Source organism: Pristis pectinata, chromosome 7 (genome assembly GCF_009764475.1).
Source record: "Pristis pectinata isolate sPriPec2 chromosome 7, sPriPec2.1.pri, whole genome shotgun sequence".
NCBI lineage: Eukaryota > Metazoa > Chordata > Chondrichthyes > Rhinopristiformes > Pristidae > Pristis > Pristis pectinata.
Window position 1 is genome coordinate 71,855,356 of NC_067411.1, and position 144,179 is coordinate 71,999,534.

Below are 144,179 nucleotides of genomic sequence, written 5' to 3' on the forward strand. Positions count from 1 at the left end.
CTTCTGTACTCCAGCGAGTACAGTCCAAGAGCCGACAAACGCTCATCATACTTAAGCCCTTTCATTCCTGGAATCATTCTCGTAAATCTCCTCTGAACCCTCTCCAACGTCAGCACATCCTTCCTAAGATGTGGGGCCCAAAACTGCGCACAGTATTCCAAATGAGGCCTCACTAGCGCCCCGTAGAGCCTCATCAACACTTCCTTACTTTTATACACTATACCTCTCGAGATGAATGCCAACATAGCATTCGCTTTCTTAACCACCGATCCAACCTGGTGGTTAACTTTTAAGGTATCTTGTACGAGTACCCCCAAGTCCCTTTGTACTACTGCACTATCAATCTTCTCTCCTTCTAGATAATAATCTACCCGCTTATTTCTGCTTCCAAAGTGTACAACTGCACATTTCTCAACATTGAATCTCATCTGCCATTTCCTTGCCCATTCTCCTAAACTGTCTAGGTCCCTCTGCATTCTTTCTATTTCCTCTATGCTCCCTACTCCTCCACTTATCTTGGTGTCATCCGCAAACTTAGCCACACAACCATTTATTCCATCATCCAAATCATTGATGTACAAGGTAAAAGGGAGCGGCCCCAACACCGACCCCTGCGGCACACCACTAGTAACCGGTAACCAACCAGAATGAGATCCTTTTATTTCCACCCTTTGCTTCCTGCCAACCAGCCAATGCTCCACCCATTTTGCTACCCTGCCCATAATTCCATGACCTCTCATTTTATTAATCAGTCTCTTGTGAGGCACCTTATCGAAGGCCTTTTGAAAGTCTAAATACACAACGTCTACCGCCTCTCCCTTATCCACCCTACCTGTGATTTCTTCAAAAAACTCCAATAGGTTGGTCAGACAGGACCTCCCCTTCACAAAACCATGTTGACTAGGTCCAATCTTGCCTTGCGCCTCTAGGTATTCGGTAACCTCCTCCTTGAGGATAGACTCCAATAATTTTCCCACCACTGACGTCAGACTAATAGGTCTGTAATTGCCTTTGTGCTGCCTCCCACCTTTCTTATACAACGGAACTACATTCGCTACCTTCCAGTCCTCCGGAACCATGCCAGAATCTATCGATTCCTGAAAAATAATCGCCAATGCCTCCGCTATCTCTACAGCCACCTCCTTCAGAACCCGGGGATGCACCTCATCCGGTCCGGGAGACTTATCAGCCTTAAGCCCCTTTAGTTTTCCTAGCACCTTCTCCCTATTAATCTCAACTGAACTCATCTCCAATTCGTGAGACTCCTGACTAACGGGCACATTGCTTATGTCCTCCACGGTGAAGACCGATGCAAAATATTCATTCAATTTCCTTGCCATCTCACTATCATCCATTATAATACCTCCTGCACCATTATCAATTGGTCCTATGTCAACCCGTGTCTCTCTTTTATTCCTTATGTATTTAAAAAAACTCTTAGAATCCTTCCGAATGTTGTCCGCCAGCTTCCTTTCGTAACTCATCTTTGCTTTCCTAATGACCTTCTTAGTTTCTCTCTGCAGATTTTTAAAATCGTTCCAATCTTCTGTTTTCCCACTAATTTTTGCTACTTTGTACGCCGCCCCTTTTGCTTTTATTTTATCCTTCACCTCCCTCGTTATCCACATCTGTGCCTTTTTTCCATTCAAAACCTTCTTTTTTCTTGGAATATATCTGTCCTGCATTGTCCTTATTTCCTGTAGAAACTTCTTCCATTTTTCCTCTGCCGTCCCTCCAGCTAACTTACTCCTCCAATCAATTTGGGCCAACTCATCTCTCATACCTTTGTAATTTCCCTTATTCCACTGAAATATCGATACACCAGTTATCAGCTTCTCCTTCTCAAACTTGAAACTAAACTCAATCATATTGTGATCACTTGTTCCCAGTGGTTCCTTCACCTTTAGTTCCCTAATCACCTCGGGTTCACTACACAGCACCCAATCCAAAACAGCCGATCCCCTGGTGGGCTCCTCAATAAGTTGCTCCAGAAAAACATCCTTTAGACATTCCACAAACTCACTCTCCTGAGTACTACCGCCTTGCTGCATTTCCCAGTCCACCTTCATGTTAAAATCCCCCATAATTATCTTCACATTGTCACTCTGGCACGCTTTTTCTATCTCAATCTGCAACTTATGGTCCACTTCCTGACTGCTGTTCGGGGGCCTATATATGACTGCTATTATTGTTCTTTTATCCTTGCTATTTCTTAGCTCCACCCATAAGGATTCCACCTCCTCTGACCCAATGTCCTTCCTTTCTATTGATTTTATATCGCTACTAACCATCATGGCCACACCTCCCCCTCTGCCTACCCGCCTATCCTTCCTATATACTGTATACCCCTTGACATTCAGTTCCCAATCACATCCATCATGAAGCCACGACTCAGTGATTGCAACGATGTCATATTTATTAACCTGTAGTTGTGCCACTAGGTCATCTACTTTATTCCTGATGCATTGGTGCCCTGGGAAGGAGGCGCTGGCTGTCTATCTATTCCTCTCAATATTTTATATACCTCTATCATGTCTCCTCTCATCCTCCTCCTTTCCAGTGAATAAAGCTCTAGCACCTTAAGCCTCTCCTCATATTCCATATGTTCTAATCCAGGCAGCATCCTGGTAAATCTCCTCTGTACCCTCTCCAACGCCTCCACATCCTTCCTATAATGTGGCGACCAAAACTGAACACAGTACTCTAAGTGTGGTCTAACTAGAGTTTTGTAAAGCTGCATCATCACTTCGCGGCTTTTAAACTCAATCCCACGACTTATGAAAGCTAACATCCCATAGGCCTTCTTAACTTCTCTATCCACCTGTGAGGCAACTTCCAGTGAACTGTGAATATGAACCCCCAGATCCCTCTGCTCCTCTACACTGCCAAGTACCTTGCCATTTACCCTGTACTCTGCCCTGGAGTTTGTCCTTCCAAAGTGTACCACCTCACACTTCTCCGGATTGAACTCCATCTACCACTTGTCAGCCCAGCTCTGCATCCTATCAATATCCCTCAGTAAGTTCTGACAGCCCTCCACACCATCCACAACACTGCCGATCTTAGTGTCATCCGCAAACTTACTAACCCAGCCTTCCACCCCCTCATCTAAGTCATCTATAAATATCACAAAAAGTAGAGATCCCAGAACCGATCCCTGCGGGACACCACTGGTCACTGCCCTCCAATCCAAGGGCACTCCTTCCACCACAACCCTCTGCTTTCTACAGGCAAGCCAATTCCTAATCCACACAGCCAATCTTCCCTGGATCCCTTGGCCTCTGACCTTCTGAAGAAGCCTACCATGAGGTACCTTATCAAACGCCTTACTAAAATCCATATAGGCCACATCCACCGCACTACCCTCATCAATCTTCCTCATCACCTCCTCAAAGAACTCTATCAGGCTTGTGAGGCAAGATCTTCCCTTCACAAATCCATGCTGGCTGTCCCTAATCAGTCTATTATTCTCCAGGTGTTCATAGATCCTATCCCTTAGAATCCTTTCTAACAGCTTACCCAGCACAGACGTAAGGCTCACTGGTCTGTAATTCCCTGGACTATCCCTACTAATTTTTTTGAACAAGGGGACAACATTCACCACCCTCCAATCCTCCGGCACCATCCCCGTGGACAATGATCCTTACCAGCGGTTCAGCAATCTCCTCCCTCGCCTCTCGAAGCAGCCTGGGGAAAATCCCGTCAGGCCCCGGAGATTTATCTGTCTTGATATTATTTAACAACTTCAACACATCCTCTCTCTTGATATCTACAACCTCGAGAACATTACCCTTACCAGCACTCCCTTCCGCGTCATCAAGACCCCTCTCCTTGGTGAATACCAAAGAGAAGTATTCATTGAGAACTTCTCCCTCTTCTGCCGCCTCCAGGCACATTCTCCCACCTTTGTCTTTAATTGGACCTACCTTTACCCTAGCCATCCTCCTACCCTTCACGTAGGTGAAAAAGGCCTTGGGATTTTCCTTAACCTTACTAGCCAATGCCTTTTCATGTCCCCTTCTAGCTCTCCTCAGCCCTTTCTTAAGTTCCTTCCTCGCTACTCTATATTCCTCACAGGCCCTGTCTGAACTTTGCTGCTAATACCTTATGTATGCTACCTTCTTCTCCCTAACAAGTCGTTCCACCTCTCTCGTCACCCACGGCTCCTTCACCCTGCCATTCCTTCTCTGCCTCACCGGGACATATTTATCCCTAACATCCTGCATAAGATCCCTGAACATCGACCACATCTCCATGGTACATTTCCCTTCAAAAAGGACATCCCACCTTACACTCCCAAGTTCTCTCCTTATAGCCTCATAGTTCGCCCTTCCCCAATTAAATATCTTCTTGTCCTCTCTGCACCTGTCCCTGTCCATGACAATTGTAAAGGTTATGGAGCAATGGTCACTATCCCCCAAATGCTCACCCACCAATAGTTCCTTCACCTGTCCCGGTTCATTTCCTGAAACTAGATCTAGCATGGCATTCCCTCTAGTCGGCCTGTCGACATACTGCATCAGGAATCCCTCCTGGACACATTTAACAAATTCCGTCCCATCTAAACCTTTGGCACTAAGCAGGTTCCAGTCTATATTTGGGAAGTTGAAGTCTCCCATTAAAGCAACCCTGTTATTTTTGCTTCTCTCCAAACACTGCCTGCCAATCTGCTCCTCTATATCTCTACCGCTACCGGGGGGCCTATAGCATACTCCTAGTAGAATAACTGCTCCTTTCTTGTTCCTTACTTCCACCCATACAGGCTCTAGAGATGATCCTTCCACAACATCCATCCTTTCCACAGCCGTAACAGTGTCCCTGACCAGTATCGCCATCCCTCCTCCTCTTCTCCCCCCTTCCCTATCCCTCTTGAAACACCGAAAACCAGGAATATTCAATATCCACTCCTGCCCTGACGCCAGCCACGTCTCAGTAATAGCCACAATATCATAGTTCCCCATACTTATCCAAGCCCTCAGTTCATCTCCCTTATTCCTGACACTTCTTGCATTTAAGTAAACACACTTCAGTCCATCTACCTTACTACTTTTATAGCCTGTATTCTGCTTCTCCTTCCCCAAAGCCTCTCTACCTGTTTGATCTAACTTTTCCCCATCCCCTTCTTCCTCTGACCTACTCCTCCGGTTCCCTTGTATGACATCTATATCTCAAAATGGTGCCGTTTTTCAGTCTACTTGTAAAAAAGAGGTGCAGAATGAATGTCTCATTTGATGACACTTCTCAAGAATCAAAATACTTCATAAGATTAGTAATAGAAACATTATTTTGTCAAAGTACTCAGAATCAATTTAACCGCTTCCCCACCCCCATTAATGGTTCGTTATCAAATTACTGGCTGAGTGTATTCCTAGATGTCAAGTGAAGTCCCAGCCTAATTTTCTGCACTTATAGCATAGGTAGTATGATGGAGCATGCCAGAGGTCCATAGATATCAGGCACCACAATTTTAAAGATGAACTTACATTCCACCAAAGATGGGTTAAATTTCCTTGGTCAATTTTGTTTCTCTGACGGCTCACCCAAGGTTTAAGTGGAATGTATTACACAAATAATATTAACAGACAAGTTTTCTGGCCTTATATGATTGTGCTATTATCACCCAGACAACAGGAAACACACATCTGTTTTCACCAGTAGAAAAGAATTCACCCATGAGTTATTGGATAGAAGGACCCCAAACTAATTCATCTCTTGCCAAATACCTCATCTAAAAGTTGACAACATTTTGCATGGTTTGTAAAGCTGAAAAATATACCAAGCCTTTTCTCTTCAATTATAGCCAGCATTACTTTTTCCGCATAAACACAGATTGTTGACGTGTAAAAGAGGTCACATCACAGAGAGATTTAGATCAAGTTTCCCCATACAAGTTATATATTGTTTGTATAAAATGGCCTTTGGAAGTTAATTTTTAAACATCCTTTCAATTTTGTCTAAAATTTTGGCAGTTATTCTATGAAAATTAGGGAAAGGTAAAAGGGCAAAGAAAATGAAAAATTGGTAAATGAAAGTACACAGGTGATCCCTTCTAAAGCAAGCAATCTGTAAAGGAGACCACAAAAGAACAATTGATGGACATTAATTTCATCAATTTCTTATTCATTCAGTTTCCAGCAGAATTATACATGTTTTTTCAGGTGTATCTTTAATGACATGCAGAATTAGCATGAGGACATTATTGTCAGATATGAAGACCTACCCCAGCTCCTGTTTTGGAATAATACATGTTATCCTTATTATTATTTTTAGTCAGATGCTATGTTATCCAGTTTGGAAAGCAGAAATATAGTGCATTAAAGCATTGACATTTCTGTCCGATATAAACTAAGAAATGCAAATGTTTGGGTATTAGAGCATCACCACAGGAGGGAGCGCACAATTGCAACAATAAAAATTTACCTTAAAAGAGTTTCCTTTGCAAATACAGCGATAGTGACGTATAATGGAAAAGCAACAAAGGGGTCACAAAACTAAAATAAAGCTACAAAGACAGTAAGAACAAATCACACAGTGATGAACTTCCTGAATAGAGTTTCAGAAACACATGGCAAATACAAACTACTAAAGGACTACTCTCTTCATGAATCCCTGGTCTGTTTATCCCTTCCCACCAAGCCCTCCCCATCCCCTGGCACTATCCCCTGCAAACAAAGCAAGTGTAGCACCTGTCCCTTCACCTTCTCCTCACCACCATCCAGGGATCTAAACAGCCCTTTCAAATGAGACAGAAGTTCATCTGCACTTCTTCCAATCTGGTCTTCTACATTTGGTACTCATGATGTGGCCTCCTCTGCATTGGAGAAACCAAGGGTAAACTAGGCAACTATTTTGCAGAGTGCCTGCACTTGAGCTTCTGCTTGCATGTCATTTTAATTTTCCTTCTCATTCCCACACTGACATGTCTTCTGTAAATGCAAACTGGAAGAACGACATCTGATATTTTGCTTGGGTAGCTTACAACCTGATGGTATGAACAATGAAAATTCTATTTTCAGGTAATCCACACCCCTGGTGTTGTTCTCCCACATACACTCACCTGTCCAACTAGATTTCTTCTCCCTTTGTTCACCTTTCTCCATTCTCTTCCCATCTCCCCTTCCCATCATTCCCTCCACCACATCTGGTTCCACTTATCACCTACCAAGCTCTGTCCCACCCCTCCCTCTTACTGCTGTATGATGGCAATCTTTCCTCTTCCCTCTCAGTCCTAAAGCAGAGTCTAGACCTGAAACCTTTTGCCTCCACTTCTTCTAGTGTTCTGATTTTTGTTCCAGATTCCAGCTCCTGCAGTTTCTTTTGTCTTGAAGAATAAGTAACGAATTGGCTTCACAAAATTAATCACTGATGCCAGTTAGAAAGATGGGATGAGAATCATTATTATCAGCTTGAGGATTTCATATTTTTTCCTTCGTCCATTTTTTGGGGTGTGGGTATTACTGGCAAGATCATCATATATTGCCATCCTTCATTGCCCTTGAGAAGGTAGGAGAGAGCCACTTTCTTGATTGTTCCAGTCCTTCTGGTGAAGGTACTTGCAGAATGATATTGGCTAGGCAGTTTCTGAATTTAGACCCAACAATGAAATAGGAACAGGGATATGTTTCCAAGTCAGGATGACAATGTGACTTGAAGGATGATCCACATGTCCGTGAAGTTCCCATGCACTCTAACTACCCTCTGGAAATAGAGGTCACAGGTATGTGAGGTGAGTAGCTTCATTGCACTTTGTAAATGGTATTGCAGCCACTGTATGTTAGTAGTGGATGGAATGAATGTTTACAGTGCTGGATCATGTGGGCTGCTTTGTCCTGGAGAGAGATGAGCTTCTTGAGTGTTGTTAGCAAGTGGAATGTATGCCTTGTAGATGCTGGAAAAGCTTTGCAGCATACCCACTTTCTGATATGCTCTTATAGAACTGGTATTTATGTGACTGCTCCAGATGAATTTCTAGTCAATGGTGACAATTTTCAATAGTTTTTTGCCACCGGATCTATGCATTCAAATAAATTAAAGTTAGACTTGTATTACATCATTCAGATATCACACAATATTCTGTTTAAATTAGGACAGGGCTTTGTCATCTAATTACCCACGCAAAGTAAGTTCCCAGGACTACTAGGAAGTGCTGTTTATTGAAACGGATCATAAAGCCTGCAATGGATTTCTATTTTAAGCTATTTCTAATGTTTTTTTTGCTTTCATCTGTAGTTTCTTTCTTGAACTTCACTTCCTTTTTTTATGCCTATGATGTTGATTCAACGAGCTTTGGTGTCAAATTCCACAGGATTCAACACAATTCAACTCTGAAATAAAAGCAGAAAGTGTGTGAAACACCTACCAGACCAGGCATCGGGGGAGGGAGGGAGGGAGGGAGGGAGGGAGGGAGAAAGAGAGAGAGGGAGAGAAAGAGAGAGAGAGAGAGAGAGAGAGAGAGTATTAAGGGTCAGTGAATCTTCATTGGAACTGTTCTCAAGAACCTCACATGCGTCGCTTAAATCTTTTCCAGGACAGAATGATGACGGGCCATTGACCTGAAACATTGCCTGACCTACTGAATGTTTACAACATTTTCTCTTTTGTTTCAGACTTCCATCATCGACATTCTTTTGTTTCAACTATTCAGCTGTGCCTGGGATAAAGAGTGGAATTGTGAGTATTTGCATCCATGCCACGTGACAGGAAGGTCTCCAGGCCTCAGTCTTCGGGAACTGTTTGGAAAGAATGATGGATGTTAGCTTCAAGTATCTTTATGGCTCTATTTCAATTATCAGGTCTACTCTCCTGTTTACCAGTGGGGTCCAGGACTCAATACAATTGATGGCAAGTGGGAGCATCCATAACCTTTGTAATGTGCTGATGACGACTTATATCAAGATCACAGCTGCTTAATACCACCTCCCCATGGAGAACCAGGCCATACATGCACCTGCAATGCTGCCCCAACCTGCTGTGAAGTTCCCTCTGGGGCAGGCAAAGTGGTATCAAGAATCTCAGGATACTACAACTCAGTGAAGCATCATTTTGTGATATGAGGCTTAGCATTGAAAGATATGTTTGTGCTTTGAAAAATCTTTGCAAAATATCTATGAGGTGTACTGTATATTTTGAGGACAGTTCATGGCAGGAGAAGCTTGGACCATTACCTCCCAAATTAATGTGGTACAAGCAGGACAGATATTTGGAGAAGCTTGGACCAGGAAGATGTCTGAAGTAGTCTGGGTGCTGTCAGCCCTATGAAAATGTTATATCTTCCCAGTGGCCCAGAAAATAGCACTAAAGCACCAAAGAGTGTAACTACTGCCTAAGGTTTATGGAGGCCCAATGGTAAACCTGCTTTAATTCACTGTAAAGAGACATCAATTAGTATATATTACTAGGATATGTGATACATGATTAATAAATGATCAATGAAAGGAAAGTATGAGATTATTTATTTGTACTATGGTACTAGCTATTGGATATGCTTGATATTATAATCAACATTATTTATGAACTATAATTAAACACTTAAATAATTGAGGAGATAATTATACGCTTCTTAAGAACTTCCCTTCATTTCTCACTCTGGACATGAAATTGCATATTGGCCATTTTCACTGGTGTATGTGAACATGAATAAAATAACTAAGCAAACTTAAAGCTACTGCCATGAATTAACAAAACAATTTATAAAGAAATATAGAAATATACTTCAATCCTTGAAATGTATTGGGCATGCTGTTAAACTAACTCTAGGTTTAGACTTTAGTGTTATTTTCATTGTACGTGGTACATAAGTAGTGAATCTTATCACAGCAATTCAGCCAAAAGGATTAGGTAAAATCATATACAGAGAGCTTTTTTCTTATTTTTTGGAACAGATCACCAAGCCAGACATAAGTCTTGGATCTGACTGGAATTCTACTCTCCAAGTTTAGGGGAATACTATAATTGAACCAGTGGTCATTTGTCTAGTATTTCATGTGACATTGAAGCAAGACTAATAGACCTATATAATTTGCTGCCCTTTGTTTGAATATGGAAACCGCACTCCAACCACTTATTCTGTTCTATCCTGAAATGGATTCTAAGTTGCACGTGCAAAGTCCTTTGGTCATTCAAAAGGGAAGAGATGGTTTTCAATACATTCCTCACATGTGGACAAGGATGTCCCACTGAATGCGTGGTTTATTTCATATGTGAACTACAAGATTAGATCACTACTTTTTAATTCTTGCATTTTAGATGCTCTCTATTTCTCCCAGGTCTCCCACTTATACACACTTCTGATGAAGGTTGTCAAACATCTCTATTTGTATAACTGTTATTTCCTCAGGCCTTGCCACTATTTTCGCTGGCATGTAGCTGACCATTCCTAGTTGAAAGGCATATGCTTTATGTCAAATGGTTAAGGCCTTTTACACCCTACAATTCCTGGTTTCCTGGTGATTTTTCAAACAATCTTTTCTAGGTGATTTGTCTCATGTACCCTCCAGTAAAGAAAATATATTGTTTGCAAAATATATATCTAGTGTGTTTACACTAATTAACTAATACTGTATCGCTACCTAAGAGCTGTTTGCTGGTTTGTGTTTTATCTGTGCCACATGAGTCACCCTTTGATGGCACCTTTATAATAAAATTAAGTGGCTCATTTCCACAGCTTTTTGCTAACAGAAAGCTGAACACTCAGTAAGCCTAAAATAAGACTGGCGGTTTGAGTGGAATTCTGTGGTTACAGCTGCAAACCTATCTCAAATTCCATTCTATCTACTTCCAGAAGAGGACTAGAGACCCTTCCCCATTATCAAGATTTAGGCCAATTGTCAAGAGCAAAAGTAATTTAAGCAAGAAGTAATTATTTAAAGACTTCACAATACTAAATGCTTGTGATAAATATTCAGTACTAGAATAATGACTGAGGTGTAGATCAGTGTTGTGCATTTCATGTATACATGTGTCAGAAAGTATCAGCAACGGCTCTGGAGAAGTTTATGGTTTTTGACAATTTTGAATGATTGCCAAACCTGACTAGTGTGGTGCAGTCAGGCGGTTGGGAAAATTAAGGCAGTGACTCAGGACACAGAATGGGACAGAAGCCAATGGTCAACGGTGAAATGAGAAGGATGCTCAGGAAGATGCCAGCATCAATTAAGTTCATTTTGTCTTTATTGGTTAAGAAAGATCATCGTACAAAAACATCCTGTACAAACATTTTTGTTCACATTCTAATTGACAATAACTAATTTTCAATTGGAAAGTTTTAAGGCAAACTAGCAGCCTGGGATTGTTGTGTAATTTTTGTTATTAAGAAGTAGTACTATTTGTGTAACATTAACTAGAAATCTTGTCTGCACTTGCCTTCATTTGGATGTACACAAATTATTTCATAATTAATACCTTGATTGATTATTGTTAACATCTGATTTTATAAACTAAGAATCTAATTTTCTGCAATTATAACATGTGATGCTAAAATATATTTTACCTTTAATATGGTGTGGTGAACCTTGAGTTACTGTAGCTTTCTGAACAGAATTAAATTAATGATTGGGACATGTTAGTAAGTTGATAATCTGACCTATTGTGGAACACCTCCATACAGTGCCAAACCTGCCTTACTCCTTTGCACTCAATGTATAAGAGTGGTGTTTTAGGAAAAAAAGTATTATATTTTATTATCTATGACCAGGAATGTATTGATGTTAAAAATGTAAATTCTTGCCTGCTTTGCAAAAACCACATACACAAATTTTCTTCAAAATATATCCTTAATTTTGCAAAAAGGATAATTGTTTGAAACAACAAATAAATTAAATTATGTTTTTGAAAAAGAAAAGATAATCCATCAAGTTTAAAGATGGATAACATACATCACATTAAACAACTAATTTATCTGAAGGACCCACTTCCCATGGAGATAAATGTTTAAGGAAAGACCGTTGACAAAAAATGATTTTATTCATTGAACTGGGATGTTGTGCTGAGCTGACCTGAATTGGGATACTTCCTTTTGTACTGCAGTGGGATGGAAACATTGAAAACATATTTACACATGAACTGTGGCTCATTATATACTCTCTCTGTACAGAGATCTTTTGTTTAGTTGCTACGACAAAATAAGCATGTCAACCAGAATCTATAACAATGCTTTTCATCTCTTTTTAGTGAAGGTTTGATGAGCATCTCTTGGCTGCATTTGAACTAGCTGGTGCGACAAGTGGGAATGTTATGTGGAATTTTGTTTTTCTGAAACTCAAGACTGAGACATTAGAGTGGATTGCTTCTTATTGTTCTTCTCAGGCTGTGCCTCTGGATCAAGGATGACCTGCTTCCACTCCAGTTCTGGGGAGTGGGAAGATGCCTGTGTGTGAATTCTTTTCTCATGGGCTGAGCATTGCACAGCAGCTATCATATGAACCTGACAGAGTGAGAGCTTGGTCCAATGGCAAGGAGGCCTGAGATGATTGTAGACCAATGGCTGCTGCAGACGAAGCACACAGATATATATACACGCATGCATACATGTGCACAAACACACACAAACACATATGATCTTGACCACACCCTTTTCCCCTGCCCCTCCCCACACTGATCCCTAACTTGTCTCCCTACATCTGTCCTCCCTCCTTTAACTGCCTCCCTCAATCTTCCTATCTCTCAGCTCTCTCTCCTTAATGCCCCCTTCTGCTTTAGGCCCTTGCCTGTTCACTCGCCTCTATCCCTCTTAGCCCCTCCACCTTTCTTTTGATTTCCTGCTCCTTCCCTGACCATTGCCCCCTACAACCCCCTTTCCCAACCTGGCCTTCTGCCTCCCCCTTCCAAACTGGCCTCCTTCTAACAACCACCAACCCTGCCCCCCCCTCACCAACTGACCCCCCCCCCCCCCCACCCCCACCGACTCTCCTGTTGCTGGCCACTTGCTCACTCTCAAAGGGAGGCCACTGCTTGTGTCTCTACGGTAACCCACCATCTTCTATCTGAAGACTTGCCTTCGGCTCTAAGAATCCATGAAAATATGTTCAATTACCAAGGATGTCAAAAGGAAAAGGAGACTTGTATTTACATATTACATTTACATTTATGTATTACATTATACTACAACAAATTAAGCTCTTTGAAATGTAGTTGTAATGTCCTGTTGTAATGCATATGTAAAGGAAGGACCCACAAGTAGAAGTGAAATACTGCCCAGATAGTCTACTTAAACCATGTTGGTTGAGAGTTCAAAATTGGCAGGTGCTCTTCCCTTAAAAAAAGGTGCCATAGTATTTTTTATGTACACTTCAGAGGACAGATGAAGCCTTTGCTTAAAGCTCTAACTGAAAGGCGACACTCCGACGATACTGCACTGGAGTCTCAGCCTCAATTTATTTTTGCTGAAATCTCCAGAGTGGGGCTTGAACCCTCAAGATTGAGCAGTGACTGAAAATTCTCATTGAATCCTTGCTTTCTCTTTGCTAGTAATTAATGTTTTAAGAGTATCTGTTAACCTTCACAGTGATAAAGGCTAGTAATTAATAATTTACAATGCATGATGGAACTAGAACAAGTTAATAACATTGTGAGAAACAGAGAATACACACTCCTGCATTCTGCAATGAAACTGGCTCTATGCTAATCTGCTTTCCCCTTTAAAAGCAACAAGAACTAATTGTCATAAAGATTCACATCCTGCGATTAATCACAGTTTAATTGCTATCTGGCAGGGGAAGCTTCTGGATTGCAAAATGCTTACAAATTTACTATTGGAAAAAAGTCAAAAAATTAGAAAAAAGTATTTCTCTATTTTTGTATTGTTTATTGCTGTGAAGGTTAATGGATACTCTTAAAATATAAATATAATGCATAATTACTTTGCCCAAAATCCTTTCTTCCTATCAGCTAAGCCTACTTGTCTAATACAATAAAATAAGAGTAAAACAACACTGCCAGGGGCTTTCATATTTTGCTCAATCAATTGGGACAGTGACTTCAATGGAAATAAAAATCAGGAAAGATCTAAAAAGGCTGCCAACTTGAAATCACCTAATTTATAAAGTCTGCAAAAAGTTTTTGAGAGTGATGAAGCTAGTGTTTGGCCTCAGAATGACATTGATGAGTTGGTAAGATGCTCAGAGAGGAAGATGGAACTTAATCCTGAAAAATGTGAGGTGCTACATTTTGGGAGGACTTATGAGGCTAGGATATACACGATGAATGGTAGGGCCTTAGGAAATATTGAGGAACAGAGGGACCTCTGTTTACATGTTCAAGGGTCCCTGAAAACAGCAGCCTAAATAGAAGGCATATGAGTTACTTGCCATCATTAACCTTGACATAGAACAAAAGAGCAGATTATGGTACAACTGCATAAAACATTTGTCAGTTAACAGTTGGAATACTGTGTGCAGTTCTGGTCATCACATTGTCAGAAGGATGTGGCTGAACTGGAGAGGGTGCAAAGGAGTTTCACCAGGATGTTGCCTGTGATGGAGCCTTTCAGCTTTGAGGAGAGTCTAGATAGTCTGGGTTTGTTTTCTTTGGAACAAGGAAGGCTGAACAGGGGAAATTATGAGGACCATTGATGTAGATAGATAGTGAGAAGCTTATCCCCTTAGCAGAGGTGTACATAACCAGAGGGCATAGGTTTAAGGTAAGGGGTAGGAGCTTTAGAGGAGACTTGAAAAGATTTTTTTTCACCTAGAAGGTGGTTGAAATCTGTAACATGCTGCCAGAGGAGATGATGGAAATATGTACTCTCACAACATTTAAAATATATTTGGATGAACACTTGAAATGTCATGGCACAGAATGCTATGGGCGGAGTCCTGGTCAATGGGATTAGTGTAGATAGATCTTTGATGGTCGGCACAGAGATAATGGGCCCAAGGGTATGTTTCTCTGCTGTATGACTCCATGACTTTAACATGGTTCATGGTTCTCAGCCCAGTCAGGTCTCTAGTCTGAGGCCAGACACTGAGCAGGACCTAGACTGCAGTGTCAGGTCAGCCACATGGCCCCATGCCTGTCATCAGATGGGCCCTATGGACCCAGACAGACAGCAGGGGAAGTCCATCTTACATTAGGTCTCCCCCTAGTCAATAAGGATTTCCCTTGATGACATTATAAATCATTGACTACTATCAAGGTATTGGGGCCAAAGATTCCCTGGGGTTGTTAGCAAGTCTGTGGCTAGGGCAATTGCATGGCAGATCACCAGGTAGGATAGAGGCAGAGGCACAATGACTGTGGGAGCTACAATGGACACATCCCATGGACTGCACTTTGTGCACCACAGCTGTATGTCAGTGTCAGAACAATTCATATAAACAGGGACTGTGGTGCAAAGATCCCAGTGTGGATTCTTTGCACACATGATGTTATTAATTCTTCTGATGTCTATTTTTAACTAAACCCCATACTTCCTTCTATACCATTACCACTTCATTAGTAATACTGCTGCGAATGTTAATCTTTGTGACGTCTGTTACATGGCACTTTGTCACATATTTTTTGAAACTCTAGATCCACCACATTCTCTTTGTCTATACACTCAGTCATTTCCACAAACATTTTGATTAAATTAGTCAAGCATGACTTAGTCTTTACAATTTTATGTTGACTTTCCCTGATTAGCCCATACTTTTCTAAGTGAGCATTAATATTATATTCTCTAGGAGTTTTCCTATTACTTATGCAGCCTAGATGGTCTTTAATTACCTGACTAATTCCTTTGTCTCTTATGAACACACAATCCAATCCTTTGGCACAATTTACTGTATTGAGCTTAATGACTTATGAACTTTCACTTCCATTAACCTTTGAATGCCATTTCCTTTCTAATATTTATTATCAAATATCATTTATGTTGATTGCTCCTTCACCTGTACTTATGATATTCCTGTAGACCTTTGTTATCTTCCATCTGTTTTAAATCATTGGTAATGTTTTTCGATAGTTGAAAATGTGAAATATTTTTACTTCAACATTTTGTGACAACAACTGAAAGAAAACATATAAAACCATCTTGACAATTTTTGGTAATCTAGTTGTGGATAAGAAGCATTCAGTAGTTACATGCATGGCAACTGAAGAGCTAGAGTCTGTGATAGTTGCTTCAGATGCAACCCTAGTTGTGTGAAATGGGGGATTGAAACAATACAAGAAATTAAAACAAAAATATGTGTTTGTGCAGCAGTTTCATCATTATATTTTAGATGCTAATTTATTTCTAAATTCTATCATTCCAACAATATAAATAGCATTTTTCAATCATTGGCATTCATTATTACTGCACAAAACATCCACCCATGACTCAATTGAATGAAAATGAATCAATTTCTTACTATCTAAACTCTCAGTTAACTCCTTTCACATCATTTAAACTGGTGCAATGATTCCTAATAAGTAGTTGAATAAAGATATTTCATTTTGTTTCATACGCATCCTCAATTCATAAACAGAATGAACCAAAGTCTTTAATTCCCGGAGGATAAAAGCTTATCGGAATGTTCAATTACAGCTACTGCTGCATAGATGATTTGAAAACATAATGAGATTTGTACTACAAAGTCGACTTTTAAAAACTGTTTTTCAAAAGAATCTGATTAGTAAGGAAAGAAACAATGTTGTGAACTCGTGCATGCTTTTTTACCGCAACTTTGTGCGTCATACCACATCAGTTGCAGAATGCCATGGTTCACTGCATGAGGCTCACTGTGGCACTGCAGGCAACAATCTAATCTAAAGTTTGCATAATAGTCTTCACAAGCATTGAACTTGTTCTGCTTGTACTTAACCAATGCAAAAACCTCTAAATCCTTTGAACTAACTGTTCTAAAGATTTATTTTGTATGTAATAAATATTTATCAGATACAGGGTGGATGTAGTAGTTAAAGCTAAAACTTGTCTATCCTAATAGAAACTCACTGACTGTCAATTTAATTCCAGAGCTGGATCAGATAAAAAAAAATGCTCCTGTTATAAACAGATGGGCTCCTCATGAATAAATTGAAAAAAAAGTCCAATTATGTCAGTTGGATCCTAACACCATTTCAACTGGGTGGTCCATAAATTCAGCCCAACAAGTGAGTATAATTTAAAGGCATTGGCTTAACAGATTGAGTGATGTGACTGGAAGCTGCATTAAAAGGACACTTTTTTTTCAGGCATTTGGGTCATTAGAATCTAACAACTGTTTCAGTAGAAGAAACACCAAAAACACAGCGTAACCACAGTCAACACGGCTGAGTAGAAGGCAGGACTTCCAGCTACACTAAGAATATTCACCCACTTATGTGGGTAAAAGCCAGCAGTTTTGAGCAGAGTTGCTGACTTTTAGGTGGAAAGTCAGTACGATGGTCTTGGCTTGGTGGTTGCACCCTTGCATACAAGATCATTGACTCAAGCTCATTCCAGTACTTGTATATATTAATTTAGTTGACGTTCCAGCATGGTTCTGCTATTGAGTGCTTCTTCTATTACAAATACCATCTTTTGAAAGAGGTGGTAAACTAGGATTATATCTGCCCTCTCAGTTGGTGTAACTTTAAAAAGAGGATGGGCATCTCTCTGGAATCTTGACCAATATTTATCCCTCAACTAAATATCTCTAAAACAATTATCATAATACTGTTTATGAAATATTGCACAAACTTGCTGCTGTGCTTCCCTAATTTATAAAGTAATCACACTTTAAATGTAAGTCATCGGCTGCATAGAACCTTGTGACATGCGTAAAGTCATGGAAAGGACAATATAAATGCAAGATCCTTCTATCTCAATCCCCAGTCTTCTCTGACTTCTTCCCTTTATTGCCTCTTCAGGTCCACTCTCTCCTTATCTTGGCCTACACATCAGATGTATAGGAATAAAATAATAGAAACTGTTATTTTCCTGTTCATTAAAGATGAGCACATTTATGATTCCAAGAGGAAATAATTAAGACTGGTTCTTTTGCACTTTGATCACAGATTCTTACAGCCTTGTGCCATGTTTATGCTTCATGGTAAATAATGCAAAAACAAGGCAAAGTATTAACCTAGTTTAAATCATCCACCAAAACATTATATGGGAAGCTATCTGTCTGGACAGATGTCAGATTTCCTCTGTTGGTGACTGATGGTGTTTGGATAGAATAAATGAACCCATAACTCATGGGAGGCATTTTTACCTATAGTTAATTAGCTGAATGTGCTTGGCTGAATGAAGGTTAACTGAAATAACCTGGCTCATAACACACATGTAATCATAAAAATAAATATAGTAAGTTTGCATAAGCAAATAATTCTCACACACTGCAGGTTATCAGTTGAAATAACAAATTAATCATTACAAATTACTATTATTGATATTAGCAAAATTAGCAAGTTTATATGAAATTCCCATACCCACTGTTTTAATAAAAAAAACAAATCATTTATTGTGAATGGGTCAATGTAGTTGCTAAACTACAACTACTGGGGATCAAACCAATGATAAAAATTTCTTCATTAAAATCTACATTTTTAAGTTTATGTATCACACAAATTGGACAGTCACAAGTTCATATTCAACTCTGTAACTTACAGATATTAAAATCTCGTGTTGAGCACTTACCTATGAGAAATACCTCCCATAATGTTCAAATAAAGCAACAGCATTTATTTTCTTTATTAGATGGTGCTTAAATGTTGGCATAATGCTACTTGTTTCAGATTGTTCTTTCTTTCTGTTGTGTTTCATCTTTCCGAGCAATTTTATTCACAGTTACATAATTGTGCTGAGCAATGGCTAGCAGCGTTTCACTGAACACCTGGCCTCAGAATTCCCATCACAATGCATTGTCAACTCCCTTGATATGTTAGTCATCTGTGTTCACGGACTGCAATAACTTCCTGCTATTGGTTGGTTTAAGTAACTTCCTTCCAAGCCTAGTACATTAAGTACTTTAGTTGGGGTAGATCATCTGTTCTTTTAATATAAGACGCGGGAGGAATTGGCCAATTGTCCTCTGGAATCTGCTCCACCACTCAATAAGATCATGCCTCATCCAATCATTGTCCCAACACCAATTTCCCACTCTCTCCCCATATCTCTTGATTCCCTGGTGGTTCAAATATCTGTTAATTACTACCTTAAATATATTCAAAAACTCCTTCTCCACTATTCTTTGCCGTTGAAAATTCCACAGTCACAAATCCCCACAGGAATAAATTCCTCCTTAGCTCCATTTTAAAGGAGCAAACCTTATTCTGAAATTTGCACTCTAGTTCTGGATACCTCCATTGGGGAAACATCTCAGTGTCCACCATGTCAATCCCCACAGAATATTATGTTTCAATAAGACTACCTCTCAATCTTCCAAACTCGAGGTTCAACCTTCCTTCATACGTTGACCCCTTCATCCTTAGAATTAATTAGTGAACCTTCTCTGTAATGCCTAAAAAGCAATCTAAATATCATTCTTTAAATAAGGTGACTAAAACTATACTTAGTAGTCTAGGTGTCAGTACAAAGATGTCCAAATCCCTTTTTACTGTAAGATTTGAACTACAAGGGAGTCTAGGAGTATGGGATGAGAGCGGAAAATTGGTGTTGCAGCCAAGATTGGATCAACCATGATCTTATTGAATGGCAGACCAAGTTCAATTGGGCTACTCTTACTTCTGTTTCTAATGTTCTTGGTAATCTCACTAAATTGAAATAATAATCTGTTTTTTCATTTTTCCTTCCAAAGTGGATAACCTCATATTTTCCTACATTATACTTCTTCTGCCAACACATGTAACCTATCTTTATCCCTTTTCAGGCTCACAACTTGCTAATCCATCTACCTTTGTAAAATCAGCAAATTTCACACTCTACTAGTTATTTTTGACCAATCCAAAAATTGCCCATCTACCCTGATTCTCTGCTGTCTGTTAACCAGTCCCCAATCCATACTAATAAATTGTTCCCAACCCCATTCAGGGTTATCTCGTGCAGTAACCTTTTAGGTGGCACCTTATTGGATGCTATCTGGAAATTCAAACATATTAATATCTACTGGCTGCCCTTTATTCACTCTGTTTTTTGCATACTCAATGAACTCTAGCAAATTTGTTAAACGTTATTTACCTTCTGACTATTTAAATATTTACCTGCTTTCCAAGTTCCTGAAGAAGGGTATATAAACTGGCTCAATTGAAGGAGTTATTCTCCATGTAAGCCTCAAATCTGCAAAAAAATATGTGATGTTAGTTCTGAGATTATAGCTTGTGGATTAGCTGATTGGAGTTCATAGCTAATTTATAAGATTCAATATCTCTCATTTTCAGTTGTTTGCAAGAAGATATACATGCAGCCTGGAAACAGAAATTATGCAAACAGAAGATTTACCTGCCTACTACTTATCAGGTAACAAAATATAAACACTTCTCTTGCTTGAAAGGTTATTAAGTTTGATGCCACACGTCAACCTTTGCCCTCACTTTGAAGACCTTTCTTCTGTATTGCCCTGTTGAGGTCGTCAAGCAACTTCTGATGACCTTTGAAGACTCCCTTGGTACCAAAGTGAAGTATCAACCTAGCATACACACACAATTCTGGTGTGGGACTGAGCCCATGCTTCTGATGCAGAGGTGAAACTGCTGCATGGCTGATACCGCAAGATAACCAAGGTGTCAACGTTTCCATTGGACTGGTGGTTATGGGAACTATGTCTTCCAGATCTGGGATTGGGGAGTCGATGGGAGGTGGGGTGGTTTACTTGTCCAGGCACGAACCTCTACAAACAGGCTGCAATTGCACCAAATGGCTTTGTACGAGATGGACTGGAACTCTACTACTTACAATTTTCTATCCCATATACAACTCTTTAAAAATAATGGAGAATGCATAAGTGCACAGAGTTTAAACGTTGCAGGGAAGTTTGCAGCACTTCCATAGTCCTATCAAAATTACACAATAGCCTGAGGAAAAGGCTATAGGTTATTAGGATCTAAACGTTATTAGAATCCATGCATCCCTATTCAAACTGAAATTGTAGAAATGATTGATCCCACAATATCAGGCTTCTACAGTAATTGGCTGGATCATTCAGTCCCCATTGATCATGCATTTTGGAAAGTCACCAGCCTTCATTATTGCAGAGCCTCCAACCTCCTCAGCCACTCCTGAGATATCTGGCCACACTTTTTAATGACCTTTACAAAGTATCACAATTAATAGAAAGTAAATACAATTTCTCCATAATTTTATGCTCATTGTCTGCCATTCAGCCACAATTTTTTGAAATTAATCCTTCAATTTAGATAAGGCATCATGCATCAGTAGTACCAGTAAATAAGTGATCTTGGTTTAAACTAACTTTCATAACTGAATTAATTGCTTCTGAAATAAGGGCCAAATTATGTTGGCTGTGACTGGCAGATGCAAGGGGATGGGCTGAGTGAGAGATGCCAGTGTTATTGTCACTCCACTGTGTCACTGCCTTCACTGAGGGCTTCACCGGCACAGCCTGAACTTGCTGGGATTCCCTGGATTAGGCTGGGGAATCCATTCCTACGATCCTGGCATTGGATGTGAGTGAGGATTCCTGATTGGAGCAACAAACAATCTGCTGGAGGAAGTCAGCAGTCGAGCAGCATCTGTGGGAGGAAAGGAATTATCGATGTTTCGAGTTGAAACCCTGCATCAGGACTGAGAGTGGAGAGAAAACATGGCCAGTACAAAGAGAAGAAGCCATAATGGCCATCTTGTCTCTTCACGTCCTGATGCAGGGTTTCAACCTGATACACTGACAATTTTTTTCCTCCCACAGATGCTGCCCAACCCGCTGAGTTCCTCCAGATCCCAGCATCTGCAGTCTCTTGTGTCTTCATTCTTGACCTGGAGGCGAGGAAGAGAAAAATAAGTTAAATTATTTAATTTGCTTTATTTTAATAATTTTATTTAGTTGTTTTTTTTATTATATTTTAATTAAGTAAAGTAATTTTAATAGTTTTTAAAATGCCTCTAAATATTAGAAGCATCTAAGAACTTACAAAGTTACACAGACCTTGAGAGGCGGTGAGGCTCTACCTCAGTGACCCCAGGCCCAGTCGCTTTTGAGCACTGTGCCCTTGGCCAGTTATCTCTGGGTTCAGGCAGGCCAGGATGATTGGACTCTTGCATCAGGACAAAGTATGTACAAGTGTGGGGAGAATGCTGAGTGCAAATCCAAACAACAGGCCAAATTAAATTTGATTCAGCCAAAGTTTCCCTTTTGACTTAAAAAGTCAGTTCTGCCTTCAGGAATATTGAGCATTATTTGCATTACATAAAAAAAAGCGGGACGTATTAACTTAATTGTGAATATTTGTTCCATACAGAGCTCAAGAAATCACTGAATCATGTTTATTTCCATCCTAGAGTAGTATTTCTTTTCAATAACTACACATTGATTTCCCCGTGAGTCTTTTGCCATTTTGTTCCAGCTCAAAATAGCATAAATGCAACCATTTAACAGTCTCAGTAAAAAGGTTTTCAGTTGCATTTCTTTTATGTATTTGTAGTTATTTCATTTCATTTCTACAAAATCCATATGTTCAATCCCAGGAGGTAGCCAACAATCTGTGTTTAAACAGTAATTTTACTTGTTAGTTGCTCCCACCAGGTGATGTCATTTTGATGAAAAATAAGAATGAATGAAATATGAAGCTCTCAGAAGCACACTGTGAAGCTGCTGCACTACAGTACATTTCCGTTTCATGCTTCCTGTTGAGTGAGGACAGCCAGTACCTTTATTAATTATAATATGAAACTAGTTTCTTTTGCATTTCACAAAATGAATTGGCATAGTGCAGTATAGTGCAGTATGGTTTCAGCTGCATATAGAACACCTTCCAAGTTTGCATACATATCTTTTGGTGCATATTTAAGTCTCTATCCCCGCTGCAGTTCCATTGGGCAATGTAAAAATAAAACAGGTGCTTTCATATTTTATGAAATCAGTGGCATTCGCAAACCTGGAATCCACGTGAAAATTCATCAATCAACAATGGAATTGATGTGGTAATTATTGAATGGAACTATGATGTCATTCTTTTATGGGAAAGAACCAGTGATTTGTGACTTGGATATGAATGAAGATTTCCCATGTTCAGATCAAATAGGGTACAAAAGGGTCAAAAGAAGAGCAGAATTCTAAAGCTCATTCTTGTTGTACAAATATAGAACCACATATAAGCATACTGTCTTCATTGCAAGATTTCAGCTGTTCCTGATAAAACAGCTGCAACTCTAGCACCAGTCTGGAGAATACAAAATAAAATGGCAAAAGAGAAAGACAGCTGAGTTATTGAGAAAGGTGAAAGAAATGATATAGTTGCTGAAGTAAACGAGACGCTGTAATTAAGTCAAGACATCAAAGACAATCTGGCCAGTAGAAGTGATGAAACGCAGAAAAGGGAATTGAATAAAGAGGTTATGCCTTATAACAATGAAATAAAACATATAATGACTTTTCAAACATTAAAATTAAACTAAATAAAATAATTATAGGAGAGACATTGCCATTTCTTTCCATGAATTACCAGGGTTACACATGATAGTCAATAGATTAGGTACATGATCGTAATCATGACTACTGCCACAATACCATTGCCAGAACTAGAAATTTTGTTAAAGGAGAACACCAGGTACAAATGGAATAGCTGATCTGGGACATCTATTTGTCTCTCAAAGATACTGGAGGATAGCCAATCAGTTAAACTGATCAAATGCTTCATTAAATAAAAGAACATGCAGAAATGGGAAGTGCATTTCTTTTTCTGTGTAATACATTTAACAGTTCATAGCTCTATAGAGCTGGGCTTGAACCTGACCTTGGGTGCTGTCTATATCAACTTTGCACCTTCTCCATCAAGTGCTCTGATTTCCTTCAACATGCCAGAGACATCTGATTGGTATTAGTAGGTTAATTGTCTGGCATATATTGCCCTTAGTGTTGTTGGGTGGCAGGAGAATTCAGTGGCAGTGGTGGGCGGGAGTGATGAGGGACCATTGATGGGGATGTGGGAAGGAAAATGGGATTAGTGTAGATGGGGGCTTAATTTTCAGCATGGGCATGGTGGGACAAGTGGCCTGTTTTTGTGCTATATGACTCTATGACTATATTCATGGAGAATAAATGGTCATTTGGTACAATTGGTGAAAGGATATACACCCATTATTAAATAATCCATATATGTTACATTCCCTCAATAATTCAACAAAAAGAAAGACAAAATCAAAATAACTGTCCAGACTCTGTGTACTTTATTTTGGCACAAAATGATCCGAATACATGGGTCCATAGATACACTTTCTATGTGTGTTCCTCCAATCTGTGATATCTCCTTTACTGTAACTTCCTAGTGTCCAGGGCCAAGCATATCTCCTATCGTATATGTTGTCATCACTGCTTGCCACATCTGGTGTCAAGCTGATGTGGTCCTCATCCTCACTGTGTCTCCAACTCCTAACAGAAGCAGGTCTTTAGGATATCTGTTGTAATAATATATTGCCTTTCAATTTCATTTGCGGAACTGCACTACTTCCATGCATGGGTGTGGCTATGATGAACATCATCTCATTTTCATTTACATTCTTTTTCTTTCATCACCTTCAGAAAGCATCTTGCAGCCTACTTCAGTGGAGTGCTATTATATATTGGTGGTAGATGATCCATTTGTTTCAACTGTATGGCCTGGAAATTGATAGCTTCCATCAGGGGGACATTACACATTGCTCCCCAACTCAAGTTGAAATGTCACCATTACCCTTGCACCAATGTCATGGGATAGACACATCTAATGGGTATTCCTTCCGCCGTTCTTTTCTCATTTGGTGCCTATCTCAATCCCTGCATGTCTCACCTCATTTGCAATATCTGTGGAAATTATTTTTCCAGTCTACATGGTGTATGCTTTTTTCTCAACTGCTTTTGCTTCCATCCATGATTCCTACAGTATCTAAACCACATTAACTGTACTTTTCCTATTCTGCCTTTTGTCCCACCCTTCATTGCATGTACTTCTGTCTGGCCTGGCTTTGGATGGCTCCACAGCTCTTTTCTGGAATTAATTCAGCCTCGTGTAGCAGCCAATCCCTCAGCCTGGATTCCTCACTTCCACAAATAATCCAATCTCTGATAAGCAACTCATTCAAACCTGCAATTATCTGCTAATGGTCTTAGCCCCATTTTTAAAATTCCAAGGGATTCTCCCTGTTCCTGGTTGTGAAAAAAAAGGGAACATTCAACTGCTTTACTTCTAGGGAGATTGCAGTGTGGCCTTATTGCATGCAATGCAGGTTGTATGGTGTCATTTCAGGGTTTTATGGTATGGTACAATTGTTTGCCCTTGTGAGCAATAGGATACCAAGCCATCTTTAATTTTATTTGCTTGGGTTTATTTTGCATAGCCAGCTCAATATATAGTTCAAGGTTTTCTCTCCATTTTCTCCAGTCTTTAGACAGATTACATGCCCAGAAATCTAATAGCTTGGGTGCCTATTTATTTCACGGTGCTGCATCTCACTTGAATCATGGAGCTCTCTGGCTCTAGGTACACATTCACATGTTATCTTAATTTTCAATCATGGAGTCTAACCTTCATAGTTTTTTTTAGCAATGAGCTGTTCTGAAAAAATATATCATTACCTCTCTCTAAGCTAGTGGAGCATAGTCAGTAAAAAAATTGCCTTTTTTAAAAAAAGAAATTGCAGCAAGTGTCAGTGAAATTTATGCCTATTCCCAGACAAACAACATGCTCAATATTAACAATGTATATATAGAGAACAGATTGTCACAGGATACAAATCTTAGAGGGGTACATACACTCCCAATATTTCATAAGCCACATGTGTTACATTGCGGTGCAATGTTCATTATGATAATTACACCCGGCAAAAATGGAATGTTCATTAGTATTATACTTGTCTAATATTAAATTCAATTACTCAATTTTGTGAAATGACTGCATTCTAAAGTTATCTGACACTGGTTAGGGTAATTAATTCCTAAACTCTTAAGCAGAAAATGCACCCCACTCTTGTAAGTTTGTGTGTGTGTGTGTGTATGTGTGTACATAATAAATAAATACTAAATGTAAGACAGCAAATGGCCAGCAGCAAAACTAGTAACTATTTAGTGCAAATGCAAGGAAATGTAGAAGAGGAAAAAATGTTTATCTTACCATTACCACAATAAATAAATTTCCAACTACAGACACAATTACATTGGAATGATGCTATTGTGAAATGAGAACATCTGGTAGCAGTTACCACTACATCTGTCTTTTTTGTTGGTGCTGAAATTAATGAAAGAACTATTCAGAGATGTCTAAGTGATCAAAAAATACTGGAAAATTTTTAGCTTTAATGATAAATTTGTGTAATTTTATACATTGCAAACTTTACACCCTTTCCCATTACTCACTCCTACTCAAACAAGATCTTGATGTAATAGATATGGCATATGTAATATTGGTTGGTACCACTGTAAGAAATGAATTGTGTGTCCAATTATTCTGTGTTGTTGCAACGTCATTTAATGTGGAACTTGCTCAAGATGCAGTCTGTTTCTGTGATGAAAGCTACAGGAAGAATGTTGTGCTTCACTGTGAGCTTCTCTTTTATTTAATGAAGTACCCTTGTTGATTTACTAATTATTTTCCAGTATCTTTGACAGATACTGAGACTGATGGAAATTTCCTATTAGTATCAATGCATTTCATGTTATGATCTGATGTTAGATATGTTCATTCTTTATTTTTCAGATTATTGAGGTGTTTCTTTGTGCAAATACATACTTCTCCACGTGACGATATAAGGCACTCTAACACATAAATTCACAAAGGCTGTTTTTTAGATGAACCCATAGCAAGTTAAAAAGAATATGACTTTATTTCAAAACTGCAATTAATAATATATGCCCATTTTGAGGAAAATAGTTAAAACCAGTCAGAATTTGCTCTGCTTAAGCTCTAATTAATTCTTTAGATCCTACAGTGTCTTCACCAGTGATTCTTAAAGGGGTTGCTAAAGGACGATACCAGCTTTTAAAATATGACCAAAATGGTTAGCAATGATACTCCTGCTTCACGTTCACACTGCAGCTTGCTGCCAGCCCGTACCTGCATCCTGCCTATTTAGATTCACCCCAGCTTTGTTCATGGGCTTCCTTGGCGACTAAATTATTCAAATTTCAAAAATCTCAATGACCAATGTCAGGGCATCCTATTTGGTGTCCATAACTTGCCAGATTTATTCTGACGTCTAATAAAATTAGATTCTTGCACTTTCCCTCTCTGGTATGCAGGTTCAATGTGCAGATCTTTTTGTGCTTATTGTCCACTGTATCAATTTCCATTCAACAGCAACAAGTGTGTAACTCTCCGATGGAGAAAACAAGCACAACCTACTAACAATGTTAGTGTTTAGAAATATTCCACATTTTATTGTGGAATAAAGAACTCTATGCTAATTAAAATAGAAATCAAAGGCCATCAGGTTTCTTCTAAACTGCATATTGTTGTTAACCATGGTTGGTAATGATTGTCATTTCCGTACTAAAAATTTTTATGAGAAATCCACATAATTTACAAAAAATTAGCCCAAGGAAAGCAAAATACAGTAACTGTCACCTTGCAAGGATATGGAACTAATGCAGGCAAATGGGATTAGTGCAGGTGGTCAAAAAAGTTGACATGGACATGATGGGCTGAAGGGCCCATTTCTGTACTATATGACCTTACGACTCTAAGTATGTATTCTGAAAAAGCAATAAGTAAACACTTTGAAAGGTTGTCATGAATGTTGTTGAATCTAATCATTTTTAATATATTTCAATGTGTTTTCAATGTATTGATATGAATTGCACTAGCTCAGAATGATTTATATTTTAGAAAATGACATTTTATGTGATGGGTCAAAAAAACATAGATTTCTAACCATGAGTAGCATTTTATCAAATCTCTGTTTTCACAAAGCATTAGCAAGTTATCTGGAGAGGCTAAAGTTAGCACTTGAGTTTCCTGTGTGTGTACAGTCCTGTTGACAATTCTGTTTCCTTTGGAGAATGTCCAGGTCCTGTGACAATTAAGTTGCTATAACATTACAGCAAAGTCCACTGCCATTAATGTGCATGGTTTGTCCATATATATCACATCAGTGTAAAAAAGAAGTATGATTTGGCAAAAAATTAAGCAAAATCTGATATTATCCAAATAGAAGTCTTGCACAATTAACTCTTAATAATTCTTCTCTTCTGACTTATGTATTTAAACACTGGGAATTTCCCACTTGGCTACTGTAACCTTGGCTGTAGATCAGTGAACACACTTGGGGTAGGTGTGTGGGAGAACCCTGTGGAAATTCCCAGGAAAAATTTCTTGCTGAAAAATAAGAGAATATTTTAGGGCCAGGTAATGATTCTGCATGTGGTCAAGCTGCAGATCTGCTCCTGTCCAACGTCTTTGGCATGACGCACAGGCCCATTTTGAAAAATGGGCCTTATTTACATTCAAAGAAGCAAACAATGAGCACAGAACAGCTTTCCAGTCAGGTCAGCTAGAAGATCAAGGGGCCCTGTGGAGTAGAGACAGAAGTGTCAAGAACTCCTTGGGGCCAGAGGAACATTTTTATCTATCTTCATTATTAGTTTCTGATTACCGTTATAACATTAACCCCACCCACATCTCCTGCCTCAAACAGATCACTATGAAAGTGGCAACAATTGGGACTGTTCCAATATGTGTATCCCCACCAATTTCAGAGTCTTTATGCCCTTTTTCTGTCAGATGGAGCCAATATCTATCCATGTTTTTCTAAATTTAGCTGATGTTTTAGGATGATGGATAAATCCCATCTTCTGCTTCTTCTCTTAGTATAAAGGTTTAATGTTTAAATAAAACTGCTTTTAATTCCATATTACATGACTAAATACAATTGGCTAAAGAGCTAAATGCATTAAAGTTGGCAACTTGAACTGTATTAGAGTTCACAGAGCTGCTTCTCAGTGTTTAGTATTGGAGATATCAGCTAAACATTCTCCATTCATTGCCATTCCTGGAATAATCACTAGGAATCTAATGTTGAAAACACTAAGGAATTTCTGTTTGGGCATTAGCTGGAGCTTTGGGTCCATTTCTGGGTACCACACTGTAGGAAGGATGTCAAGGACTTCGAGATGAACTGGAATGGTATCAGGTATGAAATACCAATATAGTGTTGAGAGTAGAGGCGTTGTAAGTGTTCTCCTTATAACCTAGAAGATTAAGGGGAAATTTAATGGAGATGTTCAAAACTGGGAGACAAATTGATAGATGGAGAATTTTTTTCCAGTGGCAGAGAGTTGGCAAACAGAGAACATATATTTAAGACAATGAACCAGAGGCAGCAAGGTGAAACAATTTTTACAAATTGCATTGAATGTACTCCCTGAAGGGATAACAGAAGCAGATTCAGTTGTAAATTGTAAAAAGGAATTGGATAAATGCATGAGGATAACATTTTACAGGGCTGTGGACAGAGAACCATGGAATGAGACTAACTCAGTATCTCTTTCAAAGAGTCAGCAAAGCAGCATTGACAAAATGGCTTCTCTCTGTGCCCTACCTTGAGCTATAGGGAAGTTGTTAAAATCTATCGTGAGAGACAAAATGAATGAGAGAATGGACAAATACGAAGTAAATGCAGACAGTCAACATAAGCTTGTGAAGGTTTGGCCATAGCTCACTAACCTAGTTTAAGTTTTAGAAGTTACTAGCATTTGGACAGAAGAATGTCAAGGAATCTGTCCATATAGACTCATATAAGATACTTGATGAGAGTCTGAACAAGAAATTATTTTTGAACAATGGAAATGCGTGGAATTGGGGTGACCTTGTGACAAAGACTGATGATTGGATAAGTGTGTATGGGTCAAGAAATACCTTCTGATTTGTGGGATTATAAATCTGAGTTTTCGGATGACACTTTAAGAAAGTACAGTAAATTGTATGTTCATTTGTGCAAGGTTATAAGGAACTTTCAACATACTTAGGAGGAAATGTTTCATGTGGAGAGGTCATCTGGACTAGATCCATAAACAGAAATATATTCTGCATTTTCAGATATTAGCAGCTGTGAAGGGGCAAAGCGATTTAGATCTGGATTCAGAGATCACCTAAAATTCCTGCACAGGTAGGAAAAATAGTGGAAAGCTAATATTTATCTTGGGATTGTTAGAAATGAAGAATAAAGAAGAGGTGTCCATTTGTATTTTATTAAATTTGGAATGATAACTGGTGAACTAATTGAGATAATAAAGTTGACAGAGACACTTGGTCAGATAGGTAAAGAGAACATGCTCCCTCCGCTTGGGAATCCAATCTTAAATTAGAGGTGGAGCAGTTAGGATGAATCCCTTGAACAATTTTTCACACACATGCTAATGGAAATTGAGATGCTTTTTATCCCAACTGGTGTTTCCAAGAATTAGACTATTTAAAACTGATGATTTGTGATTGGTTGTTTGGTATGTATTGTTGTGTCTCTGACTTTGCCTTCCTCACAACAATAAAAGAAAGAAAACATTCTAGTTATTATAGCCCCAACTATAGTTCATTGCAGCTTATGCAGAGTGTCAGCAGCAGGAACATATTCACTCTGGGGTGTGGGGAGAAGATAGGGCTTCAGGGTGAATGCTAATTTCAGCTGGAGTTCTTGTACCCATCAGGCAGGAGACATTGATCATATCAATCTGGGGTCCATATGAGCACTAACTCTCAAGCAGAAGCACCAAGAGGCTGAATTTCCTTGCATTTCTTTTACTTTAAACTCATTTACAAAATTCACTGTCTCAGCATTTAACCCCCTATGACATTCTGTCCCAGAAACCAATTCTTTAACATCTATGAACTGAATTTGTAGATCTGAAAATATCCTTTCTGTTGATCTGGAAGTGAACACGAGGCCATTGAACTAAGGAAGTCTCAAATTAAATACTAAAACAACTAGTTCAGAGATAGACGATGACACAATAAATTATCACGGTACAGCATAGGCTCAATTCAAGCATTCAGAACTGAATGGAGAGCTATATCACTCAAGGGAATAGAGAATATGCACTTGCTATCGAGATTAAAATAATCTGATTGAGTTCTCGTCAACAACATTAATTAGAAGTATTTCCAGCATTTTCAGTTTTATTCCAGATTTCCAGCCTTCACAGTATTTTGAATTTGCAAATCAGAAACTGCTTAGTTTAAATGGCCTTTCCTTGTATTTTTGTTTTAAATGGAGTCTTCGATGGTAATATTATCCAATGGGAATAGTCTGATTTTAGTTTTTGTTGCCTTCCTTTGGCAAAAATACGTTGATTTGGGGGAAATGAGATTAACATCATTTGCATCAACCTTAACCAGGCTGAAGCACAGAGATAAAATACATTTACAGAGTATCCCACACCTGTAGTACATGTGTTATTTCACTCTTATTCTGAATCTCATCGCAATAGCCTTCCTTTCACATTGCACAGTGTCAAGTATTTATCTACTACTGCTCCACAAGGAGATAAGATCCTCCACAACAGCCATGGCATTGCTCATCCTGTTACTATATTAACACAAAGCACCGTCAATCCTTCCTTCCACCCGTGGTGATCTTAATGTCGATGATCAGATGAACCACCTTCACCAGTGGTAGAACCATCAGAAAGCAAAAAGCCTGGCATTACCACATGTAGCCACAGAATAAGAGATACAGTATATAGTTTGCACGAGAAAGAGGAAATTACGTACAATAAGACTAGATTTATTTAATTCAGGCTAAAATCCAGGATATTATATTTCTTTGCAGCTTCTACATTTTAATCATCAAATAGACCAAATTGGGTTTAGGTGTTGGAAATGTTTTTCATGGTGGCAAGAGGACAATGTCAGGTTTAACTGAAGGCTATTGGTTTTTTGGGCCAATATTCAAAACGTGCAGGTCAGTAATAATGGATCCCTGAGTAAATGTTTACTATGAGAAATTCGTACAAGGAAACCAAAGAAATGAAAACTGGATTGAACCTACAGTGGTTGGAAATCTGCTTTGCCAGATTAATAAGCAGGCAGCAAATCTGAAAATCACTCTCCAACTTCTCTCTCTTGCTGGTGCAGTTGAAAAATAATATTTAATTGCAACATGTAAGCTCATCAATGCAAAAGAAGGACAAGAATAGGGGGCAGTTAGGTTCAGTCCCAAAGGTGACTCGTCAAGCTAGCTGTGGGTGGTTTTACCGTAACACAGTATTTGTGTGTTTTTACTATGTAAGAAGGGTACACATCCACTTGAGATAAACAATTGCAAATTCTGCTGGGCTTCAAAAGAAAGCCAGATTTAGCCAAAGGGCAATTGCTGTGAGGTCCTATGATGACATTATTGTGATTTAAAAATTAGAAAGGAGATGTTATCTGCAAACTATCTTTTAAAAAATAACATAGTAGATCTAAAGTTATTGCAACTAAAATTTGGAAATGTATAAAAGAATTGAGAACAGATTTTAAGGTATTCATTGCAATGAATTGTCATGCACTTCAACTGCAGCAACAAAATCCATTTTTAACTGAACGAAGTTAACATTGTTCTTAGGAAAATTGGAAAGAGAACTTTATAACTTGGTATTTATAAATAACAATGACCTTTTACCATGTTTGAAGAAGAACTAAAGTATGGAGTCCATTAAAGTTTGACCTACTGATATCCTACGACCTATGGTAGATAAACAAATTGAACACCACACCATTTATCTGCAGTTCAAAGCAAGTGGAGGTTAATTAGATAATTCATGAATGACAAATTCACAACTGAGCAGGGGTCAACGTAAAGAGGGTTGGTCTTTCCACTTTTGCTGGTCATACTACTTAAATTAATAACAATGAACAGAAAAGTGAATGAAAATAGTCCACAATTTGATTAGCCCAAGAACATTAGAAGAAATTGGCCCAGTGAAAGCATTTTCGTCATACTGACAGAAATATGAATTTTGTTTAATTGTCACAGATGAGTTGTAACTCTAGGACAAGAAATGTCTGGCAACATAGTATAGTCTAATAACTCATTTAAGTGGTCTTGATGACATCTTAAACAATGTGAGCAAAGCTTAAGCTGTTTAAGAATGTTAAGAGAATCTTGACTATAAATGATTGCCTCAAACCACTGGAAAGTTTTTGTAATTTATTATAATCCAAATAATATATAGCTTGCTTGCAGAGTGAAATACATAATAATTGATTAGAACTTGGGCCACAGATCATTCTGGCAGTGGATTCTGGGAAATGGAACATACAGGAAATTCTCATGGTAACAGGACCAAAGTTATTTGAATTAACTTTAATTTCAATGACATGTCCAATCACTTGGGCAATGCAATATACGGCAGGCTACCTGAGAGCTACTTAAAAGAAATACACCTCTTAATATCCACACAGTGGTTTACTTCATTTTGAAGCCTGTGATGAAATCCAGATCTGGCCCCAGATATTTGCATACCTTTCCTGATGTCCTGTTGACAGAGTTCAAGGCAAGAAGGAGAAGTAGGTCCCAGAGCCCACTGGAGTATATCAAGGGTTATAATCCAGTTAGCCTGGACAGAGGTGACACATAGGATCAGCAGTGTAGTATCGACCCCAGAAACTGGGGATGAATCTAGGAAAAGTCTCATTTATTTCAAAAGGACAGCAAAGGACACAGCTTTTCATATTTCATCTCTCTCAACAATATATGATATGGTGATGGCGCAGCATTTAAATAATTGAACTTGTAATCCAGAGACCTAGATCTAGAGACCCCACAAAGTGAATTCAAATCCTGCCATGATGGCTGTGGAATTTAAATGAGTTTAAAATCAGCTAATAATCTGCAATTTAAAAAAAACTAGACACTATAGTGATGACGATAAAACTACCAGATTGTTGCAAAAGCCCATCTGATTCTCTAATGCCCCATAGGGAAGGAAGGCTGTTACCTGGTCTGGCCTATATGTGCCTGGCCCACCAGTGTTGTTGCCTGTTGAATTGGCACAGTAAGCCACTTGGTGCAACGACAATTAGGGAAAGGAATAAATTCTGGCCTTGGTAGCAATGCCCAGATCCTGAGTTGTGAATACATTTACAAAAAATTGACAAAATTCAATTCACCTCTCTGCTACCACTTTCCATAATCCTGTCACCTCCATCACATACCATAGTTATTGCATCCTTTTTTCTCATTCCAAATGGACATGCTATTGGTTTTGCTTGCATCACGCCATGCTCGGACATCATTATTTTCACCTATCCTAACACCTGCACAATCAGCAAGATCTCCTGGGATTCCTTCCTCACCACATTCCCCACACTTGGATGGATTTACATTCTAATTCCATTCAACTTCTTCACTAGCCCTATTCATCTCTTCTTATCTTCTTGACAGACACTGATATTATCTCCAGCATTAAGCAGCATGTAACATCAAGCAAAGTGGAAAGACAAACTGAGAAGTACTAGACATAACTGCCCTCACTTCGATAGAACAGAAAGCTCAGGTCATTAGTGGCCTAAGAGAAACCATAAACATCAGGGAAGTCAAGGTGTGCAGGTGGACGAGGTCAATCTGCTGAGGATTCCTTACAGGCACTAGAACAGATTTTGACATTACACTTAGGTTAGAGTGTGTGCTGGAAAGATTTGTGCATGGTAATGTAACCAGCAAAATAAGCTGGATGATGTAACACAACATCTGGCAGGCATTGGTTGATCAGGACTGCAGTGTATCCTCTGAGTCAAATATCTTACAACAATTTATGTTGGCGGGTGAAAGGATGGAGCTGAGTCACATTGAAGGCACACCGATCAAATCAGTGCTCTCAGTTAGATGATTTCAAACTTTGTGTGTGGACATGTAGCTGACCCATCTAGGTGACCACTCCAACACACTCATGACTTGAGGCTTCTAGATCATGCTGGGACATAGAAAGGGAGCTGCTTGCTGCAAAATACCCAGAGACTGTACTTGTAATCAGTCTTGAAGCAGTTAGTCTTGTTCAGTAGTTTGATTCCTGGTATACTTGGGGGACTTAACAATAGTTGCATTGTTAATGATCATGGAAAGGAGGTTGGGTTTTCTTTTGTGTGAGAACATTGTTACCTGGTACATGTAGCATGAATGTTGCCTGTCTGTTGGCACACTCTGCCTGGATCTTGTCCAGATCCTGCTGCAGGATAGCATTGGCTTACTTCGTTATAGAAGGGGCTCTGAATGAAGGTGAACAGACAAATAACTCTGCCATGAAGGGCCTTCACACCTTGATATATGCCATTACGGCCTGTGAATTGGCACAAGGGGGCACTAACAACATGCAAGTTGGTGTCAAGATGGTCCAGCAGTCAACCTTGAAATTCCAACTGCTCTTTAAAATAATGGGCAGGTTCATTTTATTCATACAGTCAAAAGTTCATTCACTATTAGACCTGCTGTTCGACGGCAATCCTTTAAGCTTTTAGTTTTACATGTGTGCTCATTCTGGCAAAGATTTATTTCTCCCCGAACTCGTTGATGGAGGTTTTAACTAAAAGGTGTGATAGGAAAATAGCTTATGAGCAGAGCGTAACTGGAAAACAAATTGCATTGGGGCTAGATCATCCATGAACTTGTGAGTTATGCATTTTGGTGTCATTCACTTGTTTATTTTTCAGTACACCCACCTCTCACAAGTAATTTATTCTCAATTTAATGTGAGTCTGTGACTGCGTGACAAATGCTTTGTGTATCGCTACCACAGATTCAGGTTGATATAGTGTGCTTATATTGTATGGAAGTGAAGGCCAGATGAAGTTCAGTTGTGAAGAATGATCCAACTGGGATAAATCCTTAGAATTTAACACTGGAAAGAAAACCAAACAAAAATATTTATGATAGCTATAGAGACACAAAATCCAATAGCCCCTCAAAACAGGTAAGTAGCTTGAAACTCTCAATTAGCCCTCTTCTAAGTGACATTTCACAAGTGGTTGAATTGGTGAATACATCTTCAATGTTGTATTCCAATAACCACACCAGCCTTAGACACTTCACTCACCTACTGACAGCCTCAATCAGGACACATGCCTAACGTTTATCTGCTCTACCAGACCTCATGTGCCTCATACTGATACAAACCTTGCACCCCCACCTCACTCTCAGCTATTCAGGCTTGACAGCCATTTCATCTTGAACAGATTGTATGTTACTATTGGCACTCTTCCCTCTCTCTACAAGAATGACGAACAACTGGACGGGAAAGTATTTGAAAATAATAAAAAACTGCAGCTGCTAGAAATCTAAAATAAAAACAGAAAATACTGGAAATACTCAGCAGGTCAGGCCGCACCTATGGGAAGAGAAAGAGAGTTAACAGGTCAGACCTCTTCCCACAGATGTGGACGAAACCTGCTGAGTATTTCCAACTTTTCTTGTTTTTATTCAAGCCTGAATATCCTACTCCCCAAGGAGGAGAAAATGAAGGTCATTATTGCGAAGGCTAATGTTGTGAGCATGGAAGACAGTGAAGCTGAAACTATTAATGGTAAGACTATTGTTTTTCTCTTCACTGTCTTGTATAATTGGTGAAAAGTTTATATGTAATTTACATTCTGTGTGTTGTCTGTGCCTACGTGCCTATAATGCTGCTGCAGGCAAGTTTTTCATTATATCCTGAACCTCACTGTACTTGTGCACATGACAATAAACTGGACTTGACGATCTTCACCCCGAATCATCCTCTTTCCATTTCACTTCCTGAACAAACCACAATCCCTTCTAATTTAAAAGCTGCAGATGAAGGAAGCAGCACTTCTTACTCTCCCACTCTCATCTGAATCAGAATCTTACCCACATGCCTTTTTCAGTAGCAATGTCCAAAAATGGAACACAGCTAGTCAGTGCGTACACAGCAAGAAGATGCTGATGAACCTGATTTTACACTCCCGACCAACAGCTCATGTATTGAAATTGTGAGAAATTGGGATTTGGTGTGGCGTCTGCATGAGGGGAGACACTAGGCATGGGTAGAAAAAATCGAGTTCTGCAACCAAGGCCTGGGCAAGTTCAGGACAAGTACCAGCTCATGGGAGTGTGAGGTCCCGCATGAGTTCTGCTGCTTATGAGCAGAGCGTAACTGGAAAACAAATTGCATTGGGGCTAGATCATCCATGAACTTGTGAGTTATGCATTTTGGTGTCATTACATTGCTTATTTTTCAATCCACCCACTTTAAGGACTTTGTCGCAGGCTATGGAAGTAGGCTGAAAATCAGAAAACTGCAGATGCTGGAAGTTTGAAAGAAAAACAGAAAATGCTGGAAACACTCAGCTAGTCAGGCAGCATCTGTTAAAGGAGAAACAGTTAACAGTCCACAGATTGCCACAGCTATCTCAATTAAACTTCCTCCCCTCCTGCCTCCTGTAAGGACTCCATTGCTGAATGAGGCTGTTATCTTTGTACCATGATATTTCTGGTGCATTGGGTAGCCTACTAGTACTAATATGTTCAATGTCAAGGAGCTTGGAGTCTGCCACCATGTTGAGAACCTTTCCAGGGCCTTTTCTGTCCAGAGTGGAAGTTGAGTCTTTCTCTGCTTGCATGTTTCAATATCTAGATCCAGCATCCGATGACTGATTTAATGGCTTCCGAAGCTGCTAAATTCCGACCAGAGAGAATGAAATGTGATCAGCTCTCTTTGACTGGCCATCATTGATGACCACCCACAGAATACACTGGACGGGAATGTGCAAGATATTAGAGCTATCTTCAGCTACAGCCTGGAAAGAGCCAGATGCATAAAGTTTTATTGCCACAGTCAGCTTGGCACCCACCAGCGATGCAGTTCTTGCTCTGATCTCAGGTGCAACAGGTGGCAGATTTCATTGAGTGTTTCCTTATGGAAGCAAACATCTCACACAGTGAGAATTGTTCTGTGATGAACCCTGGTAGAAATGGGCCTCCCTGAGAACCCTTCCTCCTCTCCTTTTCGCCCTTCTTCCTTCAGCTTCTGTACTGCACAGCCACTAATTATTCTCTCAGCCATTCTGTACTGCAAGGGGAATGCCCACTCATCTGGGAGTAACTGGCTTGTGCAGATGCTTTGGAATTAGGATGTTGGACATCAGGGTGTCCAACTTTAGCAACTTTAAGGAGCTCTATAAAGCACCAGAAATTTCTACAATTTAGTTACAATGAGAATAAGTCAACCAGTAACTAACAGCTGATGATACCCTTAACAAAGGATGGTGGGAGTTCTCGCCGCTGTGGGCACAAGTTCAGCCAGGTTAAGAACAGGTGTTAGCTGGAGGACTAAGCCTCAAAATGGCAAGTTAGCTTTTCTGAGTGATGTTACGATCCTTCTGCTCTACATATATCTGGGGAACATTCATCCTCCAACACCTTCACCAATGTGATAATGCCACCAATGCATGGCAAATACATCATTTTGGATTACCAATAGAACACTTCATACTCAAAACAAAACAAGTGCTATCATAGCCCATTTCTGAACATCTAATCTAGATCTGTCTCAGAAATTATTCAACAAATATCTAGCATCAAATCTCAACCTACTTGGTAAAGTCAGTGGATTTCCTTCCTGAAAGAACTTTATTGAATCAGTGAACTTTACTGATGTTAGCCCTTTTAAAACATCTCCAAATTATTTTTAATTATTTGCACCTAAATTATACAGCTACCTTGGTGATATTTGAAGTCGTGTCAGCAAGTTCAGATCCTGAATTGTTAGCTCAGTGATTTAATTCTTATGCTGCCATTGTCCTTGTCAGCAAAAGGCAACTTAAATGAAATGCCATCGCAATCTTTCTTTGAAAATGTACTTTTTTATATGACTCAGATATTTGAAATTTATACACATTCTCAAATATACCTCTTGAAAGAAAAAAAAATTAGCAATGAAGTATTCTATAGAATGGCTTTGGGACAATGTGCCATCTTCATTTTTTTCATATTTCATTATGTCATAGAAGGAACTACTCAGCCAATGGGGTCTATACTGGCAATCCCATTTTTCCGTAACTTCATTCTCTCTCACGTGTCTATTAACTCTCTCCTGGTTCTCCTACCATCCCTCTACAGTAGGGAAAATTAACAATAGCCCTGTAAGCTACCAACCAGCAGAAATTTGGGACATTTAGTTATAGAAAGAATATGCAAACTGCACTCAGTCAGCACTGGAGGTTAAGATCAAACCGAGATCACTGGAGCTGTGAGGCAGCAAAACTACCATCTGCATCACCCTTCTGCTGACTCAACAACATTGCCTTGTCCATATACCCACTCATTGGTCCAGTATCAATGCAAACTGATTAGGTCATGAGAAAATGAAATACTACACTTCTAACATATAATAATTATATTAGTAATTCTGATATTCTGAAAATATTACTGAAGGTTTAGCTGTTCATAGACTAGAGTCAATGTATATCTTAAACAAGTGTTCTTCTCATTAAAATACTAAGAAAGAACATATAATTAGGCACTGCTTTTCATGCTGACCCAAATAGGTTTGCAGCCAATGATGTTTGTTTTTGAAGCACAGTCATTATAATGTCCCAGGAAGTAATCCTGTTTTCTTTATCAGTATTAAACAGTGAATGAGTTCTCCATGAAAGAGGGACAGAGTATCTGGCAAAACTTTAGGTTTGAAGAGCTAATGTAGACATATTAAAGTGAGATTACTGAGAGAAAGACATATTACTGAGAGAAAGAATTGAGGTTTAAACCACATGGCCAGGAAAGGGGAAGAATCATTCCCTTCACTGAATTTGTATTGCTTAGTGAAATTCAGCAAAATGTGGCTGAGGTTTTAAGTCCTCTAAAGACTATAATCAGCTGGTGGAGGTCCAGCCACTGTGACAAGTGAGGAGAACAGTAGCAAAGCCAGGAAGGAAGTCCTTCATCCTTCACAGTTTAGCAATGGTATCCAACATTTTTCCATATCAACTTTAATGAAATAACATGTTGGCAGCATTTTCATCTCAGAAGTTGCAGTTTTAATGCAAACACCTAATTAGCTCTTGAAAATACTTCCGCTTCATTTACATAATCCTGAAGGTTTGTCATTAGCACGCCTTCAAGGTACCAAGAGAACTTTTATTATAATCATTCTATACATAAATATTGGCACATTAAAAAGCTTCCAACAATAGTTGCAAGCATATTGTCAAAATCAGATATTATTCAGCAAGGTGATCGCTCTAATTCCAACACTTCTTGAATACTTTACTGATTGCAATACAAAGGGATGCATCATAAAATGGACTCCTGACGCTGAGTCAAGAGTGGAAACCTTTAATCTTACATAGTAAGGGCATTCTTCAGCAAACACCCAAAATGTGAATGAGAACAATGATGCCTCTGTGAAGTTAGGAAGACAAATGATATCTTGGCCTTCATTGCAAGGGGTTTTGAGTACAGGAGCTAAGATGCCTTGTTACAATTATGTAGGGCCTTGTTGAGACCACACTTGGAGTATTGGGTGCAATTTTGGTCTGACCACCTAAGAAAAGATACATTTGTCATAAAGTGAATGCAACAAAGTTTCACCAGACTGGTTCGTGGGATGGCAGAATTGTCATATGAGGAGAGATTGAATCAATTAGACCTGTATTCTCTAGTGTATAGAAAAATGAGAGGAGATATCCTGGAGTTATACAGCACAGAAACAGACCCTTTGGCCTGACTCATCCATGCCAACCGAGCTGCCTTCTAGAGCTATTTGGGATATTTGCCTGCATTTGGCCCATATCGCTCTAAACCCTTCCAATCCATGAACCTGTCCAAATGTCTTTTAAGTGTTGTAATTATACCCATCTCTACCACTTGCTCTGACAGCTTATTCCATATACCCACCACCCCTGTGTGAAAAACTTGAATCTCAGGACCCCTTTAAATCTTTCCCCTCTTGCTTTAAACCTATGACCTCTAGTTTTAGTCTCTGCTACACTGGGAAAAGGACTGTGTCAATTCATCTAATCTCCTCATGACTTTACATGATGTTAATCACCCCTCAGCCTCCTTCATTTCAGGGAAAACAGTCCCCGCCTATCCAGTCTTTCCTCATAACTCAAGCTCTCCAGTTCCAGCAACGCCCTTGTGGTTCTTTACTGCACCCTCTCTTGTTTAATCACATCCTTCCTACAGTATGGCGACCAGAGCTGCACACAATATTCCAGGTGCGGTCTCACCAACATCCATTGAAAATTCTGGCGAGGTTCTGAGTGCTTAAACCCGGTAGGATATTTGCCCTGGCTGAAGGGGTCTCAAGTCGGTGGTCACACTGTCACAATCAGGGCTCAGATATTTAGGATTGAGATAAGAAATTTCTTTGTTCAGAGAATGATGAACCTGTGCAATTCTCTATGACAGAGGATGGTGGAGACCAAGTCACTGATTATCTTTAAGAAGGAGATAAATACAATCCTAGACACAAAAGGCATCAAGGGTATTGAGGAGAGAGTAGAAATATGATATTGAAATGGTGGAGCAAGCTCCAAAGGCCAAATGACTTATTTGTGCTCCTATTTTTCTACATTTCTATGTTATTAGCATGGGCTTGAGGTGGAGCATCACACATGAACTTACTGAATGACAGAAGTGGCCTGAGAGATGACAAGGCCCACTCCTGTTCAACTAATATAAGAGTTGGGGAGTCATAAAATCTGGTTCTGAATTACATTTAGCCTCTGTGTTCATACGCACAGCACGGCCATGCTGTCTGCACTGCAGGAACTGAGCACCAGTTTGATGTAATTTAGGAAAGAAGGAAAAAAAACAGAGGGAAAAGAATCTTTAAATGTTTGAACATGAAAAGAAATATTTATTGTATTGATTTAAAAGAAATAAAAATTTTAATTACCACCTTTAAAGACCAGTATTACAGGAGATACATGTAGCAGACATTTGTATCATAAATTCAGGGGGGAAATGAGTTTAATGCTTTGGATTAACAACAATTGCAATGCACAGTATAATGCCAATATAGAAGATTATATATCTGTAGGTCACAAAAATGTACAGTAATTTAATGTAAATTCGCTTAAACTTGCACTAGTCATATTAAAAATGCTAACTTCTTGGAGTTGCTACATAAGTTTTGAATTTCACAGCAGAATTTAAAAGCTTAAAATGAATTAACATGAATCACCTAGGCCAGTACTAACCATGCTGGGTGATATTCCTTCCCTTCCACATAGGCAGATGTTGTTAAGATCAGACCAGATTACTGGAGAGCATGAATAACAGGTAGGATGAATGGATATATTTGAAGTTCTCAGTTCCATTATATCCAGCTTTAAAGATGGTATCTGGCTCTTTTCTCTATAGCCTTTGCTGAATTGCGGGCTCAATAAATCAGATTGAATGTTGTTATGTTCCTGTTAGATGTTTGCTGATTAGATTTTTCTCTGAGGCCTGCTATCTCATCTTGATTCTGCAGTATGGAGGCTGTGATTACATGCTTGTTCTCTGTTGGAGATGAGTCCAATGTTCATTGCATACTTGCTGTAGAGCCAGAATGTGGAATAGATTTCCTTTGCTACTGATGTTCTCTCACTTCTGTGAGACAGTGCCACGACATAATAGAAAGCAGACAGTAAATAGCAGAAGATGATGGAAACACTCAGTAAGTCAGGCAGAGAGAACAGGTAAATGTTTTAGATGTAGATGCTGGCTGTGCAGTGGTTAAGTTACGGGACAAACAGTCAAGGTTCTGAGTTCTCCAGAAATGTGTATTCTTAATTTCATCACAGCAACTGGGGAATTAAAATACAAGCAAATAAATAAATCAGGATTGCTTTTAAAAATAGCTGGTCTCAGTAATTATAACCACAAACTATCAGATTGTCCTAAAAAAAAATACATTAAAAATTCTCTAATTTTCCTCTGAGAAAGGAATCTACAGTCATTATCCTGTCTGGGCAAACTGTGACTCCAAACATGCCATACCTGGGTAATGGGCAGGCATAGTAGTGTAACGGTTAGCTTAACACTATTTCAGCGCCAGCGACCCGGGTTCAATTCCGGCCGCTGTCTGTAAGGAATTTGTACGTTCTCCTGGTGACTGCGTGGGTTTCCTCCGGGTGCTCCAGTTTCCTCCTACATTCCAAAGACATATGGATTAGGAAGTTGTGGGCATGCTATGTTGGTGCTGGAAGCGTGGCGACACTTGCGGGCTGCCCCCAGAACATTCTACGCAAAGATGCATTTCACTGTGTGTTTCGATGTACATGTGACTAATAAAGATATCATCTTATCTTTTCTTGTCTTATCTTATGTACAGGTTCCATTTTACAGGCATCCACAAGTCAATTTTGTCCATTAAGTCAGAAAATAGACAAAAATCACTCCATATGGTAATGATACCTCCACATTATTGTAATGAATGGTATCTGAAGCACTTAAGACTCTTAAGAAAGAACAATTACTATAAGTGGAGAGAGGGGGGAAACTAGTTCTGCTGGTCACAGAGTTGAACATATGTACGTATGCTGGACTTATGAATTTAATAATATTATGGGAGCTTGTTCATATTTAGGGTGTCTATAAGTCAGGCATTCATAACCCGGGACAGCCTACATTGTGTTTCATAAAAAGTAAAAAGTTTCAGGTGGCATATGTGAAAAGAGAAACAAGAGTTATTGTTTCAGGTCAAAGAGCTTTCATCTGAAAAGTCTTTGACCTGGAATGTTTATATTGTTTCTCTTTCCACAGATGCTGCTTGACCCATTGAGTGTTTCCAGCATTTTCTGTTTTTGTTTCAGATTTCCAGCACTATTTTCAATCATTATTGTGTTTGATTCTTAATCGTCTCCTCCGTTCATGAAGAGGCAAAAAGTACAAGCCTCGCCAGAGATGTCCTCATCCAATGAATGAATAAAATAAAAAAATAGAAACGGCACTTATTTTAGATAAACAGCATTTTAAAGTAATATGAACATAGAAGGTAAGGAAAAAATATAAACACAACCACAGAATGACCCAGAAAGTAATTAAGAGAATAGGGGATGGTTAGATGTTAGTAGGAAGCAAAATTTGAGACGTTGATGATATACAAGATACAGAGAGGGAAAATTTAAATGTTGCATATCTGTGTAAAATGATTATGTAACAGTGTGAAATGTATGCTGATCTCCCTCCTCCAGAAGATTATGAAATGGAACAGTCTCCATCGATGTTTTGCCCCCATGATGGAGGTGAACTCCAAGCAGAGGGATAAAGAGAGCTTCACAAATTCCAGCAGGGAAGTTAGCATCATAGGAGCAGGAGTTATTTCTTCACTTTAGACAGTGTCTGGCTAACATTACTGATACCTGCAATGACACGCTTGAATTACCCCGTACGGTGAAAATTCAGGGCAGCTGTCATCTTTTCAGCAATTAGTAGTGCTGGAGGTTGAGAATGAACTGTGCTATGGAGACACAAGAGACTACAGGTGCTGGAATCTGGAGCAACAAACAATCTACTGGAGGAACTCAGTGAGTCAAGTAGCATCTGTGGGGGGAAAAGGAACTGTTGACGTTTCAGGTTGAAATCCTGCATCAGTGTCCTCTTGCGATTTTATTGTGATTTTCCGTAATGCGAAACCATGTCATCTGTGCATTCATCAAGAAACGCAGGTTGAAATAAAATTTGTGTTTCTTTACATACTTTTCTTCATAAAAATTCCTTGAGAGTGAATTTTATTCCATTAACTCAAATTTTTGGGTAGTGATTTGTGAGTTCTTTAAGGGCGAAGTTCTGTTACCTGAACAGCTGTAACATGGGGGTCACCTGCACAGGAGATCATTATGAAAATCAGTCTCATTCCTTGAACGACATAACAGCCTGAATTGTGTGTGTGTGTGTGTGTGTGTGTGTGTGTGTGTGTGTGTGGGGTTGGGGGGGAGGGTGGGTGGCAATATAAAAATGATTAGAAAAGAAAAAGATATTCTATTTTATATTTTGCCCAACATGCAAAGAGTGAAATAATATCAGGAGGTGACCATGTTGTGTTTCTAAACCAAGATAGAATTAATGTGGTAAGCTAACAAAGAGTAGGGATGCCGACAAAAGGAAATGTCAAACAACCGATAAATTGAATAAAATAACTGCAGTTTTCTTATAAAATTCCAGACACAAGTTATTTTGTTATCAGTACAAATGTGGGTCTGCCAGCTTTCTTCATCATTTAGAAATACCTATCAGCTAAGATTTAGAGTTCTTGATATTTTTTGTAAACATTATTAGCTTATCTAGCTGAGTTGTCTAACACTAGATAATGATCCTGACAATCTATAATTAGGAGCAGGCTGATACAGACAGTAGGATGTGTGTGGTAGAGAATGCTACAGCAAATGGAATGATTTAAACGTTATAGTTAACAAGACTGTAAACGACTCCTGTTTGCCTTATGCTTTTTTGTCATGTACAATTGATCTGTCTAATTTAAAGACATGCATTATTATTTACTAGTGGTGTGATATCAGTTCGCATGCTTTCAAAATAGGTGCTGAAAATGCAAATGAAAAGCAGCCTGTATGTGTATATGTGTGTGGTCTGCCTCCAGCGGAATGGAGTGCCACACACGTAGCTAGAAAAACTACTTATTCTATGAAATTAGTGTCCATTCTTTACTTGATGTAAAGTTACACCTGAAAATCAGCTGTGGTCCCATCTAGTTATCCAAACATGACCCAAAAGAACTCATGGTGCAGATTAATCAAAAATCTGTGTGTCATCTGAACACAGAGAATCTGCTTTTTCTGCTAATGTTTCCAGTGTTCAAAATAGTGAAGAGTTAAACATCAGATTGCAAAATCTTTAATTCTAACACTTAGCATGGATTCAACTGCTTTTGATGAGTACATTAGTGTTTTACTGCAACAGACATTTTGTAGAAAGGCTCAATTTTCATTCTATTTGGGGAAAGTTTAAAGATACAAGTCCAGAAAGTCTTTGGAAAGATCCACACATTTTCCACAGCTCATTGTGAATTAAATAGAGGAACTCAAGTCAGTTCTAGGGCATGGTCAGGGTCACGAGTTGGGGAGAACATGGACGAGGGAAACATGGGAAGGAGGAGCAGAAGAGCCAGGGCAATAGATGAGGGAAATCAGGACCTAGGGAGTCGGGTAGGGGCATCAATATGAGAGAAGAGTGTACATTTGACATGCTTGGGCATGTGGATTGAAGGGAATCAAGCTCACACAAGTGATTGCAACTAATTAGAAGTTTGGGGGTGGATGTTGGTGCATAGGCAAAGCTGTCACAAGAGATAAATTTCTAACTTAGAGGACATACCTTACCAGGTTTCCTGGTCTGTTCTCTACACCTTTGGATTTTCCCACATAAACACATATTACACTATATAATTTCCATATCAAAATGACTTATCTGACAGAATTTAAGATAAACTCTATCATTTTTGTTACATTATCGTCCAAAGCATTTGATCACAGCTGTATAATGATAGCTTTATTCTTATCTATTATATGTGATGTTATTTCTTCCATTACTTTTTGTTTTAATCATCCATTATATTTTACAGCAACCTTATCATTATACAGTTCATAGAGTTCAGAGGGTTAATCAGCACGGAAACAGGCCCTTTGGCCCAACTGGTCCATGCTGACAAACATGCCCCATCCAAGCCAGGAGAGGATCACAGAAACAGTTGTGATGGGAGTGCGAGCAGCCACCAGCCGGCCTCATTGACCCAGTGAGTGAGCAAGCGAGGCTGCTCAGTGCTCCCAGCTCCGCTTGGCTCAACCCAACCCATAGTTGTTGCAGCTCAGGCAGTGGGGGAGGGAGACAGGAATGCCCCATTCCCACTTGGCAAAAGATTGTGGCAGTCTTGCAGCAGCCAGCAAGTCCACCCACATCCACCCCGCCAGTCTCTCAAACACTTGTTTGTATGTTCAGGGTGTCCATAACCCAGGGAGAACCTATAGTGAGTTAAACCATGAATATAATTGACTGTCTGTTACATGCTCTTAAGGGGGTGGTGCTCATTCTTCACAGGGGAGCATTCTTCTGACTTAGTTAAACAACTATTTTCATTGAAGCAAAATAGCAACCATGAGCAACTTGGGAGTATTCTTCCTTGTAATCACTGTTGTTTAATATGTCTTTCCCTACTCTTCAGGAATGAAGCAGGCAGGAGTTTTTCCCCTTTTTGCCATTTTCTGTATTAAATTAAATTCCATCTGCCACTTATTGATCCAATCACCTTCCTATGTCCTCTTGGAATCTGTCACTTTTCTCCTCACCACAAGTTTTATGTCACTTGCTAATTTTGGAACTGTGCCCTGTTCACTTCGACTTATGTCACTAATATATCACTGGTAAATCCATGATTGCATCTCCCTATAACAAAGCCCTGGAGAACACCACTGTCCACTTCTCTTCCGTTCATAAAGTAACGATTTATCATGATTCTCTATTTTCTGTCACAAAGCCAATTTTTTTTCCCAAGTTGTTACTTACAAATCTGTGTTGATTTCCATTAATTAACTAACTCACCACATCTGTGGCCTAGTTGTTTCAGTACAATTGCAACAGTGACATCTGTTAAGAAATGACACTCAACAATAACCCCTGCTCACTGGTACTCAGCTTGGCTTCTGCTAGGACCATTTGTTTTCACAATGCATGGACGAAAGGGTTGAACTCCAAAGAAGAGGCAAGAATAACTACCCTTGACATTTAAGGTGGGATTTGACCAGTTGTAGTGTCAAGGAGTCCTGGATAAAAGTGAAATCAATGAGAGTCAAGAGCAAGCTGTCTCTCGCTGGAGTCATACGTTGTACAAGAGAAGATGGCTATGTCATTGACCCTCTCCATCAAGGATGTGGGGATTGTTAACAAGAATTAGCAATAAATGCTCATCCTAAATTGCCCTTAAAAGGCTTCTGTGAGTGCCCATTTAAACTGCTGCAATACTTGTGACAGGGTTCTTCCAGGATTTTGTGTGGTAGGGTTCCAGAATTTTGAACTGGCAACAATGAAGTAAAAGCAATATGCCTCCTAGTTGGGATGATGTGTGACTTGGAGAATGCTCTTGACATTCAAGAACATTATTGAGTTCCCTGCATCGACAGACCAGCGTCAACATTGACCACGGACTTAACTCGACCAGTCACATGAATTCCATGCTGGCCAGCAGCTGGGTAACCTACACTCAGTGAATCTTCTTCTGCTTCCTCAAAGTTATCCCTCCATCAACAAGACAAGTCAGGAGTAGTTTGGAATACTCTCCACTCCTGCAGAGTTCTTGACCAATCCTTGTCAGAGAACCTGCTGGATTGGTATCCCATCCGCCACCTCGAACATTCATTTCCTTTACCATCAATGCATCATGGCATCATGTATTATAGAACATAGAACAGTACAGCACAGGAATAGGCCCTTCAGCCCACAATGTTGGGCTCAACTAATTAAGCTAATGACACCAAATTAAACTAATCCCTTTGTCTACAAGATACATTGCAGTAGCTCACTTAGGCATTTTTAACAGCATCTCCACAACACAAGACCTCCACCACCTGGAAGGACAAGGACAAGGATAGTAGACACTTGCAAGCACCAGCACATAGAAGTTCATCTCCAAGTCACATATCATCCCAACTAGCAGGCATATTGCCAGTCCTTAATTGTTGCCAGTTCAACAGCCTGGAACCCTACAGGTACATTAGGCAGATACGTTAGGGACATTTAAGAGACTCTTAGATAGTCACATGAATGATAGAGAAATGGAAGGCTATGTGGGAGGGAAGGGTTAGATAGATCTTAGAGCAGGATAAAATGTCAGCACAACATTGTGGGCTGAAGGGCTTGTACTGTGCTGTAATGTTCTATGTTCTACCACACAGAATTCTGGAAGCATCCTGTCGCAAGTATTGCAGCAGTTTAAAAGGTAGTCACAACAGTCTTTCAAGGGCAATTAGGGATGAGTATTTAATGCTAGCTTTGCTAACAATCCCCACATCCCTCAAGTGAACAAAAACAAAGATTCTAAATTCAACTAATTTGCTATAGATTAAAGGTATTTTACAGAAATATGTCAGTGTGCAATAGGTGTGGTGCAGTATCAGGCTCTCAGCATTCTATATGTAGTACATGAAAGCAGGAATTGTGAATTATATTATGCTTGGGTCAGGATTATACATTAAAGTGTTCTTCAAAGATTTGAAATTCTACATAACAGGATGTGATTTGAAGCAATGGAATTCTATGCTTGGATCAGGTGTTCAGTTAACTATTTTGTAAATTGCTGTGATGTAAGATGCCTTCATTCTGGGATTTGGATTTTATCTATTTTGGTGAGCAAGAGCCTTGCACCTGACATTCCCCAGTCAGAATTCCATACAAAATCAGATCTATGGAAACAGTTCATTAGGAGTTTAAAGTTAAATCTATAGTGAGCACGTTTGTTTTTAACATTTCCATCTTTTATTGTTCTAGCTGTGTTTAAGAAGGAAAGGTAAGCAGCCCATTCCTAGACCTTACCTTTACTGCTCTTGGTTGGTGACCAAGTGGCATTCAATCAAAAACATCTATTTTATGGCAATTCACTAAAATGTTAATGCAATTTTGTACTGAATGGTTATTTTTGGACTTCCTCTAGTACCAGTTAATGCTGGGAATACAGAGCAGGCAGTCGGCAATTGGAAAAAAAAAGTAGTTGGTAATTTGGACCTTTATCAAAACTGTTGGAAATCAATATCTGTTCTTTTTTACCTTCCAGATGCTGATAGATCTATTCTCTGCTCATTGTGTCCACCTTTCTTAAATTTTTTCAGCGTCTTTTTTCTCTTTACATTATTATATTAATTGACTTGTTTACAACAGAGCTTAACAAATATTGGGCTAGAAGTGTGATTGAAGGATACAAGGGTAGGTGTAGATAATAATCACAAGATCGGCTTGGGTCCTTTTTTATTCTGTGCTATGAGTACTTATGCTCTCAGAATTTTGAGCACAAATTTGTCTGGGGAGTCCTGGCAGGATCCATGCCAGATTCCTGAAAGATCAGGGACAGTGAGAGTAACTTGTGGCCACTACATCGGGTAGATAGCAGCAGATGTCCACCATCATCTGATCCAACAGCCTGAGCCTCTTGCTATACTACTGTCCAGGCTGCTAAGGAAACACAGTCCTTGACAGAAAATCTTCTTATATGGATGATGCCTCTATAAGCTGCCCCTCTGTGCTGATTGCCTCTCTCCTGCTCCCCTTTGCAGTTATAGTCTGAGAGCATGTTAGGCCCTCATCTGAGTTCCAATCTAATGTAACATGTGCAGCAACAGAGAAAATAGACAAAGTATCATGCATAACCCATGAAGAATGGGAAGTAACCTGTCATCACAAGAAGTGTGAACAAACCCCTTCCCACTAACAGCTAAGAAAGTAGCACTGAGTACTTGGTATTTATCACCACATTTCTCTGAAACCAAATCACTTCCCTCCTCACTGCACCCCCTAGCTTTAATTACCACTCTTTTTCACCTTCCCTCTCTGCTGAGGGAAATCCCAGAAATCTGTGGACCTGATATTCAACTGAAAAGTTTGTTGAAAATTTGCTCTAATTGAGCAATTAAAGTAAGGTAAAATAAAACAGAAAATACTGGAAATATTCAGCATATCAGGTCGAATCTGTGGAAAGAGAAAATAATGACAATGTAATTGTCAACCTCTTCTACCCAGGGGGCTGTTCCCCAGCAACTCAGGTGAATGCAGAACTTGACTGCAAATTCGCTGTTATGTCATGCTGGAAAGGTTTTGTTTCCCCCTCTGCCAAGTAAAAGGCACTTGGACAGATACATGGATTGGAAAGGTTTAGAGGGATATGGACCAAACACAGGCAAATGGGACTAGTTTAGATGGGAATCTTGGTCAGCATGGGCCAGTTGGGCCGAAGGGCCTGTTTCCATGTTGTATAACTCTATAATTCTATGACTCTAAGTAATCAGTGTTTTTCTTAGGGCCAGAACTTGACATTGAATATAAAGAGGTGGAACAGATTATTCAGCACATTGAGCTTTTCAATCAATTAGAGCAAGCTGGATCTTTACCTCTGCCTTATTTGTCCCTTACTCCCAATACCCAAATCCTACAAAATCTATTAAACTTATTCTTGAAAATTTCAACTAACCTGGAATCCCCATCTTGTTGGGGTTCCATGTTGTAGATGTCCACCATCCATCCCATAGAAAAGTAACTTTTTTTCTTCCATCTGGAGGTTAAAACAGCTTTTTTAAAAAAATTCCTCCAGGAATTACTTTTCTTCATTCACCTTTTCAAATCCCTTCATTATCCCTTCATTATAAACTTTTTCCCAGGGCGACAATGGCTAACATGAGGGGACATAATTTTAAGGTGATTGGAGGAAGATATAAGGGGGATGTCAGGGGTAAGTTTTTTACACAGAGAGTGCTGGATGCGTGGAACACACTGCCGGCAGAGGTTGTGGGGGCAGATACATTAGGGACATTTAAGAGACTCTTGGGTAAACACATGAATGATAGAGAAATGGGGGGCTATTTGGGAGGGAAGGGTTAGATAGATCTCAGAGCAGGATAAAATGTTGGCACAACATCTTGGGCCAAAGGGCCTGTACTGTGCTGTTATGTTCTATGTTCTGTCTAAGCAGAAGGGTATTTAAGGCATGATTTTGCAGCCTGTCCAAATTTAACTCTTTAAGCCATGATATCATGACCCCATCCCTACCAAGGACAATTCTTTCTTGAGATTTGGTGTCCAAAAGTGAATAAAGTACATTAGTTCACGTCTGTGCAGGGATCTCTATAAATGATTACCTCACCGGGTTTCATTCCAATGACTTTTCGATTACCTTGTATCTGTACCTTAGCTTTTAGAGCTGTCTTTACATTGATACCCAAATCCCTCTGGTTCCCCCACAGGTCTTAGACTTTAGCCTTTAACAAAATATTCTGATATGCTTTTCACAGCTCGCAACAATTAGAGTCAGTCTGACTGCCAGTTCTATTACCATCTATCCTATCAATACTATGTGCTCAAAAAGTTTATTTCATAACTTAAGCTGCATAAAATAATTCAACTTTCTATTTTTGTCCCTTCTTCTGCTGTTTGATACCTATTTTAATTGTGTTACAGCAAGTTTATTAGTTCCAAATAATTAATGAAATGAAGGATTGCTTAAATTGTTGATTTAGATTTTTGACTATATGTAACTGAACTATCATTAATCAATTTTGCATGATGTTAAGGCATGAACACTAAGAGATTCCTGTTAAATTTACCTGTAGGAGCCAGAAGGAAATGATTTGTTTACATCAGGGACTTAGATTCAATGACCGTAAAATGGTGTTCAACTCCAGTTATGATGCCAGCTAAATTATCTGAAAAATCAAAGATATTTTGATAACAACACATTATCAACTAATTTTTAATGACAGCAGGAACACATCAGAGGTTCAGCAGTTGAGTATAGGAATGCAGATTCAAGTTCCTTCCAATTCCACTGAATTTCCGCTCTCCGTTGGATTGCTGCACATAGATGCCAAGCAAAGCACAGGTGCTCCCTACTGGGAGAAGGAAAATTGTGGAGCAATTAATTTCCAGCTTCTTATTTGCATTGGCCTGGAATTTGTGGTAAGAATAACGATGAGGCTATCATCGATGTTATTAAGTAAATCGGTCAGCGACTTCTGACAACCATGCATGCACAGAAAAGTGCTGAAATCCAGATGTCACTATCTGTTTTAGATTGCTCGCCAGCAAGTTCTTCTGCACTGGAATCTATATCGGGGTAGAATCAGCACTAAAATACATGAAAGGCTTGAAATTATGCACTAAACATTGCCAGGGAAAGCTAGTGCTTTCCCACTTAAGTGCAAGTGAATCGATGCAAGTTGTCCAGGAGAAATCCGATGACATTTCCTTTTCCAGAGAATAATAAATGAATAATTTGCTTGATGCCTCCATGTATAGATGTTAGACCTACCCCTGTGGATACTTTCAGTACAGCCTTCAATTTAAATCCTGGTTTGAAGGCTAAAAATGGTGGAACTGAACACAGAGTTTTGGAAGCCAGCAATAATTTCAATTACTGTTAGTTTTTATAATGAGGCATGTGCATGCATTTTTCCTAGGTCTGAGAACCTCTGCCTAAAAACAACTAAATTGTGGGAGATAGTAACGGGATGCCATGTAGTGGGGTGCAGTCTCAACAACTTCCATGAAATAGCTTCAACTTCCAGGAAGCAAAGTTAGACAGAAATATACATTGGAGAACACATTATGCCCTGAATAAACTTGTCCCTTTCAACTTTGCCTTTAAAGAGTGTACCAATAACCAGTATTATTTTGCCCGAGTAAGATGCTGTAAATAAGGCAGAAATGGCAGGAATTGGGGTGTATGGCACTGTGTCGACATATTGCTTCATTTCCACTAACTTGCTAGAATTGAAAAGCTGGTCCTGCCACCCTCCAGAAATAATTATCAAAAATTAGCTGGGCACCAAGGTAGGTAGAGATCAAGTGCAGTTAGATGAAGTACACAAAAATGCTAATTTTTTTTCCAACATAATTTTTCCATTTATATCATCAGTACACTATGTTTCTGCAAAGTCTACTGCATAAGTAAGGTCCATGTTAGAGAATGAGGTGTACAACATGCTTTACAATTGTGGGCAATGCAAGTTTGGTTAACAACATTTCTTTACCAGAGAAACAAAGGACTGCAGATGCTGGAATCTAGATGAAAAACACTATGAAGCTGGAGGAACTCAGCAGGCCAGGCAGCATCCGTGGAGAAAAGCAGACGGTCAACGACCCGAAACGCTGACTGCCTGCTTTTCTCCATGGATGCTGCCCAGCCTGCTGAGTTCCTCCAGCTTCATTGTGCTTTTCTGCTTCAACATTTCTTTACCAATGCATTTTTCAGCTCTCCTTCACTGCTGTTGCTTTTGTGTTGCAATCTCTCAGGTTAGAAGGAAAACAATTTGCTACATGTCAATGCATGCTGCTTCATTTAAAATATTGAGAAGTGTTACCTCTCACTGACAAATTGCATGCAGTGACTATACTCTTGATTCTTGTGTGGTCTATTCAGATTTCAGGATTATTGATTACATTCCACAGGCTTTATAGTGATTTTGAATTGTGAGGAATTTACACCAGTCCAAAAGATTATATGTATCAGGCCCTTCAATGTAGATCTAAACTATTAAAAGAGATCTTGGCCAAGACATTAAGTTGGAAGTACTGGTTTATCCCTAAGATACAGATAGAACCTTTCTCTTTTCCTGCAGGTACCCTAGTGCTGATTGTGAGCACTGAACTCTGATCTTTTTTTTCTCTTAATTGGCTTTTTTTTTACTTCAATGTACATTGTTTTCCTCCCACTTCTTGTTCAGCAAGTTTTGGGTTAATCTGTGTTACCTCAGGATTTAATGCTATAACCTAAACTGGCTTGCATTTGAGGGAGCTGTACCTGGGTCACTAAACTAATGACTCATGCTCAGTTGCACAGTAATCATCTCACTGAACCAGGGAGTTCTTCCAATGCCATTTGCTCCTCATCTGGTATGACCAAAAAAAAGAATAATTAACCATTTGTCTCAATGGTGATTTATGAGTGCTCCCAGCGAAGAATGGCTGGTACGTTTTGCTAAGCAGCAGACGTCACTGCAGTTCAAATGGTAATTAATGGTATGAAGTGCGGTGAGGTGTTATGATGTGATGACACATTACACAAGTGGAAGAATTATTATACATGACCACCCGCAAAAAGCAACAAAATTATTGGCAGTGTTTTGTAAACAATCTATGTATCCTTATTCTTCACATTCCATCCTTAGGCAGACAATACAGTTCTTGAAGAAACACACAGGCATACATTTTGTGCGACTGCTGTGTCTAACTAAATTCTGTTGACAATGGTTAATAGTTAAATAACATTCTTGCCCCACTTCTCAGGACTCTTCAAAGCACCAGTATGTTTTAAATAATGCATAAATTATAAAGAATAGCACATTTCAAGAATGGCAATACACTTCAGGGTTCAGTGACACTGACATGCTCCTCAGGTATTTTTACAGACCATTGCAGATTGGTGGTGCATGTATTCAGATGAACTTGAGAGCCACAACAAAATGCATGAACTAAAACATGTGAAGATGGGGTCAATGCCTGATAAAATTTAATGTGGTGTAATGTAGAGTATCAAATGAAGGAAGAGAATATTGGCAGCTTGCATCCTTCCTGAAGGGTGTTGAAATAGCTAAAGGTTAAGGTGAAATAGATATTAGTGGTCTCAGATTTCAACACATCCAATTACTGCACAGCAATAATCAACAACATTCAGAACTACAAAGATAACATATTGGAAGAAAGGTTAGAAAATGTCATGCTTGAACTTCAAAATGCATCAGCTTTATTCTCCTTAATTGGTGACCATACAGTGTCTCTCCCTGGTTTCCTTGCTGGGCAACATCATAAATGCTTCCCTTTCTTCTATTTTGTCCCTTTCAAAACTTACATCATGTTGCTCTTCATCAAAAACCTACCCTCAAGCCTTTATAAACTAACGTCCCTTTTCTTCCTCTCTCCATTATTCTTGAAAGCCTTATTGCCTCTATAGAAATTTTTCCAGCATGTTTGAATATTTTTAGCAGATTGTTGTTCCAGCAACAACCTCAAAATGCCTCTATCCAATGAGAGTGACCACAATGCAATAGTCCTCTTCAACATCCTTGATCTCCATGCAGCCTTTGGTATGGTCAATCACATCATTCTTCCTCTAACACATCCTTCATTGTCTAATTTGATGAAACCTCCTTGCTTGGTTCCACTGTGCTCATAGCTTGAGTGTCTTCAGCGATAGCTTTACTGCCCATTTCTCTCCTGTCATTTCCAAAGTCCCCCAATGATCCATCTAACTTTTCCTTCTTCCTATCCTTATCTATATGCTGACTCCTGTTGACATCATATTCAACATTTAGGGTAAACATGTAATGACCCCAGTTCCACCTCCCCATTGCCTTTCCTGTTGCAGCTAATGGTCCCATGACATTAGACTGCTTGTCTGACGTCCAGCAGTTAAACACTGGGTATTTGGCTTTCAGCACCTTTTCAAACCCTTTCACTGATTCAATAATTGTAGTTGGTATCTCTGCTTGGCATCTTATTCATTTCCTATGATTCCAATCACAAAACTATCTCCATTATTCAAGTTATAGAGTCATACAGCACGGAAACAGGCTCTTCGAACCAAGTGGCCCATGCCGGCCAAGATTCCCACCTAAGTTAATCCCATTTGCCCACGTTTGGTCTATGTCCCTCTAAAGCTTTCCTCCACATGTGTCTGTCCAAATACCTTGTAAGTGTTGTCAATGTACCTTCCTCAACCATTTCCTCTGGCAGCTTATTACATATACAGACCACCCTCTGAGTGAAAAAGTTGCCCATCGGGCTCCTATTAAATCTCTCTCCACTCACCTTAAAACTATGCTCGCTAATTCTTGATTCCCCAACCTGGGAAAAAAGATTGTGCACTTTGACCCTAACTATGCCTTTCATGATTTTATACGCCTCTATAAGATCACCCCTCATCCTTCTATGCTCCAATGAAAAAATTATTATTCCAGCCTTTCCCCGATCTCAGCTGATCTGTTTCTAATATCTTCATCCTTATCTTTGTTACCTCCTGGCCAGTTTTACCTCTTGTACTTCCCAGTTTGCAAGGATCTAAAACTCATTTAAAACTCTGTTGCCCAAATTTTATCCAGACCAAATTCTGTTCATCTATCACAGTGTCCTTGCCAACATAAATTGCCTCACAGTCCCTCAATAATTGCAACATAAAATCCTCATCCTTATGTAAATCAACATCTTAATGCGATTTTGAAGTAACAATGGGATCAAGAGAGGGAAGGCTGGGATAGGTTTTGGATGTTCATCACATCCTTGAGGAAACTGATGACTTGTTATTGGATAATGTTGGAAAGACTATGAATATTTAGTTTTGAAGAATGAGTTAAGAAAATCTGAGTTTTCTGTCCTGAATGGAGCCAACAGAATGAAGTATATAAAGTAGTATCAAAAAGCTAAATTTAGGCAATTAAACAAAACAATGTAAGCACAAGAGCAGAGATTTAAACTAACATTATTTACATTTAGGGCATGTGAGAAGATTATTTTTTGCAAAGAATGATCCTTCAATGGATCAAATTCCAAGTAGGTCATGGTGGCTGGATACTGTAATGGAAAAACTGCTGCTCTTTCAGAATGTGTGTGTTAGGATATGCTGAATGAGCCCTGTCCATATCTATCTTTTGATTTATAACTCATGATTTACTATAAATCATTTGAACACATTTCTGCTTTGAAACAGACCCAATACTTATTCTTCCCCTGACAAATGTTAGCATATTTTGTTAAAGATTCCACTACCAATTGTGTTGTAGTAACTGAAATGTATATAACTTTTATTTATGGCATATATTGGATAAAAATAAACTCATTTTTGCATTTATTTTTAAACTGTGCTCAAAATGAGTCAGAAACAGAATTGTCAAAAATAATAGATCTCACTGAGGAACTTTATTAACACCCTTTATTGATGACATTAGTCTGCTGCTAGCTTGTTTATAAAACAGCAATGTTTTCACCATTTATCTGCAATATTAGATCACTTCTTCAGAAATAGATCGAGTGGACAGCCAGAGACTTTATCCCAGGGCAACAAGGGCTTACACGAGGGGGCATAATGTTAAGGTGATTGGAGAAAGATATAAGGGGGATGTCAGGAGTAAGTTTTTTTACACAGAGAGTGGTGGGTGCGTGGACCGCACTGCCGGCAGAGATTGTGGGGGGCAGATACATTAGGGACATTTAAGAGACCCTTAGATAGCCACCTGAATGACAGAGAAATGGGGGGCTATGTGGGAGGGAAGGGTTAAATAGATCTTAGAGCAGGATAAAATGCCAGCACAACATTGTTGGCTGAAGGGCATGTACTGTGCCTTAACGTTCCATGTTCTATGTTATCTTTTACAAGGCATTGTAATACTAAGCAAAATGTAACTATGACAGCAGAAACTTCGGAACAATCCCACTAACCAAAAGACAATATCAAATCCTTGAAAATCACAATAGATACACTCGCAAGAGAAATGATAAATAATTCACAGTGAGAATAGAGATGTTTCTAGTGAGGGAACTTGCAAAAACACAAGTAATATTTAATGGCCAGTTCTTTATCCAGAGATCCTCTTGCTCTACTGAATATCCCTACCATTTTTTGGTTTTAAATTCCATTTGTATTTTGTAATGTTGTCATGGCGCTTATCAACTAATGTCTCAAAAATACATTCATTAATTCTGGAGTGAAGTGATCTTTTTTTTCGAGTCTATCATGGACCCCATTGCTTGTCAGCTTTGTCCCACAAATAGCAGTAAGGTAAATTATCTGCTTTTATCAACATTATCGGAGTGAAATGCTGGTCACTGTTGAGGACTTAAGATCAGTCTTCCAGAGAGTGAACGCGAGGAAAGCATTTGGCCCGGGATGCCCCTGGCCGTGTACTCAGATATTGTGCTGATCAGCTGGTGGGGGTATTTGCAGATATACTTAACCTCTCTCTGCTTCAATTTGAGGTTACCACCTGTTTTAAGAAGACCACTATCATCCCAGTACCTAAGAAAAACAAGGTAACATGCCTTAATGACTACTGGCCGGTGGCTCTGACATCCACCATCATGAAGTGTTTCGAGAGGCTGGTCATAGCATGCATTAACTCCAGCCTCCCGGAAAACTTCGACCCACTGCAATTTGCCTACCACTGAAACAGTGGACGCCATTTCTCTGGTCCTACACTCATCTCTAGAGCATCTGGACAGTAAAGTCACCCACGTTAGACTATTGTTTACTGACTACAGCTTCGCCTTCAATATTATAATTCCAAGCAAACTCATCTCCAAACTCCAAGACCTGGGACTCAACACCTCCCTTTACAACTGGATCCTTGACTTTCTGATCAACATAGTGAGCCATATCTCAAATAATGATGAGTCAGAGTACAGGAAGGAGATAGAGAGCTTAGTGACATGGTGTCATGACAACAACCTTTCCCTCAATGTCAGCAAAACAAAAGAGCTGGTTATTGACTTCAGGAAAGGGAGCGGTATACATGCACCTGTCTACATCAATGGTGCTGAGGTTGAAAGGTTGAGAGCTTCAAGTTCCTAGGAGTGTCCTGGTCCAACCACATAGACACCACAGCCAAGAAAGCTCACCAATGCCTCTACTTCCTCAGGAGGCTAAAGAGATTTGGCATGTCCCCTTTGACACTCACCAACTTTATCAATGCACCATAGAAAGTATCCTATCTGGAGGCATCACGGTTTGGTATGGCAACTGCTCTGTCCAAGACCACAAGAAACTGCAGAGAGTTGTGGACACAGCTCAGCACGTTACAGAAACCAGCCTCCCCTCCATGGACTCTGTCTATACCTCTTGCTGCCTCGGTGAAGCAGCCAACATAAAGTCCCCACCCACCCAGGTCATCCTCTCTTCTCCCCTCTCCCATCAGGCAGAAGATACAGGAGCCTGAGAGCACATACCACCAGGCTCAAAGACAGCTTCTATCCCACGGTGATAAGACAACCGGACGGTTCCCTTATACGATGAGATGGACTCTTGACCTCACAATCTACCATGTTATGACCTTGCTACCTGCACTGCACTTCCTGTGTAGCTGTGACACCTCATTCTATATTCTGTTATTATTTTTACCCTGTACTACCTCAATGCACTGTGTAATGAATTGATATGTATGAATGGTATGCAAGACAAGTTTTTCACTGTACCTCAGTACAAGTGACAATAAAAAACCAATACCAAATACCAACCAAATGCTGGAAGGCACACCAAGAAATCTGTACTCTATAAGGAATAATGCAAACCAATCTTTTGTATCTACCCACAAAGTATGGAATACAATTGAATATCTTTTCTGACAATACACATTCCCTCAACTTAGATTATTCATTCACATCCAGGGTTAAAGATATGCTCAAAACTATGACTTTATGGCTGGAAAACGAGAGAAGCAAATGAGAAAAACATGCTGCAAAATAGAACATAATACAATAGCTAACATAAAGTTGACTCTCTCCTGTAAAAGCAGAAAATCAAAATCTTAGACAATAGTTGGGCCAGTTTTTCTCCTATGCAGTAATATTTAACAACCAAAGTTAATATTTTGTGATGGTTTTACTTCGGAGGGATTTTTCCCATTTATCGTGTGATGGTCGTAATATATTGATGGTGTTATAATGACTGCTCTGAAATGAAAGTCATGAAGAAGTCACAGAAGAAAGCAGCATGTTTGTCAGACGATGGCAATAGTGTTTCAGGAAACATGAGCTACATCGTCTGTTTGAAGGACTCTTAATAAGAAAATATATGTGTATATTCTTTGAAGATACAACTTCAAGTATCTACTCCCATGGAAAAATAAAGGGCCCTTTGACTCTGGAGAAAACAACAGCTCAATAAATGCTATTCCCCAAGTGAAGAAAATGATGAGAATTCACACAGTGGATTAATGACATCCGCAAGTGATCCAAGGACCAGATGACTCTTATTGGAAGGTCATGCTGACCACTTGCTGTAGGTCCAGGCATTACAGAAAAGGTCAATTCACCAGAGAAAGCTTTTACTCATCTGCTGATCCCAGAGGTCTCTGCGGGGGTTGAAGGAAGTGACCAGACTGACAAGGTGCAAGAAGACAATTAGCACTTTGTAATCCATTTATTTATTCACTTTCCTAAGCAATACAAATGGCACATTGTTTGCTCTCTAATGTAAAATGGATTTCCTTTGCCTGGAGGGAACAACTAAAAAGAACCTACACTAGAAAACAAGATTACAAACTGACATGACACAGGCTGGGAAATTCATTGAGGTTACACTGTTGATATTACTTCAAGTGTAGTCAAGGTTTTGGCCAAATACTGGTGAAATCAGAGGAACTCTGGGGAATTCACCAGTCATGGGATTTTTCAATTGTGCAAAATATTACAGAAATTGATAAGGCAAACTCACCCTCAATGTAAATGAAAAAGTAGATGCTTGAAATCTGAAATGAAAGCAGAAAATCCTGGAATTGCTTAGTAGGGTTAGGCAACATCTGTGGAAGGAGAAACAGAATTAATGTTTTGGATGAAAGAGCCTTCATCAGAGTAGCTTGTATAGCAAGAGAAGCAGATGAGGGGTGTTGGTGTAAATAAAGTCTAGATGTAACAAATGCCATGTTGAGTGATTCATCTGCAGTGAAATGAGTCAGCAGTAGAGTTGCAATCCAACAGAGGTGGACATTAGCTGTCAGAGATGGTGCATATATTGAGATTGTTTAGATCAGCAAAGAGTGTCAACCATGAAGAACTATTGCCCACGAAGAACTATCTGTGCTGGCTAGTCAAGGCCAATTTTCTAGCAGTCAAAGCAAGTTGCAAACGATCTGGTTCTGTTGAATGGATACCAGGGAGAACGATGGATCCAACAGCTGGGGAACTGAGTTTGTGACATAAACTAAAGATAAGGGCATTGTTTTTCCCAATAATTAGTTGGGAGGAATCACTTTTCATCCAGCATTGTATGTTGGATAAGGAAGCTGACAGTTTAGGAGCAAAGTAATGGTCACTCAAGGTGGTGGTAAGAAAAAGCTGGTGTCGTCAGCATTTGTGTCAAAAATAATGTTTTGTTTGTATATAGGTTGCCTTAAGGGCAGCATGTAGATGGCAAGTGGGAGGGGGCCAGGAATCGCTCCTTGTGGACACCAGAGGTAATGGTGTGACTAAAACTGGATAGAATGGAACCAGGCCATAAAACGTTATAGAAATTAAGCAGCAAATTTTTATGCAGTTAAGTTCTATGTGGCAAGGATTAAGCCATCCAGGTAAAATATTAGCCAGAAGCAAAGAGTTGGAAATAAAATTGAAAAAAATCCAAGTCTAAAGACCAAAAAAATCACCAATGAAATTGAAACTCTAAATAATATAAGCAAGAAAAAAGCAAACTTTCTCGCCAACATTGAACATTCTTTATTGTCTCTAAGAAAGGAAATTCTATGTGCTAGGCCTTCCAAACACTACTCCACCCATTGGATAGAGGTGATCATTGTTATTGGCAAGTATGTATTGCAAATAGCTATGGAATCCAGCAATGGATTAAATAATTGGGGCAGTTTTAGTAAGGCTGGCAATGCAATCAGCACCATTTTGTAAAACTCAGCAGTGTGTCACATTGAGAGTCAGGCACTCTAGCCTGAGCAACTGATTGTCTAAACTGTAATCATGGCCAGCAGCAGATGACAAGAGTGCTGTAGAGTGGGTGAAGTTCTCCTCCTGCCTCCACAGCAAAGTGCTTTTAAATACATTACCTTCATAGGCTGACACTTGTTAGGCAGCGTCCAGGAAAGCTGGGACAGAACAGGACCAGCCCATTCCATGATCAGACAGCCTGGCTGCAGAGAGAGGATCAAAAAGAAACACAATATCCTTTATTAATATGCATAATGTGCCTGTATCTAGTGGCATTTCTAGTGTCTTTGGGATATGAGACATATCACTGACAGCAGTCCATTTTTGATCAGTTTTCCAGCTGGAAAATGGCACCTTGGTGTCCAAATGTTGATGCTATGCTGATTTCACACCCAGTGGGTCAAGTTCCGGCCACTTGGGCAGATTGTCAAACAAGAAATATCGGCCGGGTAACTCTAATTTTGTAGATCCAGGGAAGATAGAAGAAGATAAAAAATCAATTTTCAGCTCCTGGGAGAAAGGAAGAGCGATTAGCTCCAATTTCAGCCCAGGAAGGAAGGGAGAGTTTGGATAGAACAGAGAGATCAGGGAAATCATTGCAATAATATTGATAATCTCATAGCTCATATTTCCTGATATCATAGAAGGAGATTGTTTGGCCTATCAATTCTAAGTTGGCTCTCAGAGCAATCCCATCAATCCTCTTCCTGACTTATTTCCCTGTAAACCTACTCTCTCACATGTCCACCAACTCTCCTGATTCTCCTATCACCCACCAACACTGGGGTCAATTTATTGTAGCCAATTAACCTACCAATCAGCATGTCTTTGGGATGTGGGAGAAAACCAGAGCACCTGGGGGAATCCCACAGGGTCACAAGGAGATGGTGCCAACTCCACACAGATAGCACTGGAGATCAGAAACAAACCTGTGTGACTGGAGCTGTGAGACACCTGCATCACCTGTCCTAAGGCATACAGGTGACGAAGTTGTGGGCATGCTATGTTGGTGCTTGAAGCGTGGAGATGCTTGTGGGCTGCCCCCAGAACACTCTACGCAAAAGATGCATTTCACTGTGTGTTTCGATGTACATGTGACTAATAAAGGTGTCTTACCTTATCTTATCTTACCTGCAACACCGCCGTGCTCGCCTTGGGACCTAGTCGTAAGCCCAGCAGAAACCACTCACATGTGCACCAAAGTTTTCTGTCACACAGCCAATGAAGTTACAGCAGTACAGTGGCAGAAAATCCAAGGGAATTTAGAGCCATTGTGACAATCCGAAGCAACCCACATGATTAGTAAAGCATGTAAAAAGCAGATGTATTATGTGATATTAAACTTGAAGTAGTTATTTCAAATCAATGTAAACAGTGTGAAATGTTTATTTTATGTGATGGCTTGTATTTTTACTGTTTACATTTAGTTGATAAATAATGGGAACATTTTATGATGGTACATATCTCTCCTGTGCTCCACCTACATCCTTGGCTGACCAGACTGCCATCAGCTGTTAGGATGATTGTTAAAACCTTCTGCTATTAATTCTGTTACTCTGAAAGATTGTTGTGCTTTCTGACATGCCAACTCCTTAACAAAGATTAAAGTTAACTGAAAGTTCGATTGTCTACAAAATTACATTTGACTCTGCCCTCTGCCAATAATTTTATTCTGTTTCTTGTCTTCACTGGGTTTGTATGACAGAACCCTTATCTACTGAAAATAAATCCTACATAATTTACTTTAGTGACTGAAACCATGCCAGCTTCAGTGAAGTCTCCTTTAAATACTTTCACAACCGGCAGAAAGAAATAATTTAAAAAATGGTAGCAGTCGCCAATCAAGGTTTACAGGGCTGATTTTAAACTAGTCAATATGGCAAGCACAAGGTAGACAGCAGTTAAAATTGCATCCTGCAGTTAACATTTTATTGTGTCCCCACCAATTTAACTCCCCAGCTTCTAGCTATGTATCAAGCATTCAGCCCAGAGTTCCTAATTCACAGATCAAGGACACACTCTGATGAGCTGCACTTTAGTTCATACAGATTTTGGTATACTGCAGATCATTGGATCCCCAGATCTTTTGCTGTTATATTTTCAGATCTAAGATAAGATATCTTTATTAGTCACATGTACATTGAAATACACAGTGAAATGCATCTTTTGCGTGGAATATTCTGGGGCAGCCCGCAAGTGTCGCCTCGCTTCCGGCGCCAACATAGCATGCCCACGGCTCCTAACCTGTACATCTTTGGAATGTGGGAGGAAACTGGAGCACCCGGAGGAAACCCATGCAGACACGGGGAGAACGTACAAACTCCTTACAGACAGTAGCTGGAATTGAACCCAGGTCGCTGGCACTGTAAAGCATTATGTTAACCGCTACACTACCATGCCTGACCATTACTTCCGCATTTTTCACTTCCAGTTCTTTAGTCAGCTTTTTCCATTTTCCGTGGCACTATTTTTGCTTTGTTTTGGAGGATGTGAGACATAAAGGAGAAGCAGCAGCAGACATCACAAGCACCCGAGCCTCGCAGCAGCTATAGCAGTTGTGCTCAGGAGGCAGTAACTAGCACCTGGTGCCCACAGGCCAAGATTCACCATCTAGGACTTTCCTGAGGAGCAGTTTCCTGACTCCACTTCTTTTCTTCCACCTGTCCTTCCAAATTAGGTCGAAAAGAGATCAGCCATGCCGACAGCTGCTGACCCATCGGCATCTCAGCTGGGGAATGCCCTGTTCTGGAGTTGGGATGAACTTGTACATAAACAGAAACAATGCCAGCCAGTGACATATTGATTGCTTGGAACATGTATCCAAAATTAACATTTCATTGCTTCTGAAAGAATGAAAAAAAACAACAAGATGCTGGAGGAACTCAGCAGACCAGGCAGCATCCGTGGAGAAAAGCAGATGGCCAATGCCTTGGGTCAGGACCCTTCCTCTGGACCCGAAATGTTGACCATCTGCTTTTCTCCACGGATGCTACCTGGTCTGCTGAGTTCCTCCAGCATCTTGTTGTTTCTTCTTTTAGATTCCAGCATCTGCAGTCCTTTGTTTCTCTAGTATTTCATTGTTTCTGTCCAGTGCTGTGCAGAAAGATTGTTCACCCTTCCAAATGGACACTGGATGGTTCAGGGAAGTTAAACAATGCTGGATTCCGTTAATGTGAAAGAATGTGACAAACCTTGCCAACCAAAACTGTGGACATTTGTCTGGAACCAGTCTCTCAGTGTCACAGAAACTGACCTCAGAGGCTCTATGGTCTGTTCTATGCTCTATGCTCTAGAAAAATGATGGTCAGAGCCTCTTTGTCGATCTGTGCACTAGAGGTGAGAGTCCAGGAAATGTTTGCGATATTTATTTCATGGCCTGATTCCATTCTGACTGCACACATCCTGTAGTCGGAGGCATCACATGACGGTTGGAAGGGTTTCTGCAAATCACAGCAGATAAGGGTGAGCTTCTAATAAGTTTTAATCTACAAAGCTGACAAACCCTGAGTTGGACTTCAGCCCAGGCTCCCTTTTGTCCAACAAGTAGTGAAGGAAATTCAGCATGGTGGCCAAACTCGGTAGAAATTTTGAGTAGCACAGGCATTACAGGGAAGGGGTGAAGTTCAGTTCCATTAGATACCTCTCTCACATTCAACACAACTGATAAATTTCCCTGGACAGGACTCTGCTCCTTCTTATTGATTCTGAATCCCAGATAGATGAGGAGGAGCTACAGAAAAGCCCGCTTGTTTCATTTCATCTGGAGGTTGTGCTTCTGTAACTTGCCGATTACCTCCCCCAGCACCTTCAAATGTACCTGTTCAGTCTGTGTAGTACTGGGACTATCATCTTGATTACATGGACTCTGCAGGATCCCCTGCAGCATTTCATCCATTACAGACCCAGAGATCTTTGGAGCTGACGTAGCCCCATGTGGTAGCTTGGTGTAACCATATATCCCCTGTGTATGTTATTTGCCAGGTAGCTCTGCTTCCCTGAGTCCATGTACAACTGTATGAAAGCATGGAACATTTAAAGCCTGCTAAACTATCAAGAATGGGCCAAGTCCATGAATAAAACTTGAGGTGGGCAGTGGATATTGCTCACCATCAATGATTTTGTTTAAGGTTACTCTTTTGTCTGCACATAATCACACCATTTTCTCTGCCTTGGAGATGACCACCAATGAGGTTGCCGACTAACTGCACTGGGCTTTGAATAACATTCTGCTCTGACTTCGACATCTCCTCCTCCACCTGCTGCTTAAGGGTATAAGAAAACGGTCTTGGCCTACAATAGGCTTGGTTCATGGATGAGCGCAAATGTGAGCCTAATACCTGACAAAACTACCATATGAGACAGTGAAGAGATGCTCATATTCCACCTAAAGCTTCTGCATGCCCTTAGGGGCTATGCTCACACACCGTCCAGCTGAAGTCCCAGCCTGTACCCAGTCCTTCTCCATCATTATCCATGCCCTCATGCATGACATTTCCCTTGGAATCTTAAAATCTAAGAACGTATAATATACCAGTGGATGATATTTACGGTATCCAAAATGCTGTAGTGCATCCACAGCAACAAATATTCCATTAATTTTTGGGGCAGTCCGGTCTGCTTGCAGCACTGTACCCAGTGGTCTCTTTCCACTATGACTATAACTGTTCTCACACCTTTTGATTACTTGTGACCTTGTGATGTTACAAACTATACCCAAGTCCAGCCAGCTTCTAAAAACTGAAAAGACTAATTAGCCCTCAACTAATCCTTGGAGAATATCACCGCAAATGACCTCTGAGACTCCATTCACAAACACCCTTTACTTGCTGCTGCCCTCTATTGCGGAGTGTTTCAAAAAATGCCCTCCTGCTCAATATCCAGTTCAAGGCAACTTGGGTTGGTCCCGTGAGAGCAAGGAGGAGGAGTGGTAGAGTGTTGCATCAGCAGGAAATTTGGCAAAAGTCTTCAGAGTGCAGACTGAAGTTGTCAATTTTTGCTTAGCTTAAACTTGCTTAGTCGAATGGAGTGAAGGAATGTATAAAACCCATCTTGGACAAATGATGGTATGTCCTGGACTGAATCTTGTTGAACTGCCTGGGCCATTGATGCCCAGAGCTTTTTTATCTGAGTACAGTTATACTAGGATTGTCTTCACCTCTCCTATTTCTCTCCCTGGCATTGTGGAAGATCCAGACCTGGAGAGAGGGAGTGTTAGTGAATTACAGAGGTGGGCGGAGGTGTGTAGGGGTTGAGCAGACATCAGATGTCTTAACTGGCGTAGAAGAAGCCTGAGGAAATGATGATAAGGCAGGTGCTGAATATGAGTGGATGTATGTGTTTGGTCAGAATTGAGGAGGATTAATTACTTGGTAACAGCATGGCCCTGGAATGCACACAGCAGCCATCAGTGGTTTGGCTCTCCACTCCAGTTAACATTAAGCATATTAGTGACCGTCATAGAGTCATAACAGCACTGAGGAGGCCATTCAGTCACTGAGTGCATGCTGGCCTTCTGTACAACAGTCCATCAGTCCCGATCCGCTTCTTTATTTACGGTTCCCCCAAGTTTAGATCCCTCAAGTTCCTATTCAATTTCCTTCTGAAATCATTGATAGTTCTCCCATCACCCTCTTGGGTAGTGAGTTTCAGGTCATTACCTACCCTTAAGTAATAAAATTCTTTCCGATCTCTTATCTCTTGCCCAAAATCCTAATTCTGTGTCCATTAATCTTTGTACCCATGAACTAATAGATATAGCTTGTCTACCTTATCTAAATCTATCGAAAACATATACACTTCTCTCAAATCTCTCCTCAGCTCAATTGTATGTGTGTGCTCCTCCAAGAATGACGACATTAAAGTTCCTGTGTGCAACTCCCCCCCACCAATGCCCCTCTTCCACCTCACCACCAATGTGTCGTGTAAAAAGAGGAGAGGAAGTACAAAATGCATTTGAAGAAAGCAAGAGAGCTATTTTAACAAATTCTTGGTATTGCTAGTTTATGGAGTTGAGATAATCATTGAAAGTATTGGTTAAGGAGTGGGAAGAGTACTGAGAGAGCTGGAGGAGTGAAGAGCTGGATGCTCACTGGTGTTTTATTAAACTTCATGCCACATTGAACTCTGGTCCTGGGGTGACGAGTGCTGGCACTGAGCCTGTCTCCCACTTCTGCCGACAGTGGGATTGGGGAGGCACCCACAGACACTGGGGAAGGCTACCTTCCTCCAGACAATCAACCCCTCCAAGCCAAGGGGGAGGGGGATCACAGAAGAAAATGGGAAGCAGCTCTTGGGTTCGCCTCTGCTGCCGACATCATCTCTAGAGTTTCACTAAAGAATGTAAATAGCTAAAGAAGGTCACTTTATCTGATTCTGCAGGAGATGTGTATCACCTGCGAGTTACATTGCCTTAACATAGAAACATAGAAAACCTACAGCACAATTCAGGCCCTTCAGCCCACACTGCTGTGCCGAACACACCTCCCTAATAGCGGGGAGATCAAAGGCCCTCAGCAGGAAGCCAACCAGCCCAAGGTATTCACGGAGCAAATTCTCCACCAGAATCTTAGTGGTGAACAATGTGTCGGGATGTCCCCACTAAAATTTGCCATATGGTTCACCCACAAATGCCACCTTAAAGTAGAGAAAAGGCTACATTGGCAACAGATGACTGGGGTAATAAACTTTAGTCTCCTGGCTTCTTTCAGAAAGTTTTGCAACAGCTCACAGCTTGCCACTTCCTGTCATGTTAGAAAAGTCACTGGCTAAGTAGAGAGTGCTGTGAGCTGTGAAAGTAGAAAGTCAGCTCACAGCATTTTGTTCTGCCCAGCAGATGGAGAGAGCAGGCGACGTTTTCAGGACTGCCCCACTGGGTAGGGTGCCACAAGCACACATGGCAGTTTGCAGGTCCTGTGTGTGAACTCTGCCATCTCCATAGAATCTTAGAGAGATACACCTTAGAAACAGGGCCTTCAGCTCACCGAGTCCACACTGGCAATCAAGCACCCATTTTTACACTAATCCTAACTTTACCTATTTTATTCTACTCACATTCCCATCAACTCCACCCACCTCCAGATTCTTCCACGCAAATGCACAGATTTGTGGTATCCTGGTAGCTCTTCTCTGGCATTCCACTGTGCCAGGTCTACTTTAACCATCAGAGCAAACTAAAGGATGGCCTTTGGACAACACAGACTTTCTGCTGACAATGAGGCTTAATGATTACTGAACAGCTCATGGACGCCATTGCAGTGCGCTCACAGTAAAGACAATGACGTCACATAAATGTAACAGCTGAGTCCAACAGCATGTCTTTACATATGTTACCTTTATGGAGCAGCCTGGCAGCAGAGCACGGTGTCTGATGCATCCTGTGTGACCGCACCATGCTGAGATCATCCATGACACATTAAGGAGCTAAACGGCAGGGGAAGAAAGAAATGTAAAGGAAGAGGAGAAGGGAGGATCCAACATACACTTCCCATTACTGTCAGGCTGGTAAATGAAAAACTTATCCAAATGCTGTGCCAGAAACTCCAACCTCAATTTACCCATTTATCAACTCATCCTGCAGATTACCTTCCTTCTTGGCCAATAACCTTCATAGTGGTCATTTGGCCACAATACAAGAATAAAATCCAACACAAACTGAGCATTCCAAACTAACCTTGTAATTACGATAATGCCACAGTGCATACAACAAACCACGACCCAATCTTATGCATTCTCTTTCTACCCATTTGTCTGTCCCTTTACTTATACTTACTACTCCTACATGGTACTTTTTGGTAGTTGCAGCATAATTGTTGGGAGGCTGCTAATTTTCTCTGGAAGTTTCTCAGGGGCGGAGGGCTTGTGAGATAGGCTTTCTCCCTTTGGCCCATACAAGTATTGGCCTAGGGGTACAGGAGTGATGTTCCCAGGTGAGTGGATTTGGAATTGGAATTTGTTTATTATTGTCACATGTACCGAGGTACAGCGAAAAACTTGTCTTGCATACTGTTCATACGGAACAATTCATTACACAGTATATTGAGGTAATACAAGGTAAAACAATACAGAATGCAGAGTAAAGTGTCACAGCTACAGAGAAAGTGCAGTGCAGGTAGGCAATGAGGTGCAAGGTCATAATGAGGTAGATTGTGTGGTCAAGAATCCATCTCATAGTGAACTAGATCAGCATGACCCAACCCATTAAGTATGAGTTCTGATTGATAGAGTTTATTGACAAGGAAGTGATGAGGTATGACGAATAGAGATTGTCAGAAGTTAGTGGTACAGTTGGTAGGTTATGGCATTTCCAATGTATTTGCTGACCTCATATATTTAAGTGAGGTCTCTGAAGTTATTGCAGCACTGTATATTATCCTCAAAGGATTAACTTCCAGGGTTACCTGTTCCCTTTCCCTTCTGATCATGTATCTGTAAAGCCTCCTGAACCCTGGATATAGGAAAACTCTCTTACTTTCAAACTCCTCTATCAAGGTCACACGAGGGTCCACTATGAGGTCACCAGTGATCTCTTTGCCCATATAAGTGAGGCTAGTGGGAGTCTGGGTGGACATTTATTCAGGCACGCTTCTTAATGGGAAGTGGCAGTTTCAGTTAACTGTGAAGTTTTGGGGTGACTGTTCAACTTTATCAGTTGGATAGTAAACTGGCAAAGCTCACCACCTGACCAGAACAGGACGTGGCCCAATCTTGATTCAATGATTTCAACAGAAATGAAAATTAAGTGGGTTCTATCATTCATTTTGTGTTTGTAATTACATTCACTCCATTTTACTCCATACATTATGCGTTTTAACTGGGTGGTCTGCTCTTTTTACATTGTCAGGATGTTTTCCTGCCAATACTTTCCTCCTTGGTTACTGCTGGCATTTAAATTGCTACATACACTAACAGGAACCATACGCTATACTCAAGGTCTTTTTATATGTTACATAACAGAATGGGTTCTAAGTTTATTCCTTTTCTCCCTTCTTTCCTCAATGTTAAGTCTGTGCTTACAGTACAGGCAGTCTCTTGTTACCTCACCCATACAGTTATTTGCCTTGCATGTACCTAGCTGATAACCAGAAATTATTTTACAATGGTGCAAATCATTGTTAAGTCTTTTCAACATTGACATAGGTCCACATTCCAGTAAGAGGGAGTCACTAATTAGTGATGCAGAGCAAGATTATGGACTGCTTTTCCTCTTCCTGATTTAGGAGATTCTTTTTTTTGTGTAATCATTACTAATGAACCTTCTGTTAAAGTTCCAGGAAGATGTATGATTGAGGCAAGCACAGTGACTTTTTTTTACTGGAAGAAATTAGGGAAATTACTGTCTAATAATTGGATTTTTACCTCTTTAGGAAGTGCTGAACATATGCATCCAATGGTGCCAACACCTAATCACATCCCCCACAAAAAATGCAAAATTGGCCAAAAAGAGAGTAAAGGCAACACAATGGCGGTTTGCACCCAGATCTGTGCGGGAATAGGAGTTCTGCAATTCCAGATGGGAATTCAGCTGATTTAGCGTAACTGGAAACACTTTGGTGTGCAGCAATCAAAGAAGAGAATCGCCCCTTAAAGGCACATTCCCCCTGACAGGCAGATAGCAGCAGCAACACATCATGGCTGCCATAGAGGAGAGGGAGACTATAGGAGAGAACTCCACGTTTCACTCAGAGGATCACCAAAGACCTAGTAAGCAAAATAAAGGCAAGATGGGAGGCAGCATGTTGCAGGAGTTGGAGGCAGAGGGGAGTAGGGTGGAATCAGAGACTCCTTTTTGCCCCCCCCCCCCACTGTCCCAGGGCTACTGTCATTCCAAGACAGTGGCATGAGATGGTCACAGTAATTTCTCCAGGAGTGAGAACCTCCACACATGGGCTAATGTCCAGGAAGATGTAAGACTGAGGCAAGCATGGTGACATTTTTTACCAGAAGGGATTAGAGGAATTACGATCTAACAATTGGATTTTTACACCTTTTGGATGTGCTGAACACGTGTATCCAATAAGATAAGATATCTTTATTTGTCACATGTACATCGAAACACACAGTGAAATGCATCTTTTCCGTCAAGTGTTCTGGGGGCAGCCCTCAAGTGTTGCCACGCTTCTGGCGCCAACATAGCATGCACAAAACTTTCTAATCCGTATGTCTTTTGAATGTGGGAGGAAACTGGAGCACCCAGAGGAAACCCACGCAGACACAGGGAGAACGTACAAACTCCTTACAGACAGCGGCCGTAATTGAACCCGTGTTGCTGGTGCTGTAAAGCATTACGTTAACCGCTACACTACCGTGCCTGCCAATGGCACCAACATCTGATCTCATCCCCCACAAGAAAGCTCATAAGTTTAGTTTATATCATGATGCTCTTAATACTGCTCATTTATTTTGACTTTCTCTCCCTTGCTCTCTGTCTCCCCCCCACTCTCTCCTACACTACCCATCTTCTTGCTTTTAGCCCACCAATGATGTGTCCATTAGCAATATTTAATTGTGATCACAATGTCTCTTTGATTTGACCTAGTGGACACCCTTATTACCAACTGCACCACCATAAAGGTGTTGTGGTTGTAGCTGACAAAAACAGCTCTTCTGTTTTTGCGGGATCTCAGGCCATCTTCAGAAGAGGAAGGGGCAGGCCAGGGAGCAGGATGGGACACTGGAGGGAGAGAGGATGTTGATGTAGCACCGTTGCTCCTGACAGGCAGTTAAGGTTAGAGGAACATGTATCACAGAGTGACACTGTGGGCATTAGTGGCTGCAGTCTGGAACAAGGTGCCAGAGCACATAAGAGGAGGGGTCCGTGTCTATGTTCTGTCCAAGGGTTCTGAGATAAATTGGTAAATTGGTTTATTATTGTCACATGTGCCGAGATACAGTGAAAAACTTTGTTTTGCATGTCATCCATACAGATCATTTCATCACATCAGTACATTGAGGTAGTACAAGGGAAAAACAATAATAGAATGCAGAATATAGTGCTACAATTACAGAGAAAGTCCAGTGCAGGCAGACAATAAGGTGCAAGACTGTGGCAGGGTAGATTGTGAGGTCAAGAGTCCATCTTATTGTACAAGGGGACCATTCGATAGTCTCATAACAGCGGGATAGAAGCTGTCCTTGAGCCTGATGGTATGTGCTTTCAGCTTTTGTTTCAATGACAAGGCTGATGTAGATACACAGCAAGATGGTTAGTGTGGAGTTAGGCCTGCCTTACCAAATTCAGGTGATGACAAGGTGTGTAGCGAAGTCCATCTCCATTCCCCAGGGTACCATGACCTCCGATATGGAGGCCAGGTGCAATCCCTTCATACAGAAACAACTTGTTCAGTTGACAGCTGCTGTGAAGGCACAGATGAAGGCCATATGAAGATTTGTTTTTTGGATCCAACTGGAGGTCTGGTCTCTGCCACATAAGAGCAGCTTGAAGGTCCAAAGGAACAGCTGCATGCTCCCCAGGAACAGCTCAAAGTGCTCATGAGTAGAGAGGTGCCCTTTGTGACCTGATTGCTACTCTCAATGGACAAAGGGTTGCAACCCATGAGCAACCAGCAGCTCTCCAAGAACAAAAGAAATGCTGCCTGTCAATAGCTGGCTGTTGTCCACAAACAGGGCAACACCACGCATGAGCAGATGGGACTGCTCCAGGAGCAGAGAAATAGCATGCAGCAACGCGGTGCAGAGTCGTGTCTTCCACCCATTCCCACAATCTCAGTCCTTTTCGTGGTGAACAGAGTCCTATTCAAATTGTGCAAAGAGCTGCTTCCATGGAGAAGGGCCAGACACCCGTGATCATGAGACGTAGTTAGCTCAATTCCAGATCTAGAGGTTGATGCCGAGATGTGCCCATCTGAATGGTGGAAGATCTAAGGATCCACCCAATCCTCTGAGAGGTTGCCTGGTGTGTAGTTTGAGACCACTGGTATGGGACCCTATGAGGGCACCAAGTCATCACTCACCATGGCCTCTCAGGTACCATGCTCCCCATGTCCCACTGCCAACAAACCCAGGTTGCTCCTTCAATGGCCCTGGGCACATCCCAAATCCCAAAGCAGTTGAGCAAGAATTTTTCATCAGCCATCATGGACATCTGTATGGGCTCAAAAGGAAAGGGAGCAGACAGGCAGCAGCCAGACTTCAACCTCACAGTGGATACTGTGATGTAGGACTGGGACTTCAAAACTCACATTTAATGAAGCAAAATGGGAAGAGCACCAGGGTGGGTAATTTGACTGGAAAGTATTACGTTTTATGATGTGTGTTCTTTCTGTTATGAGTGATTTCAACTAGCACTGTTGTAAAGAGTAGTTGCTTCGGACATCGTGTAGGGATGTGACACTGGTGTGGCGGCTGCTGGCATTGTTGCAGACCCTGTCATGCGTCAGGTGGAAGGGTTCCAGATGGAGTTCCGCCAACAGTGTAATGACTGAGGCACCTATGCAGTAAGTATGCTAATTGCTGGAGAAAGCACTCCTGGTTAGTTTGAGTACACTCTGTGAACTTGAGAAGCTGTTTGAGCAGCAAGCATGAGTTCTGAACTTGCTCATTCAGGTCTCCTGAGTGCAGGGTGACTCTTGAAATAGACATAAGTGCAACAAGCAAGCATGCTGTGCTCCTGTTTGTACTGAGGGTATTAAATGAAGGTCCTGAGTGGGACCCATTAACTCCAAATGAATGCCAGCTTGGGAGGAAACATGTGGTGCGTAACTTGTGGCATCATTAGGTGTGCAAATGGTGCCAGGAAAGCAACAGTTATGGTAGGGCAGATTTCCTGACAAGAACACTTTGATTGCTGGCTCAATCTGTCCCAGTAAAATTGACATTAAACATGAGTTGCTCATGAAAAATGGATGCCAATGGATCCAATTCCAAGACTTACTTTCCTTTAAAAGACAGGATGTAAAGGTCAGAAGAAGAGTCCCAAATATTAATGGCTGTGCTGATACTTTTACACAATATTATTATAAAGCCAGCCACATAATTTGATTTGATTCTGAATGAGTTTGTAGGATTTCACCGTTATGAGTGATACTGTGTCAAGCTGATATGTAAACATGGTGAAGCTGCACAGTTTCTGCATGAAGCACAGATAGATTGTGGAGTACAATTCAACAACATAATGTGTCTCTGGTATGAGGAGCTAAGTTTGCACCATCATTGTGGCATTGGCATATTATAAACATAAAAACTGTCAATTTCCTATCGTAAAATCTCCTTACCAATAAAGCAAGTGTAAAGCAGTACATTTTCATATTCTGAAATCCTCCATATCACTTAAGATATAACTTACATTGTAATGGAGTACTTAGTTCCATTACTTCAATAGTGCTAAATGGTGACCTCCCAAATGAAACTGGATTGTTTGGTAAGTGTGACCTGATTTATGAGGATATACCAGACGTTCATTTGTTTCTATCTCGGCAGAGCCTTCCCTGGCACAGCTGAATGTTCAACTTGGCCCGCGGATGGAAAACTCATGAAAACTACTTATGTTTCATTGTTTACATTTCATTGGGCCTAAGATGATATCAATTATGTTGAAGTAAACACAATGAGGTACCACGTGGTTAGCTATTATTCTGCTGTTGTAAAGTTACTACATTTGCCCAGCAGACCTCATATTGTGCGGATTAACATTGCAGAAAGCAAATAAAGCGAAATATTGCAATGTTGGACATATGAAGTAAAAGGAGAAAATGCTGGGAATACTCAGCTGGTCAGGAAACATCCGTTGGCATTTCAGGTGGATGGCCAAGAGGGCTTTGGTTTAAGGCAACTGTAGAGGGATGAAGGGGAAGTTGGGGAAAAATATTTCAACCCAGAGGCTGGTGAGAAGTTAGAATTTGCTGCGGTAGAGGCAGAAATCACCAAGGCCATTTAAGAAGGACTTGGGTGATTTCTGGAGGTGCCATAATCTGTAAACCTATTGACTGAGTGCTGGTTAGTGGGATCAGGCTTAATAGTTCTTTCTCAACTGACATGGATACAATGAGTCAAGAGGACTCCCTGTGCCATAAACTACTATGATCCCATCATTAATGCTGAAAATGACACTGCAAATCCAGTAGTTCCTACGGAGAGGAATGATGAAAGATGATTGTGTGGCAAGAACGAAAAATTGGGTCAAGAAAGGTTGAAGTGACAACTACAGCATCATTGCCAACAGCCATTGTCTAATAGAGCAGTGGTTCTGATCTGTTGAACTCTACATTGAGCCCTAGACATTGTAAAGACCCAGACTGAAGGCTGAGATGCTATTCGATGAGGTGAGCTTCACTGGAACACTGTGGGAGGCTGGAAGTAGAATATTCAGAGGGAGCAGGGTTGAGGATTAAGATTACAGGTTGCTGAAGGCTCCAAGACTTACCTACGAGCTGACAGTGGTGTTCAACCTGTCAAGCACGCTCAGCAGGTCAAGCAGCATATGTGGAGAGAGAAACAAACTTAATATCTCAGGTCAATGACCCTTTATCAGAACACTGGCTGACCTGCTAACTATCTCCAGCATGTTCTGTTTTTATTTCAATTTTCCAGCATCTGCATTTCTTGCTTTACAAGCACAAAATCTAGGCTGACCTAAAAAGTGTGACATTGTTGGCCAGAAACTATGGATGCTACATTTAATGAAATTAAAACAGTGTTGTAGGTCCCTCCTAAAGTTCTTTGTGAAAGTTGCATAAAGATTGAAATCTTTAATTGCAAAGTCCATAGAAAAGCATTTCTGTCTTTCCCAGTGAAATGTGCACTGAAACTGATATTGTCATTTTCAGCATGGTGTTCCCCGTTGATGTATGGCAAGTTCTTACAGATGCCAACACTTCGCCAGGCAGGTGGAATCTCTGCAGTCAGCACTTAAAGGGACATGCTACATCTTGCAAGCTTCAATGCACCAATGATAGGAGAGGCTGGGAGGTTAAAGGCACCCAGAAGAAATCGCACACATGCTTTTTATACATGAGGGCTACAGACAGGTGCTCCTGTCAGGGAGGTCTCTGTCAGAGCATGACTGCATTCTAGGGGGAAACCTATCATAGAGGCAAATCCATGTGCCCACTCTGTCTGCTCCTGTAGGCTGGAGGAAAAGTAGATGAAGATTCCTCTCCTAGAACACAGAGTTTTAGTGACATCCCAAAGGTAGTAGGGAGCAGCAAACTGGCAGAGGTCAGCAGCAGCAACTTGGAATGATCATGAGGATAGGAAACTGAAAGTATCCATGACTTTGGCCCAAACGGGCAAGGTAGACAAAGGCATATGTGGGAGCATTATCTGAGGTTGCAGGAAGCATTGTTGCATTTGGAGGGTTGGTGCTTTAAATACCAGGCTTTTGAGGGTAACAAGGTGTGGTGTCAATGAATTTGTCAGCCATCATTTCTCAGTTAAGGTATTTAATCAAGAGCACATCTGCTCCACACCACCAGACATTGTGAAAACATTAACCAGGTATGTTGTTTTCACAAACAGCAGGACAAATCCAAACTATTTACTGTCCAATCAGTCTGCTCCCACTCATCGGAGAAGTGAGGGGATTACTAACAGGCACTTGTCATTATCCTGTTCACTGATGCCTAATTTGGGTTTTCCCAGGACCACCCCACTCCAGGTCTCTTCACAGCTTCAGTCCAAACATGCAACAGAGAGCTGAATTCCAGAGGTGAGATGGAAGTGATCGTCCCTGGCATCAAGGCAGCATTTGACCAAGTGTAGCTTCAAGGCACCCTGGTGAAACTGAAGTAAATGGGCGTCATGGGAAAACATTCCAATGGTGTAATTGTGCCTCAGTTAAAGGAAAAGGATTGTGATTGTTGGAAGTCCATCATTCCAATTACTCAGCAAATTAAGCAGCCATGTCTGCAAGCAGCAAGATCTAGATAACATTCAGGCATGGGTTGATAATGGACAAGCCACAAAAGTCCTGGGTCATTACCATCTCCAACAAGAGAGTCTAACCATTTACCTTCATATTCAGTGACATTACCATCGTCAAGAAACCCAACGTCAATCAACATTCTAGGGGTCACCGTTGACCAGAAGTTCAATGGACAGCCACATAAATACTTAAACCAGAGAGTCCTGATGCAGGGTTTCGACCTAAAATGTTGACAATTCCTTTCCTCTCACAGATGCTGTTCAACCTGCTTGAGTTCCTCCAGCAGATTGTTTGTTAGCCACATACATAGTGTGGCTACAAGAACAGGTCAGAGGCTGAGTACCCTCAGGTGAGTGAATCATTCCTGAAACCCTAAAGCATTTGTAGAAGTTACAAGGTACAAATAAGAAGCGTGAAGGAATATACTTTACTTCCTTAGCTGAGTGCTCTACAACACTCTAAAAGATTGACACCATCCAGATCAAGGCAGTCCATTTGCCTGGTACCCCACTAACCCTAAACACTAATTCACTCCACCAGTGGCACACAGCTGCTGCAATTGATCAGCAGTTATTCTACTGGGCTATTCTGACAGCACCTCCCAACCTCTATCACATAAAAGAACAAGGGTGGATGACTAAATGTTTCCTGCCTCCTACATTAACATGACTTGGAAACATTTAGCTATTCATTTGTCATTACTGAGTCTAAATCTTGGATCTCCCTCTCCAATATGAGAAGGATTGCAGCTCACCATAAGAACGTATGAAATAGAGCAGGAGTAGGCCATCTGACCCGTTGAGTCTGCTCCGCCATTCAGTAAGATCATGGCTGATCTGGCCGTGGACTCAGATCCGATAACCCTTAATTCCCCAACTATGCAAAAATCTATCTAACTGTGTCTTAAATATATTTAATGAGGTAGCCTCTACTGCTTCCCTGGGCAGAGAATTCCACAGATTCGCTACTCGCTGGGAAAAGCAGTTTCTCCTCGTCTCCGTCCTAAATCTATTCCCCCGAATCTTGAGGCTATGTCCCCTAGCTCTAGTCTCAACTACCAGTGGAAACAACCTTCCTGCCTCGATCTTATCTACCCCTTTCATAATTTTATATGTTTCTATAAGATCCCCTCTCATTCTTCTGAATTCCAGTGAGTATAGTCCCAGGCCCTCCTCATAGGCTAACCCCCTCATCTCCGGAATCAACCTGGTGAACCTCCTCTGCATGGCCTCCAAAGCCAGTATATCTTCCCTCAAGTAAGGAGACAAGAACTGCACGCAGTACTCTAGGTGCAGCCTCACCAGTCAGTACCCTGTACAGTTGCAGCATAACCTCCCTGCTCTCAAATTCAATCCCTCTCACAATGAAGGCCAACATTCCATTTGCCTTCTTGATATAACCTGTTGCACCACCACTTTCTTGAGGGGTAACAAATGTTTATCTTGCCAGAAATGACAAGAACCTGAAATACAAATAAAAAAGGTAACTAGAGTGTTATTTTGATTTTGATTTGAAGCCAAAGGTGCAGGAGTGCCTTGTCTTGTTTCATTGTTAGGCTGGAAGAAAGCTTCATCACCAAACCTGGGAAAGTGGACTGAGTGCCTCTACATTCCCCTTCTCTCTTGGGAGTCACACGGCAATTGGAGGGATGAGTTTATTGAAGAGCTGGGGGACTTGAGCATGGGGACCCACCGATGTCAAGGCCACTCAGTGGTGGAGCCAGGCAGAAAGTCTCTACACTGCATAGTCTCGCCGATCATCTGGGGCCAGCCTCCCCTTGGGAAATTGTAGCTGGAAGAAACCATGTGCTCGCAATAACACGTGACCAAGTCATTAGAAGAGCCAACCCATTGAACCCTTTGTGCTCATTAACTATGCATTTTACATTGTACATCTGATGCTAATTTCTTTCATTCCTGCAAATCATACCAACAGTACAGCAGTCTTTTGTCAACTTTGGCTCTGAATACACCCTAACTGTAAATTAATATTTGTACTGAATCTGCCACTGACTCACAGTGTAAATGGTCAAGTGTAAACAGTGCAGAATTACTTCAGTTATAGTTTACAGTAGAAAGAACCACCTCCTGACATTTAGCCATATTTTAATGGAAAGAAAAACTCAGTGTATATATTGGGCGTGTAATTTAAAGCCAACTTGCACCTGAGCTGAATCAGTTCAGCTGTTAAATGAAAGCCATGAGAGATCATATTGCATTTCATTCATTTTCTTATCCTGGGCTGAATACTGCACAACCTACTAAATTGAGAAGAGCCATTCTTTAGATTATTAGACAACAAAATTAAACAATTTCAGTTTGATCTCAGCACTAACTTATCCTGATGCATTTTTCTTCTTCATAAGTCAATGTGCTTTAATTTGCATATTGCACAGAGCTCCTGCTCAATGGCTCAGTTTATCTAAAATCTGACTGTAGTGAAAAAGCTATCGTTGGCCTCTGTTCTTGTGCAGTAGGGAGAGGAAAATATTTATAGCCATAGAGTAGCACAGCACAGAAACAGGCCCTTCAGCCCACCATTTCCATGCTGACCTTTTTGACCATCAAAATTTGGAAGGGATTATTTTTCTGGTTTGTAATCCAGTAAACCCTGTTGTTAAATGTGCTTGCATCAACATTTGTGGAACATAATCTAATAGATGAAAAGTAAATGATCTTCTGTCACCCTTTGGCTAAGCTCATGTGAAGAAAAGTGATATGGATCAAATATAAGGGGACTGTGGCTTTTTGTTGCACTTCAGTAGAGTTATAACTTTCAGGAGTAGGGGAAGAAAAGCAAAGTGAGGGATTAAAAATCCTTGATTTGTAAATGTTTTATGTGACCATTCCATTTTCTTTTTCTGTTTGTTCTTTCCTTTATAGTACTTCAGTGACATTTGCCTGCACTTTCAGTGCTTTGAATCAGATCATAGTTGGAGTTAGGTGGGAAATCAGCCTAAAGCGATCTCCAATTCAATCAACATCACTTCCAGGAATTTCAACTGAAATGGTTGTTGATCATTGAACTCCTGAATTCAAGCATGCAAATTATGTTTAAAGGGTTTCTACAGCAGATAAACTGAGGCCAGGGAAAAGTCAGACAATGCTGCAATGGTTAACCCAGGCTGGTTTAATGACAACACACATATGTGTTGTGAAGATAATGGCTTTGATCTTCCCAATACATAGCCAGGAAAATTTCTTCCCAATTGATACTATAGAGACAGTGCAAGTGTCAAGAGGGTCAGAGCTGAGGTGGTTCACAGCAGGAAGTACAGATGCATTTGCCAATTTAACACCTGAAAAAAAGCAGCTGTGGATAGAATCTCACACATGGAAGGAGAAATACATACCAACAGGGCATGGACTAAGACCCAAGATTAACTGACCCCACAGACAATTCTCTAACAATTAGCTTGAGACTTCAGCATGGAACCCAAGCATCTTCTTTTGAAATTTCACATGTCCAAACACTGCTTGCAAAAAAAGAAGTGTCCTACTGCTCATTCAAATTGAATGAATGTGTGCAGAAGTGTGCAATGCTTCAGATAGTATCTCCCAGAGAGTAACCAGGTGAAATCTGTGCCATGCTTGAAAAGACTCCAAAGACATCTGTGCCGCAGTGAAGAGTACATATATAATTCAAGAAGATCTGGTACATTTTCTCTGAGGACTGACTCTCGTGGTTGCAAAGAAACTAAACCTCTGGGGCTCGGACCCAACTGCAGTTTACTGGTGCTTCTCTCTGAAGCAGTGGCAGACTGTACCTTTCCATCTCATCAATATTGACTGAATCCCTATGGAAATTGATTCAGCATGCTCACAGGGGGACCTCTTTAGGATTTGGACTCCATTCCTAGCCTATTACCAACCACAGACAACCACATCAACAAGACTTCCCACGAAAGTGCAAATACCAAAGCAAAAAGACACAGAGCAAACTACTCCAGTGAAAGAAAGCCACAGAGAGTTAACTGAAAGGAACAAACAACCTCCACCCCAAAGGTAAATAGAGTAAATACTAACACATCTATCAGGTTCAAGCACGCCACCATAACTGTATACCACTTGTTTAGCTTCTCTATTTATAAATTAGAGTTACGACCCATCCACATGTTGGCAAGGAGTCCATTTTCTGAGTGGGCTGACAGCCTTATTTTTAATGTAAACTAGGCAGGAAGTTTTTGCTGCCTGTAGCCCAGTTTTTGTCTGGTTTTCCCCCACTGCACACTCCAGAAGGTTTTATCATTGAGGAATGTCTGGTGTCTAATCAGCTCCTGAAAAATGTTCCACACATGTTCCAAAATGTCTGATGAAAGGAAAGCAGGTGAAATTGTGTTTGCAAAATTAAAAAGCAAAGTTAATTTTAAAAAATCTAAGGAATTGAGTGTTCAACTTAATAGAAGGCAAGAAGTTTATGTTATACCGCTTTGCTATTGAAATTGAAACGTGTTTTTATTTTTTAAAAAGTTATCACTTCCAGTAGGATATCAGACAGACTACAAACATTTGTATAGTTTGTCTGCAAGTAAGGCCGGGAATAACTTAACTCCACAAACAATGATGTCTATGTGGAATAAAGTCACAGAATGAACAGTTAATGCTTTGTGAATTGCCGTTTAAAATCTGTGCTGAATATACATACCTTCTTAGGAATGGACAGATCACTATTATGATAAAGATGGACCTAGACAATGAAATGTTCCAGAAATCTAAATGGGAACATATATCGATGGGTGTGCTTATTCAAGCACCATGCATGCCTTAATATTATTGAGATTTTTGACATCCCTCAAGTTAAGTATTGACTGAATCCCTATGGAAATTGATTCAGCATGCTCACAGGGGGACCTCTTTAGGATTTGGTGTCTTCTCTGGTGTGGACCTATCTAGGGTACCCATCATATTGTGGCACACTGACAGTTCATGGCAAAGACACTGGATTTGTTCACCTCAGGAAAAATGCAATGCTTTCAATGAATACGATATAAAGAAAAATGTTACCTCCTCTTCAGGACGCTCAAGGTTACACATTGTTCTGGACCCCAAAGTGGTTCAATATTTGCTCATCTCTGTTCATTGTTAGCCTTCTAACTTTTTCAGCAAAATCCCCAGCATAAACATGAAACAAGGATATGTTAACAAGTAAACTCATTGCTAGTGCTGTTGGTGTGAAACCATCATGCTTTGTTCTTCAGTTTACTGGATCTCCCCTTCTCGGTCACACCCAAACAGATGAACACAAGAAAATAGGGGCAGAAGCCTTCCCCACCATTTAATATGATCATGACTGATCTATGCTGGCCTCAACTCCTCTTCTGTGCCATTTCTCCATACCCGTCTACTCCTCAATCTATCAGATATTTATCCACCTCCATTTTAAATCCTTCTAATGATCCAGATTCCACCACCCCGGACTGAGAATTCCAGAGATTCACTACCCTCTGAGAAAGAAATTTCTGTGCACCTGTTTTGAATGTCTAGCCCCTTATCTTGTAATCATGTCCCCTTGTTCATGACTCTCCCATTAGTGAAAACATCCCAACGCCAACCCTGTCACAGGATCTAATATGTTTGAATAAGATCATCCCTCATACTTCTAAATGCAATAGGCCCTAATTATTTAGTCTTTCATGGTAGGACAACCCTCTCATCCCGGGAATTAGCCTCGTGAACCTCCTCTGTACTACCTCCAATGTTACTATATCATTTTTTAGGTAAGGGGGCCAAAACTGTACATGGTATTCCAGGTGAGGCCGCACCAATGCCCCGTACAATTGCGACAAAACCTTCCTATTTTTAATCTGCAACCCTTTTGCAATGAAGACCAAAATTCCAGTTGCCTTCTTAACTATCTGTTGGACCTGCCTGCCAGCTTTTTGTGATTCATGCACGAGAACACCTAGGTCCCTCTGTAGACGTAGACGCAAGAGACTGAAGATGCTGGAATCTGGAGCAACAAACAATCTGCTGGAGGGTCTCAACTGGTCGAGCAGCATCTGTGGGGGGGGGGGGGGAAGGAATTGTCGACATTTCTGATCAAAACCCCGTATCAGGACCAAGAGTGGAGAGGGAAAATAGTCAGCAGAAAAGAGGAGAGGGGGAGTGGTGAGTCAGGAGCCAGGAGGTTGACTGAGGAGGGGTGAAAGATGACGGGCAGATGCAGCCAAATAGAGGATGGGGAGAGGTGGAGTTGGGAGACAAAGGTAGGTGGATGATAGATTGTAGCAGGCAAAAATAGGGCAAATGAAGCCAGATGGGGTGCAGGGAGAGGAGGGTAAAGGTGGAGACAGTTTGGAGGGTGATGAACAGGAACACAAAAGCTACCAAACTGGGAATCTGATAAGTAAGGAAGGTGATAATGGGAACAATTAGGGGAGAGGTGAAGGGCAGATGCAACCAGATGGGTTCCTTAAAATATGGTGACCACGTGAATATTACATTTAGATTAACCTCACAAAGTAACAATGTGGAAATTTCAGTTGATTTTTCTTGGATACAAAAGTGAATCTTAACTATGGATTACATGCTTCAGAAACTATGGATTACATGCTATGTGGGTAGTAGGTGGATGAAACCAGGAAGGGAAGGGGGACAAAAATAGGTGATGAGGTGGAGGAGGAATACGAGAAAGGGGACAAAAATAGGGGGACTGGAGGAGTATTGTGGGGGGCAGGGTTGGAAAAACACACTGAGGAGAGGATTACATGAAATTACCTCTCATCCTTCACCCCTCCTTGGTCCAGCAATCACCTGCTGGCCCGTCTCATCATTCCTCCTCTCCTCTATACTGGCCATCTCCGCTCTCCACTCTTAGTCCCGACGTAGGGGTTCAATCCAAAACATCAGCAATTCCTTTCCCCCCACAACTGCTGGTCAACCTGCTTGAGCTCCTCCAGCAGATTGCTTGTTGCCCTAGATCTCTCTTTACTTCACTCACTTGCACTCACATGCAAAGAATCACAAACCTTCCCCTTTTCTACTGATATTCACCCACCACATTTCTGTTTGAAATTGATGCTTTTCTTCTCTCCCATTTAAGCTTTCCTTTCCATTTAACCTATTCCTTTATTTATAGTTTAGCCAATACTCAACGTGCTGTTCACATCACCACTAATGGTGACAATCCCTACTCTCTCCATCCAGAGTGTCCCTCCCAGGCTCGAGAAGGCGGTGATGAGCCACCTTTTTGAACCACTGCCGTCCTTCCACTACAGGTATTCCCACGATGTTTTTGGGTAAGGAGATTCAGGATTTGGACCCAGATAATGCTGAAGGATTGGCAATGGATAGTATGTGAACTGGAGGAAAACATTTCGATGTTGGTCTTCCCACTTCCTCTTGCCCTTGCGTTTCCTGGTGGAGGTCATGCTACCAGAGTAGCCGAGGAGAGTAGCTGCAGTGTATCTTGTTTATGGCACACATTGGCAGCTGTGAGGGTGATTCTGGTGAATAGAGTGAATGCTTAAGTAGTGGAATGTAGTGAATGGAGTGCCAATGAAGTAGGCACCCCGACTACTTGATTGGCAGCCAGTTTGACCTGGATGATGTTGAAACTCTTGAGTATCGTTGGAGTTGCATTCACCCAGGCAAGTGAAGAAATATTCTACTACACTCCTGATGCTCCCAGATGATGAAAAGGCTTTGGAAAGTCACACAATCCGGGATACCCAGCCTCCAATAGACTAGTTATATTGAAACACTGTGTAGAAATGTTTAGCATAGCTCCAAAATAAAGTTGGACTAGTGTTATGAGATTATCTTCAGCAATATGTTTTTCATCATTTTTATTTCACACCTGCTCCACAATTAATTCAACAAGTGTGAGCAAAGAGCAAATCATCTCTGGCTCTTTCTTAAGAGTGAAATGAAGAGTTAACTTAAGTAACATATTGAAACCCACAATGAAGCCTATGCAAATGAGTAAACATCTACTGGAAAAGCTGTTCTTTTTGCCTGGAAATAAGTGAAAAGTCAGTCGTTCTAGCATGGGTTTGTCCCTCTGTAATTCTGCAGTTATATCGCCATCTCAAATTAACGCTTTTAGTGTAATTGAGACCCAAGGTCACAAACCTTTGGAATTGTTTGTTATTTTTCCATAAAAATACATTTCATTTAAAAACGTAAGGAAGATTTGTGGCATCTGACACTTATAAACCAATCAGCGCTATTCCACATAGACAAAAAATGATGAGAGACTGACACACAATGAATTAGAACTGGGGTTTTATTTAATGAAAATACAGGAGATCCTGAGGAAAAGAGCATCACTCTGCAACTTACTGTTACATTCGTATTGTTTCCCAAACCTGCAATCTATATATCAACTGCACTTTCTGCTGCCCTTCTGTTTTCACCTTTAAAAGAAACACTAAATATCTGCTACATGGGCTACTATTTTACTATGTTCTGTGGTGCATAATAAGTATATCTAAAAGTAACACAATTATCATACAAATTTCAGATGTTGGATACAATCAGAAGAGTGGAGACTGGTATAAAGATCCCAAGACCCAAAAGAACAGACCTGCGCAGTTTCTTCAAATGTAATGTTACCCTATTTGGTTGTATACATGCATTTTGGCAAACAGAGCTCTAGTTCCATTCTGTTTGAAAACTAAGTTATTCTTTCCTCTTGTTCCCCAAGAGAATCGATGTTCCCTAGTACAGATTCAGATCCAGACAGCAAATTATGCCAATTTTATGACTTGTATTTGACTGGGTAGAATATAGTTCTTCAGCTAATTGTGTACAGTTCTTTTGACAGAGTAATTCATTCTAAGTGTGATTCTGTGAATTTTCCTAATATACTCATTTTTATTACATATTCTAAAAGAACAAAATTTCTCCCAAATATTGTAAAAACAAGTAGGTTAACTGAATTCTAGAAAATAAGTAAAGAAGGCAGATATAAAATCCAATGTTTATGTATTTGAAAGTTTACTCACTGGAATTAAGATTTATAGGATTATAATTTTCAAAAATATTACAAAAATACAAGGGGTTTTCTGAACACTGTGCAATGAACTATGTTGCATTAAACCATCAGCATAGTCTGATCTTCAGTGCTTATTTATTGGTTTCCAGCTGAAGTGCTGTGTGGTTCAGGAGTAAAGCAGAGAATATCAGCTTTGTACTGATTATTGATTGCCATTCAGTGAGCTCTGGTGGCAAGTGTGAACATGTTAATGTTAAACAGGAGTAGGGATCCCTGGGTCAATGAGAGTGAAATCAGACATGGCAGCACCAATGGTTTGAGGTGCTTTTGCTTTGTAGGGACCAAAATCGTGCTTGATGCATAAGAGCAGACTTCTGTGGCAAATAATGCAGACTCCATATTGGAGTAGGTGATGGTGTACATATTCCTAATATATGCTGAAACATGAAACATAATAATAGGAAGAGTAGGAGAGTTGTCTCTCAAACCTGCCATTCAATAAGATTGCACTTGACCTGATCATGACCTCAGCTCCATTTTTTCTTCCTATTCCTCATAACCCTTGATTCCCCTGTAGACCAAATTCAACCTCCACAGTTCTCTGGGTCAAGAAATTTTAAAGATTTACAACCTCTGAGAGATGAAGTTTCTCCAGATTTCCATGTTAAATAAACAATCTTTATTCTGAAATCATGTCTCCTAATTTTAGATTCACCCATATGAGACAACGTGTTCTCAGCAACAGGCCTACTCAGAATCTTAGTTCTTTCAAGAAGATCATTTCTCATTCTTCCAAACACTAATCAGCCCGTCATTTTTCCAAATGAGACAACTCCTTCATTCCCAGGAATCAACCTACTGAACCTTCTCTTGAACCCCTACATTACAAGTATATCCTTATTTAAGTAAGACTGAAACATGGTGACCCTACTCCAAGTATGGTGTCACCAGCACCCCGTACACTCAAGCAACAATTCTCTACTTTTAGGCTCCATATCCTTTGCAATAAAAGCCAATGTTCCATTTGCTTTCCTACTTACTTGCTGCTTCTGCATGCTAAGGGTGTGGAATAGACAGATAATGAAGCCAATCTGCATGCTACCTTAATTGAATGCAAGTAGTGTCATTTTAGAAGTCAATGCTGTCAACATTCTCTCTACCTTGCATATTAAGCAACTTGGGGTCATCTATACTAACATTATTTAAAGGTATCATTAACTATTAGGAGTATTATGGGTAAGGAGGATGAACTTAGAGCCTGGATCAGTACATGGAATTACAATGTTGTTGGCATTACAGAAATCTGGTTGTGTGAGGGACCGGACTGGCAGCTCAACTTTCCTGGGTTTAGTTGTTTTAGACATGATAGAGATGGGGGTAAAGAAGGCAGAGGGGCTGCACTACTGATAAAGGAGAATGTCACAACAGTACTCAGAGAGGACATACTGGAGGGCTCATCCACAGAGGCAATTTGGGTGGAGGTCCGAAATAAGAAAGGTGCAATTGCATTGATGGGATTATACTATCGGCCCCCCAGTAGCCACCGAGAGGTGGAGGAATAAGCATGTACACAGATTATGGAAATGTGCAGAAACAACAGGGTTATCATAGTGGGGGACTTTAACTTCCCCAGTATTGATTGGAACTTCCTTAATCCAAGAGGCTTTTATGGAGCGGGACTTCTTCGGTGCATCCAAGAGGGGTTCTGGAAACAGCATGTAGACAGTCCCACTAGAGGAGAAAACATACAGGACCTGGTTTTGGGAAATGAGCCAGGCCAAGTCACAGACCTGATAGTGGGTGAATATTTTGGGAATAGTGACCATAACTCATTCTGTTTTAAGACATAATAGATAAAATTGGATCTTGCGGGAAGGTACTAAATTGGGGGAGGGCAAATTACGACAGGATAACACAGGAGCTAAGGGCATTGATTGGGAGCAGCTGCTGTTGAACAAGTCCACCTCTAACGTGTGGGAGTTGTTTAAAGACCAGCTGATCAGAGTTCAGGATCAACATGTTCCGGTAAGTAGTAAGGACAAGGATGGTAAGGTAAGGGAACCTTGGATGACCTGTGAGGTCCTAAACTTAGTCAGAAAGGAAAGGGAAGCATACATAAGGCGTAGGAAGCTAAAATCAGACTGGGCCCTTGTAGAATTTAAAGATAGCAGGAAAGTGCTCAAGCAGGCGATTAGGAAGACCAAAAGGGGCCACAAAATGTCCTTGGCGAGCAGGATCAAGGAGAATCCCAAGGCATTTTATACTTACATTAAGAAAAAGAGGATAACTAAGGAGAGGGTAAGACCGCTCAAGGATAAAGGAGGGAATTTGTGCTTGGAGCCAGAGCACATGGCTGATATACTAAATGAGTACTTTGCATCGGTATTTACCGAGGAGAAGGATTTGGAGGATAGTGAAGGCAGAGTGGGGCATGCTAATGTGCTGGGACATTTTGAGATTAAGGAGGAGGTAGTGCTGGGTCTTCTGAAAAGCATTAAGGTGGATAAGTCCCAAGGGCCTGATGATATGTATCCCAGAATACTGAAAGGAGCAAGTGAGGTGATTGCTTGGGGCTTTGACAAAGATCTTTGTGTCCTCACTAGCAACAAGCAAGGTCCCAGAGGACTGGAGGGTAGCAAATGTTGTGCCTTTGTTCAAAAAGGGAAATAGGCCAGTGAGCCTCATGTCAGTGGCAGGAAAGCTATTGGAGAGGATACTGAGGGATAGGATTTATGTGCATTTGGAAAGGCATGGCCCACTTAGGGACAGTCAGCAAGGCTTTGTGCAGAGCAGGTCATGTCTTACAAACTTGGTCGAGTTTTTTGAGGAGGTGACAAAGGAGCTTGATGAGGGTAAGGCAGTGGACATTATCTACATGGACTTTAGTAAGCCATTTGATAAGGTCCCTCATGGTAGGTTGATTCAGAAGATAAAGATGCATGGGATCCAGGGTGAATTGCAAGTTTGGATTCAGAACTGGCTTGCCCATAGGAGACAGAGAGTAGGGGTGGAAGGCTGTTATTCTGGCTGGAGGTCCGTGACCAGTGATGTTCTGCAAGGATCAGTGCTGAGACCTATGTTGTTTGTGATATTTATCAATGATTTGGATAAAAATGTGGATGGGTGGACTAGCAAGTTTGCAGGTAACACCAAGATTGGTGGAGTTGTGGACAGTGTAAAGGACTATCAAAGAATACAGCATGATATAGATAAGTTACAGATATGGGCAGAGAAGTGGCAGATGGAGTTTAATCCAGGTAAGTGTGAGGTGTTGCACTTTGAGAGGTCAAATGAAAGCAGGAAGTATACAGTTAAAGGTAGGCCCCTTAATAGCATTGAGGTATAAAGGGATCTTGGGATCCAGGCCCATAGTTCACTGAAAGCGGCAACACAAGTGGATAAAGTGGTAAAGAAGGCATATGGAATGCTTACCTTCATTGGCAGGGGTGTTGAGTATAAGAGTAAGGAAGTCATGCTGCAGCTATATAAAACTTTAGTCAGACCGCACTTGGAGTATTGTGTGCAGTTCTGGTCCCCCCATTATAGGGAGGATGTGGAGACTGTGGAGAGGGTGCAGAAGAGGTTTACCAGGATGCTGCCTGGATTAGAGGGTATGAGCTATAAGGAAAGATTGGACAAACTTGGGTTGTTCTCCCTAGAGTGTCAGAAGCTGAGGGGAGACCTGATAGAGGTTTTTTAAAGTTATGAGAGGCATAGAAAGAGTAGACAGAATCTTTTCCCCAGGGTAGAAATGGCAAACACCAGAGGACATGCTTTTAAGGTTAGAGGGGAAAAGTTTAAAGGCAACATGAGGGACAAGTTTTTTACACAGAGAGTGGTAGGTGCCTGGAATAGGTTACGGGGGTAGTAGTGGAAGCAGGCAGTTTTGTGGAGTTTATGAGGCTTTTAGATAGACACATGAATATGAAGGGGATGGAGGGATATGGATGATACACAGGAGGAGGACATTTAGTATAAATTGGCATCAAGATTGGCACAACATTATGGGCCGAATGGCCAGTTCTATGTTCTATTGTCGTTTCCTCCTCCTGGGTGTCAGCATAACTCTACCAATATATGTCTCTCATGGTCATTGCAATTTACAAAAGTCTGGGTTACGATAATTAGACTCCATTGAGCTTATATTTTTGCTTCTAGTTTCTTGCACAAATAAGAAGTACTCATTTTAGCTGATTTATCCTTGCAAGACTGGAGTGCAATGATCAAGGCTCTCCAGGAACCCAAGGATAAGAGCAGTAAGTGAGGAATTTTGTCTTTATAAAGGATGACATCAGGACTCTCCTGGTGGAATCTTCACTGCCACGCAGCATAGCAACAGTTTGGATAGGGATAGGCCCTTTAAGAGTTGTAGAATCAGGCCTTCATCATCCAGGGAAGGAATTCTCCTGCAGCCAAGACCCATGTAATTCGTGCACCACACACTCATGGTACATTTTGAGAGTGATGCCAATCATATGTTGCTTGCTGACTGACATCAATCCAATGCTGCCAATGGTCTTAGTGTGCAAGCTTGACAAATCATAAAAGCACTGCAAAGCGATTGAATTTCTGGATCTATGAGTCAGAGGAAAATGTTGCTGCAGAAATTTCCTGAATGCATTATGGACATTAGCCGGAGAATCTCTCTGGGTGGCTGCTAATGAGGCAAGACACATATCTAAGCTCGGTTACATCAACCATGACTAAACTAAACATTCACATAAATCAGTCCCTTCAGTGCAAGTTATTTTTGATTTATCATGCTTGATGTTGTTTTAAAATGTTGGTGGGATATACAAATGTCATCTGGATGAATTCAATTTTACTCATAAAGATTTTGGGATCCATGGAACGACATTGCACTGTGTAATCTTAACCTGTGAACCCTTAACATAATTGCATGAAATTTTTTTGCACACTATTTAAATGAATTATTAATCATTTCAACTGAGCATATTAATGCCTCACTTAAAATAGCAGACAAAGGTACTTCATGAAAATATATTAAACTTCGATTACTTAATATTACAGAATCCAATTCCAGTCAAATATTTCTGCATTTATACATTATTTTTTTCTTAAATGTCTATTACTTTATTAATTCATCTTTCTTCAATTTCAACTTACCAAATTTTACAAAGCTAAATTATAAAGCTGAAGAAAGCTAATTCTTAAAATATGCAAAATAAGTGAAGGACATGCTGGAAATAAAAAAAATCATTCAATGGCAGAGTAACATTCAGTCAGCTATGTTTGACACACCACGTTGTTCGCACGCCTGACACCAGATTCTTAAAACAGACACTCTATTCTGAATTTTGCCATGGGAAGAGATTACCAGGTGGGCAGGGGAAAAGGTTCAAGAATGTGCACAAATCCATGTGAAGAAATACAACTGATTCCTGGGAATCTTTACCCATGACGGTTCAAAGTGAAGAAGGAGCATTTGGGATGTTATTGAGAACTTTGAGTCCATGCATTGAGAGCGACAGTAGCCATGCATAACCAGGGGAAGGTGCATCCAATTTTCTAATGTAGACCTGTCTGCCCTGTTGGTCAACTTTTGCCCCATTTGTGGAGGAGTCTGCAGTTTGCACATCAGCCTCATTAGCCACCTTGAACCACACACAACCGCAATGGAAATAGATCCTATAGGACTGCCTAAAAATACATTGATGAAGATTCATTTGTTCACCTGTTTTATACCATGGCATAATGTTAAGATCCACCCCAATGACCGTGTTTTCAGACAAGTAATACAACTAGTTTGCCCACAGATAGATACCACAAATGGCCATGATGACATATAATGTTTTTGGTGGTAATGATGTTCGTCAGACATTGGGAAAACTCCCAACTTTTCTCTCAATAGTAACTCAGACTCATTTATAGCTACCTAAACCACAAGAATATCTCGAAATATATGCAATATATCATATATAGACAAAGTTCTTAACTCTCCCAAAAGATATTTGCTTGACTAATGCGCCTTCAACAGTGCCCTGAGGCATCAACCAATTAGAGATAGATTTTGTTCTGAGCACTGAGCAATTGGCAGCAACTGTTAGACTTGTACCCCCCCAAAAGCTTCAGATGGATTTCACATGTCAGGTTCCTGTCAACTAACCATCCATACAATACACCATGGCATACTCTACAGCACACCTGTGATCTCTGTGAAAGTAGAAAGAAGAATCATTAGTAAACAGTACAGAGTCAGAACCAGTAATTATAAACGACAATGTTGAATTCAGAGTCAAAACAGCTGCAGAAAGTGAAATAAAGGGAAGGAAAGTTTGGATAAAGAAAGCAAGATAAAGAGAGACAGAAAGAAAATGTGTAAAAATGTTAAGATTTTTAACCTTCCAGCAAAGACTAAGAAATAAAGAAATATCACATTCATAGAACGTAGGACAGTACAGCACAGTACGGGCCCTTTGGCCCACGATGTCGTGCCGACCTATATAAACTTTATCCCCATTCAATCTATCCCCCTCTCTACTTCACCTCTCATAACCCTCTATTTTTCTTTCGTCCATGTGCTTATCTGATATTCTCTTAAATGACCCTATCGTATCAGCCCCTACCACCACCCCTGGCAGTGCATTCCAGGCACCCACCGCTCTCTGTGTAAAAAACCTACTTCTGACATCTCCCCTGAACTTTCCTCCACGCACCTTAAACGGGTGACCTCTAGTATTGGCCATTACTGCCCTCGGGAAAAGATGCTGGCTGTCCACTCTGTCTATGTCTCTCATAATCATATATACCTCTATCAAGTCGCCTCTCATCCTCCATCGTTCCAAAGAGAAAAGCCCTAACTCTCTCAACATGTTCTGCAACCCAGGTAACATCCTTGTAAATCTCCTCTGCACCCTCTCCAAAGCTTCCACATCCTTCCTATAACATGGTGACCAGAACTGAACACAATATTCCAACTGTGGTCTAACCAGAGTCTTATAGAGCTGTGACATTACCTCTCAGCTCTTGAACTCAATCCCCCAACCAATGAAGGCCAGCACACCATACACCTTCTTAACCGCCCTATCCACCTGTGAGGCAACTTTGAGGGATCTATGTACTTGGACGCCAAGATCTCTCTGTTCCTCCACACTAAGAATCCTGCCATTAACCATGTATTTGCCCTCAAGTTCATTCTTCCAAAAAGTATCACTTCACACTTCTCCGGATTGAACTCCATCTGCCACTTCTCTGCCCAGCTCTGCATCCTGTCTAAATCCCATTGCAACACACAACAACCTTCTTCACTATCTACTACACCACCAACCTTCGTGTCATCTGCAAACTTACCAACCCATCTTTCCACTTCCTCATCCAAATCATTTTAAAAAATCACAGAGAGCGGGGGGCCAGAACAGATCCCTGCGGAACACCACTAGTCATTGACCTCCAGGTCGAATACTTCCCTTCTACAACCACCCTCTGCCATTTGTGGGCAAGCCAATTTTGAGTCCACACAGCCAATTTTCCATGGATCCCATACTTCATGACTTTGTGAATGAGCCACCATGGGGAATCTTGTCAAACGCCTTGCTAAAATCCATATATACCATATCCACTGCACTACCTTCATCAATTTGTCTTGTCACTTCCTTAAAAAACTCTATTAGGCTCGTGAGGCACAACCTGCCCTTCACATAGCCATGTTGACTATCCCTAATAAGACTATGCTTCTGCAAATGCTCATAAATCCTGTCACTAAGAATCCTCCCCAATAGTTTGCCCACTACTAATACAAGACTCACTAGGCTATTATTCCTGGGATTATCCCTTTTACATTTCTTGAACAATGGAACAGAGTTTGCCATCCTCCAATCCTCTGGTACCACTCCTGTGGCCAGGGAGGACTCAAAGATCATCCTTAATGCTCCAGCAATCTCTTCCCTCACTTCCCATAGTAACCTGAGGTATATCCTGTCCGACCCCAGGGACTTATCTATCCTAATGCTTTTTAGTAGCTGCAACATTGCTTCTTTCTTAACCTCAACATACTCCAACACATTTGCCTGTTCTACGCTAACCTCAATTTCATCTAAGTCCCTCTCCCTGGTGAACAATGAAGCAAAATATTCATTTATGACCTCCCCTACCTCCTTCGTCCCCAGACACATTTTTCCCTCCTTATCCCTGAGTGGTCCTACCTTCATCCTAGTCATCCTCGTACATGTAGAACATCTTAGGGTTTTCCTTAACTCTACTTGCCAAGGCCTTTTCATGTCCCCTTCTAACTCTCCTAAGTCCCTTCTTAAGCTCCTTCTCAGGAGCCCTGTCTGACTTCTGCTTCCTAAATCTTAAATATGCTTCCTTCTTCCTCTTGACTAAACCTTCCAACTCTCTTGCTAACCATGGTTCCTTCAGCCTACCATCCTTTCCTTGTCTCAGTGGGACAAACCTATCTTGAACCCCATGTAAGTGGTCCTAAAACAACTTCCACATTTCTGTGGTGCATTTACCAGAGAACATCTGTTCCCAGTTTACGCTCCCAAGTTCTTGCCTAATACCAATGTAATTTGCCCTCCCCCAATTAAATACTTTCCCATAATGTCTGCTCCTATCTTTGTCCATGGCTATGCTAAACATCAGGGAGTTGTGGTCACTATCCCTGAAATGCTCACCCACCGAGAGGTCTTTCACCTGACCAAGTTCATTGCCTAATAGCAGATCCAGCATGGCCTCTCCTCTAGACAGCCTGTCCACATACTGTGTCAGGAATCCTTCCTGTACACACCTAACAAATTCTGCCCCATCTAAACCTTTTGCCCTAAGGAGGTGCCGATCAATATGAGGGAAGTTGAAGTCACCCACGACAACAACTGTTATTTTTGCACCTTTCCAAAATCTACCTACTTATCTGCTCCCCAGTGTTCCGATGGCTCTTTGGGGGCCTATAGAATACTCCCAATAGAGTGATCGCTCCCTTCCTGTTTCTGACTTCCACCCACACTGACTCAATAGACAATCCTTCTTTGATGCCCTACAGCTGTGATACTATCCCTAATTAGCAATGCCACCCCTCCCACTCCTTCTACCCCCTTCCCTATCCCTTTTGAAACATCTAAACCCTGTAGACTCAAGCAGCCACTCCTGCCCTTGCGACAGCCAAGTCTCTGTAATGGCCACAACATTGTAATTCCATGTATTGACCCATGCCCTAAGTTCATCACCCTTATTCTTAACACTTCTCGCATGAAGGTAAACACACTTCAACCCATCTAACATTGCATTTGTGCCCCGTCCCCTGCCTATCCTGCCTCACCTTCTCTGTACACAGTGCATCTACCTCTACACCAACTGATCCATCTTCTAATCTAACACTCCAGTTCCCATCCCCCTGCCAACTTAGTTTAAACCCTCCTCAACAGCTCTAGCAAAGCTGCTCACAAGGACGTTGGCCCCTCTCCATTTCAGGTGTAACCTGTCCCTTTTGTGCAGGTCACACCTACCCAGAGGAGATCCCAATGATCCACAAATCTGAACCCCTGCCCCCTGCACCAACTCTTCAGCCACTCATTAGTCTGCCATAGTTTCCCATTCTTTCCCTCCCTGGCGCGTGGTACAGGCAGCAATCCAGAGATTACTACCCTTGAGGTCCTGCTTTTTAGCTTCCTTCCCAACTCCCAATACTCGCTCTTCAGGACCTCATCCCTTAACTTACCTATGTCGTTGGTGCCAATGAGCACCCTAACTTCTGGATTCTCCCCCTCCCCCCTAAGAACGCTGTACACTCGATCTGAGACGTCCCTGACCCTGGCACCTGGGAGGCAACATACCATCCGGGAGTCTCGTTCTTGTCAACAGAATCTCCTGTCTGTCTCCCTAAACAAAAAATCCCCTCTCACTCTTTCACCAGCTTCCTTTCTGAGCCACAGAGCCAGACTCCATGCCAGAGACCCCGCTGCTGTGGTTCTCCACTGGTGATTCATTCCCCCCAACAGCATCCAAAACAATATACTTGTTATCAAGGGAAACGGTCACTGTGGTATCCTGTACCAACTGCCTGTTCCTTTTCCCTCCCCTAACAGTCACCCAACTACCTACATCCCACACCCTAGATGTAACTGCCTCCTGGTAACTCCTATCCAACATCTCCTCAGCTTCCTGAATGATCCGGAGCTCATCCAGTTGCAGCTCCAGCTCCCTAACGGGGTCTGTAAGGAGCTGCAGCTGAACGCACTTCCTGCAGGTGAAGTCATCAGGGACGCTGGAGGTCTCCCTGATTTCCCACATCCTACAGGAGGAGCAAACTTCTGCCCTGACTGCCATTCCCACTGTTCTATATAAAGAAAATTACAAATAACAAAGAAAGAGAACCTACCAGAAACCTCCGCTCACCTACTCCGCCTCTTCACACCAAAGCCTCTTTAGCCAAAGCCTCAACTCTCCACTCTAATACTGTCCATTCACACAATGGCTGCTCCACAATGGTCGCTCCACTTGACCCTAACTTTTTATTAGCAGCTGCTGCCTAATTATCCAATTACTTAATGAACAGGCCTATCAGCTCACCACAGCAACAACGGGCCTACCTTTTTAAACTGCTTCCCGCTCTCATTCTCGCTCTTGCTCTCGCTCTAGTTCTTGTGGTACTTACCACGGCAATGAGACTTCCCGCTCCCATACTCGCACTACTCACACAGCAACAGGGTTAAAGGTTAATTTTCATAAAGGTTAATTTTCAATGCCATTGTAATTGTGAAACACCATACTTCTAAAAGCATAAAAGTATAATGGGATATCATAGAGTAGCAGTGAAGTTCATGGACACACAGCCAGAGTTCTTGACCATTGATCCAGAGGCATGAGTTTAAATACCATTGTGGCAACTGGGAATTTACAGTCAAGTAATTAAATAAATGTAGAATTAAAAACAAAGTTAATCACAGTAACAGCAACAGTGAAACTAAAAGCCCATCTGGTTCACTCATCTCCTTCAGAGAAGGAAATCTCCCATTCTCACATGATTTGGCCTATATATGATATCAGACCCACTAATGTAATTGACTCTTAGCTGCCTCCTTGGCTCAGGAGAAATAAGGAATTTCTCATATTTAAGACAGTGAAGGAGGCTATTCAGCCCATCGAGTCTATGCCAGGTCTCAATGCAATCCAATCAGTCCCACTCCCCCACGTATTTCCTGTAACCTATTCTCTCCCACAAGCCCATCAAATCCCTCCCTGATTCTCTAGCCATCCACCTCCACTACAGGAAGAATTCAGTAGCCAAGTAACCTACCAGCCAGTATGTCTTTGGGATGTGGGAGGAAACCAGAACACTAAGAAGTCACAGGGAGAATGTGCAAATTCCACACAGACAGCACAAGAGGTCATGATCAAATCCTGGTCGGTGGAGCTGTGTGGCAGCAACACTAACTGCTGTGCCACTCTGCTGCTCAATGGCACCTTTGCCAGTGACGTCCTCATCCCATAAATCAGCGAATGGGTAAAACAAAGACTTGAATTAGAACGCATTAGCTATTATTTTTGGTGAGTTTAGTCTATATTTATGAAGTAAATGGAAGTTCAAACCACTTGACGGATTTAAGAGAGACGTGTCAGATACAAGAAAGAATTTTAGAGAGCAGGCCATCAGACAGCAAATTTCCAGTTTAACTATGTATGTGTGGTTGGTTGAAGTTTAATTCCACTTTGTACATAATTGGCAGTGAGCAGTATTAATCTAGTTGTTCTTTTTAGAGCAAAATTTGGCCCACCAGTGTGCATTGTTATTACACTTACATATTTATCAATAACTCAACCATTTTGTATGTAATTTTTTTATTCAAGCCACAGTATATTAATTAAAAATAAAACACAACTGATTAAATTGCCCAACAATCTTAAGTGTGAGTTTTAAACAATATAAGTGCAATTAAGCAATACTTATTATTTTGACCAATAAATTGCAGCAATTGTTCATACAAAGAGTATAATGAAACATACCCCACACTACTTTACAGTGAGATTGTGAAAAATCAGTAGAACTTCCTGAGGAAGTAATTATTGAGCATTGAGTGCAAAATGGAAATGGAGGGAAAGGCGAAAGATAAATGGTGACATTTAGCACTCAATCTCATCCAAAATGCTAACACTGTAATCTGGAAACCACTTCCAGAATTTTCTAATTAAATTACAAAAGTATAAACTAATCTGTTCCATAATTTGATTAGTAAGATTGAAGTCAATTTTATTTTATTATCTATTTCCCACTGAAAAAGAGTTGTATCTTGCTTAAAGGAATTCCAAGAATATAGCTCTGTGGAATATGGCTTCTCATATCCTCCAAAAATGCATTTTGTTTGTTTAAAAGTAGGGAAGGGCAAAAATAAATGTTTTGCATTCAGATACACAATTTTCCTGTCATTGCTGTCAAATTTGTAGAATCACATTGCACAGAAAGAGGCCACTTAACCCTTTGAATTGTGGCAGCTCTTTGAAAAGCAATCCAGCTCCCTGCTCTTTTCACACTATTTTCTCCATTTCAAGTACATAGTTAATGCATTTTTGGAAGTGGTTTGCTTCTGTACCCCTCCAGGCACGCATTCGAATTCATAACAATTCACAGTATTAAAAATATCGTCATCTGTTTGGTCTTTTTTTGCCAATTATCTTTAATCTGTGCCTTCTGGTTACCAACACCATTTCCGTGGAAACAGTTTCTCCCTATCTGTTCTGTCAAAACATCCCAGAAATCTCAACATGTGACTAAATCTCCCTTTAGCATGTTCTGCTCTAAGAAGAAACAACCTTTAAGAGTGATTAAGGGATGCAGAATGGATGGATTCCCCAGGGTTGTGGAGTTTCTGCAACTCTATATATAACTGAAGACTTTCATCTCTGCTACCAGCCTAATAAACCTCCTCTGTACTCTCTCCAAAACATTAACGCCTTTCCTAAAGCATTGTGTCCAGAAACGGGCACAATATTCAATCTGAAATCAATTTACAAAATTACTGTGAAGCCTTAGCTCCCCAACATACTTTCTGCCAAGCCCAAAACCAAATAGGAAGGAGTATTCGGGTGAAACAGGGAAATGGTACCATGGTTTGAGAACATTTTTGCTCCTGAAGCAAATACTTTCGAAAATCTAATGGATCCTTGTCAATGATGCAGAAGAAGCTGGAAAAAAATGAGTGTTTTTCTAAACATTCTTAAGGTTTACATTTCCAGTTTACATTTTAGTAGTACCTTGAAAGCAATCATACCAGTTCAAACCAGATGGTAACCAGAAATAAAACTACTGCCAGCATCAAGCCTCCACCTCCATGCCATACAAATCCACTGTTACACTGAAATCAACGAAGCATGTTCCTACCACTGAGGCACCCACAGAAATGCAGTGTCTACAGTTGTTTTTCCATACCAAAGAAAAGCCCTCAGTTTTTTTTAATCAAACAATTTTCAATCTAGTCATGTGAAAGTACTAACATATGGTGGCAGACATCCAGATCAAAACACATTCAGCTATATTTAATTAATTTTCAGTCGCTAGACTACAGACTGTAGATAAAAGAGACACTTCCCATCTGATTCTCACTGTTTTTGAAGTACACAACAAGAGCTGTCAACGTGGCATTTCTGTGAGTTTCTCTCAGCGACTGAGCGTGTAGCATTGTTTTCCAATGGTACAATGTGTGCACTGAGAGACCAAGGCATATTGCAAATAGACCACATCTTGGCACACAACCCCAACAATGGCACATGAATTGTGGCTCTGATCAGCACATCAGGCCACACAGCAACACATAAAGTTTTGTTTTATTTCAATGTACATTTTCAAACTATATCACAATTGCATGCTTTTGCCCCTAAATTTATAGAATGTATTAAATACCAGCAAACAGCTTGACTATATTCCAAATACTTAAATGAAAGTAACTTTTTTAAAACAACTGGCAGATTCTGAACAAACTTTGTAAATGAATCCCTTCTACCTACATTTCTTTGAGGAAAAAACTAAGACTGGAAGCACAACATTTCCAAATTAAGAATACAGCATGGGAATGAATGGAAGAAAAATGCTTGCTTTCCCATGGCTAATTTCCTAATTGCATTGTGATATATTGTGTAGCTGAGTGACACATAGCAGGAATGCCTGCAGTGACTGCTCTGCACAGGTCAAAGTGGAGTCAATCACTTACTGCATATTCTGACCTTCCCATTAGCCTTATTACCGCTGCTCATTTCAACATACCACCTTAACCCTCTCATTTTAAAATATAAGCTTCAAAATTCCTGGATTGGGGGAGGGTGTATCAGCAATTTCTTTGGAACACAAGGAATTTCTCAAGGGTTGATGCACACCAGTTGAGAAGCCACCCAGCATAACTTCTATCCTGATTCAAGGTAAAGTAAAGAAACACCAGTCTTCCCAGTGGTAATCATGTGCAAATAACTGGAAGTGGCAGGAGGAGATTCCATGATCTGAGCCTTCGTACACATGCATGCATATGCATTCCATTGTTTAGAAGAAGCAGTTTGTCAAGACCCACTCATCAAGTGTTTTGCTAGAATCAAATATATTGTGGAAACCTTCAGTTATACATTCAGGTTCACAATAGGTACTGGAAGTATTACGCATTCAAGAAGTCTTTTGATATGGAACACATTCTATACCAAAAACGTGACTGAGTCATTAACTGAATGCTGCGTAATTGACTGTACAGTAGGAATCCCATATTTGATCCATACTCTGGGAGAAAAGGAGCAGTAGGAGATGATGGGAGAAGCTATATTCATCTCAGAGAACTTGAAAAGAACTAGATTGCACTAACACTTTATAACCAAGTATAACATATAGGAAGTATTGATCCATATATACTTCCCCAAACATGAAGGAAAGTGACCATGGCTCCCAATATTTATGTTACAGGATTATTTTAGGAAGACACAAGAAACCAGTGTGCATAGATAGTCTCAGGGATGCCTTGTGGGAAGTATGCAGTAGCAGCTTGCAAATCGTGGATGCGTCATGTATTTCAGTATATTGAAGTCAGGAAAATGCCAGAGGGTTTGTTGGAGACACCGGTGGTATTGTAAACATAAAGGAGGCAGGTGCAGTGTCAGCAATGCTGGACAAATTCATTTGGCACACCTTCTTGAAGAATCAAGGGCCATTATTTAGAAACCTCTCACCAATCTCCCTGTGGTCTACATAGCTTTTTCCCCAGGGTTGAAATGTCTAATGCTAGAGGGCATGCATTTAAGGTGAGAGGGGGTTCAAAGGAGACATACAGGGCAAGATAGACACATGAATATGCTGAGAATGGAGGGATATGAACTTGCTTAGGCAGAAAGGACTAGTTTAGTTCGGCATTTAATTACTAATTTAGTTAATTCGGCACAACATCGTGGAACAGAAGGCCTGTTCCTGTGCAGTACTGTTCCATATATAACGACTTTGCTCCTCACAGCTAGCCATCGAATCCTACTCCTGGGCCTTAACATTATTTTTTCTCCAATGTCTGACAACGAGTCTGTGTCCATATTTATCCCAACCAGTTACAAAAATATTAATTGAATTTGTCACTTTACACTATAGATACCCTATTTTTTGTCTGCCTTATTCAAAAGCTTCTGGATACCATCTGAGAATCTGGCAACTGAGACATAGACAGCTACTGAGAGGTAAAATAATATCCTTAGGATGGAGCAACACACACGAAATGCTGGAGGAACTCAGCAGCTCAGGGAGCATCTGTGGAGGGAAATAAACAGTCAAAATTTCGGGCCGAGACCCTTCATCAGGACTGGAAAGACAGAAGGCAAAAGCCAGAATAAAAGGGGGGAGAGGGGAGCATAAGCTGGAGGGTGATAGGTGAATACAGATGAGGGGGGAGGGTAGGTAGGTGTGGGAGGGGGGAAGTGGGGATGATGTGAGAAGCTGGGAGGTAATAGGTGGAAGAGGCAAAGTGTTGAAGAAGATGGAATCTGATGGGAGAGGACACTAGACCACGGAATAAAGGGAAGGAGGCAGGGAACCAGAGGGAGGAAGATGTAGGTGAGGGGCAGGTTGGGAAGGTGGGGGAGATGAAAGAGAAGGGGTAAAGGGGCCAGAGGGATAAGGGAAAACCAAAGGGCGGGGGGGGGGGAAGAAAAAAAACAGGGGGAGTGATTAGTGTAAGTTAGAGAAATTGATGAGAAACAAAGGACTGCAGATGCTGGAATAGAGAAATTGATGTTGAGGCTTCTTTTCCCACAGAGTCTGTTTGTACAGGATGGACTTGGAACAGACTGATTCTTTCTCTCAAGCTAAAAAAACCTTGATTCTGTAAAGATATAGAATTTATTTTGGAAAATGAATGCACGTTCTTCCACGCTTTGTAGTGAGGTGGAACAACCTCAATGGCATGTACACCACTGATGCTGGCAGAAGGATTCTTTGGGAGAGCTCCTTAAATCAGCAATATCCCCAAATTTCAGATACTGGGTCAACTCAGTGTCCAAGATGCTGTCTGTATAATTTACAATCCAGCTGGCATTGCCACTTGGCAGTATCCTAAGACATTCGTTTCTTTAGCTAATGTATTTAGTTTATTGTGAGACTGAGAAGGGTTTGCAAATACTTTTGCCACTTTTTCCGTGGTGGCCTCCAGTGTCAGATCACTCAGTGGAGGACAGCTGACCAAGTGGATTGAAAAGGGATGAAAACCCTCTGATTCAGTCGAAGGTGCTGTGTCATTTTCCTACCTTGAGATAAACATTGCAATCTGCAGAACTCATTCACCTTCACATCAGTTATCTTATTTGTTATGCCCTTGCTCATATATTCTCAGTGCCATTATATTTCTACTCTGTAAATCTTTAAACAACCAGCAAAAGTTTGCTTTCATTTCTCCGTTTCCTGGATTCCCAGCTGGTGAAGATCGTCTTAGTAAATTCAGATTCTTTTATTTGTTATTCAGCCATTTTCCATAAAAAACATTTTCACCAACATGTTTTTGGCTCTTATACCAGTTAAATGTTCCTTCTGCTGCTTAAGAGTCTGTTAGATAATTGTTATCACAATTGAAATTGCATTCTGAGGAAGCACCAGGTGTAAAGACACAAATTAACAGTTGAGTTGTTGATTATAAATGACATTCCTCCCTCCTTCACAAAAAAGAACACATAATTAAGTGTGGTTTTGCAATGTATCTGACCTTAAGTAGGAATGTACACTCTGTCACAGTGTGTAACAAGAAAATATTCTTTTTCCCAACACCACATTGTCCTCCTCTTGAAGTTTCATAAAATGTTTTATGTATCTGAAATAAAAAGTACAGATATTTTAAATGTTTTAAATTAATTGTAGTGCAGTCACTCCCAAGAAGCCAGAGCTCAAATTCAAACATTCTCACCCCACTTTCCTAAACGAAGTTACGTCACGATTGAACTGAAGAAATATTTCACAATATTTCACATGCTATATAACAGTAAGCTCAAGGTGTGAATTAGCAGAGGTCCCAATTCCCAATATAAAGGGGGAGTAAGTTATGGGCAACAAACAGTAATTAATATATTGGTCACATTTACTGAAAGTTTTGCATCTTCAAATCACTGAAAGTCTGATACAGTAAGATTTTCACATTGTATTGGTAGCACTAATTTAATAAGGTAACAGGAATAGCAAGCTGCAACAAGCAGCTATGTGATAATAGTGATATTGATCAAGGGACAAATATTTAGTGCTAGTGGTTAAGGAACAAATGCTGGTGATGGTTAAGAAGCTACCTTCTCCACTTTTCAAAAAAGGGCCATGGGATCCAAGAAAGCAAACCAGGCCTTGACTTAAAGTCCCAGCTGAAACTTGTGACCTATGACAGGGCAGCACTCCTGAATGTGGGGTGTCAACATGGATTGGGCATGAGTATCTGGACTGGATACATTATTGAATGAGGAATCCAACCAGTTTGAGATTTTGAATTTAATTTAAAAAGTCCTGAAATAAAATGCTGGCATCAGTAAAAATAAAAAAAATGTCTGTGGATTGTCATAAAAAAACAGCTGATTTTGGCTTGACAACCCAAAAATAATTCCTTTAGGAAAGGAAATTGGCCATCTTTACCTAGTCTTGTCTAAAGGAATATGACACTGCAAATTGTTATGACTGGAAGCACTGAGTAAAAGCAGGGTTGAAACTAATTCAATAGCAGCTTTGAAAAGAGAACTGGATAAATATGTTACAAGAACAGGAGTATGGGACTAATTGCATAGATCTGTCAATGAATTAAATGTCGTTCTGTGCTGTAATTTTATGATTCATTTAATGATTCAAATGAGGACCGAGTCCAGTTGGGTGGGTGAGTTGTTGGGTAGAGAACAGACCAATTAATCAGTTATGAAATCGCCTCTATCTGTTGGCTCCTCCCCCACACCAGGCTGAAAATATCAGAGCCACTGCCTCTGAAAGATTCCAGTAATGTCCAATAACTAAAGAGCTGTGGCGTATAGGAAACCACAGCTGCATTGATATCCACTGTTGCTTCTCCTCCGGAAAGCACTAACAATTAAATCATATTTACGCCATAAATGAGAGCTCTTAAGCAGGAGATACAGGCGCACAGGGCAGCAAGACCAATGCAAGCAATGGCTAATCCTTGGCAATCCAGGACCTCTGTGCTTTGATGAAGGAGCTCATTCATTAAACCAGGTGAGAAGTAAAAGAAAAAGCCAGTGCTGTGGCTTGCTGCCATCAACACATACAGCAGGAACTCAATGTAGCTAATATTGGCAGGGGATGGTGGATGCTCTGGCATGGCGCCAGGTGTAGACTCTTCTGAACATGTCTCTGATCCCGCCGTTGCTGGTAGTTTTTAATGCAGAAGTGTAGGGAAAAATATTTAAAACTTTGCTGCGTGGATAAGGCCTGGCAGAATCCGGACAAGGGTCAGAATGTGCGTGCTACAGATCCCAACATAATTAACAAGAGTCAGCGGGAAGAAGAAGCTTGCCTTGTTTGTTGATAACAGGAATCTTGACCGTGAGGGATATAGCTTGGTGACCTGAAATTCCATCCACAGACTGAACTGTCAGGGAGCTGTAGGAGGGCTAGTAGGCCCCGCAGTCCCCCACCCTCAAAAGAATCTGCTAGTTGCTCCTTGCATTTTGGTTAATTGTTAGTCTTATTTTATTTTCAAGTCTTTCTTAAGTTTCTGGCTTGATTCCCAACAACTGACCACATTAGCAAGCTGGCTTGTAGAATGATCTACTCCTACCATTTGGTGACCTGCACCTTGATCCACAGGTGACCTACTGCTGCTCTTCTATGGCTTGGGATCTCTGGCCTCACCAGGAGCATTGGTTGCAAATGATAGTTCAGTAACGTAAGAAATCTGGCTTTCTGAGTCCCTTCCCCCAGCCCTGCTACCTTTTGCACTGTTGGCCTTGTAAGAGGCATGTTGAGGATCTCCCCCAGGTTGAGCAGACATTTCCACTAATCTGGGTCTATCCTCAAAACCCTTGTGGCAGACTCTGAACAAAGTATGATGTGAAAGTTTCAGAAAGGCAATGACAAATCCTTGTAATTTTCCAATTAGTAAATAACTACAAATCATTGATTTCCAGGTGTTTTCAAATAGAGCAGGAATCCATCCATCATCTTGTCTTCACTGTTCATTCCTGGCCGTTCACCTTCCACAAACGCCATCTGATTCCTATCTAACCTCACGACATGGCCATGGGGCAAAATGTGTTAGTGTTAATCCATCTACATCTATCCCTGTAACCTCCTATTTCCTAGCCAATACAATATTTATTCACAGAAATTGGTTAATTATCCCTGTATTTGTTTATATTGTTTCAGAGCTCCGATTTGCAATCTCTAAGGCTACATGGTTTTGTCCCAAGGATCCATTTTTTTGCCCCTTTTGTCTCTTTTTCCCTCACCAAATTTTCCAGACCTGCTCTTCCAAGGCACCAAATTCACCCAAGGAAAGAGAAGAGTTCTTTCTATTTCACAGTTAGCATGGGTGATAAGGCTCTGCTCAACCTCACCCTGTAGCAGTACTGATAAAATCATTGAGGAAGAAGGAAAGCTACATCTGAGCCTGTATCTTATTGCATCTGGATGTCAAGCATGTGGTTTAAACCTTCCTGAAGGATCATCCTTTCTGATGAAAGTTCAAGTTACACATTTTGGCAAATGAGAAGTTAACAGGTGACCTTTTTTAAAGTAAGTGTGACTTGCCAGCCAATGAATAGATTTTGAAATAATTATTTTGGCACGATTCTGCTCCTTCCTTTTTTTTCTCTCTCTGTGGTTTGTGATTTTAAGGAATTTTCATCCTTGTGAGCCACAAACATCCTTGTGTTCCTTTTGGGGGTGGGATGATATGAAACTTGCTATTTGTGTTATGTGGCCCACACCATTTCAGAACAAAGGTCATTGTTTTGAACATCTGTTTTCCCAGGCAAATCATGTCATTCTTCAACAAAAAGAAGCAATTTACCCACACTTCTGGAGATTTGCTTGTCTGGGCTCTAATTAATGTAATGGAATCTTACTAGAACAAACTTTTGGTTACTGCTTTTATAATTTGCAGTAGTCAGATTGCAAGCACTGAGTGGCCCAATTCTTTAAGGTGCAAATGTATGAAGCTTAAACTTAAAATGGGGTTCATTTTTTCTTTGTAGATCTTCACTGTTATTGATGATGTTATTAATATAGGTCTTAGAAATCAATTTTAACTCATTGCCATGATCCTGATAAAATATCTTGTCCAGTGAGCAATAGGTTAACCAAATGAAGAAATCTGCAAGATATTAGCATATAATAGGTCTTGAAATTTGTCCCATTCATCTTATCAAATATTGATCAAATATTGCAATGATTCTGAAGAAGTACCCACATGGTTATCTCATACTGGAATTGCAAAATCTACTTGGGCCATGAAGAGAGTAGGGTGAGGATTTTCAAACAGAAATACAGGAAGTATGGAATCTTAGCTTCCCCATTGACATTAATTACCAATTGCCCTTTAAGTACATTTAAAAGGTGTCCTGCCCAACAGCCATCAAGATTAACAAACTGATTGTGGAAGTTGAAGAGGGAGCTGGAGATCAGGGGTTGGTTGGAAGGACATCTGAGAACTGATAGGTTGGAGGCAGGCAGCCAATCTCCATCCATTTCATTCTATGGAAGCATTTCCATCAATATATCCTTTAGCAATCTACCCTTCTTGATTTCACTCACCTATTTTATCCAAAGTCAGACAAAAACTTTTCAATCCTCCATGCGGACTCCAACTACCTACATTAAACGCTGGCTCACCACAGGGAATAAAGAAGGAGAGGTTGAAAGCTGGAGAGGTTCTGGAAGGGAGCAACAGAACTTTAGGACTTGACAGCTGAAGAGCCAGCCAACAATGGTGAAGTAATTAAATTCAGAGGTGATCAAAAGACAAGAAAAAGAGGAACGCAAATGTCTCAGAGGATAGTAGGCCTGTAGAGAGAAGGAAGGATGAAACTTGAAAAACAAGCCATGAATTGTACTATTGAGGTGAAAGAGGCCTCCATAATGGTGATAAAAGGGAATGTCATTTTCTACTTGAAATTGCTGTGGCATTTCAGTACCTAACCATTACCAAGTAGGATAGTTATGCATTGTAAATATTTTATTTATTTTCTGGATTAAAGTCCATTTAGGAAATAAATGAAATACTGTTATCTCTACAGCTTTGTCCAGTGGACTAATAGTCCTTCACGTGCTAGTCTTACAACATTACAGATGGTTTAACCCTATCCTCAGTCTCAACACCTTAACGTAAGGTAAATGTTGTTTACATCTTCATTCACTATTGCACCCATATTCAAACTTGGACAACAGTTTTTAGTGACACCAAATGCATAAAATAAAAACACTAATATATGAATATTGTATTTCAAGTAAATAGAAAAAACACAATACCAGACATCTGAAACAAACATATACATAGAAAATTGAAGTCTATTGGCCATCACCTGAAAGATAAAAATAGATTTTCATTTTAAGCATAGTCAGAATATAGAAATTAATAAGTTGCAATTGGGTAGGTAGGTGATAAATAACAGACCAGATTCTAAAACAAAAAACAGAAAATGCTGGAAACACTCAGCAGGTCAGGCAGCATCTGTGGAAGGAGAAACGGTTAAGATTTTAGGTTCGGGACCTTTCATCAGAAGTGGGATAGAGAGAAAAGCAAGTTAATTTTTTGTAGGAGAGAAGGTGCAAGAGGGATGTTTAGAACAAAGGAAGTATCTCTGCTAAAATGAATTCAACGTCTTAGGGGACAGTTCAAATTCTGAATCTGCAATGATTTAAGCAAATTCAGATCAATTTGCTGAACTCATAAATTCAGTCTAAGGCACACAACGAATTGACAGTTGCTGTCCACTTAAAATTGGATAGGACTCACACATAAACATGCAACATGGTTACAAATCACTATCTCTATGTTACTATGTGACCTTAAGGTCCATACATTCTTCTCTATCTTGCTATTTAGCAAGGTAAGTAATTGTTATAGAGCTTCTAACCAAATATTCAATGAACAGCAGTGGCTGAAATATTGATTTATCAGTGGTCATACCACATAGTATGCATAGTTGTTAAAGGTTATACATATAAAAATACCGCATTGTTGTCCTTTTTAAAACAGTGACAAACCCTATAACGACTGTAATGAAGCACATCGATTAAATTTATTCCCTCAATTAACTACTTACATACAATTTGAAATTATAAAAGTACATAATTACTTGCAAGCACATATATACACAGTGACAATTATAAATTTAACTGAAAATAAATAAGAGGAAATCATGTGTGACAATTTATTAGAGTTCTTTGAGATAATATCAGCAAGATTGGAAAGAGGGGAACCAGGATGCAATATATTTGGATCCTCATAAGATGTTCAACAACGTGCAAAAGGAAAGGTTTCTTTGCAAGATAAGAGCTCATTGCGTTGGAGGTGATATATGAGCATAGATAGAGGACTAGCAAACTAGAAGGAGGCAACAAGTAGGGATAAGATGATTTTCAGTTTGGTAATCTGTAATCAGAGGGGTGTCGCAGGGATCAGTGCTGAAATTGCAGTTGGTTACAATATATATCAAAGATTTAGAGGAAGGAAGTGAGTGTACTGCAGCAGAATGTGTGGATGATACAAAAAGAGACGGGTTGTGAGGAGGATACAAATATTTACAGAAAGATATTAGAAGGTTAACTGAGTGAGCAAAAAATGACCAATGGGATATAATATGAAAAAATGTGAAGTTTACAATTGGAAGGAAAAATGATAAAAAAAATTATTAGTTAATTAGAAAGAGATTAGAAAGCTGCAGCACAAAGGAATTTGTGGGCCTTCAAACATGAAACACAGGTGCAGCAGGTAATTGGGAAAGCTGGTAGAAAGGTGGCTCTCATTTCAAGGGATTTGAGGTACATAGTTGGGGAAGTCTTACTAAATTGTACAAGATATTGGTGAGAACATATCTTCAGTACTCTGCACAGCTTTGGTTCCCTTTTTAAAGAAATATATACTTGCTTTGGAGGCAGTTCAGAATAGGTTCACCTGGGATTAACCCAGGTATGAAGAGACTGTCTTATGATGAAAAGTTGAACAGGTTGGGTCTGGATTCATTGGAGTTTAGAAGAATGACGGCTAAGATTATTGAAACATTCTTCGCAGGCTTGACAGGGTAGATACTGGCTGTGTGTTTCCCCTCATGGAAGAGTCCAGGTCTCAGAATAAAAAAGGGCTCATTAAAGACTGAATTGAGGAAGAATGTCTTCTCCCAAAAGGTTATCAGGCTTTGGAATTCCATTCTCTGGAAAGTTGTGGAGTCTGAATCCTTAAAATATTCAGAGCTGAGATAGATTTTTAACTAGTAAGGAAATCAAGGATTATGGGGAGAGGGTGGGAAAGTGGACAAGGAAAGTTGGATCAGCCATGATCTTATTGAATTGAGAGAGCAGACTTGAGGGGTCAAACAGTCTGTTTCTGTTCCCATTTTGTGTGGTCTTATGGTCTCAACCCTAAACTCTGTGCCTGCTGATCCCAAGACTGACCTTTCCATCTACTGATTACAACTCTGACCTCTCTGCCCAGCAGGCTCATCCCATCATGTGAACCTTCCAATCCCTGTCACTTCCCCATTCCACCTCCAGGGCTTCTAATCCATGCAAACCCATCCACACAGCCTTTGCTGCAGACTCCAGGAGGCCCAATGTAAACCTAGGGGACAACACCTCATCTTCTGCCTAGGAATGTGGAGCCATCCAACTTCAATAATGAATTCAACAATTTCATGTAACTCATTTTCTCTTCACGTATCAGATGTGCCCATTCTCATCCATCTGTAATACTAATTCCAGACACTCTCCAATCTGCTGGGCATTTCCTACAGTTATGATCTGCATTTCACAGCTTGTGCTGCCCATCTAGGTTTTTTTCTTTCTCCAACTGAACTCAACAGCTTTTCTCCACAGCAACCCTGGCTGGCCCTTTCAGAGATATTCCCTGCATTCTATCCGTCCTTCTCCCACTTTCTGTGCAGCTTAAAACTAGCTCGTTTTCTCTCTTCCCCAGTTCTAGTGATGGACTTCAATCTGGAACAGTAACTCTGTTTCTCTTTCAACAGAAGCACCCTGTTCTCCTGGGTTTTTCTAGCATTTTTCTGCATCTATTTCTGTCTCCAGACTTGGCACCTTGCAAAGGAAGGTCTTTTCCTTGTGTAAGGCCTGTCCAATAGTGTATATCCACTAGTGTATAAACGATAGTGCATAGTGTGTTGACTGCCTGCTTTTCTCCACGGATGCTGCCTGGCCTGCTGAGTTCCTCATAGTGTTTTTCAATAGTGGATAACTCTTTGGATTTAGAAGTGAATCCTCCCACTTTAAGTAATCCCCACACCGCACTAACCCCCCCACCCCTCAACCATGCTTCTTCTTTTCTAGCCTATCTCTCTTTTTTCTACCCCTCCTTTTTTTCTCTCCTTACCTTTGACCCATCCCCTGGTGGACCTGCTCTCCCTTCCTCCCCTGCACCTGCCTTTCACTATCTCTTACTTGCATCTACCTATCACCACCCTGCGCCTCCCCCCTTTTGTCCACCTATCACTGCTCTGCTTTTCCCTCCTTTTTATTGGGCTTCCCCTTTTCCTATTTTCAGTCCTGAAGAAGGGTCCTGATCCAAAATGTTGATCACTTGCTTTTCTCCATGGATGCTGCCTGGCCTGCTGAGTTCCTCCAGCATCATAGTGTTTTTCAATAGTGTATAATTCTTTGGATTTAGAAGGCTATGGAGTTCCCCTGCAGCTGGCTCTCAAAGTGTTCTTGGCCTACCGTAACCTGGTATTTAGTGAATCAAAGCAGGCAGTTTTCAATTTCTGGGTAATTAAAACATGCAACCCTGAAAATGATATTTGTACTGAGTGGCAACTGACCACTCAACAGTAAGTGCAGCATCTGATCAGCCAACTGAGTGGCCCTTTTCATCTTGAGAGTTGAGGAGGCCTTGAAAGCTCTCAGGGCCAAGAGAGCGAAAAGTTAGCCACAGTTCATGCAGTTAATCGGCTCATAGCAACCCCTTACTGAGAATGTATTACTGTGGATGTTGATTCAACACTTAGGATACTCAGTCACTGTTGAGGCTTACCTGGTTTGCAAAAAATTACCATCACAGCAAATAAAATTCTGAGCACTAATAATAGAGTGTGATTTTAGATAAGAATTCTAGCAAATACCGTGCTATATCTGGGCACTTGTGAAGAGCTGGTCTTTCTGCCTTTTGACAATCTCTTTTTTTGTGGCTGGAAAACAAATAACACTGCAAATACTCGAATTTGAAATGAAAAAAGGAAATGCTAGAAGAACTCGCTCAGTCAAACAGCACATGTGGAAAGTGAAACCAGTCAACGTTTTGCTTCCAGGACCTTTTCCCCCTTGCCAAAGCAGGCTGCGACAATACTATTTCACATAGTATTTTTACACAGAGAGTGGTAGGTGTCTGGAACAGGCTGCCAGGGGTAGGGGTGGAAGTGACATTTAAGAGGCTTTTAGATAGCCACATGAAAATGCAAGGAATGGAGGGATATAGAACATAGAGTGAGAAGAGATTTAGTGAGAAGAGAACAGAAGAGATTTAGTTTAACTTGCCATTGTGTTCAGCACAGACATCGTGGGCCTGTTCCAGTGCTGTCCTGTTCTGTGTTCTATTTAGCATTTGGTAGTGCCCTGTCACCCTGTTTTATGGCTTGTATAACATTCACATTATGATTGTGCACTATGTTCCAATCAGAATGACTCACATACCATGTCTTTCTAAAGAGATACTGTCAGATCAATTCATTCTAGTTTAAAAGGAGGATGTAAAGTTAATGTGAAATACAAGCCTGCAAGATATCAATTACAAAGCAAAGCAGCAGGATATGGCACAAAAGAGCACTAAGATTGATCTGGACTTCTGCTCATCAAAGTAACCTTCTTCCGAAAACTATCACAGAAAGGGGCCCTGTCACCAGGCAAGCTGTAACCCACAGCTCAGCTGTGGCATCTTCTCAGCATTACCTAGAGTAACTGTGCAACTGTTAAACCCTATTTCTTCTAAATCCACTTTAATGAAAGCACATTATCAAACTTGTCCACAAATCATGTCATTTAAGTTTTGTCTTTTCCAAGAGGAGAAACATTAAATGAGACAAAAATAGAGAATGATGCAAAACTCAGTAGGTGAAGTAGCTTCTGTCAAAAAGACAGAGATCAGTTGATGATTGAACGTATGTCCTTCCTTAGAACTGAAGGGTATTGCAGTTCAGCACACCACTTGAAATGAAGCAGTCGTCACACAGCAAGGAATATCACATAAAGACATTCTTCTTAACTTCAGCCCAAAATCCAGGCACCTGTGGACAAGGTAAAATGACAAATGCCAAGCTATCACACACAATCTAGTGGAGCAAATTATTGATTCCATTGTCTGGCCTGCTCTGAACTATCCCTTCACTACCCAGCAGAGAGGGTCTTGAGATTCACGGTGGTCTGTTGAATGAGGACTCATCTTTTGCCATCTGCTAAAAAGCAAACAACAATGGAGCAAGGGGAGGTTTAGAAAGAGCAAGAGAAGAAAGTGGAAAGGGAAGACATGATCTAGTCAGACCTTTCTGGCTATACTGCCTGTGGTTAATTCACCTGACTCAATTTCCAATAACACAATCTCCTATTTCCCTCTGTTCCTGAGCATCACAGCATCTGCGTGGCCACAATGCTAAAACAGAATGCAACACAAAACAAACATTCTGGACTAAATCAAATCATTGCTAAGTTGTGCACAAATATGGCTAATCACCTTTGACCATTTCCTTAGAGGCATTCTGTGTGCTTTTATCTGTGCTCAGGCTCCTAAGCTGTGCCACCTGAGTGGTGCAGCCTGCTGGACAAAGGCTGCCAAATGCAGAAGCTGCAAATGGTTTTGCAGACAAACCTCGAGAAGCTCGCATCCTAAAAACCCACCTTTGGTCTGAAATTTCTCAACGTGACCTTTACCAGTCCAGTCCACCTGACAGGAAGCAGGAGGGGAGCAGGATGAATGGCAGTGACAGTCATCCTGAGAGCAGGCAGCTGTAGAGAGCCACTGCTACCTCCTGAGAATGCTGCCTCAATTGGCCATTGGAGGAGGATTGCAGAACTGCTGTAAGACCACCAGAGACCCTGGTACTCATAGCCACATTGACAGCACTCTGACCTTGTATGGAAATTTAGATGTTGGCTGGTTTCTTTTTGGGTTGCAATGGAAGTTGAGGTATCAGCTATCAGACCATGAATGAACTCAGCGGGTCAGGCAGCATCTGTAGTGGGAAATGGATAGTCGACATTTTGGGTCAAGACCCTTCACCTGGATGAAAAGAGTAGAGGGGAGATAGCCATTATAAAGAGGTGAGGGGAAGAGATGGGGCAAGAGCTGGCAAGCAATAGGTGGATCCAGGTGAGGAGGGGTGATTGCCAGATGGAGGAGGGGAGAGCGGGAATAGCGACAGGCTGGGAGGTGATAGGTGGAGGTGACAAATGGCTGCAGGTGATGGAATCTGATAGGAAAGAAAGGTGAAGCATGGAAACAAATAAGGGAAGTGGGATGGATAGATGGGAATAGTAGGGGAAGGGCCTCAGCGGGAGGAGTGTGTGTGTGTGATGGGCAGATGGAGTGTGTAGAGGAGGGGAAAGAAATTGGGTGATTGGTGGCTTGGGGAGGGGGAGTTTTGAGCGTGCATAGGAGGAACTAAGTAGACTAAGAGGAGAGAGAAAAGTACAGAGCAGGAGCAGGTTACCTGAAACTGGAGAACTCAATGTTCGTGCCATCAAGTTGTAGACTACCCGAGAGAAATATGAGGTGATGTTCCTCTAGTTTGCATTTGGCCTCACCCTGGCAGTGGAGGAGGCCGAGGACAGACAGGCCAGTGTGGGACGGGAATTAAAATGGCTGGCAACCAGGAGCTCTAGACCAGGCGACAGCTTTGCCAAGTACCTGTGCTCCGTCCGCCGTGGCCATCTGGAGCTCCTGGTTGCAAGTCATTTTAGAGCTGGCACCTGCTCTGATTGCAGCCATCCAAGTCCACCAGCATCTCACTACATGCAGATGGCAGCTCTGAGCTAACTTCTACGTTCCAAGTATCTGTGCTGGTGATTGAGATTCTTAAATCAAGCGATTGTTTTTCTGCAATCTTCAAAGTTACAATGCCTACCACCAAGAGGGGAAGGAAACAAACATATTTGTTGCACACACCATCCTGACTTGGAAACATATTGACATTCCTTCACAGTCGCTGGGTCTAAATCCTGGAACTCTCTCCCCAACAGCATGTTGCAGCACCTTCACCAGAAGGACTGCTGCAGTTCAAGAAGGTAGCTCGCCAGCAGCTTCTCAGAGACAGTTAGGCATGGGCAGTAAATGCTGGTGACACTAAATTCCTGAAAAATAAGTTTAAAAAATAAAATCTTCAGCTCTAAACCAGAAGACATGAGGGAGTAGTGGGATGTGAGAAGTAAGATTAGGTAACACACCATCAAGTTATATAATCTCAGCACCATCACTCAACACAGACTTTGTTATGATGGTCAGCACTTTCTCACCAGCAGTGCTGCAGTCATGCTTATCCATCTCTGGTTAACTCCTGTTTCTGTTCCTGCATCATCTGTTTAGTGTCATGCAGTGTGTTTAGGTGATGTACCTGCATGGCCAGCTGGCAGTGTGTGTGCAAGCTGTGAGATGTGGTTATGGTGATTGCAGCAGTGTTCATGGTGCAGGTCAATGTTAGGTACAAGTCATGAGTGATCGTGGTTGTTTGAGTTGGGTAATGAACTTCCATGCACCAGAAACTATCCGAGGCCAGTGGTGGAGTTAGTGGAATGTGGCATTTGAATATGCATTCACCTGGGTGAATTTATTGCACTTTCTATGACATTGCATTCAGGACTTTAACTTCTGGCATTGACCAAGTGTTGCATCACACATGCTTCTGAGTGTGTCCAAGGGCTTCCATTCCCTTTGTGGATACAGGAGATTTTCTTTCATCTTTTTAATTATTTGTTCATGGGAAGTGGATGCCACAGGCAGACGTAATATTTATTGTCTATCTCTGATTGGTCTCTAAATTGAGTAGCTTACTAAGCCATATTATAAGGCAGTTAAGAATCAGCCAGATTTAAGGGTCTGATATTACCTTTAGGCCAGACTGGGTAAGGATAACAGATGCCCTCTTCTTTTCTTCCCTTTCCTAGCTTATCTCTTTTTTCTCCTCACCTATATTTTGTTTTCTCTCTCTCCCCTCCCCTCATGCTTCCTGCCTCCATACCTTTGACCCATCCCCCGGTGGATCTGCTCTCCCCTCCTCCCCTGCATCTGCCCATCACTATCTCTTACCTGCATCTACCTATCACCACCTTGTGCCCACCCTGCCTCCCCTCTTTTGTCCACCTATCACTACTCTGTTTATTCCCCCCCCCCCACATATTGGGCTTCCCCTTTTCCTATCTTCAGTCCTGAAGAAGGGTCCTGACCTGAAACGTTGACCATCTGTTTTTCTCCACAGATGCTGCCCGACCTGCTGATTTCCTCCAGCAGCTTGTTGTTTTTTTCATCTGGATTCCAGCATCTGCAGTCCTTTGTTTTTCTGAGGATAACAGATGTCATTTCCTGAAGGATTTTTGTGAACCAGTTGGCCATCATTACTGATATCAGCATTTCATTGACAGAGACACAAGAAATTCTGCAGATGCTGGAATCTGGAGCAATACGCAAAAAGTGCTGGAGGAACTCAGCAGGTCAGGCAGCATCCATGGAGGGAAAGAAACAGTCAATGTCTTGGCTAAGACCCTTCATCAGGACTGGAAAGGAAGAGGGCAGAAGCCAGAATAAGAAGGTGGGGGGGGGGGGGGGGGAGGAGTAAACGCAGGCAGGGGTAGGTGAGTTTAGGTGATAGGCGAGTCCAGGTGAGAGCAGGAAGGTAGGTGGGTGGGGGAGGGGGAGAAGATGTACTAAGATGAGAGGTGATAGTAGAAGAGGCCAAGGGTTGAAGAAGAAGGAATCCGGTGGGAGAGGGTAGCAGACCCTGGAATAAAGGATGTGGGGAGGGGAGGAGAGGAGATGGGCAGGTCATCAAGGCAGAGGAAGGGAGCCATAGGAATAAGAGAGGACAAAGGAGTGGGGGGCATTTCATTCCTGTTTTACTTCATCACTTTAAATTCAAGAAGAATTTGAGCCCATGTCTCTAGATCAAGAGCCCAGGTTTCTGGATACCAGTCCCATAACCAATCACAATGCTTCTGTGCCTCTTTTGCATCAAGGCCTAGAGTAGAGTAGCAGAAAACTGTGGTGCTCGCATTCTCCATATAGAAAATCACAATCACCTCCACAATGGCTTCTGCCACCTGCTGCAGCCACAATGCACCTCTCTTTTAAGAGGGGAGGTTGGCTTTTAGCAGTGCAGGCTAGCTTGAACTGATGCAGGCCACCCACCAAGTTGACCCTCCCCCCTCCGAAGTATTTATGAAAACAACACCAAGATCAGTGCTGGTTGGATGTGGAAATTATTATGTTGAGGAGGCAGCGTGAATTTGGTGCTTTGAGTTCATCAGGTTGAAGCGGCACTGGTTAATTGCATATCACAAATCCCTGCTCCTGTTTTCAGGTGCCTATTATTCAACTCTATCTCGAGACACCACTCGCACTGCCGCTTCATAACATTGTTGAAACAAATCTGTGATCAAGAAAATTAAAATAAGTTGGTAAAATGGCTTCTGAGAACTGTGCTTCCAGCTGTCTTCCCAAAAGCGCCAAACAACTTGAGTCGAGAGCCGCAGTCAAAGCAACCAGAAATTCCATATTTGGTAAGCGACTTCTGAAGGCTACAATAGATTTTATCTTTATTCCTGATGGGAGTTCAACTTCTTAAGTAATTTTAGTACATTTTAATTAAAATTAAACATCTCTAGCCTTTCAGCTGCAGGACTTTTCCATTATCTAACCACCCTTCAAAATTCCACCATAAGTATCAGAGATCACTAAAAGCTCTGCTTCTGTGTGGCCATGAAATTCAAATAAATAAAAATATGTAGATTTACACAGGTTAGTGGGTGGTAGAAATACTTTCTTCAGTTGAAACTATTTTTTGTCATACTTGCTCTCAGCAAAGTACTTCCATGATTTAAGTTATCCTTAAATGAGAGGAGCTATGTGGTTAAGTTATTTTTATTTACTGAAATTATTTCAGCAAAGTTAATCTTGGCAGCTTGTTGAGCAGGAACTATCTTCATCTTTGTATATCAAAACAGAAAACAGTCAAAATAATTTAAAGCTTCTCAAACCTCCAGCCAATTTTTCAATGTGGCGGATTAAAAGCAAAATCCGTTGATGCAATGACCTGTCAATCTGATTTGGAGCTATTTACCATCCCCTAGTCATTGCTAGTTGGAACTAAACATTGCATTGAGACAGTGTTTGTGGAATAATATCAAAATATCTCTATTTAAAAACAAATTTTTTCTGGGACGATATTATTGATCTAGAACATGGAGGCAACTTTCTAAAAATTCACAGCACTACTTTATCAAAATTATATGAATTTTATACAACCTTTCCCTCAATGTCAGCAAAACAAAAGAGCTGGTCATTGACTTCAGGAAGGGAGGCAGTGCATATGCTCCTGTTTACGTCAACGGTGCTGAGGTCGAGAGGGTTGAGAGCTTCAAGTTCCTAGGAGTGAACATCAGCAATAGCCTGTCCTGGTTCAACCACATAGACGCCATGGCCAAGAAAGCTCACCAGCACCTCTACTTCCTCAGGAGGCTGAAAAAATTTGGCATGTCCCCTTTGGGACATCCAGGCAAGTGGAGAACATTCTATTTCACCATCTTGAAGGTGGTGGAAAGGATTTTGGGAACAGAAAAGTGAGTCATTCACCACAGGATACTCAGTTTCTAGCCTTCTCTTGCCATCACCATATTTATGTGGTGGGTCCAGTGAGGTTGTGATTGAATATCAAGGGAAGGTATTAGACTCTCTTGCTGGAGATAGACATTTCCAGCCTCATATACTATGCAAAGACCATTTCCAACAAGAGAGACACTAACTACCTACCCTTGACATATGTTGCCATCACCAGGTTGCCCACCATCTATATCCTGAGGGTCAGCACTGACCAGAAAGTCAACTGTACCATGGCAATAAGAGCAGATTAGTGGCTGGGTATCCTGTGGCGAGTGATCTATAAGGCACAAGTTCGGAGTGTCATGGAATATTGTCCACTTCCCTAAATGAATGTGCGCCAACAGCTCTCAAGAAGCTTGACACCATCCAGGATAAAGCAGTCCACTTGACTAGCACTCCATCCACCATCCTAAACATTCATTCCTTCCACCACCAGAGCATAGAGGCTTCAGAGAAGTGGAGAATAAGTACTGTGAAAAAATCATTACGCAGAAAAAGGCAAGAAAACCATTGTGAGCACTCAGTACCTCAAGGCATTTCAACCCCCTCAATTGCCACTATGCACTCACTTCACTTTCATTGGTGAGTTCCAGAAAGCCTGGCTAACCTACAAAACCCATATCAATGACACCCTAATTGACCAATGAACATTCTCATCTGAGAAATTGCATCACCCAAGGGGCTATATACATACAACCTAATGGGCTGAAGTGAAACACTTGAACATTATACAAAATTTCCACACACATGCACATAACCTCATGTGCTCACCCAGGGTAACCCTCATGAAATCTGGAATATGTCATGTTATAGTGGCCTGACACTAGCAAAAGGATATTGTGGATCCCAGAGGCTCAGAAAATAAACACATTTTTCTCTGCTGGCCTTTCAAAAGAGCCCACAGATGCCATAGATTAGAATTGGCCACACAAAAAATCATAAACCCTCATCAAACTTAAACAATCTGGGAATCAGCTATTGATTGATTGGTAAAACATGGATAGATCTGGACCAAGCATCACCACAAATGGGAAAAAATGTAAAGAGGGAAACAGAGGGGAAAATCTTTATCTCCACATTGTGTTCATTCTCTAGATAAATGAAAACAGAATAGACTGAAACTATCTTGACTTTTGCTGGTGGTTTGTTGGAGAACTGCTGGTGAGGTTCTGTTTCCCAGTTAATGTATTCTTGACCTAGCCTACACATTGCAGTGGGGAAGTCAGTACACCTGACCCCAGCACCGAGTTCAGGATGGATTTCAGTCATGCTGAGCTGATCAGCTGGACACACTTAATGTCTGGACCCTCAGCTTTACATCAGCCATTACTAGTGTATCCACAGCAGTCTCATTAACTTGGATGGGACTACCATCTTCATGGTAATGGAAAATGCAGATAAATCGTTTGTTTATTTACTTATTTCAATTAAAGAAACATATTTTAATTGATCTCATCAGTTAAATGTGTTTAAAAATAAGTTAGTTATTTGCAAATTGAACGTTCAATTTTTAACTACTTAGGCTTATCTTAATTGTTTTTCAATTCTTTAAATATCAGATGTATTTAAAAATAATTGAAAGACCATTGACGAAGGCCATTAGGGTGGTCCAGAGACAGGGCCTTGGGATCCACCACCTGATATCCTGTCCCTGCCGATGGACTAGTCTAAATCACAGGATGGCCACAGCAGCCAGACCTCTCGTTCATTTGGACCAATGGGTCTCCAAGAGGTTAGTATTCATAAATACAACACGTTATGCAGCAATTGTTACGAGAGAAGTAGTATCATTATTTCATGTCAGTGATCATTCATCAGATCAGAGCTGTTCTGCCAAAGCTTACAAACTGCAGAATTCATTCTGTTCCCCATTCAAAGCCTGACTTGCTGAGCTATTGAACATTTTCTGCTTTAATTTCATATTTCCAGTGTCCACAGTATTTTATTTCTGCATTCTCTGAGTAAGGAAGTTTCTCCTGAATTCCTTATTGGATTTATTATACTCCCTATGCTTGGTCCAAAAATGGAAACAATTTGCCCCTCAAAACCTTTCAGGTTACTAATGCCCTCTTTTTGTTCATCTTTCAGTCTTCACTTTTCTAAGCAAGTAAATTGGTAAATTGTTAGAATGTTCAGTCTTTGCTGATGGTTGTACCTACTCATTTCTACAATTGTACTTCTTAATCTTTTTGTACTTTCTCCAGTGCTTCAAATTTCTTCTTGTAATATGTTGACTATAAATATATACTCTACCCTAAGAATGTCAGCGCCAATTCAATAATTTCATTGAGAACGGCTATATAGGTAATTGCTGTAAAGTCCAGCGAAGTCATATTTATAGAGTAAAAGGTTGCCTTTCTAAAACTAACACAATATATCAAATTGCATCTTCTCTGCTATGCCTCTTCTTACCGACTCATGGGGTCCTGCATTCATACAACACAGAAGCAGGCCCTTTGGCCTACCATGTCCATGCTAACCATCAATTACCTACAATACTAATCCCATTAACCTCATCAAGTGCTCATCAAGATATTTCTTAAATGTCGTGGGAGTATCTGCCCCACCATCTTCTCAGGATGTGTGTTCCAGATTGTAACCACCCTTTAGATGAAAAAAGTTTTCCACATACCCTCTAAACCTCTTACTCATCAGCTTAAACCTATGTGCTCTAGTCATAAACACCTTTGCATTGGGAAAAAGTTCTTACTGTCTGCTCTATCTACGGCCACTCAGCCTCCTCTGCTCTGAGGAAAACAAACCCAACCTATCCAGCCTCTCCTCATACCTGAAGCATTCCATCCCAGGCAACACCCTCTGCACCCTCCCCTGTGCAATCAGGTCCTTCTTAGAGAGTGACAACAAGAACTGCACTCAGTATTCCAGTTGTGGCCTAACCAATATTTTATAAAGTTGTACCAAGACCTCCCTCCTCTTATACTCTAATGAAGGCAAGCATCCCACATATCATCTTCACCACCTTACCTAACTGTTCTGCCACCTTCAGGGACCTTTGGACTTGCACATCAAGTTCCCTTGAGTTCCCTTCCCAGTGCATTGACCATTGTAATGGGGAAAATACAACTGCTGATTTGAACACAACAAGCTGCCATAAACAGTACTGAGATACTGACCAAGTCATTTTTATTTAGTGAGTTTGGCAGAGCAATACATTCATTTGAACATGCAGATGGGATATTGATTAAACCCAACATCAGAGATACAGCACCTCCAGCAAAACTGCACAAACCTGCACAGGCATGTCATGCTTGATTTACTCCCGTCTCTGGAGTGTAATTGAATTACGAACATTCTATTTCTCTATAGAATCATCCAACATTCCAATAGACAGAATTTCCATTACCAACATGAAAGAGTGTGACACTTTGCCTAATTTAGATATTCACATAATTATTTTAAAGGTGGGTAACCATCCATAATGTAGAATGACAGAATCACAGAATGGTTGTAATGTGGAAGGGCACCATTCAGCTCATCAAGTCCATTTCAGCTCTGTGTAGTGTGTGCAAAGTCTATTTGTCCCACTCCCTTTCATTCTCCCATAGTTCTTCAAATTCTCTACTTTCAGATATTTATCCCACTTTCTTTTGAACTGAATCTAGTTTAACTACCACCCCACCCCATGATAACATTTCAGACCGTAATTACTCGCTATGTGTTTTTTTCCTCATATCATTTTTGGTTCTTTTATGAATCATCTTTTTCCTTTGTCCCTGGTTCTTGACCCTTCCACTACAAGCAATTTCTCTTTATCCATCTATATCCTGTTGATCTTAACTACTTGACTCAGATCTTGTTGCAACCTCCTTTGTTCCAAGGAGAACAACTCCAGTTTCTCCAGTACTTCCAGCAACTAAAGAGCCTCATTCCTGTAGTTATTTTGGTAAATCACTTCTGCACCCACACCAAAGACTTTACATCGTTAAGTCCAAAGCCTCCATATATTTTGTAACTATTAAAACAATCTGGAATAGAATCCCATACAACATTTCATCAATTAACAGAGCTAGTTTATTTACTTTAAACCATTCCAACTTATTCAGATTCCATCAGAAGAATGCAGCAAATCTAAACACTTTTCTGTGCCCAGCCTTGAAATGTTCATTCTCACACAGTCATGCTGTTTAGTTTAGTAATGGTGATTAAAAACATATACAAGATTTCTTGCAAGTAATGTAAACCTACAATGCTAATAATATCACAAATTGTGTGAGTAAACCTTGAGCACAATGAGAACCTCACCTAAACTTTGAGATTAGTTTATTGAACAGCTGAGAAGAGATTACTTCAATTCAGTGCTTAAACAAAAATCAGACAGGTGTTCTTTATCAATGCTTTTGTGAGTTCTTATTTCTTCATCAATTATTTATTATGTGGTTGCTTTTCCAAGTTCTTTCCATCTACAACAACATAAAAATGCTCACGTAATTCATGACATGATCAGGATTGTTGCTTTACTTTACTTGTAATAATTCGTTGTACTACATATTTTATCACCAATACAAAATAAAACACGAACCAAGTTACATCTGTGAAAAAAAATGACTTAGGACTTTAAATAGGGACTGGCATCTGCTGTTCTCTCAGGCTATGTTGGAGTAGCTACCTCTTACAAAAATGGCAAACATTGTTCACAGCAACACATCCTTTCTGAATTCACTTTTGCAATTTAGTTGAAGCTATTTTCATCAACATATTGAAAATTCCAATAGTAATACAAATTGAGGGTTTTTAATAGCATGATATGAAACTTAAGGTTCATCTGTAGGATATTCCATGTCCAAAGTATTTGCAAATGTAGCAGCATCTCTAATCACTAGTAATTGATAAATAGTTTATTTAGTTTTGCATTGAAAACATGTGCTATTATGTACTAACCTTCTTTCCAATTAGTTGGAAAAGAATACAATAAAGTTAATACAGTAATGGGACAGGTCTTCGGTTGAGATCTGCCCAGATCTGCCAGCATTTAAGCCGATGACTGTGTTCTTCCCAAGCACATGCTGAAGTCCAGCCTTTTTCACAATAGGACGTTGGCTCCAGGACACCGGCACTGTGTCAGAGGATTCCTCATAGAGTCCAAAGGACAGAGCCAACTTCCGTAGAATTCCCAAATCTCAGGCTGGGAAATCTGCCTGCATTAGGTTAAACTTATCACAAACACAGCAGCTCCATTAAACTAAATAGGAAAAATCAGCTAGCAAAAGAGAGGTAAATAGAGTTTTCTATTTTATTTAATTAAGTAAATGAAAGTGTTTTCACATGTGCCCATGAGTTTCTTGATCTTTTAATTTTTAAATTCCTTTTTAGTTATTTTCCATTTTTTAATACTATTTTTACTTTCTCACAATCCTGAGTGGTTTTGTAAGTTTTTAAATGTCTTCACCAACATTCAGTAACAATGGCAGCTTTGATATCCAGTGAGCCTTGGGGTAGGGCCTCTCCGACTGTCAAAGCCATCCTGTCAGCACAGCTGGTCAGTTATGCTGGGAGAGCCCTGTGTTGCTCTGTGCTATGATGGTCCTTGGCGCCGAGCTGGATGCCAGCCTCCCAATGGAAGCCTGTGCTCCGGACCATGCTGAAAGAAACAGCATGGTCTAGGGGCAGGCAGCCAGCAGTCCCTGGGCCAGCAGAACAGCTGCCTATTATTTACCTATTGCAAGTCGACTACATCATAGAAATTGAATTTTTCCCACTTACATCATTGCTTAGGAATGTTCCTTTAAATGGTTCCCCCAGCAAATTGAAGTTACTGTGTAGGTACTAAACTGTACAAGCTGATGAGGCACCCGGTCATGCCCAGTATGGAGGTGTTCATTTTAGTCAACACAATATAGGGGCTGTACACTCAGCTTGATTGCCAATGAAATAAGAAAAAGATATTTCAAACTTGATTATGTCCATTCATGTGTTTGTATATAGAGGGAGAGGGTCAAGTTAGCTGCCCTATAGATATCCTATACTGTAGTTAACACATTACTCTCACTATTCCAGTTCACAAAGGAAAATGTGTACATGGACAAGGTATTGTAGGATTGTGGAAGTATACCAGCATGACTCAGTTCCTTCAGGACAGGAAAAGGAATTAATACTCTACAACATACTCAACGTTATAATCCATAGATTATAGTTGCACACTGATTATATTTAGAGTCACTCTCACCGCAAGTTAAAATAGATAATGGAAATTCTTCTCTTCATTCAGAGAAGTCCTACATATCGAACATAGAATGGTACAGCACAGGAACAAGTCCTTTGGCTCACGACTTCTATGCCAACCATGATGCCAAATTAAAGTAATCCTACCTGCCTGGACATGACCTATTTCGCTCCATTCCCTACCTGCTTGTGTGTCTATCTAAATGCCTCTTAAACATTGTAGCCACTTCTACCACCTCCCCTGGCAGCATGTTCCAGGCACCCACCACCCTCTGCATAAAAAGATTTGTCTCGTAAATCTTATTTCAGCTTTCCTCTGCTCACCTTAGAGCAATGCCCTCTGGTATTTGACATTTCTGCCCTGGGAAAAAGACTATGCCTTTCATAATTTTATATGCTACTATCAGGTTGCACCTCAGCTTCCAACACTCCAGAGAAAACAATCCAACTTTGTCTAACCTCTCCTTATAAATAATACTCTTTAATCCAGGCAACATCCTGGTGAACCTCTTCTGCACTCCCTCAAAGCCCTTCACATCCTTCCTGTAACATAGCAACCAGGACGGCACACAATACTCCAAATGTGGCCTACCAAATTTTTATGCAGCTGTAACATAGCTTCCCTACTTTTACGCTCAATGAGGAAGGCAAGCATGACATATAGCTTCTTTATGACCCCATCTACTTATGTTGCTGCTTTCAGGGAGCTATGGACTTGGACCTGAAGGTCCCTCTGTACATCAGTGCCCCCTAAAGGTCCTGCCATTTACTGTGTGCATTCACCTTACATTTGACCTCCCAAAGTCCAACATCTCACACTTGTTCAAATGAAACGCCACCTGCCATTTCTCCACCCATAATGGTAACTGATCTATATCCTGCTGTATCCTTTGACAGCCTTCCTCACTATCCATAGTTTTGCCAATTTTTGTGTCATCTGCAAACTTACTAATCAGCCCACCTACATTTTCATCCAAATCATGTACATATGTATCACAAACAACAGAGGTCCCAGCACTGATCCCTGCGGAACATCACTGATCTCAGACCTCCAGTCAGAGTAACACCCCATCCACCACTACTCTCTGTCTTCTCTGGCCAAACCAGTTTTGAAACCAATCTATTAAATCACTGTGGATCCCATGGGCCTTAACCTTCTGGATCTGCCTACCATAAGGGACCTTGTCAAATACTTTACTGAAGTCCATGTAGGCAACGTCGTCTGTCCTACCCTCATCAATCGTCTTTGTCACCACCTCAAAAAACTCATTCAGGTTTGTAAGACATGATTCCCCCCACACAAAGCCACGCTGACTAACCCTAATAAGTCCATGCTTCTCCATATGTGAGTAAATCATATCCCTAAGAATCTTCTCCAATAATTCTAATGTAGATAAGACTTTGCTTTATTTTTATTAAAGAATTAAAATGCTACTTCTTAATTTTTCTTTTTACTCATTTATTTCATTTTCTTATTGTTAGGAGTTTTTTGAACGTTGTTAATTTACTTGCCGATTATAAAATACAAACTTGTAGTCTGCATAGGATCAGTACTCTAGTGTTTTTGAATTAAGAATATCCTCTCATTAGATTAATCATTGGACCAAGTTGTTAATGTTCTAACATTAACATTGTTTATTTCCAGAAAAAGCTGAAAGGCCAAAAAAATTGTGGTTCCTTAAGGAGAACTGTATAAAGACTTATGTTTTTTATAAGATTTGCTTAAATTGATTTTCTTGGGGTGGGGGTTAAGTTAAACCAAAAATTAACATATGCATTAAAAGGAAGCAATAGCAGATTCATTAGTTTTATTGAACTGGACTGCACTGACCACTGTCTATCAAAGATGCCCAAATCCTGAAAATAAATTTTTTAAAAAACCTAACCTCCGATGAAAACTTGTCTTCTGCACCACAGAGTGTGGACTTGGTTTGGGAGCTCTGAAAGCACTGACACACACGTTGCAGTTCACTTGCTGTTCTCTACAGACCAACCAACCAGTAATCAGCACGGTGATGCAGGGTCTTGACTCAAAAAGTCAACATACACCTTTTACCTCCGCAGATACTGCTTGACCCGCTGAGTTATTCCAGTGTTCTGTCTTTTTGTGTCAGCACGTTCCAGTCCATTGTCCAGAAAATGGCCTCAAATCTCCAAAGGAATTTTCCCAATCTCCTGCATCAGCATTGATGAACAGTTGATGACACCCCAGAAACAGGATAAATGGGTGAGAACTGGTGTTTATGCAACTTCTAATGGGATTCCACCAAAGTTATGGCCAGATTAGATGTGAAAACCCACACAGAAATCAGAGGATTAACTGTGTAAGTAGAATAAACAGAACAATACAATGCTAGTCTACAGAGTTTGGGCTAACTGCTTGCAGTGCATACTATATTCATTTCTGAAACTGTTCAACTTCCTATGATTAAACTCCCAAACCAAGTTTACCCAAACCTCAGGAATCGAGCTGCAATAAGCAGACAATGCTTGTGTTTGCATGTACTTGGAGGCCAACCTCCAAGATAATGTCAATTCATTCATTGAAACATGGGAGAGGATGGGCCTTGCACGTAGCATGCTCAAGACCAAGGTTCTCTAGAAACCTGCTTCCCCTGCACCATACTGTCTTCCAACAACAAAGGCTCATGATAAGATCCTAGAAAATGTGGACCACTTCCCACATCTCAGGAGTCATTTCTCAGAAAAAGCAAATGTCAATGATGAAATTCACCAATGCTTTCAATGCACCAGTGCTGCCTTTGGCCAATTGAGGAAAAGAGTATTTGAAGATCAAGACCTTGGACCTGGCACAGAACTCATAGTAGGGTAATCCAAGTCCTCCTCTATGCTTCTGAGGCCTGGACTAACTAAAGCAACCATCTCAAGGCACTGGAAAAATACCACCAATACTGTTTCCACAAAATTCTCCAAATTCACAAGAAGATCAGGCAAACCAATAGCAACATTCTCTCCCAAGCCCTTATCCCCAGCATTGAGGCCCCAGTTACTCTAAGTCATCTATTCCCAAAATAGATGCTCTATTCTGAACTTTATCATGAGAGGAGATTACGAGGCAGAGAGAAACATTCAAGGATGTGCTCTTAGCTTCCTTGAAGAAGAGCAACATCTCACTGGCTCCTGAAAATCTCTGCCCATGATTACTCAATGTGGAGAAGGAGTATTCAGGATAGTATTGAGAACGTCAAGGCCATAGCCTTGGGAGAACAGAGAAGCCTTACTTAGGCAGCAGAAGGCCTGCACCACAGCATAAACTACCCCCTGCCTTCCCCATCTGGGACTTTCTGCCCTATCCATGGAAGAGTCTATGGTTCCCACACTGGCCTCATTAACAACCTCAGAAGCCACAAAACGAGTGGAAGCAGGTCATCCTCGATCCCAAGGGACTGCCTAAAAAGAAGCTTCATTTCTATGCACTAGAACACATGTGAATTCATGAGAGATGGTACAGAGCCAATCACTAAAAAAGAGATAAGGAAACATTTCTAATGTTCAAGGACAACAGCCTTAAGAGAAGATGGTGAAAGTGGCAAACTTTTCTTTTAATTTGAGGGATGTGGACATCACTGGAAATGCCAGTATTATTATGTATTCCTAATTGATCTGAGTTGAAGAAAACTTAAGGATCTACCAGATTATTGAGACAGGAGTCACACACAGGTTTGACCAGATGAGGACAGCAGTTACCTTTCCCTGAAGGACATCGGTAAACTTGGCAATATTTATAACAATCCAGTAATTTCCTAGTCACTATTGCTTATGCTAGCTTTTTCAAAAATTCTTCGTTGAACTGGTTGATTAAATTTAAGTTTCCCAGCTGCCAGGGTGGCACAGTGGTACAACTAGTAGAACCGCTGCCTCATAACGCCAGAAACCCAGGTGCAATCCTGACCTCGGATGCTGTCCATGTGAAGTTTGCTTGTTCTCCCTGTGACCATATGGATTTTCCCCAGGTGCTCCAGAAGGACATGCAGGTTGGTAGGTTAATTGCACACTGAAAATTGTCCCCAATGTGGCAGGATCGCAGGGAAGTTGATGAGAATGTGAGGAGAATTTTAAAAATTGGGATTAATATGATTAGAGTAATAGGTGGTTGATGGTTAGTGCGGACTTGGTGGCCGAAGTCTGTGCTGTCTGTTTCTGTGCTATTTCTCTCCAGCGGTCTTTGTCTGAATGGATCAATTGTCCCAGCCTCCAGATGTCAGTTTAGTAATTTGCTACAATGCTCCAGAGGTAGATAAAATAATTATTGGGTTGGATGTAGTAAACTCAAAACATTACTTCCATTTACATCAGGTTAGTAGAAATATAAGACATGAATTTAAATTAATGCTGACATTGGGAAGAAGGATTTATGGAATAATCTTCCAAGGGATGAAATTAAAATTGTAATAGCTACTAGGCTGGAAGGGTTAGGGCAAATGGTCTTCACTTTTTCCTACACTCACTAGCTGAACCTTCCAGTTGGTCACAGCTGCAGTGAGAGGGATTTCACCTCCTTTGCCCTCTAACTTCAGTCAACGTCTTAGCACTGTCAACTTGCCTACTAATGTTGACCCGCTCAGCTTCTTTTTGGAAAATGATAGTAAATTGAATCTGGAAACTTGCCACGGCATATCTCTGAAGCTTGCACTTGAGAAGAAGAAAGAAGCCTTACAGCTGTCTGAAAAACGTAAAAACGAAAGTAGCTGCCATTCCCGGGAATATGCATGGCAACGCTCTAACAGTAGTTGTGCAGAATCCTTCCAATAAACCTTTCAGGTTTACTTAAAAGGGTAATGGCACCTACAGTTGACAGGAAGTACATATTAATGCAGCATTTTTAATAAGATATCAGCGGATACTTTGATTTTATATTATTATTTAAAGCCGAACAGCAAACTCCAGCATTATTCAGGGAATACAGAAAAAATGGTTGGTTGAAGCATCAGGAGTTCTTTCTTAGCACAGACTTTAATGGAGCTTTTCTTTCTGTGATGTCTTTTTAGTTATATAGTTATACTTGAATAGTTGACATTAGGAAACATTTAAAAACTACTAAAGTTGATATTAATAATTAAACAAGTAAAAATTAAGTTAAAATTTTTTATTAAAATACAGTGCATTAAAAGCACAATAAAATATTGAGTTAAAGTACTAAAGTAAGATTAATTTTAAAACTAACTCACCCTCCCCATCATACCAACTGAGCTCCCCTACTGAAAAGAACAGGGTCACATGTCCCACATTAAGTCTGACCTGACCTGATTCCACATGGAATCATGATGAATTCAGTGACATCTGTCACTCAGCAAGTCCTAGGCTTGCAATGGGCCCTGGACTTACATCCACTTGATTGGATGAACACTGATTGATCCCTTCAGAACTACTAGCCACAACAACAAGAATCAGTCAATTTTATTATATCAGTAGATAGTAGGCACCCTTAAGTAAAGTTTACCGAAAGGAACAATCAGGGATGATCAGTAGTGTTGACTTCTAGCTGGAGATTTGAGATAAATCTGAATTGCCTGTTGTTTACTGATGTTCACATTTCTGACCATTGGTAATAGATTGGTGGCACAAGTAAAGCCAGGAATAAACCTCCTTTATTCTATCAAGTTTAAAAAATAATCTTCCTAAGATCATTCAGCTTGGACTCTGTGAATGGTTTTATGTACTTGTACTTTTTTTTATATACAACAGAGAATCCAACCACAATTTATTTAAACTCTACCATATGTTTGGAATTGATGACCAGAAAATAAAGTGGCCACTGTAGCATGTAATGTTGTGGTACTGTAGGAATGCTCCTGTTTTGATATTTATCCTGCACTGAATTAGCTGGTTTGTGCTTTTGTGGTAGTTAGTGCGTTGGGCTGGGGATAAGAAGACAACAAAAACTCTGTCAGATTTCCTCCTCCAGCAAAGTTATGCAAAGAGATGACCAATATTGGTTGTAGTGCTCCCAGACGACTTGTCAACACTCACGTTGCACTTGTAAATGAAGAACGGCCATTTAGCCAAGATTTATCACCAAATTCTTTGTTGACTGGGAATTTCAAAATACAGTTGTCTCTAAAGAGGAAACAAAGAATCTTTAAATGGTGCTTTCTCTGACAATACAATATGTACCCTCTGCTTTTCATTTAACCTATCCTATTTCATTCCCACAGGATCCTGCATTAGGTGAGAAGTGACTGCTTCCTTATCCCTTCCTTTGCCAGTGTAACTGGCAATTAGGACCATTGACTCTAGTTGCCCATTCCTTAGATTTAGCTCCAACTGAAAAATTGCATCGGACATCCCCCAGCAGACTTTAGAATCTGGATGAAGCATAGTTTTGAGTTTATATCCAACTACCTCACAGAGTTGTGTATCCTTCATTCCTTTATTCATATTCAATATTTTGTTCTTATTTTGAGTTGAGAAAGTAAAATGTAGATGTTAACGTTAATTGCAAAGCAAGACATCCTTGCGTACCTCAGTGGAAAGGCTTACATTCATTTTTCAAATAATAATGCCTGCAATTTTTTCTCCTCATTGCTTACTTGGATTTTAGCATTATCTAAAATATTTCTCATTTTCTTACCATAATGCCCATTTTTTTACAGAGTGTGCACATGTACAGGAAAAAGGCAATTTTCTTATTATTTTAATAAGTAACGAGAGGAAGGGTAACCCTTGCTGTGCCTGTGTGACATGGGAATTGCCCAAAAAATCAGAATGACAGAATAAATTGCTACTCCCACATAAAGTATGATTGCATCACACAGTGCAAAGAATTCCTCGCACAGCTTCTAACACAATCAGAGGGCTGCTGGAAAAATAAGCACTTTTTAAGCAGTACATAAAAAATTTCAAAAATACTAAATCCCAGTAGCAAATGCTGGTATTATTGTTTGTCTTTTCAAGGTGTTAAGTTTATAATAATTTTCAATATTTGACAGATTATTAATACAAACTATTATGCTTTTTATTGCCTCCTTATTTTTAAGTCTTTCTTTGTGAATCACAAACCCAGCCAATGCTGCAGCAAAATTATGTTGAATATTGTGCTGGTTCTCCCAGATTTTACTGCACAGTTGTCACAGCCAAAACTCACTCCAAAGTAAACATGCCAAATGAGTAAGGACGGTTGCCAGGAAGACCCAGTCATGCTGGCTGAATAATGCCCACTTGGGCAAGGTGTATCCAACCACAAACACTACGTCTAACATCTGAAGAAGCATCTGAAAGGAAACAGAATCATCAGAACAAGGAGGAAGATCCACAGAGAAAATAGATCAGGATTTAAAGGAAGACTTTTCTGCACAATTCTCATTAAAGCACTGTACAGGAAGGTGAGGGAAGGCATTTCTACAATACATGCTCTCTGCTCCCTGCTAGGAGAGCTAAAACAGAAAATTCCCCCTAAAATTTGTAAGAAATTGATAGTCTTAGAAGATCAAATTCTCCATGAAGCACATAACTTTCTGTACTAGTGAAAATATAGAAGAGTGGTCTGTGCATTGCAACTATTCGGTCCTGTTTAGTGTATGTTAAAAGGTTAGATTAATATCCTGGAATTTTACTTGATTACCTTTGGGAGTCAGGGGAGTTCTTGACTTTCTTAAAGATTTTACAAGCTGTTGGTTCTCTTCTTTAGGAAAGTGAATGAATTAATTAGAATCTATCAAAGGGCTAATTACCTTAGGCCTTTTCTCATTCCATACTTCATGATCAATTTTTTTTAGCATCCCTCTATGTAAGAGTCATTAGCACAAATAAAAAGTTATTTGCCAGAATTTATGTCTTTCCCATTGTGTAAAATGAGTGATAATACCTTTGGTTAGTTCCCTCTCATACAATTACTCATTTTCATTTCATTTATGTTAAATTTAAGCTTACCATTTAGGAGCAATTGAAGCCTTCAGATAAAAAATACAACTAAAGCTACTAAAAGATGAAAGAGCTGTACTGTTAATTATGCTATTTTGAAATTAACGTAAGAACCTGATATAAGAACATACAAATGGAAACAGACCCAGGCCATTAAACCTCTTGAGCCTACTCCCCCATTCAGTAAAATCATGGCTGATCTTTTACCTCAGCACCACATTCCTGCACTAACCCAAATCCCTAACATCCAGAATCTCTGTCTTGAATATACTCAGTAGGTAACCTCCATAGCCCTCTCAGCTAGTGAATTCCGAAGATCACTACCTCTGGCTAAAGAAGTTTCTTTCCACGTCTGTTCTGAATACCCGACCAGCAAAGAGACACAGGAGACAGCAGGTGCTGGAACCTGGAACAAAAAAACAAACCACTGGAGGAACTCAGTGGCTCCAACACCATCTGTAGGGGACAGGAATTGTCGACGTTTCAGGCCACAACTTTGAGACAGTGACCCTTGATTCTAAGTACCTCATCACTCTGTTTCTCCTCAGTTCTTTATTGAATTTATTATTGAATACCATATAACTCCCTGCTTTAGATTCCCCTAAAATGATTTTGTCTTCATTTCCTCTATCAAACAGCTTCATAATTTTAAAAGCCTCATTTCTCACCTTTTCTTTCGTGAGGAATATAAACCCAATCCTATTTAGTCTTTCCTGATAGCTGTACCCTCTTAAATTTGACCCTATCCTTGTAAATTTATTTTGCTTCTTCTCTTATACTTCTATATTCTTTTTCTGCAGAATATGAGGAGTGTATAATGTGATCTAGGATTTCTTCTTCACGAGAATGGCAAATACCAAATAGACTGGGTTGGTTGAATGGCTTGTTTCTGCATTGTAACTTTTAACTCCTTCTGTGTATTTAACTATAATAGTAATGCCATCAAAAGGATTTTTGTTGGGTTAGTCCCTCTAAATTGGTGCAAGCTATTCAATCTTGCAGCAACTTTTCATATGGGTCCTAAATGGTACCCATTCAGAAGCTATAACGCTATCAAAAGCTCCAAGTTAATAAAGCAAAGCAGACCCCAGAAAATGCACCATTTTACTTTGACTGGCATAAACAATGCTTAGGATTCTGGCAACTGGATAACCTAAAATCTAACCTCATTTAAACTTTTATTGCTCATTTGCCTTCTTACAGACTTAATGCCTGTCTTCAATATTGTAACTTAAGTGAAGAGAGAGAAGACTATATTTGAGATTTAGTAACTTAACAGAAATAACAATTCACATAAAATAAGATAATGGGGCAGCTCTTCCACTTTCCCAAAATCGACAGTTATCTGTGCTCTAGACGTTGTTTCCTCAGGCATGGTCCAGGGTGCGGTCCTTCACTTCAAGTCCGACTCCTGGGACATCAGCAAAGAGCATGGCTGTTCAACACCTCTCTGGCCACAAGTGGCCGGCTGCAATGACGGGAACAGTGTTTACAATGGTGAGGGCTGAACACTGGTTTTCTGACCATCAAGCTACAGTTTCAATTAATTGTTTTTAAAATAATGTTTAAAATTTTTTAACTAATTCTTAAAAAAAGAGTAAAATCACATACATACACTAAATCAAAATATTTAAGCTAACTTAATTAAATGAGAGCCTTTAATTAACTTCTTCCATCAGCCAAAAGCTCCCATTGGTTTCAAAGGGCTCACTGTTCGTGCGTCCAGTTAACCTGGCAGAGGTTCAACTGTGGATTTCCCAGTCTGAGGGCTGGGAAATCTGCAGGAGTTCATGTTGCCCAACAGGACTCGAATGGCAGCACAGAAATTATGTCACCAGAGCTCTCCTGAGCGGAAGGAGACACAGCCTCCACTCAGGAATTGCTTAGTTACAGGCATATCCATCAGCAGATCCTTTGTGGATATCAGTGGAAGATTTGACCCAATGTAATTACATATGTACAGTGTTTACTATGTGAAAGAGTCCAACTTTGGACCCACTGTAGAGAGTGATAAATGAAAGGATATGTGATTGTTCATAAATCCCATCTGGTTAATATCGAGCAGTAACTGTTAAGGCAAATTGGGTACTGGGGTAAAACCATAAAGTTTACAAGTCAGAACAAGATGCACTGAGGAGCATTTATGAACTGTGAGGCAATTACAATCATAGGTTGAGAAATTCTCTCCATGGAAGACTGGAACTGGCTGCATTGAAAGATAAATGATGACATGGACCATCGCCCAAAGGCCTGATTCTGTGCTCTTTATTTGATGTAGAAAAGAAATCAGACATCAACAGCAACTATTTGTTTTCAAATAGTGCCTGTACTGAGGTAAAACATCCCAAGGTGCTTCAGGAATGCTTGCAAATAAATTATAATGCCATAACACATATGGAAATAGTGAAGTGGTTATCTTTCTTGATCATAAAGATGTGATGTCTCAATCCTCATGCACTGTTGGATTTTGCAGAGGTGGGTCCTTGACTAAAATGTTCCCTGGCCTGTTACACACCATTCAAGGCACCTTTCAGCTTCTAGGTAAACACCTCTTTCTCAAAAACCTGGGCCTTATCTTGCTCCTGTTGCTTGGTCTCTGTTATCAGGTTTTTTTTTCCTGAAATGAGCTACTTGGTTGAAGTATAGAGTGGACTGAGAATACTATAAACAAGTTTAACACATGTCCAACTTCAGAGTGGAGGTTTACATAAATGGCCTCTCAGACTAAACGGTCCCCTATAATCTCTAGTGCAAGGGAGTCTCTGCCGTGCCCTGTGTATTTGTTACCACAAACTGCAGGATGACAGTTTGATTACATTTATGACATTCAGTCAGCTGTACCATGCCAGCAATGGACCGAACATATGTGTTTAACCAGGAAAGTGCAGTGCATATGTTTCTTAACCAGCAAGAACAAAGTCTTCACTTTCAGCAAGAATCCCAACTCATGACAACACAATTAAACAGGGATAATAGGAAATAAATTAAACCTGAGTACATGTTGGAACATTATATTCACAGGGAAATTTGTTGGCCAGAATGTGCCAAACTTTTTGTTAAATAATATGCTTTGATATTATCATCCATCTTCATTTGAAGATCATTAGTAAAGAAAAAACATTTAAAAGCCAGGAAAAATGCACATTTAAGCACTATCCTCCCTTAAATATAGTTAATTCTAAATAAAAGTTCACAAGTTTTTATAAGAGTAACTCTCTAGCTTAAAGCCTTGACTCAAAAAAATGAGTATTTTTTAAAATTTTCGATATTGTACAGAGTTATTAACTGTAAATAACTTACTTTATTGAAGTATAGGGCTGCTTTGCAAGTGCATGGAATAAAAAAGCAATGACAAAAAAGACATTCAGAGTGGGAGTGTGAGAGAATGGATAAAACCTGTGTTTACAGTAGATGTGGGTGGGCAGCTACAGCACTGTTTATGTATTCTGGCCAAGAGACAAACAACACTCAGCATTCCAACTGCTGCAAACCAGATGACTAGGTATTTTAGAAGCAGTCCAAGGAACATAAGGAATGAACTGTAGAACCAAGGAAAAAAGTCTACAAGACACCAGATAGAAGCATGCAAAGAATGAGAAGGAATCTATTAAATCAAATGCATTATGTGGTAAAAATCAGAACATATGTGTAGAGAAGGTCACTTAATGTTGGAGTCATAAAGTCATTTAGCATGAAAATAGCGCCTTTAGCCCACTGAGTCCGTTTTAATCATCAAGTACCCATTTACGTTAATCCCACACTGAGCTCACACTAGGGGCAAATTACAGTGGCTAATCTTTGGGATGTGGGAGGAAACGGGAGTGCCCAGAGGAAACCCACGTGGTCACAGGGAGAACATGCAAACTCTACACAGACAGCACAGGAGGTCATGATCAAACCTGTGCTGCTAGAAATGTGCAACAATAGCTCTACCAGTTGTACCACTGTGCTGCCCGATGCCATGGAAAGTGAGCAATTAGAGAAAAATAAATTAGTCTGGCAAATAATTAGATATCACAAAGGAACTTAAAAAATGAAAGTAATGACAAGATCTGTTGAAAGGACTGAGAAATTCAAATCAAGAGAACTGAAATGCAAATATGCATAATCAGAAAAGGCAAATATATGAAAGAAGAAGAAATGAATACTGAAGTTAGGGGAATAAAATAATTAATATGGAGGACAACCCAAACTAACATTGTACAATTATTTTGTACACAATTGTCCCAATAAAAATATCCCTAAGCAAGACTGCCCTTAACCAAATGCAATGCTGGTAAAAACAAGACAAATTGAACATAAATGAACAAATCTGTTCTTTCAAACAAGTTCAGTAAAGTTATTTTTGCTTATACATATATTTCTTAAAAATGAAATTCTATTGTTATTTTGAGACAATATGTATATTCAGTTATATGAAAGTTAATGAAAAATAAAACAAAATCCAAGATGATATGGAAAAATATACTGAATGCTGCAATTTACAAGGAAACTACTATCAAATTGCCAATAACTACCAATGAATTACAAAACAGCAATTCATTTTTTATAATGTCATTGATTTCATTCCTGTGAGAATGCTTGTTTTGTTGCTTTTTAAGTTCTGATGAAGGTTCATTGACCTCAAAAGTTATTGACCTGAAAATTTGACTGTTTCTCTCCCCATCGATGCTGCCTGACCTGCTGAGTTTTTCTGATATTCTTCTGTTTTTGTTTGTAATATTGCTTCTCTGGCAAAAATATTTTTCTTGGGAGACACTTCACTGACAAAATTTTCTGAAGAAAATATTGTTCATTCAGGATTGTTTTTGGAACAAAGATAATTACAGAATAATAAACTCAGAAATTAAAATATGCAGTATAAGACTGATTTAATAGTTATAGAAAGGCAAATAATTGCTTCCTATCACTTTTGGTAAACTGATCCTGTGACAGGTTGTGCACCATGAGAAAATTGCTTTATTGAAGAAGACCAGCATTTTATTCAAATGAATTCTTGTTTCTCACTTCATTTTTATCTATAGTTTTGAAGAATGGATGAAGAAATCTCATATTAAGTACTTTTGGCAGGGCTCAATTGTTTAATTTTTGTGGAGAGTAGTGCTGTTCCATGGGAAGAATAAAACTAGCTATCTTTGGATGATAATATTGAACTTTGAAAAAAAAGTCATATAATCCCTCCACATTCCTGCCTCTGCAAATTTAGCAATTCATGTTATCATCAGCCAGAGGAAATAATGTGATGTGGCATAAGAATACTTATTTCCATTGTCATTCTCTGATCAATCTGATTGGTGCAGAAATTAAGAACCAGTTTATCCCCTTTAATCATTGGCCATTTCAATATTGACTGACAGAGTATTAAGGTCTTACTAAAATGTATACTTCAGCAACTTCAGATGAAATTTGCACTGTTCTGTCTCCGGGTCATAACTTCTATTCTCCCTCATGGAGAATTCTCACCAGGTCAAGAATCTCAGCCTACAGCTTGGAGCAGCGTTCAGTAAAAGAAAGCACAACAAATGTGTGTCAGACGAGCACAGAGAAGGGATCAGGGAACTCAGAGCTGGGAGTTTGAAAACTGGGTGGTGAACCCATTACTGGCATGAATGCAGAGAAAATCAAGGCTGGTTTCAACTTTATAAAAAGAGGTGGAGAAAGGGTTAGGTGGAGGAAGTATACCCAAATGAGGAAAACAAAAGAAAGCTATCTTCAACTGAGAAAATTGAGCTGCTTTGAATCTGAAGAATATGATTCATTATTGCAGGTGAACGACGGGCTCCTGCTGAAAATGCCTTACAGCATGTTTCTGTGCCTTACAGCACACCTTTAGCTGAAAGGTTGGCAAGACGTGGGCTGATAAAGTGACAATTATGTTCCTGCCACATAAGTGCCAGGCAATAACCATTTCCAACAAGAGGTAGTCTAACTCCCTGCCATTGATATTCAGTGCCATTACCGTAACTGAGACCCTCACCATCAAAATCTGTGGGGTCACTGTTGACTTGAAACTTAAGTTCACCGGCCAAATAAGCACTGTGGATACAGAAGCAAGTCAGACACTTCATATCCTAGGTTAAGTGCTCAAATCATGGAGTTAGCTTACCTCATTTGACTAAGCATTTTGCAACAGTGAAGGCAGCCAAAGATAAATTCACTGGCTCATTTTCTCTCCTAACCACAAGGCTGTGTAAAACCTTGAACTGGCTGAATATAAACCAAAGATGTTCAGGTGCACATGGATATTTTTAGTATAGAATGTTCCACCATTCTGAACATGATATTTATATAAAAACCATTAGTGCTTTCTTGTGGAGGAGGATCATGACTTACAGAAGAAATGTGACTAAAACAGTTTGCAGCATTGATTTCATATTTCACATAATAAAGGAACACTGTTAATTTTTCTTACGGTGTGCCATTCATTTTGTCAGTTGTTACAATATTAGTACTATTACTCATATTAACCCTGACAGGGATTTGGAATCATTTTAAAGTAAATGTCCCATAAAATATTTTCCTTGACAACCGTCACATTTGAAATATGTTATTCACTGAAGTGTGCCATATATCCTGCCAATAATACTTGACTTTGAGTGCAAACTATAAACTGATACTGAAAAGAAAAGGTAATGTTAGGCTGGGAATGTGCTATACAGCATTTACCCATATTTAAGATCACCTTTAGTTCCAGTCCAAAACAGTGAATCACATTTGAGTGTTAGTCATTGTTCCAAGATTCACACTAGCTACCCACACAGCCTGCATTCTGTTAGCAAGGAAGCACCTTCAGTTTGTAGATTTTTAAACAGACAAATGGAGGACATGCCTAGTACAGGAAGTATGGGGGTGAACTCTCTCAACATGACAATAATTGCAATATCATTCACGTTTAATTTTGGCAAGTGAAAATAGTGAATGTCAAAATGGATTGAACAATGTAGAGATTCTGACAGAGGAGTCCAGAGGCACAGCTGTGAAGAAGATTTTTGGCAAGGTCTTTAAAAGGATCAGAACAGGGAACAAGGTGGAGGGAACTGAAAAGTTCTCATCTGATGACCTTCGGCAGAACTTCCATCGAAGCTGAAGGATTAACACTTGTTTCTCTCTTCATAGATGCTGCCTGACCTGCCGAGTCTTTTCCGCTTTTATTTTAGATTTCCAGCATCCACAGTATTTGGCTTCTGAAATCTTGATAATGGAATAGTTGTTGGGGTGGAGATTGAGTGTGAAATTGAGCCATATTTGAAGGTTCACCACTTCCTGCCTGAACATGAGGAGGAGGTTAATGTGAGGAAGGCCAAGACATGTAGGACATGGTAGCAGTCATAGGAGGTAGCTGTGATTTTAACAAAGAAGAACTGGTGGAAATTTTGACATTAAATGTTGGTGTTGGACAGGAAGTTGGAAATTGTAGATACAGTGTTTGCAATGATAGAACAGGCAGAGAGCTAGTGTTATTATCATAATTATGGAAGCTAGGCAATACTTAAGGATGATATAGGAAAAGGAGGAACCCATTCAGGCTCCATCAGCCTGTTTCACCTATCAATTAGTTATAGACTTCAATCCTATTCACCCATTTTTGCTGTCTCGAGTTCCAGTTTGCCCAGCATCACACAGATTAATCACTTGAGTTAAAGATTTACAAATTTATGCTACCATTTGAATCACATCATAATTCCTGATTTGAATCCTAGATACTGTAATACTAATTTTAGAATTAAACCCCTGATTTTGAATTCCCCCATCTGAGAAATGTATCCCTCTACACCCAATTCCATTGAATCCCTTTATTATGTTTTTATTCAGTGAGGTCACCCCTCAATGTTCCAAACCCAAGAGAATACAAAATCACTTTTGTAATATATCCTCCTAATTGAATCCTTTAAGTTTTAGCATCATTTGGGCTAGTCTCCATTGTGCTGTTTCTGGTATGTTCCTGAGATTTGATACCCAAAAATTAAACTCGATGCTCCAAATTGGGTCTGCTCATAGTTCTGTACAACTGAAGGTTCACTTCTTATTTTTTTCTTTTTCAGTCTCTGTTCAATATTGCCATGGACCCATTTATCTGCTCTCTCAAAGAGGTCAAAATGAATGCTAGACTTCAATCTGATGAGACCTTTACTATGTTTTACTGATGCTGTTGTGACTTTCAGTAATTCCTACACCAGGATAATGAGAAGCACCAAAATGTTCCAATCTTTCTGTAAAAACACCAACCTAGAAATCACTGTCAAGAAAACCATGTGTTTACATATTGTCAGTAGACATGAAACGTACACCTACAATGACCACCTGAGTTAGTTCATTAACAGCAGACACCTTGACTTTACCCAGCCTGGTAATCTCCAGAAATGCTTGGATAGGGGTTACCAAACAAAAGTGGCGCAGTAGCGAAGGTCTCATCAGATTGATATCTGGCACTATTCACATTAATTTGTCAGATGTCTGTACCAATAGAACCTAAGTAAACGTCACAAAAGTTAATGTATCATCAGACATCAATGCTGGTGTTGCATTGTCTGCATTGCCTTCTTCTCTTCCTCTTTACCTTCCTTCTCCTTCTCACGGCTCATCTTGCACTCGGCATCTGTTCCTCCTGCACGTCCAAAAGCTCCCTGAGGTACAAACATCGTGCTGAGTGCCACTATCCCTCCCCAGTCAACCCCCCCTCCACCACCACCAATATTCTGAACATCCTGATTGTTCTATACTGAAGGACACTGCTGGATCTGTCCAATCGCCTGAACTGTATCTTTAACACATCAATGGCTTGTTCAATGACACATCTGGTGGTCATATGGAATTCACTTTCAGCTCCCTGTGCCTTAGCCCTCTGGTTTCTGAGAGGCTTTATGTTTAAGTGGATTCTTTTCTCCATACAGGCAACCTGTAGCAATTTTCTGAGTTAATGCTTACAGGGTAGATTGCTGCAGGGGAAGGCATTAACAAGTCTGTACACATATGAATGATGATCTTTTTGTCGTTGCCTTCAGCCTCCTATTGATAGCGTGGAAGTCCTTGTGGCTAATAAACATTCCCGGGGACATTTGCCAAATGTAAGCAGATGATGACACCAGCCGTTGTAGAAAGCCAGGCTGACTGCCACCACAGTAGGCAAAGTTGATATGATTTCTGGCCCCGGCAAAGAAGACATCAGTCATTTGTGTGCAGCTGTCTGCAAGTTCCTGAAAAAACCTGAAAATCTCTCCAGATGTACCATGGAAGGATCTGGAGGCCAAAAAAAAAATTGGTGGTAGTGGCCATCAAATGAGCTGGCATCAAGCCTTATTTCAGCGAGCTACGAATATCTGTCACCACCTGAGGGCACATACTCTGCTGCATATCGAGGACCCAGTGTAGCGTGTCTGACCTCCTGTGGGATGCACCTCTCTGCTAGTCCCCTCTCATCTATGAGCCTGCAAGTCTGTGAATAGCAGGCCTTGGCTTGTGCAGGTCCTGGTTCCCGCTGCTTTAATTGCTTCTTATAGTCCTGGCACTATTGGTGATCATCTTAGTCAATGTCTGAGGCCCAAACTGTCACAACAGAATCGGGATCCATGCTAATATGATAGAACAGAGCTCCAAAGTTCAGATCAAGCCTTAGCACTACCAAATTGTAGGTGATCTCGGTGAAGTGTATAAAGTGACCTTCAATGTGTCCACCCATCCAAGGTGTGCTAAGTCATTGCTCAGCGCAAATAAATCCTCTCACACAAACAGGTAGGAAACAAGCTGTGAAAAACCAGCATAGTCCCCCTGACATGTTTCAACCTTTAATTGCACTTATTTCACCTTTCTCTCACTAATGAGTTTCAGGGAGCTCAGAAAACCTGTGAAGACAAAGTTAAATCCCAAGACCCATGAGAATATCACTATTGTGGATCTCCTAACATATTGTAATTGAGTGAACATGTTGCTCACATGCATCCTGATATATTGCAGTGTTCAGAAGGTAGATCACCTTCCCAATCTGCAAACATTATTCCAGTGTTAAATGGTATTGGTATTGGTATTGGTTTATTATTGTCACTTGTACGAGGTACAGTGAAAAACTTGTCTTGCATACCATCATACAGATCAATTCATTACACAGTGCATTGAGGTAGTACAGGGTAAAAACAATAACAGAATACATAGTAAAGTGTCACAGCTACAGACGAAGTGCAGTGCAAGTAAACATAAGGTGCAAGGTCATAACAAGGTAGATTGTGAGGTCAAGAGTCCATCTCATCACATAAGGGAACCAACCATTCAATAGTCTTATCAGCAGTGGGATTGAAGCTGTCCTTGAGCCTAGTGGTATGTGCCCTCAGGCTCCTGTATCTTCTGCCTGATGGGAGAGGGGAGAAGAGAGAGTGACCTGGGTGTGTGGGGTCTTTGATTATGTTGGCTGCGTCACCAAGGCAGCGAGAGGTATAGACAGAGTCCATGGATGGGAGGCTAGTTTCCGCAACGCGCTGGCCTGTGTCCACAACTCTCTGTAGTTTCTTGCGGTCCTAGGGAGAACAGTTTACCATACCAAGCCATGATGCAT

At 40.5% G+C, this 144,179-nt stretch overlaps 1 long non-coding RNA gene across 1 annotated transcript; it reads right to left on the reverse strand.

Moving 5' to 3' along the window:
- Window positions 1-12,392: 12,392 nt before the first annotated feature.
- On the reverse strand, window positions 12,393-104,351 carry LOC127572226 (uncharacterized). The gene is made up of 3 exons (XR_007956606.1): window positions 104,276-104,351; window positions 20,104-20,179; window positions 12,393-12,484 (listed from the first exon to the last, which is right to left on the reverse strand). It is a non-coding gene; the product is annotated as an uncharacterized LOC127572226 (long non-coding RNA).
- Between the last annotated feature and the right edge of the window lie 39,828 nt (window positions 104,352-144,179).